Source organism: Vidua macroura, chromosome 17 (assembly GCF_024509145.1).
Source record: "Vidua macroura isolate BioBank_ID:100142 chromosome 17, ASM2450914v1, whole genome shotgun sequence".
Taxonomy (NCBI): domain Eukaryota; kingdom Metazoa; phylum Chordata; class Aves; order Passeriformes; family Viduidae; genus Vidua; species Vidua macroura.
In genome coordinates, this window is record NC_071587.1 from 12561846 (window position 1) to 12706024 (window position 144179).

Genomic DNA, 144179 nt, shown 5'->3' on the forward strand with positions numbered 1-144179 from the left:
TTTTGCCCTGTTTTGCCTTGTCCCCCCTGCTGCTGGCCAGGACAGCCACCAAACACCTTGGGTTTGGTTTGATGGATCTTTTTCCAGGCAGCTTTCTGCCTGCTGCTTTAGGGATCCAGGAGGCACTGGAACAGAAGAATCACCCAGATGTCCCACAGCCAAAGGTGTGTACAGCTCACAGCCACAGGAAGGTGTTAATGAAATGTCTGTGTAATAAAACTGTGGAGTCTGTGCACAAAAACACAAACTCCTATAATATGAAGTTCTCCCTAAGTGATCTCACGTGTTGTTTCCTAAGGGAGTTCAGTGCAGAATTTGGGCCTTAAAGAATTGAATAGAACAGATTTATATTATTCTCTAAAGAGAAAAGTCTTCTGGCAGAAACAGGAGTTTGGAGCTGTTGACTAAGGACTTTTCTACACTGGAAAGTGGACTGGAATTGCTATTGCAGGATCAGCTATTCTACAATGACTTATTTGACCCATGACTTTTCCAGACTAGAATATCCACACAGGGAGCTATTATGGAGAGTTTATTCAGAAATAACTATTTTGGTCACTTTTCCCACATAGAGAAATGCACAGTGTCCATGCATAGATGTAGTAAGCTTGGCTTATTTTTTACAGAAAAATGCTTTTTGTCTGATATATAACATATGGCAAAATGGGAAAGTAGAAAGGGAATTTTGAATAAGATCATGATGCAATTGATTAAGATCTTTTATTGAATTTACTAATATAAGATATACTATTATAATTTACTATGATTACTTACATACTAAGAACATCTCTACATCTGCAAGGTTATGTCCATTACAGGATGTTGCATCAGTTTAACTAAATCATTAAAAAAAAAAAACCATTTCTAATTAAGTCAGTGCAAATATATTAGCAAAATTACTTGCTGTAGTCTCTGCTGGATCTCACATCTCAATCATCAGCCTTGTGGTAACATCATACATGTTGTTAGAAGGAAATATACAACAGTTCTGTGTTTCTGCAAAATTCAGGCTTTTTTGGTGTTAGCATATTCTTTTTAATAAACAATAAATGAACAAGAAATAGCCATTTGCTGCCAGCAATACTTTGCGAGGTTGAGAATTCCTGTTTGTGCCTTAGGAACAGATGCATGACAAGTGGGTCTAGCACCTGTTAACAGAGTTCCTTTCTAAAAAGCTGATGTAGTGTTAATTTATTATTTCAACATTTTTCTGCATGTTCTCTACTCTGTAATGTTACAGGGTTCCTCATGCATTGTACTGGAATGCTTCCATGTTTGGATCCATTCATGAGGAGGTTTGAGTGCCAGGAATGCAAGTTTGGTACCCTAGCATGTCAAGAAGAAATAAAAAATATAGAAATTACACTGCTGAAGATACCATCAACCATCCATTAGTCCTAAGAAAAGAATATCTAAAGCTTTATTTATTGATTAAACTGAAGATTGTCTTTCAGCTCTTTAGTGAAGTTTGAGACTTCATCAGAAGGAAAATTAACATGCTCATCAACCGGTCCAGATTCTTAGGTGGTGTGGAGAGCTGGATGAGATCATATCCTCAGCAAAATTATGGAATGCTAGGAAGTAAATCAGGAGAGCCAATTCCTAACTCTCATTTTAACGATGGGTGCCTCATGTTAGTCATGAAAAGTAAGCAAATAATAGGTGTTGCTGAACAGCTGCTCTTACACTATATTGGCTCTTCCCTCTGAAAGATTCTAGCAGGAGAGAACCATTCCTTTAAGTTTTAAATACATTGATTTTCTACATATTTCAGCTGTTTTTTGATGGCCAATACATCAAAATAATCATTTTTGAAAGTATTTTTAAGAACAAGGGCATAGCCTTCAAATTCAGAGACTGGAGAAGGATGACTGACCAGGTTTTTGTAACACTCTCCTCCCATCTTTTCATTTCAATGGTGTCCAACAACACAGCACAAACCAAAGAGGTCACTGTGCTCCTATAAGGGGCATGTAGCCACTGATAATGTAGAATAATTTTTTTTTTAATTATGCAAACCCCAGTATTTATGGAGATTCAAACTGATTTCCAATCCTTGTGGAAAACTTCTCTTTTCATAACCTCTATAGTTAGTATCTGTTTTATTAGAAATGTTCCTGCAGAATATCCAGTCATTATCCTCATCCATGTTAATTTTCTGCTGTTATGCAGTAACAACAGTCTTGATTTTTTTTTTCTATGTTGCACATCATTCGGTTTTCTGCTTGAGAGCTAAACTGAAAGTGAACTTTTACTCTGAAATTATACACTTCAGTGTTTTATATGACACTTGTAATAAACATATTAAATTATATACTGTGATGTTAAAGCACTGTAATAAAAGTACGTGCTGCTGAGTGCTTGAGAAATTATGAAACAATTGTTTTCAAGTTTTCATAACTGTAAAATCCCCAAACGGACTTGATGTTTGAGAGACATTTCTGTGCAGCACAAATGCATAATTTTCAAAAGAAAAACCTGTAAGTTTTGCCAACTGACCTCCTAGGTAGAGCCTTGCCCATAAATGCAGCGCAGCAGATTGGTGCTAACGATATGTAAAGTTCATCTTTGTACTCCATTCATTCTCACTTCATTACTGGCAAGATTAGTAATAGCCAATTTGCATTGATTTATACCAGCTATTTACAGTCCCCAGGGCACAGAAGTTATTCATCCATGGAAAAACCTGTCATACTCTCCTTTTTTCTAGTCATGCCTCTATCTATGTGGTAATAGAGGGATGGAGTTTCCGCCTCTGGCGTGTCCTGCACAGAAGCCAGTGTCTCCAAAGCCAAGTACAACAGAAAAACATGGCTTTGCCAACAGCTGGGATGGTGACCTGAAGATTACAATGAGAAAAAGGCTGAAGTTCTCAAACCCTGTTTTACACTGATTTGGGCAGGCACGAGCAGCTCCCAGACACCTCTGTGTACCAATTTGGCAAGGAAAAAGGCAGTGATGGAACAGAGCAGGGACTTGGCAGTGAGGCTGGACAAACTCAGCTAGATGGGGCTGGTTATGCTGTGCCCAGTTTTGGCTCCCCCGGTCCTAGAGCAGTGTGGAGAATCGACAGGAGGTTCAGTGGAAGGTGCTGGGATGCTCTGGGTCAAGAGCACAGGGTCAAAATGGAGGCACTGAAGGTGCTGGGCTGGCTTGTCCTGGCAAAACAGAGGCCAGGGACTGGTCTCTGCCTGCACAGCAGTTACAGAGATGACAGCCCAGTTCAGGGTAGCTAGTGTCATAACACAGAACAAGGAGCAACGGCCATAAATCACAGCGTGGGAGGTTCAGTTGAAAATTAGGAAAAAATGTTACTCATTTTTCAGGCATTCTTTGAAAAGCAAAAACAAAACCCCTTCAAAAATTACAAAAACAACACCCAAGTGTGAGTACAGCTGAAATACCCAATAGAAAACAAAAAATTGCCATCCTCTGGTTTCTTATTGTTTCAGATATCTCCTACCTTAATACTGTAATTTAAACTTTAATTATGGTACAACACACATTTAATCTTACAGGCATGTTACATACATATATTACCTGGCTTTGTTTAAAATTTTTTGTATGCAATTAGTAGTTGACAGAAAGCCATTTTTTGCTGAGGAATTAATTCTTTTTCTATAAGCAAACCCCAATAGTGCTTAATTTGTAATGCAATATTGACTATCATCTCTGAATCAAAAATTAGTTCTTCACAATGAATCCATTCAATTGTTTGGGCACTATTACATCACTGTGTCCAATGGGATTAAAAAGAGAAGTTGAAAAAAATCTCAATTGAAAGGAAACTGCAAAACTCCATTGGCCCAAAAACTATGAGCATGCTAATTAACTAGAAGCAGTTACTTGAATAATCAAGACAGGTTTTTTCTTGTATTTATTACCTGCACTTTCAGGTATTTGTTACATCAGCTGTGATATTTATCTAAGCATTGGTTTACCACATGTGTGTGAGAGTAAAGGGGTTAATTTTGATCACTTAAACTACAGATATTCCATTTAAGGCACTTTGTGACACCAGCAAGTTTTCACCTTTCCCTCAGGATTTTAAATCCACTAGCACTTTTCAGATGGCTTATAGCAATTTTAGTGCTTCCCAAACACAGTTCCAACTATTCAGCTGTTCAGTACCCACAGAGAAAATTGGTTTCCTTTCCTTTGCAACTTTTCAGTTTCCACAGACCAGTGGTTAATATTTTCAATACAGACTCTCTATTCAAGAAACACAAATTATTTACAACATGGGTGACATAATTATCTCTACAGTGTTAAAACTCAATACGTGGATTTGCCTACAGGCAAACTAAGGCTTCCTCCACAGAAAATTTGTAATGGTAAAGACAGTATCTGGAGATATATAAATATAGGTTTATGCTTTATTACATTGATTAGTGTTTGAAACTTTTCTTTTTTTAAACCCATTCCTGAGAGTTTACCCCTGTTGTACTGAGTCCATCAGTTTGCATCTGATTTAACAATGTCTCTGTGCTTCAACATACTGCTGCAAGGACTCATGTCGCCACACATAAATCTTCTTGATGAGAGAAGCTTTTGTATGAACTTCTTAAAACAGTTGGCAACAAAATATAAGAAACATCTACCACACTTCACTGGATTGGATTAAGGGATGAAAAAGTAAGAGGAGAGCAAACACCACAACACTTTGTAGTCCTGTTTGACAACTAAGGGATAAATTGCATCCTGCCTTCTATTCTTAATAAAAAGCATAAGACCTATTATACTTGTTAATCCAAAGTCCACCTAAACTAATATTCTCCTTCTGACAGCAAGAAATACTGGACATCATGAGAAGAGTACAAAAACAGTGTTTAGTGATGCATTCCCAACATGTTTATTACTTAAAAAACTTCTGGAATAACTTCTGGTGGGACTTCGTATTCAAGGAATTCTGGTGATGTCTTTGTATTCATCAGGGTTTTTTTTTTTAATGGATTTCATGCACATTTTTAACATAACACATCCTGTGACAGGGAGTTCCACAGGTTAACTACTCATTCTCAAAGATGTGTGTTCTTGAATCTGCCATCTCCTAATTAGTTATGATGCTCCTTACTCATGATGTTGAACAAGACAGTGAGTAATCAGCCTTTTTCCACCTTTGCCATGCCACTAGGTTGAAGTTTTGGTGGATTTTTCCAGAATTTTAATGTATTTCCACTCTGCTTCCTCTGATTCCTATTGTCCTATGGACAATGGAAGGAAGAAAAGGAAAAAAAAAAAAAAAAAAAAGAAAAAAAAAAAGAAAAGAAAAGAGAGTAAAAATGGGGAAAAAAGACAGAACCACTTAGGAGCCTGAAGCAAGATGGAGGGAATGCAGTGCTCAGGATGTTTGCATCTCTGTCTGGGGCAGAGAGGCAGAGCAGGAAAATAGGCTGGGCCCAAACACAGAGGAAGGAGAGTGGAAATCCCCAAATGACAGGAACAGGTGACAACTTCAGGCAAAACCCTTTGTCTTACTTTGATGATAAAGATATTGAGAATCAGAAGGAATTTTGGCCATCAGAACTAGGCTGGAAGCTACATATTCTCTCTATTCCTTCCTTTCCTCTGTATTTGTCAGGGCTGCAATCAAATGAAAATAATCCAGTTTTAAATTCCTTAACATCTGGACATACACAGGCAGATTTTACCTCCTTTATATCCCTGCAGTCCCACTAATATTTCAGCCCATGAGAACCTGAGATCATAGTTTGGCTTCAAGGAAATTCAGTGCACTGAAAGCACACTAAGGAGATACACCATCCTCTCTCACCACTGGAGGGAACGTTTTTGCCCTTGACAAAGAACTTGGGTGTCATTAAGATAAAATAGATTATGGAGAATTTGATATAGGTGTAAATGCTTCCAGATATTTAATCAATGGGGAAGCAGTGGAACAGGTTTAGGCAGCCTACAGGTTGATGACCTGTTCTGATAAAACCTGGCTGGACTATTGAAGTCATTCAATATCCATCCCTGCTGCAGTTTCTCATGGCCAGCTACTTACAGGGAGCACAGATTCCTGACTTTATTGCCTTTTAACTTGCCACCCTCATACAGGTCATTGGAATAGGATATAAGAAAGTAATCTGAAAGCAACATTGAAGTTTTACCTATCCCAAAAAACCTCAACAATAAACAGTCCCTCAAAAAATGCTCCAAAAAAAAAAAAAAAAAAACCCCAAGAACATAACCAAACTATTATATATATATCCAGATTGGGATGGAGAGGAGGAAACTGTAGGAAATACTGGCTATGAGTCCTACCATATGCATAGACATGAAATCTTGGCTGCCCACTCTATGAGCTAAAAGGTTGGATAGTAACAGTGCTCTAGAAAAGATTGAACCCTGGGGCTTACTGTGAGGCAGTGATGGATTTAATGAGCTGGGTGTGACTAGAGGGAATGAAGGAGATTCTTCTCTGGACGTGCCTGCACTTGAAACCGTGTGGATTTTGTGCATCTGTGTTAAATGATTTGAAAAAACTATTGTGTGATCAATGGCACACACACACACCTCCTCACAACACTGCCCTGCATGCATGATATTCTTATTTCTGTCATTACAATTCCTCCTGCAATCACAACGGACTTTTTAGGAGCTTAGTTTAATTTCTCATCTCGTTTAAACTCCTTTAGTGTTTTGTGTTATTTACCACATGTTCAGATGTGAACCATTTCACCCCTCTCCTGTTACAAATAGAAAGAAACCTGGCAGATTAGCATGCAACTAGAAAAAAAAAATGCCCAGTGAAAAGGCTAACGCTATGGTTTTGCCTGTGAGCAGCAAGCTGCATTAAAAAGCACATTTCCATTTACGCAATAGAAGATTTTGTTAGTCAATAAATCCCTGCAATCTCAGAGGAAAGAATTAATCTTACATAATTGGAGTTTTGTTTCAGGAAATGAATTTATACTAAGAGATTCAATCTCTTAATTAAAAAGATTTAGTGTGTTTGTGTTCCACTTAGCAGTTTTATTTGTTCTTTAATTTGCAGGAGTCCATACTGGGAAATAATTGAATGAAAATGCCAGGAGGAATGGGATGTGCATACCAGGTTTGTGTGCTGACAAGAACCAGGATCTCTTGAGCTCTGCTACTTGTTTTGACTTTTAAAGACCTCCGAAAATCCCTGCACATGTCAGTTCTCTGTCTGTAAAATGAAATTCAGCAGTGGGTTATTTCACAAGGCTGCTGTTAGTGCTGGAATCCAAAGAAGGAGCAATTGGTAAATGCACTACTGGTATTACCAATGTAACAAAATCAAAGAGAGCAGGATAAGATTTCATGGATAGGAAACACTGCCTTAACAAGAGCCTTTTTCAAATGTCTTCCTCTCCTGACAAAAGATGAGGAAATTACTTGTAAATGCATTAAATTGCCTTATATGAGAGGAAAAAAACCAAGCTGCCAGGAGGAGAAAAGCACCATCGAGCGGTACTAGGTACAAAAATGTTTGTTTGTTAAGAGTGATCCTGTGCCGAGTTCGTGTCCCAGTGTGGGAATTTTGTTTGAAAAGAAACTGCTGGGATTGTTCTGCAAAGAGCATCCAAGCCTCCGGACACGCCTGTCCTTCCCAGGAACTCTGGCTGCTTGGCTCACTCTTTGTGGCTGGGAAGTCTGAAAAGAGTTCACACAGGAGCAACAGGATCAGAATTCCCTTCTCACCTTTTGTTGGAGAAAAAGAAAAGGGTCTGATCCAGTCCTCTAAAAACTGAACTGAACCACAAACAAAACCGTTACACTCAGAAAACCATTGCCTTCCTAACTACTGGAATAAAAATTGTCAAACTTGCTGTTTTCAACCAAATATAGCCAAATATCATTTAGACCTAATTAAAGATTACTCTGGAACTATCACTTGCTATGACTTAGGTAAGTATTCCATAGCTTCCATTGAAAACTGATGTAAGGAACCCTCACCCGTGGACACAGGCACATATTTCATCCAACCCACCAGTACCAGTTCCAGGTCATGCTGATGAATGCTTTTCACATAAACACACGTCTTATTTCAAATGTTAATGCTTTCTTAGTGCAAGGTGAAAGTCTCTCCAATGATAGAATCCCTTAAGAGTGTCAATTAAAGAGGACAATAATAATCCACTGGTGATTTATAGTGAGGTGGATTACTAGGGCATAGTGGTTGGTCTGATAGGCATTTATTGCCTACTTAACCATTTAAGTATAACAAAAAAAAAATCATTGTGGGACAAAAGGTGATGAATGTTTCTGTTAAAACAGTCCATTAAGATGATTCATTAACATTACAAAGAGGTCTGCAGCCTGTGTGCCACTTGGAGCCTTTAAAAGTCTGGGAAAGTGAGAGGCATTACCATAGGAAATGCTTTATGCTAAATGTGCGCCGATAGAATCTAAAGTCCACTTTCTGCCGATAACATCACTTTTTACATTTTGCACTACAAGGTTTGAGGATGCTTTGTACTTCTCAATTCCTCGAGAATGTATCTTCCTAACAGAGGAGAGGAGCAATAAAAGTCCCAATGCTCCGGCATACATTGGCGTCCCTCACACTTCCCTTTGAACTGATGGGCCTGGAATGCTGAATCGCTGGTTGCACCACTGCGGAATGACATGGGAGCCATGAGTTATAGTCACAACAGCTACAGCTTTATTAAATGCGCAGCAAATAAAGCTCCTATAATGATCTTTTCAGGTCAAATAACAGCAGATGCCTGCTGTGTAACAGCAAGGTGGTGTACCAGCCCTGACTGCTACAGGAATTGTAGAAGGGTTAAATCAGCGTGTAAATGTATCCAAAACAGCAAAATAAAGTCTTCAGTATTTTCCTAACAAATTATTCCCTGAAAGTAGAGCTAATGAAGCTTGGTTATTCATGGATTTATGTTGCAGCTCTCACATCTCCCTATTGGAATAACCCCAGGTGTCCTCCACCATATCCCACTCCAGTCCCTCCAGCCCCCTTCATCCCTCACCTCCCCCTTGCAAGAACATATGCAGGCTCCCTTATTCCCTGGGGAATACCGTAGCATGCCTTGGCATCTTCTCCCAGCCATTCCTTGACTTTTGTTTTTGATTTGGCAGCTGAACGAAGCAGTGTTTTCACCAAGGAATATCAGAGCAATGTGCAAATCAGTCGAGAGCCTTGCTGCTGTCAAACACAATGAACAATTGCTGAACTCTCCCTTCTCCCTCAGTGGGAGAATTCATAAGGATTCCTTCCTCTCCTTAGATGCTAATTCTTGCAAAACTGGTAAGGACGACTGGTGAGTGTCTCAAAATCATCTACATAACCTGTGACAAATGTGTCAGCATCTTGGAAAGTGGGTCAGACAAATAATTAGATTGTGTAAGTGATTTCCCTAGGGAACCAGACTAAGAGGTGTGATAGGATCTGCACTGACCAGAAGTCAGTAGAATCTTGTTTACACTGTGTGCAGCACTTGTCCAGACTACCTGCATGATCTCAAAAACAAGCTGGACCAGGTTCTAGGAGCACAACAAGACACTTGCATGAGATCTAATAAATTCTGCCTCTCAGTAGATAATTACCCTGGTTTATTTCTCAGTCAGCGAATTAGCACAGCTACACCAAATCCTGGGCTGGAGATGACTGAGATAGATTTGTTGTCCCCGCATGAATTTTCACTTTTAGATACTTCAGTTAAAAGTGAAACACTACAGATACTGAATCTGGACAAGGGAATGGAGCTGAGGGACACATGTGGCATCAAACACAGATCCCCCAAATATTGTTCAATATCTTCTAATTGCTTGGGGAGTTGGGCAAGTAACATTTAATGTCTGGTGCCAAATATATTTCCACTTAATTCTTCTAGGAAACAAGGCACTGACTGCATTAATGATCTGTGACCAGGTTTTATTATGAAGTGTCCTGCACTGCACCAACCTCACCTACAGAAATGGGATAACTGTTTCCAAGCAGGGCCATTAACCCAGGATCCAAAAACCAGTCTCAGACGTGGGAAACATCTTTCAGATGGGCTCTGCTGATTAATGAAGGGAGGGTGCTGAGGTGTGGAGCTGTGCCTGGTGAAACACGTGCTCCCCACCTCTGCAAATGCCTTTAGAGTCCCTTGGGACACTTGCAAGTCTCAGTTCTTAGTCAAGAATGCCCAAGGTTGCCCAGCGCTGGGGAAGAGCCTTTGTGGGAAGATCAGGCCTGGGTGTCAGACAGATGCAGGAAGGAAGGAATACAAACTAGTGGGAGGCTGGCAGGAGCACAGGCTGAACCAGAAAGAGAAGCTGAACGTGTGTGTCCAGTGGCTTGATGAGATTCAGAGTGGGAACAGGGATGAAAGGATTGGATTGAAAGATCCGTGTTTGCAAAGCAAAGGAGAAGGGCAGAAATTTCCACCTTGCAACTAATTTTCTGATTTTTTCCCCCCACATACTGAATTTAACCTAATTTCAGTAAGAGCTGAGACACAGTCACCAACATCTTCTTATATTTTGCTCTAGATATTTCTTACAATGCTTACACGAATTTACCCACTAGAGTTCATCACCCCAGACCACTCTTCACTTATGAGCTCTTCTTCAACCTATAAAAATACTGAAGGTAAGCTCCTCACATTTGTCAAACACAGAGAAAGATCTCACCTCAGAAAACCTGGTTGAGAATTTTTAGACAAAGTGCTTTTTTCTATCAGAAAATGCTAACTTGGAAAAAAAATGGTATTTTTTCTGATTTCCATGGAAATACCGTTAGGTAGGTTCAGATATTTCCATGAGAAAAATCTGTTCCGAATGAGAATGGAGTAAAAATGTGAGGGGTGATTTATAAGACTCCCAAAGCCAGAAGTATACCCAAATATATTCTAGCACCCTACCAAGCACAACAGAATAACTGTCTATTCTCCATGCAGCTACTTTATTTTATTTTAAAAAATAAATAAATAAAATTCCCCAGGCTGAAGAGAAACTGCCTGATGAAACAGCTGGTGACTAAGTCTCACCTACGAAGCACAGGACTCCAAGCAAGCTCTTTTTCAACCCACTACAGAGCCCAGATTTCAGTCTGACAAAAATAATGTTGAAAACATTATGTCAAATGTCTGCTCCAAATCCCATAAAGCACTCCTTGGACAGGGCCCAAGTAAATACCCTAGCCACTGGATGTTGGCTATTCTGGGATGTCTCATTCTTTCTATTCATGTTTTGTTTTTTAAATCATTCTGTGACAAATCTAAAACAAATGTCAAAACCATTAATTTTTTTATACACTAGATTTTTTTTCTGTTTCTGGTCAACTCTAATTCTCAGTGCACCACCCTTAACTCTTCAGTTCATTTCTTCTCTTCTAACTTGGTCCAGCTTGTTGGCCTTTAGAAGAGTGAGAGATACTTAGCTCTTGCATAGGGAAAATTAATTTGATTTGTGCATTCTGTATTGTCCAATATCACTGATTTTTAAAATTACTTCACAGGCCTTTGGGGCCCATAAGCTGCTTTTACAGGGATCCAAAAAGGTAAATAAGACACATTGCTTTGGCATGACATAAAGAATTGGCTGCCACCAAAGTCTGCAAATTAGAAAACATTAAAGATCACTGCTTTATACAAATATACCTGTGTCCTGCTGCTGTTAGTATAGGTTGAAAGCTCACAATAAGCTTTTATTTGCACTGGGATAAAAAAAACTATTAGCATTATTAAAAACTAAGTGAATCACAACATTTTTTGGAAGAGAGTAAGAAGAATACTTTGGCTCAGGAGATGTGTGTATAACCAGATCCATCACTTTCAAGAGAAAGCAATTTTACAACAGTCAAAGTTAATATAAAGTTCAAGTTTCCTCATGTACCCATATGAAAACTGGAGAAAATTATCATTTTGACACACTTGTTTTTCATGATAAAAAGTTATCACATCTCTAATACGATCCCTAAGCATAAGAGTGGCTAATCAAATGATAAATCAAATCTGCTTTACATGGCATTAAACAGTTAAAAATCCATTTAAATTTTTTTCTGATCAATTAATTCCCATAAACTTATTCAGCTAGATTAAAAAAATATGTTTTTTCTTTTGCCGATCCACTTCGACTTCTCTGAGGCAGCAAATTTTAGTCAGAAACAGTTAATATCTTGTTCTTAGAAATTGTCAGTAAAAACTGTCTTCAAATGTGTATTTTTGAGAAAAGATATGACAAAATGAACACTGTACTTTCATGCAATCACATTGCAATTACCATATTTAATCCTGAAAACTAGAGCTACACACACTATCATGCCTACACGCGTACAAACAAGAAAACTAAAATCAGATTCATGGAAACACGGCTGTGTGCTCATGGATCTCGGCCGTGCTGCTGTGAAAACAGCATTTTCACAAAAGGCAGGGTCAAGTCTCAGCTGCTCCTCCTCGGAACTGTCCTTTAACAGGAGCATTTTCTCTACCCCCAGCACAGTCAGGAGACAATGAGGCTCTGCAGTTTATGAGCTCCCTTGATGGCCAAAGTGCTCTTCCATACCTACCAAATATAGAAAACAGTAAATGCTCAGCTTTTTGTTCTGCCTCAAGGCTTAGAAACAACTTGCAAATCCTCTCAATTCGCTTTTCGCCCCCATTCCTTCCATTAGACTTGCTAACAGTATCTTTCACAAAGATTCTTTTGTTTCTACTGAAAATCCCTTAAAGATTTCTTTGACATTTCTCTTTCTCTCAGTATCCTGTCACAGGGCACTGGACCTTCATCCTGGGACTTACCCAAATCCTCCCTTTTTCCAGGACACACTGAAACCTTCCATCCCACACTTTACAAAGGAAGAGTGTAGGCACTACCCTTAACCAAAAAAACAAAACCTTAGAGCTATGAATTGCTGAACTCCTCCCAAAGATGGCAGAGTGCCCTCAGATCCTCATCACATTATGGAATTTTTAAGATGTTCTGAATATTCTTACTTTTCTCCACGATTTAGCCTTTACTCAGTATGTACTTCCTGTCTTAATGGATGTTCTTCTCCCTTCTCCTTCCTCAATCTCTCCCTGTTTCCAAACAAAGCAGTAGCCTATGCTTTAAGTTAGAAATACTCTTATTAAATCCGATATTAAAACACAAACCCCAAAGTCTTTCAAAAGAAACTGGCATTTCTACTTGCAAATGTAGCCAGTGTAAATTCCCAAACCGTCCAAATTAGGGACGTTTGCTGTCTGACTTGTCATCATTTCCCATTTACAGACAGTAAGATGCTCTGTAAACAGGTTTTTGTTGAAGTGGGAGGTCTCCTATGCTGTTCTCCTCATGTATTCAGGACATGGAAATAGGGACAGGAATAATCAGGAAGTGATTCAAAATCTCCATAGCCCTCATCTGTGTGAGGACACTGCCTGAGCTGCACGTATCCTGCAGTTACTCAGCTGGAAGAACAGGAGTTTGGTCCTGTGTGGTTTCAGTTTATCATCATAACTTCAATTTCTGTACACATTAAACTGAAACATTTCCCTTGCTTATGATAAACATGTTATTCACGAAGATGGTTTTTACCCCCAAAACAAACGTGAGGATCTTTCTGGACTGTAAAAACCTTAACTTCTCTGGACTTTACATTTTCATGAACTTAACAGACAGCAGCTTATCCCAAGGAAATAAGTTAAATTTTTGTATGGAACTCTAAATAGTCTATTTCATAACTCCTTGATTTAAATAAACAAAAAAACAAACATACAAACTGCTTCCTTCTGCTCCTTTCCCGACAATCCAAATATTTAGTACTCTTTATAGGATGCTAACTGTGGAAATCCATGCTTTTAAATTATGCTTTTTGGGTGCCTTGAACAACAAAAACAACAGATTCTCTCTTGCGGTCAGACCACCAGAGCGGAGTAAAGTGCAGTAACTCTGAGAGTTTCTGCCCCATGTTCTGCTCTGCTTGTCCTTTTGAAAGGGGGCTCAATGAAGAGCCTTGTTGAGACCTCCGCTGGTGCCACTGTTTATAGAGGGGGTCATTAGGAACAGTTTAGTCAGAACAAAAGGGGTTTTGTTTCTATTGTCCCGCTTGCAGTTTGACGATGTCTTAACTGAAAAATTATCTTAATAGTCTAACAGTATATATTCGCCTATGGGGCTCAGACAACTGCAGAAAGGGCTTTGGATGAATGCTGAAAAGATGCACTTGACAAAGCCAACTCAGTGCACGCTGAGCACCATTTAGGAAGCGCATTTGTTCTGACTGAAAACTTAGAAGTGCCAGTCTCGGAAAGATAAACTGCAGCACTGCGCTTCCAACTAAAGCACCCTCCACAAAAGGGGCAGCGGTGACACCGAGCGCTCCACAGCCAGCCACGGGGAGCCCCTGGGTGAGTGCAAACACGCACACCTCCATCTGCTCACACAGTGCTGCGCCAGCACACGCCAGCAGAGGAAACTGGCTCTTCAGATTATTTTAAAATCCTCCTGATTCGTGATTTTGTGCTGCTAAAGGTCTGGGTGATTGCTTCACGCAGCCACTTGTAATGTGGCAAACCTCCTGGAGCCTTCCCCCAGCCCTGCAGAACTGGGGCCAAGCCCTGCTACCCTGCTCTGCTTGGGAGGGGATTTTTGTGGCCAGGGCTTTGGAGAATCAAATGAATCTCCAGCCTCCATCTTCCTCCAGACTGGTTCAGAAACGCTGCTATAAATCACCACAGATATAAAGAAAGTTATTTTAGAGGCAGAACCAGAAAGAAAAAAATGCACATTGTGTCTCTGCAGCCCCATGCAGCTTGGAATTGGCAGCTCAAAACTTCCAATTGGAGTGGCTCTAATGTGTATTCAAAATAAACTGTGAAAATAATTGTTCCTATGGAAATGAAATATAAATAAAAGTAGGAGCTGAGACCATATAAGATAATGTTGGACCAAATTCTGTTTCCTGCTTATTGAAATGCACAAGATAAGCCTCAACAGGAGAGAAGCTGCGGGGTGCAGCTGTTGTATATAATCCTGCTTCCTACAGACCTGTAAAACCAGCAGTCTCCAAAGATCTCTCTGCTCCAGCAACACGAGTTTTATGATTCAGGGGCATGGTACATATGGTTTAGCATACACACCCCAATTTTCCATGCAACCTCCCCTGTTAGGATTACTAATACTTGTGGCATGAGTAGTTTGTACAGCAGCTGTGCAAGGGTTATGCAAGCATTTATGTACACATTGGAATAAAGGCACAAAATAATGGTTCTTTTGAGATATTACTCTGCACCTGCCTGGAGAGAGAAAGTAAAGACGTCCAAATTCATCCCATTGCATTCACAGGTCGGGATCAGTTATTTTGTTCCCTTTGAAAAAAATGGATTTGTTTTATATGCCTTTTGTCCAGTATAAAAAAATAGCAAACATCTCTGCCTTTAGTGAATGCAAACAGCAGAAAACTGAAAAAGACATAAATATATGTTAATAAGAAGAATCCTGAATGCCTGTAGGAGCAAAGATCACCATTTATTTAAGAAAATGTAACAGCTAAGCAGATTTTCAGAGGCACATTTCCAAGGTGCTGCAGCACAACTCAAATCCGCTCCCAACAGTGACGTCCGAGCTCGTGCCCAGCTTAGCTTTTCACAAATATGAGCCTGAGATCTCAGACGTTCAGATTACAATGTTACCAGCGAAGGAAATACCTGGGCTTGTGCCAAAAGCGTCAACCAAATCAAGTGTGCACACAATAATTTAATAGTACAAAATTAAATTCAGTTTTCTCCGAGCTGCTTTGGCAATATTGGAGTCTACATTAAACAATACTCCCAGCCTGTATCCATGCTGCAGAAATAGATTAGTTACATGAAGTTTAAAGAGATGATTGAAGTGCACTGGTGTATGTATGCATGCTCATACCAATATATAAACATATATAGAAAATATAGCACATGCCAATATTCAGATTGTATATAAATGTATAATAAATGTAAAAATGCAAAAGTTTCAGTAACATGAACTCATTTCTAATGTTCTCTGAAGTAAACAGCAATAAAAGGATCCCCGTGGCATTCCAGTTTTAGGAAGTGAAGGGCTGAACTGTGAAGGACTGAACTTTGTCCACCTTCACCAGCTGATGAACATTAAATTCAGTGCCATAGCCCCATTTCATAAATCCTAAAATTCTATTTTAGCTTTCACCGGCATCCTCAGAAGTAATAATGCCTTTTTCACACCCCAAAACACAGATTTCATTTCTGACTCTCCTATGATCAGTAGCATTGAGAATCAACACTTAATTTTTATAACGTGATCAGTATTTTCCAACAGAGCACAGCTCGACCCAAATCTGTTCAAATTCCTGGATTAGAGGTAATATAATGGCTTTATCCATAACGTGATTAACTTCATGTTGGTGAATATTTTCTCAGTAATAACGCTGGAGAGATTACTAGAAACTTTTGATAAGAATAATCAAAAACAGCGTAAAAAATATGTGAGCGAATTATCCATTCTTATACAAATTATAATGCTATTATTTTTGCTGTATTAATGTTTTTCATGCAAAGAGCATAGACAAACAGCTCAAAATTCCCCAAACACATGCTAAGTTTAGTGAGACTATTTGGAAGGAGAAAAAAGTTTGCTATAATTTAGGAGCTGCACTTTGTTCAAGACAAATGAGAGAAGATGCAAAACAGAATGGAAAAGAACCATGGTTAAAGTTAAAAAGAGGACATCAAAGTAGGAAGACAAGGAGCTTGAAGCTGAATCAGCAGAAAAGAGGACAAAATGCTTTGTGTCTAATTTTTGAGAAGTCACTAAATGAGTTTCTGAGCAGAACCCACACTTTTTGCTGCCCGTTTGGTAGAACTGAATGCAAATGGCCAAATTCTGCCCTTGGCATATGCCTCACATGGGTACATGAGAATGACAAATTCACCAAGAACAAACCTGTACATTTTTGTTCATGTTTTTAAATCAGCCCCTTTATTTATCTCCTAAATACACGCTTCCAAATATTCTGTCTTCCACCCAAACAGAAAAATTGTAGTAGTTGGTACTAAACTTGGGTAAGAGCGTGCACACAAAGCTCACAGAGATCAAAAAGTTACTCAGTTGGCAATGTGGCTTGTGCAGAACCCCAGAGACATTGGGAGTCTGTTTTTATAGAAAGTATCTGAAGCAGCAAGCGCCAACAAACAGGGATTACTTCATCACAAGCATTTAGCTTTCCTTCTCAAGAAGAGGAGGCTACACAAAAGAAGTAGAGAAGACTAAGAGGAAAAACTGGTTTCTTAATTGATCCAGGAAGGAGGAGGAAAAAGACAGTGACATGAAGGTGCCAATATTTCAGCAACCTGTGTGGAACTGATCCTACAGGAAGCAGGATAGGGTTTACACAGCAGGCAGGGAAGGAGGGAAGAGAAAGAAGTTGTCCATGAAAAAAGGTACAAACTGGATTGCCTTTCTGTTTGAAAGGTATTTGAAATTCAAGCTCAGATCTGAGGGCTGAACCACTGCAGTTTGAGCTGCATCATCCTTTATTGTATCCAGCAGAATAAATGCTGCCCTTTGTTGTGTCCCAAAGCAAGATGAAGGCAAGAGCTGAGGACTTCACATCAAAAAGTTATTCTTTAACAAACTCACTTTCTCATCCCATGCTGCTGGCATGGTTTTGTTACGCTCTTTCAAGTACCCCCATTGCCAATTATCATGCATTTATTAAAAAGTGTACGGTGCAGCAGGATCATAGAAAATACTGTATAAAAGAGAAAACTTTCCCAACTGCTCCTGTGAAAGCACAGGTTACAGTTGCAACATGGCCCCTCTTTTAAGAGTATATCCTGCATTAAATCAGAATATAGCTAAATGTGGCCTAACCCAGACCACTTGGACAAAACAAGAAGGAAATAGTTTCAAACATCACTTTTTCAAGAAATTTGTCAAATCCAGAGTTTCAAGGTTTAGTTTTTGTCCTCTGTTCTTTCTCCAGTGACACCTACAGAGCAGTTACCTAAGGTGTTAACGAGTGAGCAGAGAAACCTCCCACACTTTTCCTTTTCTTTCTCTCAGAACACAACATTGACCTGAAGTTTAGTCAGTTTTTAAATGGGAGCTACAAGCAATTCCGGTACAAGTAATTTAGGCAGCAGAGACACCTGCTCTCCAGCCCACTGTTCCATCCTTGCAGACTTTTTCATCTCATATCCATGCCAAAGGCAAGGCTCCTTGTCCTACTGCTGCTTGATGAAAGGCCAACACTCACAACTCTGGGAAAACAGTCTACAAGGAACAAAAAAAAAAGGAAGAGAAATCAAGTTGTCTGCAGCTGAAAGGGAGAGCAGAGAGATCCCAAATCATCTGACTGCCCTTCCTACGGCAGCCTGACCCAGACACCCTCTCCTTGCCCCCAGCTGTGCATTCCTGTGGCCTCCCTCGTTCCACCACAGCATGGAGTCAGTCAGAACAAGAAGCTGATCCAGCAGAAAATTATTTCAGCAAATACACAAATGGTTAATAACCAAAATATTTTAAAAACAGAATCAGCTTTCTGACCTGGGAGTAAGTGTTGGTACCGGCACTGCAGAGGGGTGGGGTTGCACAGTTGAAGGTCCAGGCTGGGGTGGGATGAGAAAACAAAGATCTTTCTCAGGGGGAGCCTGGCTTTAAATCAGCTTAAATTGATCTAGAAACCACACCCTCGGCAAGGAAGAAATTTAGGCAAATGTATGCGCGGTGAAGAGCAGGTTAGTGCTGCTCCTCAGGAAATACAAAAGATGCTGGAGAGTTTGATCTTAACTGGGCAGCCAAAAATCAACTGCTGGGTACTGGTGTTTGCATCAGTGGGAGCACTGGGAAGGCAGCTACAGGGGGGATTTTTGAGCAGCACCGGTGAGTGCAGGAAGTGCTTTCATGTTACCTAAGGTGGATGTAGCTCCACAACCTCTCTGCCCCCTTCATCCTCCCCAGACTTGAGCCATTCCTAAACACGTGTTAAGTCTGAGCTGAGGGTTTAATGCTGGTTCCACCACTATTTCAGTAGTGCCATGAGTAATTTCTATGTGATGCCTCAGTTTCCCTGTTATTAAGAGGTGCACATGCATGCCTACAATCACATTATATCATTCATCACAACTCCCATGCAGTTTTTTGACTGGCTACCTGCTGTTCACACCAAGATTTGAAACATAAAGAACAAAAAGAAGTGCTGAATATTAGTTTCCAAAAGAGTTGCGGGACCTGGTGCTGGATACTACCAGATGTTGCTTGTCTGAAAATATTAGATGAACAATCTATCAAAAAACACCCCCCAAAAACGCTGACCTGCTTTATCCTCCACCCCTTTTCTTCCTCCTTTGCCTGAGGAATTAATGTCAGCATAAACTTAATGTATATATGTATGATTTCTGAGGTTACCTCAGCCTCCATTCAGTGACCCAAATACACCATCCTGACTTCCCCTTCTTTCCAAGTAAGATTTGGGAAGAATTGGTTTACATTTGTCACCTGATATTATTATTATTATTATTATTATTATTATTATTAATTACTGTTGTAGCAGACATCTAGCTGGGCTAATAGGGACTGGGGTTCCATTACTGTAGATGTTGCACCCACTGAGTTTAAAAAGTCATTGCTTTAAGAAGCTGACAATCTGTTTCAAGGCAATATCCCAAAAATGGCATGTACTAGGAGCAGAAGGAGATGGGAATGCAAGGGTGCAGGGTAATGGCATAAACCACCCGTGTGCACGGGTTGATAGTTACATTTCAAGTAAATGTTCCTGGTTTTACCATTCTTAGAGAATATCTCCCCCTTCGGATTTCTAACGCTTCTCCATTAACTCTCCCCACTGCCAGCTGGAAAAAGTGACCCGGGGCTCCGTGCACAGAGACACACATACGTGTCTATGTAGGTGAATATATAATCATCACGTTTTAAATTATTTAATGGAGTTGGTTTTGTCACGGGCAGTCTCTTCTAATCTGAACTTCTTAAAAAAAAAAAAAGAGTAGGCAGGAAAAAGAAGTGTGTACTCGTGCTTGTGCAGACAGCCGATGTACTCGCATCTATAAAGTCTGTGGGAGTTTGGGCCCCTTCCTTATCCATAAACCGCCCTCTCTCCTGGGTTGTCTTCTCCTTAATGACGTTCACGGCAATTTAGGCGCTCGGGACCGGCTCAGCCTCTCGCCGAGCCCGCAGCCTCCACAAACATCCTGAAAAGCAACCTGAGCAGACGTCCCTCCTCGAGGCAGTTCCAGGGATTTTCTCTCCCAAGCGGTTTGGAGCGGGCGAGCGAGAGAGAGCGCTTGGGTTTTTGCTGCCTGCTCCTCCCACCAGAGACACCCTCCCGCCGCTCCCCGCCGAGCCGCGCCGCTCACACGGCTCCGCCGCGGCGTGCGGGACGCGGGCAGAGCGCTCCGCTCCCGCTGCCGCCGCCGCCGCCGCCGCCGCCGGGGGAAGCGCCTCGGGCCGCCGCCGCCGCCGCCGCCCCGTCCATGGGCCGGTGCCGCTGATCAGCCCCCGCTGCCGCCGCCGCCTCGGGCCATGAGCGGGCTGCGGCGCCTCCGCGGGGGCTGAGCGCGGGGCCGCCCGTCCGTCCGCGCCCCCCGCGCATGCCGGTGGCGGGGCGCGTCCCGCGGCGGGGCAGCCCCGCGCCCCCCGCGCCGCCCCGCAGCCGCCGCCGCCGCGCCGCGATGCCGGTGGCGGGGCGCGGGCAGCCCGCCTCCTGGTTGCTGGTGCTGGGCGCCGCCGCGCCCGCCCTCTGGCTGCGCTGCGTGCTCGCCGACTTCACGGTGGACAACGAGGTGCACTCCAGCTTCATCCACCGGCGGCTGCGCGGCCCCGAGCGCCGCGAGATGCAGCGGGAGATCCTCTCCATCCTCGGCCTGCCGCACCGCCCGCGGCCGCACCTCCACGGCAAGCACAACTCGGCCCCCATGTTCATGCTGGACCTTTACAATGCCATGTCCGTGGAGGAGGGGGCGGCGGGGGCCGCCGCCGAGGACGGCGAGGGCTTCTCCTACCCCTACAAGCCCATCTTCAGCACCCAGGGGCCGCCTCTGGCCAGCCTGCAGGACAGCAACTTCCTCACCGAGGCTGACATGGTCATGAGCTTCGTCAACTTGGGTGAGTGCCGGTCTCGGCGGGGCTGGGACCGGGGCAACCGGGCAGGGAACCGGACCAGGGGGAGGCTGGAGCGGGGACCTGGCCAGCGACGGGAGGACAGGGGCCGGCGGCGCAGGCGGCCCCGGCTGGGAGCTGTTTCCCAGCGGGTCAGGTGGGTGACAGCCCACCTGGGCAAGGAAGGGCAGGTAGCGGCCCTCGGCAGGGTGGCTGCTTTGCCAGGCGGTAATTGAGTGGCATCGACGGGGAGAGGGCTCTGACTTCCCCTCACAGCGTTTGGACAGCCACGAGCTCTCCCCACGCTCCACACACGCCGGCACACTGAGTGAGGTCTTTGTCGTCCGCTCCCTTTGATAGCTGCTGCACGTCAGAAATGGGATTTGCAGGTAGGAGTTGAACAGGACGATTAGCAGGTCTGCTCCACATCCCACACCGCCAAGGAAGACACGAAAGCCAGGCAGGAGCACGGCACGGGTCCCGCACGGCTCCCGGTGCCGGGCTGGTGCTCCTGCGGGATGCGGAGCCACCGGGGCTGCGGGGACGGATGGTTGGGACGGTTCCCTGCGGCATCCCAGCGCCGCGCTCCCTCGGCCGGAGGGGCTGAGCTGCTCGCACATGTTTTCCTAATGGCTTGGGAGGGATTCCACAGTAAATCCTTATTTACTCCTGCAGCTTTTCCTGTTGACCCCAGTTTATGCCGCTAACTCGCCTCTTTTCACAAGCACATGTGGATGGGTTTATGCAAACGATACGAGAGTTGGCACGCTTTGTATGCGCCTCACTAGGCCTCTAATTGGATGCCACGGCCCAATCTGATTTCTATTTGCTCGCTGCAGATTGCACACCCGTGTGGACTGACTTGGCCGGATTTGAGTAAAACATTGTCAGGGTGCGCATTCTATTTTAAATGTATAATTATAGACCTGGCTCGCTCTATCCGTTTTTAGACCTCATCATGTGCGGCTCTCCAACCACACACGTACAGACTGGGTGCCTGCAAGTTCAAGGCAGAACCTGAATTGTATTTCCAAAACAAGATCAGCTCAGACAGTCCCAAACAAAGGGAAACGCAAAGTGCAAGAGGAGCACACCTCTGGCACATAACCTGCCAGGAATTACAGACCCCCATCTCCAATAAACCCATTAACACCTTTATGGGTATCACTGTTCTGGACACTTCCACTGTCTGGAACTTCAGAGGCAGCAAAGATTAAATCACCACCTAAACCACCACCTCTCTAATCCCAGCACTTTAACTAACTTGAAAAGCTCAGCAGCTGTAAAGGCTCTGTGACACACGTTAATAATTATTAGACACGGTAGCCATCCCGGCACAATTCTTGCATGATAAGGAGCCACGGGACGCTGTGGGAGAGCTCTAGTTTGCATGAGCTGCGCCTCCTTATTAACTGCCATAAGCTTCACAGTGGGAAGCTCGGAATTACATCTGGCCCGGGGGCTGTGCTCTATGAGGGCTGGTGCTTTCCATTTGGAATTACAGTGTTTGTCTAGTCACTGCTAGATACTTAAGCCGATGAGCAATGATACATTTAAAATCAAATATTTGAGCAGTCAAAAGTACCAATAGCAGTCAAATATTTGACTTTAAAGATAAGGGTGACCTTGCTAACACTGTTCTCCGTGGTTCTTGGGTCCTACACCGAGTGCAAGGAGAGTCCTGAGTAGAAGACAAAAGATGTTCAAATAACAATAGCGAAATTCATTCTTTGCTTTCCATTTCAGTAGAGAGGAAAGAACCTTATGAAACATGTAAGTACATAATGGGAGGGAGTTTAGCTCTGCTCCTCAGGTGTAGTAATTTACTGAATCATCAGTGAAACTGCAGCGCTCCTGTCCCACACTGCCGATGCAAGGAAGAGTCTCCTTGTCAGTCCATGTAAGAGTTATAAGAAAGAATTCATATTTAGGCCACTGATGATTTTGAATACAAAGGAGTGGAATCGATCCATAAATGTGAAATAAAAGTTGCATTTTGGATACGTCTGTGTCTACGTGAGAACTTTGTATGCAGCAGGTTTTACCTGTATAAGCCATAATCTCTGGTAATCGACATCCTGATGCAGTTTGGTGACTGCTGTGGATATATTCATTCATTTCAACCCGCCAGGTTTTGTTGTCAGCTTAGAAATGCAGGAGTGTTCTTTGTGCAAAATCCTAAATGATTGTTTTATTTAATTGCTCTCAGTAGTAAGAGCACAAGCAAAGCCCAGTAGTTTTAAGGACAGGTGGAATTACGACCAGCAAGGCACATTTTGGAGGTTTATTTGTGCTGTTTTGTTCCCTTGTCAACAGTGCATGCCAGGACGAGTTTAAAAAGGACACAGATCTATAATAGCTTTCTTCATCGCTGTGCACACCTTTCATCCCATTATAGTCATTGCCCTTTCATCTTTATAGGACAAAGGCAGGCTTGTTTATGGAGGTTTTAATGAATTAGAGCAGCCACTCACTCCGTATATAATCGAACACACCACCTGCTTTGAGACATACAGTTTTCTATGACGTTCAGGGAAAATTAGAAGATCTATTGTAGAACTGAATTTTTTTGGAGACTTTCTACAATGATCCTTTTTAAAGCAGAGCTGAATTCCTAAATGCAGACTGTAGTAAACTGTGTCCTACTTTTGTAAGAGATACTCTGTGAGCATTGCATTTCACAGGTAGGCTTTTATTACTATACCAGAGCCATCACAATGAGGAAGTGTCACAGCATAATAAAGTTTCATTTTAGCATGGAGGAAGTAATAGCGAATAAAGAAATAATACTTTGAAATTTCAGTCAATATAAAACGGTAATTCCAGGCTTCTAAATGCTAATCTACAAAAGCACTTTTTTGGCCTTAAGTATATTTTTCATCCATCTAGTTGTATAACTTTAGAGGGAATAATATTTTTTAAAAAACTACATTGCAGGATTTACTGGGCTACACAGTAAAAACCCCAACAACAAACCCCACACACGTTGATTTCTATGGAGATACTGTGTATGTTTAGTCCAGAAAATTTATGCTGGGTATTGGTAGGGAGGAACCAGAATACAGGTGCTCCGTTTTAGGTAGCTTTGTACTAAGCAAAGTTTTACTTACTGTAAAATCCTGACAACTAATTAGATTTAGATTTATAACCAGTTAATTTATAGGCTACATTTTGCCTTAGCTTACACCTGTGCTAAGATGAATTGGGAATGGAGTTGTGTCAAGAATGAAGTTATTTGTAAATTAAAAGAGAATTTAGCCACAGTGGTCTGACTAAGTTAGCCAGTTAATTACTGGCTAATTTTGTAAAATTTATTGCTATAATTTTAGCATTTGGAATTTAATTTCAGATCCTATCCAATACAGTTTACAAACGGATCCCTTTTAGGAGCCGAAAAAATGCAAAGCATTTTCTGCACAAATTTAATTTCAAGTTTATAAACAGCAGCTAAGGAGTAAACATCCTCTAGATGACTTAGGCCTTCTAAAAATAATTGCGTTGTCCTTATGCTGGTAAACTTGCCTTGGTAAACAGACTTGCTTCGAATATTTTTAAAAGAGTCGGCACAAGTGATATGCAATTTGTTAATTTGTCTCGTGGTTGATTATAAAATGAACAACGTTGTTTAATCCTGGCAAAAAAAAGAAGGGGGGGGAATTAGTCATTCTTGGAAGGAGCACTTGAAAGTGGCTTTTGTTAATATAAATCAAGAAGCTGAAGAGCCCCCAAGTTTCCTTTTATTTCATACCATCTGGCTATCCTTTTTGTTGACAAGTGTTTGGCATAGAGAACCATCTCTTTGCCCTTTAATAACAGGCTTTAACACTGTAGGGTATTAGAAAAAGATTCTATAACAGTTAAAAAATTTCCTTCGGGGAATACTTTATAAAGTGAGCACGGGCTGCAGGCATTTGCAGCTGTAACCTGGCTTGTGTTAAAATTTGGAAGGGGCTGCCTTGCATTCCAGCTCACTACAGGCCTTCATTGGTGTACAGCCAAAGGTTAATATAGATGTCACACAGTTTTTCTTTGGAGAGCCTCAGATATAAGAGTACGCGTACAGCTGTGTTTTTAGTAACCCTTTCATAATCACTCCTTTTAAACCTCATTTTCCTGCTTGTATAAATCAAAGATTTTCAAGGATATTTGACCTGGATTTGAACTTATTTGATCTTCACATATTTCCCACTTGAAACAAAGCAGATTAAAAGTTAGCCCTGGATGCCTGGTCCCGATCACATGGTTTGTCCATACATTAGGCCAAGCCCTTGGCTTTTTTTTTTTTTCTTCCACCTAACGCTGTTAAAAGCTCTCAAGCCTGAACAGGTACATCCCATAATTGTTTTGGGCAGCATGGATATCTGCAGCCCTTGGTGGTGTAACACTGGCTAAGGCAGAAAGCTCGCAGCCAAGTAAAGGTATGAAGGACCATGCAGCAAGTGACCGGCAGGTTTTCTCTGAATGTGCAGACCCATCCCAGAGAGAATTTAATTAATTTTCTAATTTCCAGGTGTCAAACGGCAGAGCAGGACAGGAACTATTTACCTCTGCCATGTGGGTGTGCTGGGAGCAGAGAAAGGAGCAGCTAAGGGTTGATGTCCTCACGCAAGGAAGAAGGACCTGGAAATTGTCCCCATCCGCTGGCACACGGCGGATTTATCCCAGAGCAGGGTCTTTCCTCTGCTCCCACACAGGCTGTCCTGGGGGGGTGAATCCCCCTCTGTGAGCTGCAGTTTAGAAGCCAAAACACAACAGCTCTTAAAGGGCTTTGAAGGAGACAAGCCTTGATGGCCAGGTCTTGTGATGCCAGTAACAGGAGCTGGGCACCAGTGGAGCGTGCAGGACCTGCTCCCAGTGCTCCCAGTTGTGCCATGCCTGTGTCTCTGTGTGTGTGTGTGTGTGTGTGTGTGTCCCAGCACTCGCCCTGCAAAGGAGCTTTAATGGCCTCTGGACAGGCAGCACAAAACCAGGCACTGCATTCCCTGGAAATAAGCCTGAAACACATTTTCGGGTCGGCGGGGAGAGACGTGTGAGAGAAGGTTACACAAGTGGTTGGAAACATTAATTAAAAAAAAGATTATAACTATTAAAGCCCAGTCAGAGCCGTTGACAGGCTCCTTTTAAATAGGACACTGTGATGTTTTAGTTTAATACATTCTGGCAGTGTCACCGGGGTTAAGGCTAATACTGGGATGTGTGGATCCTGTCATGTTATTGTCAGGAGGAATGCAGGGATTAGGTTTGAGAGTGGCGGTGGGTGAGTGCTGCAGCTGTGTACACTTATTATAAAAGATTTAAGTCCCACTGGTAAAATCAATATATTAAATTGCAAGAGCCCCTGTTTTTAATTAGTTTAAATCAAATATACGGTTAGTGCCATTAGGGCTGCTATCCTTGAATCAAGTGAGGAAATGCTAATATTTATATGGAAACTGTTAATTCGTGGTTAAAATGATAACACATTTAGTTTTATGCCTCTAAATTGTCCTAACTGGATGAATACCAGTGAGAAGTTGCAATGATGGATGAAGTCATCTGAGCAAGAACACAAGTAAGCAAATTTTGATAGCATGCCAGATAAGGAGACTACCTGTTGATATACAGCATTAAGAGACCAGGATATTTTAAACCCTTTCCAATCCTCCTCTCTAGGGCCTACATCAAAGTACTTTTATGAATTAACTACATATATATCAAAAATACATACCATACTATATATAAATAAAATATGCTGTTTTATATATGTATATTTCTTCTCTAAATGGAAGAAACTTCTAAAGAAATGAGAGAGCTGTTTAAATTAGTTTCAGGATGAAGATTTTCCTTCACAACTGTTTGAAATAAACGAGACTACACACAAGGACTAATCACATGGATAAAGTTCTGCACATGCTTAAGTTTGGAAAAATGGACACCCAAGAGACAATTCTTGGCTGGGTCTTCATTGGTGTAAATTGTCAAATTTCTACTGAAGCTGGCCCTGTGGCCTCATTTATACAACTCTACGTCCAAAGTAATTCCCATAAACTCCCTCTTGATTTACACGAGCACCACTGAGAGCAGAATTGGGCCAAAGAAGTGCCCCTGTGTTGAAATAATGAGCATGCAGTAGTTTCTGCTAGAGCTTCACAGAGTTTTCTCTCCTAATCTTGAAATTGTTTCTGAGGGAAATTTCCTTTGCTGCGAACAATGAAAACATGAACCAGCTCCTATTAGTCACTGCTTATCATTATTAGCCCGATCCATGTTGTTGAACTACAGCTGAATTCCCATCCTTGCAACAAACAGAATTTAGCAAATAATGTTTGACAAAAATGTGAAACTGATATTTCTTAATACAAGACATATTTCATATGGAGAAACTTCAGTGCTGAAAGATTCCTGGTATCAAAATATCTGAATCATAGTACAAATAAACAGCGCCTTGTAAAGGCTGCAGGGCCAAATTCCGTGCTGGAGTAATTCACTGAAGTTAGTGGAATGGTGCCAGGAGATAAACTCCCATCTAGATTTTTTTGGTGTTGAAAATTTTGTCAGTAAAAATCTTTGCTACAAAAAAGGTTGCAGGTAGCAAAGACTGAGCTGATTTTAATTCAAAAAGGCGTTTTGGAAATCCTTGTTTCATTGATGAGGACCACAAAGGTTACTGAGCCTGCCCCCCCCCCCCCCCTTTTATTTGGGTGCATGTTCTATAATTCCATTTTTATACATAAATATACCTGATTTACAGCAGGTAACAGAGAAGCCATCATGGGTGTAATCCCCACCACACTGTGCCTTAGCCCTTCTTTTAAACATTTGTGCCATCTACCTCTCAGAGTCAGTGAAAATCCTCCAGTGATCCAGACTGAGTGGGTTGAATTAATGGCAACTTTGAGACTACAAGTTTTAGTGTAATTGCTTTATTGTTTTGGAACCAAGATGCTTACAATCCAGTTCCTGTGCAAACATGTTTAACGTGTGTTAATGTGTTTCAAAACCAGACCCTCTCCGCAAAATTCTGCTTTTCATTAATTGACATCAGTAGCATGGTACAGTATTTCAAAGCACTGGCCAAATATAAACTGTGTTTCTAATTTCCTTACTTTCCTGTGTTTGGAATGCCAATGTTAATTTGTTCCCATGGAAGAGTGAGAGCTGCCAGCCACAGTTTTATATAAATGGCTTTACAGTGCAGGGCTGCCAACATTAAATGATACTTAGGAATTTTCATGACATTTTGTATTTAATGCTGTGTGTGTGTGAGAGAGAGAGAAATTGAGGGAGATGTATGGCATGTTGGACAGCACAAGCTCTGATGATCAAGGCAAGTGTTTGCAGAAATTTATCCTTTGAGGAACTGTTACTTAATGTTTCCTCTTATTTAGGATTTTTTAATAATCTGTCAGATACTACACAGCATATTCCTTGTGCCCAGCAAAAAGCTGTTTTGCAGGGAACTCCATTGCTAACGATCCAAACAATTCCCCCCCACACCCCCCAATAATTTTAGTTATTTATTAATAGATGAGCAGATGGACTTTAGTTTATGTTGTTCCTCTGATCATTCTGAACTAGATTGTAAGAATGTGATATTACTCACCGTGAGAAAATGCAAAAGCAAAAAAAGCTGCCACTACTAAGGAACAGGGGAATTAACTGATTTTGGTTAAACTGCCAACAGGTAATTTTTCTTTAGAAGAATAGGAGCAGCTCGATAAAATCATTTGCCTTTCTTAAAGAAAATCAAGCATTATCATAACTTCTTTAGCGGTATGTCTGCCTTTGTACATAAACCAAATGTGAAGTTCTCTTTAAACAAAGTTTACTTTAAACTGATAACGGTAAAAACAAAGTCTGTTTATGTATTTCTCCTTTATTCCTGGAAGATATTCAAAATACAAGTTGTTCATGTTTCAGTAGATTCCCCTTAATGAGTGCTATGGTTTATCTCTGCATTTCCCCAGTTTATTGGAACAGGTGCAGTGTCTGCCATCTGTGCCAGCCCCGTGCTATACCAACAAACAAAGTGTTGTTTTGGTTCACTGGATTTAAAAGTCTCCGGAGAGTAAAGAAATGAAAGAGAAAGAATTTAGAAAGTGCCTAGTGAAGGAAAGGCACTTCAAGTAATGTGCTTTGTCACTCAAGTCTTCCCGTAAATTACCTTAAACTATTTCTAAACTGTTTGAAAAATATTATCCGTGGAGGATCAAGTTTCTGTTGCATCTCAGAGGTTCTTATTCTTTATCGTCTGTATTCTACCACAGTAGCTTCCAAGTTAGAGAATTAAATTTTACGGGAGTGAAAAGTCTTTTTTTCCTTCTCTTAAAGTGGAAGAACTGTGAATTTTCTTTTTTTTTTTTTTCTCCTCAGTGTTTCTGCTTCCACCTCATTTAAGAGATACTGCAAATAGCCATCCAAGTTTAAACAAGATTATGTTGTAATTAGACAGACAAACTCATAATTATTTAAGGGCTAAACCAACAACATCAACCCTTTCAGGTTCATTTTGACAGTGTTTATCCAGTGTATCTGGAAAGGCTTACAATTAAAGTGCCTGAAGGGTGGGGATGAGATTTTTCAGCATGCAGTCAGTGCTATCGGGTCCACCTGGCCTGGGAAACTATGCAGGCTTTGTAGTAGAGAAAATCCCTTAACTTAGATCTTCATGGCAAGCTCTTAAAAGCTACCTTCCTTAGAAAAAAACCCAAAAAAACAAGGAAAAGGAGGGGAGAGGGAAGGCAGCTTCCCCCTAAGCAATAATTAAAGCGAGCAGGAGCTCTCCCAGTGGTGGGGGAGCTGCAGATGAGCCGATAATCGCGCGGAGCATCACCCTGGAAGGTTCTCCCTGTTGCACACAAGTGCTTTTCAAATGAACACAGAGTTTCCTGAGGCTCTGCCGCAGCCTCCCCGCGCTGAGCGATGCTGGGCTGAGGCACAGCCCCACACAGCCCCACTGATGTCACCCCAGCCCCACTGATGTCACCCCAGCTCCTCACAGCCCCACTGATATCACCCCAGCCCCACTGATGTCACCCCAGCTCCTCACAGCCCCACTGATGTCACCCCAGCCCCACACAGCCCCACTGATGTGACCACAGCCCCACTGATGTCACCCCAGCCCCACTGATGTCACCCCAGCCCCACTGATGTCATCCCAGCTCCTCACAGCCCCACTGATGTCACCTCAGCCCCACTGATGTCACCACAGTCCCACTGATGTCACCCCAGCCCCACTGATGTCACCCCAGCCCCACACAGCCCCACTGATGTGACCACAGCCCCACTGATGTCACCCCAGCCCCACTGATGTGACCACAGCCCCACTGATGTCACCCCAGCTCCTCACAGCCCCACTGATATCACCACAGCCCCACTGATATCACCACAGCCCCACTGATGTCACCCCAGCCCCACACAGCCCCACTGATGCCACCTCATCCCCACACAGCCCCACTGATGTCACCCCAGCTCCTCACAGCCCCACTACTGTCACCCCAGCCCCACTGATGTCACCCCAACACCCTCAGCTGCAGCCACCCCAGCAGTGAAGTCAGCAGCCCTGACACCATGTGAGGAGCTGGCACGGTGTCCTGTGCCCAGCCTGGGGGCTGTAAATCAGCCTGAGCCTTGACTCTGGCCCTGGAGCCCCTGGCCCCTTGGCCACCGCCTTGCCTCGGCACTGGGGGGGCTCCCTCGGCTTTACCAATTGTTCTTCCCACAGCTCAGTGGCTGTAAAACTTGTAAAAAGAGACCAGAAGAGCTCTGGGAGAAGTACTGAAAAATGCTCATAAAATAATTCAGCACCAGTAGGTGGGAGTTTTAATTCTGATGGAGAGAAGAATTTCTTCCTGGGTGAGGACTGGGGATGGGGCTGGTTGTGTTTCCCTGTGTCAGTGCCTGGAACACCCATGGACTGTACTGAGTCCTTTGGCACCACAAGGGAAAGCAAATTCAGGTCTGTCATTTAAATGTAATATTAAAGATTACTGTAATTTAGAAATCCTGAATTCTGGTGCTTACATTGGAGTACTGCTCTTTTGTATCCGTATTTTAACAATTTTATTTCCATAAGACAATTATCTGTAATGCCATGAATGATAACCAGTCATCACTAAGAGGAATCCATTCCTAATTGTATTTGTTCTACCCACAAGCTGCTGTTCCCTTGGTTCACAAGGTTAAAACTTATTGCTTCTTCCATCACTAAAAATATTCTGAACAATTTAATCTTGCTACTTTTATTTGTTTATTACTCTGCAGTCATTATAAAAAAAGTCCCACAGGGCCTTTTTAGATGTTAATAAAGAGTACTGCACATCATTTTTCCTGAAGCTTGTGTGGCACTATAAACATGCTGGGTTTAAGTTCCCCTTTCTGACCATATCCTTAAAAAATCCAGCATTTGTTAAGAGAATGGAGGGGATTTTTTTCTTTTCTTTTTAACAAAAAGAAATAAAATGGGGGGGGGGGGGGGAAGAAGTAACTTTAGCCTCAATCTGCTAGCTACATAAAACAGTAAATGTTCAGTTGAGGCAGCAAAAAACCAGAGCTGCTAGAGACTGGTTGTTTCCTTTTGGAGGAAACAATAAATGTGCCCACTTGTATTTTAACAACATTACTACTGGGCCCCCTAATTACACAAATATACTCATAATAAACTGCAGGAGAGAACTGAAAAAGAATGATTCATCACAGATCTTTCTCCTCAACTCAAAAAGAAACTTTTGGGTAACCACTCTTAAATCTTGGCCCAAATCAGGAGATGAAGATATTTCAGCACTATGTGATGAATCATTTGTCTCCTGAGACAGGTGAAAAGGAGAAGCAAATCAGACACGTGGTGTAAAACTTCTCTCATTGGTGTGGACACAACTTTGACCTCTGAATGCAATAGTTCCTGCAATCCATGGCATGCACTGTAATCCAATTACAGAATATTAGAGTCCATATGCAGGGAAATTCCGCTGCATTAAAGCCTCACACAAGGAGTACAGAAACACACAAAAGAACCCAGAACGAGGCAGAAACACATTCAAGCAAGCCCCAAATATTTCTTCAGCAAACACTGTCATTTTGCTCATTAGTCCACAGCTGTAAGATGAGAGCTGCTTCACTGAAAACCCTGCAGAGCGGGGAGGTAAATCTAAGCCTGTATGTCTGATACATTGAGGGCTGGCAGCTGTAGCCCAACAAGTGAGCAGTGCCTGGCAGGCAGGACACCGAGCTGGAGGAGAGTGCTCTGTGCTCCTGCTCCTTCAGAGATGCTTTCACAAACCCCATGCACTCCTTTCTGTGCTACTTTTGCCAGCTGCACAGGACGTGAGCTGCGCTCCCTCCATTCATGCCAGACCCCTGCGAGGACACCAGGGTGTATTTCAACAGCTGATCTTTTACCCCAGAACTGCAATTGCAAAATTGTGTTTGAAGACACGCAAAAACCAAAACAAAACAGAAAATGCTGTTGTTAGGGGCTGACTCAGGAGGCCTGGATGGCCCAGCCCTAGCGAGAGGCTCAGCGTCAGGAATCCAGCAGGGCTGTGGTATGCAGGGCTAGGTGCTGCTGATGTCACTGATGGGCTTATCTTGTACCAAAAGAAAATTCCTCTTGTATAAAAGGGATCGTGGGTGGGAATTAAACTGCAAATAAATCTTTGCCTCACCCTCAGATGCCGTTATGCCTGGGGCATGGGCCACCAACGTTTAGAGTGTGAAGGGGACAGACACGTGCCCATGCTCTACACGTGAATATACCATGTTTATCTTCCTGAGGACATTCCTGAAATAACAGTTTAAACTTGCCATCGCTCTCTGCAAACAGGAGTATATGTGGATGTCAGCAACCCCCAGGTCTTATATTCGTAGCTCTCCAGGCTGTATAGGGTTAATAAAGAACAAACAGCCGCCTGCCTATTTCTCAATAAAATAAATGTGTTGCACAGCAAATGTTCCTAGAAAGCAAAAAGCTCCTATGCATAAGCTGAGTCCCATCACAGGCTAAAGGACAGTGAGAGGACGTGTGGTGCTGGCAGGGAGGGTCATTCCAGGCAGTGACCTCCTCTCCAGGTCCCCTGTCCCAAACCCAGTGCCCCACCTGAGCTCGCCTCTCTTGGCAGCACAGAGGAAACATGATGATCTCAAAGAAAAATGTGAACTAGGTCACGAAGTCACACTTGCATGAGGAAGGACACTCCACAGCGTCTTTGTAAGCAGTAACCAAAGTCTCTAATGGTTATTTTCCAAAAACATCCCTCCAAATACTTCATTTCTGTCTAATAATTATAAACCGTGTTAATACCACTGGACCTCCCATGTACAGAACACCTGAGAACGAGGCAATGGCTGTAACAGCCTGGGTGCAAGGAGAGCACAGCTCTGGCAGGGATTTCCCCTCTGGGGCAGCAGGATCTCTCCCCTCAATAGTTTGCTGTCCCCTAATCTCCCAGCTCCCCTGGCCCAGAGCTGCAGATGTTTGTCAGTGCACAGACAAGCTCGAAAGGCCCAGCTGGTCGTGGTCTTGGGGCACAGCTCAGTGTGTACATTCCAAGCTGAGACTTTGCTGATCACAATCAAAGGCTGAGATCCTTATCTGATGGCCTCGTGCCTGATATCTGCTGCTTATTTTGTAATATCCCACAAGCTGCTCTCTCAACAGCACCAGAATCTGGGATTTCAGCTGAGAAATCCAGCAAGTTGTATGGCTTCAAACCTGGGAAACTGGTTTTTAATTATTTTCCTTTTATCCCAGGAAACCACAAGAAAGGCTGGGTTCCCTGCAACTCCTGCCGTGCTCCTCCCAGGGAGCCGGTGCAGGTGTAGGCCCACACTCCTGCAGCATTTGGGGGGATGCTGAAATTGTTGTGGCAACACAATATTAAAGGAGGATTAATTAGATTTATGCTATTTATTTGGGCAGCTGTCCAGTAGATGAAAGGAAGTCTAATGCAAATGAAATGAATAAGCCTCAAGAGGCCAACGTCCAGGCACTTCTCCACTCGTGTCCCTCAGCACAGCTGGGGCAGAAACTGGCACATTCTTTTGGCAAAAATGAGGCATTTGAAGATTCCATCAGCTGAGCTTTCCCTTTCAAGTGTTGCCAGTAGATGCACAACATATACATGTGCTTTTAAAAGACTTTTATTTTGAACTCAAGATGTGAATCTATGGCATTAAGAAAAGCAGAACAATCCTTTATTTAGCTGCACCTGCACCTTAATGCCTAATGAGTTTAGTCTGATGGAATCCAGACCTCAGGAAGGATTATAAATTCTCATTTGATTTCATTTACTTCTAAAATACCTTAAACCAGCTGTACCGGTCCAGAATCCAGTCCTCCTTTCTGTATCAGTTTTCCAAGTGTTGAATCTTTTGCTGTCTTAAGAAATTTATGCTATATAATGATACTGCAATAGTAATAAAAAACAGAGAGCAGCTTGGAAAAAATCATGTAGTAGAAGATAATTAACATATAAGCATCTTAACTTAAAAGCATCACATTATGAGCACAATTTTCATAAAGTTCTTTTGGCCCTGGAGGGAAGATTTGGAACTCACTCTCCAGACACCAGAGCTACCTTTAGCCATTTCTGTCTGTTTTGTGTAAACACATCAGAGATGCTCAGGCAGTGACCTTCCCAAAATTACTGACTCAGGCTGTTTATTATGAATAATATCTAATTTATCAAATAAGACTTATTTACCCCAGTGTAGGTACTGGAATGCAAGGGAAATAAAATTGATCCTGTTACATCTCTGCATGATCAAATCATTGCATTGAAGAATTAGTATAACAAGATTTGATTTGAATTTGCATGCCCTCTGCACATGCCAGCTGCAGATTGAGGTGCCTGTGCTCCCAACAGGCTCCCATCTTCCTGCAAGTCCTTCCCTTGTGGGCTTTTTCCCCATTTTAGGCTTGCCTGTAGCAGTCTCTCACACTGCCTCTTATCTCCCCTGGCCGAATACACTTTATTTCTGACCAAATCTACTCAGCCACTTGTCTCTCCTTCCTTGGGCCTGGGGATGTTTCCATTTGCTCAGTGTGTACAAGCAGTCAGGGCAGGCTGCTGGTTTTTGCATCAGTGATATTTTGAGACCTGCTCAGTCTCAGAGCAGGTTGCAGGAAGTGCCTTGGGCCCCATTTGTCAAGTGTCTGGACTGGGGGATTATTTTTCTCAATAAACCTTATTGCCACTTAACTTTTCTCCCTCTTTGTGCTCTGCAACCTCTTCCCCCTTGAGACACCCATCACCCTCCTGCTTTCTCCTCCTCCCTTTTCTGTGCTGTGGCTGCCACCTCAGCCTGATCCTCATCACGATTCCTCCCCAGACTGCCGCTATCTCCGTGACCCTTGGATGCACTGGCAAAATGTGTGACTTGCAATTCACACCTAAGGCTGGCACAGCTTTCCTGGGAAGTTGGCCTGGCCAGATACAGCTCCCTGATTCCACAGCACCAGGGAAGCAGCCCTGCTGTGCCCTGAATTACAAAGTCAGTGAGCAGTGCGATGTAGCCATCATCTCTGCTCAAAGGGGGAAAAGAAAAATGTACTCCTGCATCTTCACACACCTCCCACCGCTGCACCCAGAGGGTTTGGGGGATGTGTTAGACAGCACATGCCTCTTGCGTTGTTATTCCACGTTCTGTGAACGTGAATAAGAAGAAACGTGAATAAGACAGAGAAAAGAAAGCAGGAGCAGTCATGAGCTTCTGCCTGTCCTTTTGCTCACTGTTCAGTTTGGCTGCAGGGACATTTCTAGGGCAGGGTGTGGAGCAGAGCTGAGGCTGCCTTGGGTGCTGTGCACTCACTTCAGCCTGCCCTGTGCACCCACAGTCACTGCAGGAGCTGTGGGAGCCCCTGGCTTGGAGCTGCTGTCCAGGTGCATCCCATTTTCAGGTACAGAGAGACACAACAGCCCTGCTCTGTCAGGGCTGAACACCAGCCTGGGTTAGCCCTGCTCCCAGTGCCAGCACGAGAGCTCAAGACATCTGTGATGGCCACAGCACGGAGGGGACGCTGGCCCAGCTGGAGGGACACAGGATTTATAGCATCACTGCAGTCCCCGGCTTGCCTCTCTGGAAAACAGCCACCCACAAGGTTTTGGGAATGGGAGAGCTGCTGGGGCGAATCCCCAGGTCAGCACTGTCCTGGGTTCCCCCTTTGCTGTAGAAGGAGGAAGAGAAACAGGATTTGAGAGCCTGGAGAAGGAGGCCCTGCAGGAGATTTCCTTATACTGGATTCCAGGAGGATGAAGGTAGAAATAGAGGGAGTCTGTCAAAAGGAACAACTTCATGAACTCCCATTTTTTTTCTTTTCCCTGTCACCCCTCCCTGAATTCTCCATTCCCTCACACCACTCAAATCCCACAGCAATCCTCAGTGCATTACAGCAGCTGCAGATGGATTGCAGCTCCATGTGCTGCTGTGTTTCACGTGACAGGGCTGTGAATAAGGTATTCTGTAGAAACACATCTCTTCCCTGCTTATTTAACTTTGCTTTCCCCAGATACACATGCAGACACAGCAAGCAGCACCAGGAGCCACACCACCACCGGTCTGTTTACTATTAGGAGAGTTTCGTGCTCGCAGAGCAGTCCCACGAGTAAATTTTTCACAATACCTTTCATCTCGTCTGGCTCTGCTTTCAGCAGAGAAACCACAGCCTAAGCGGGCACCCATCAGGGCACACTCGGGAAAGAAAATGGATTACCTGTGCATAACCTGCCCAGAAACTTCATGGATGTTCTTTAAAAAGAAATGGTTTTACCATCCAGCATTGCCTCAGAGCGTCTGCAGAGAAATCCCAGCAGGGAATGTCTCTGAATTCAGACGGCAGCACGCACGATTCTCTCTGTCCTTTCCTTCCTTCCTTCCAAGTGACTGTTTTCCCCTTTGCCATCTACCATACTTGGGAATTTTAACTTAAAGGACTCGTGGGTGACACATGGGGCGAGAGGATGTGGTGACTCACAGCATCCTCTGGTCCCCATGACACATTCCAAGGTGGCACGTGGCTCCTGGGGGAGCAGGTGGCTCCTGCACCGCGCTTCGAAGCCCTGCCTGACGTGGGTACAGCACTAACCCCAGCACTGGAAGAACACCAATTTAGGAACACCAGGAAGGGAGAAACACCAATTTCTGCCCTGAGCAGCCCTTGCTAGCTGAAGTTTGACTTAGTCAGGAAGAACTTGCTGCTGTTTGGGAGATAATTAAACCCATCTTCCCTCGCCCGGCTGTTTGCACACGCACAATGATACCATTGTTCAGAGTCATGCAACACATATGCTGACATTAAAGTGTTTAATCTTGTAGTACAGTATTCCATTATTTTTTGGACATCTGTACATGATAGAAAGGCTACGTATTAAGGGATTTGTTGACAAAGAAATGGCTAATGCTGATACATGTGTGGACTGAAAGGATCTTTCCAAGTTGTGTTCTGCAGTAGGGAGGCTGCTGCTTCCCAGGCCTGAAGCCTGGCACAGATGTGATACGCACTGTTGCTATTACCACTTTTCAATTTATAACAAGGAGTCAGTGTTCAGAAGAATTTTGGAAGCTCCCTGCTGGGTTTGTGGCTAGGTGGTCTTGCTGGCAATACCAGCTCCATGCTGAAAGCTGAAAAAATGAAGTGATGGCTAAAGGGAGAATATTAACTCCAGAGGGCTTTTTTTCCCCCTTTCGAAGCAAAAATGCTTACCCCAGATCACTTTGCAGAGGGAGCACTAAAGAATTTCCAACCTCTGGGTTTGGGGATAGGGATTTATGGAGCCTGGTTTTCATCTTCTTTGAAATTACTGCATTAATCCCGCTCTCCACCCATGGATGGGGCAGGACTTTGCCCTGGCACACACTGAATTTACCATGCAAGAAACAGTTTATCACCTTCTCCTCCCTCTGCCTGGCTGTAAAATGGGTCCCTGAGCAGGGAGCAGCTGGGTGCAGGTTCCCTTCTGCTGAGCTCTGCCTTGGCTCAGAGCAGCCCCTTCAGCAAAGGGCACATGGGGACAAGGCATCAGGCCAGGGCTGATGAGCCCAGAGCCCCCCAAATATCTGGGGCTGCTGAGCCTGTGGCTCAAGGATAGCTGTGTTTTTAGAAGTGGCAGGATGGCAGCAATCCCTGGTGATGGGATGCATTAATGAGTTATAGAAAGACCACAGGCTATTTTTCTAGTAAGCTCATGTCACAGATCAGAATCTGGTATTTGTTTTTCCTTAGGTTTCTCCAAAAACCTGCATTAGCTTCTAGATGATTTGGAGAACTGCAACTATTCCATGTAAAAAGCCCGCCAAATACTGTTTTTATCACTTAAAAAAAAAAAAATTAAAAATATATCTCATCACACACCCTAGGACATTTGCTCTACTCCATTTATAGAACTCCCAATTTATATTCTTCAACTATTTCTTCAATTATTTCTGTAACTGCTGCTTTAGCTGCCTAATGTCAGCATGTAAATCATGAAGCTGAGAGAATGAAACAGATGAAAACCAATCACAGAACTTTGCATTCCCAAATTCTTGCCATTATAAATTTCCTGCCACTGCCCCTGTAACTCTTGCTGTCAAGCACAATGAGGAGGGAAACATGTGCCTTCGCAGACTGTGGCCTGGCATGACATTATTGCAATAATCTTTATTATAGTCCCCCTTTTCCTCAGAAAAATATAAGGACTGACCTCGCATTTCTTGCTCAATCAGGCGTCCTGCTGAGCCCAGTAGGTTCTTTCAGCTGCAGAGACCACTGGATCCTTCCCCTAATTGGTTTCCTCCTCCTTGAACCTCAGCAACATAAGGAGAAAAGGCCTATATTTCATAAGTGCCATGGTTTTATCCACCAATTTAGAGACAAAGAAGTGCAATTTATAGAGGGAACATTTAATGCCTGCTAATTAGAGGCCCATCAAGAGGTCTCGAATTTGGCATCCCGAAAATTTACAGCTCAGTTTCACAACCACCACAAGCCCCGAGCCCAAGGGGTGGCCCTGGCCTCCCTCCCGCCGTGCTGGGAGGTCCCTGGTCCTCCTGCCACGCTGCTCTGGGGCACTGTGGGGAGCTGGGAGAGGACAGCATCCACCCAAAAGATCATCTGGGAAACTGGAAAAAATTTTTTCCAGTTGAATACACTTCCCAAGGGAGACAGGAGGGTGAGGCAGGAGACAGGAGTGGAGCTTCCCTTTGTGACACGGGCTGGAAGGGCTGGTGGGGCCCAGGTGGAGCTGTTTTCTGGGAATCTCCTGCTCTGCACTGAAATGATGCAACAGAGCTTCTGAAGCTTTGGAGGTGATGATGGAGGGAAGGAAAGGTAAATTTTCTTGCAAAATTCAGATAAGACTTTGCACTGCTGGGTGCAGGTGTGTCAGTCAGAGTTTAGTTCACTGAGGCTGAGATCCATCCACTGGATCTCAGACCAATCCAGGCAGCCCTCGGCCACCTCTGAGGAAACAGTGCCCATTTTCTGTAGCTCTGCAGCTGCTGGAGAGAAAGCAGAAAAACTTTCCTACCCTCTAAACTCACCACACAGGTAGACTCTGAAAACCTGTTAGGCCTTAATGCCAGATTGTGGCAGACTTTTTTTTGGCATCCGAATCTCTGAGGGGTTTCTCAGGCAACTGCTGATGGCTGAGAGGCTGAGGCAGGGGGGTGTTGTCTTTTGGAATCTATTTTCCTTTGACTTATCTTTCAGTCTCAGGAATTCAGGACCTTTTATCTATTTGAGATTAAAGTCCTTCACAAATCCCTTCTGGCCTTTTTCGGGAGTGAAGAAGTTACAGACACCCTACTGCACATTCCTTCTGGTGCCTTTTTCCATTGTAAATGAGAAACAAGTAGTTCTAATTGTTGTAAGCACTACAATAAATGAGACAACTGCTCTCAAAGTGCCCTATAAAAACAATTAACATATTATCAGGTGAAAGCGTTAACAAGAAAATTTAAGTTTTTACTTGTTTATATATTCAAAGTCTATTCTAAGTGCATCACCCAAACGTGCCAGGGAGGAAGAGGTGTGGAATTACCAAAGCTTTCCCAGTCTGGCAACCTGAGAACAGAGTCTATTCATCTGATGTTGAGTTTCTTTCTGAAAAGCAGTTTTTTGCATCTTCAGCAAACAAGAGAGTAAAAATGCCTAAGCAGGGAGGTTGGCCTCTCGTGAAATCCATTGAAATTAGTGAAAATATTTCTATTGACTTCCCTGGCATTTAGATAAGCTCTTTAATGCTTCAATAATAATTATTTTTAACACAGTCATTCTTGGAAAAAAATCTTGCTGTGATTCACTAGTCCTTTGCTCAGCACCTGGGGCTGGTGGCTGGCACGGTGCTGCTGTGCTGGGTCCCCGGGCTGAGCTGGGATTTGTGGGGAGAAATAAAAACACAGCAAGCTGTGCCTCACCACAGTCCTTGTGTCACGAGCCAGGCCTTGCCTACCAGCAATCCCTGACACAAGCCCAAAAGTCCAACCAGGGTTTGCAGAATTAGCTCAGGCTGGCTTTGCACTTGCCAGCAGAGATTTACAAAGGAGCTGCAAAGAGCTGGAGTTAGTTTGTTTCTAACCTCGACATACTTTGCTGTGAAAATGACCAAACGTGGGATCAGTTTAAGTTTCCAGCTTTATGCTGATGTGTCATTTGCTTTGGAAGTTTGGGCACCTGGGGTGTTAAATCAGGACCACAAGGTTTTCTGTCCAACATTATTTTTTTGGTGTTGGCTTTAACTGTATTGCTGCAAGTTCTAAATATCATCAGCCACACTGTTTCATCCCTGTCTGCTAATGTTTTTAAGTTCTGTATCTTCAGCACACGTCAGAACAAGCACCCAGTATTTGTTGATGTTTTATCTCCAGCTTTCCCATATTTTTGGATCTGATACCTGGCTGCTCCACACCTGAGCACACGTACCCGTCCTGTTTTCTTTTAACCATCCCTGTCAGTTGCACAACTGCGTCCTGCCCCCTCTTGCATCACCATCAGGCCACAACAGAGGCTTGGAGAGACAAAGGACTTCAGAGAGCTGGGAGCCCTCTCTGTGTTAGATAGGGCAGCACTCAGATCCTGCTCAGATAGGCAAGGCCAGACTTTCAAAGGTGCTGATCTGACTTGCATATTTGTGACAGGTGTGGCCAAGCTGCTGATAACCACCAGCCTGAGATATTCCTTGTTTTGGCTGCATCGCCTTAATTGTCCCCCCCACGATTTTTGGTGTCTTGCTTATTTTCTCATGCATCTGATGTCCTCCTCCACCCCACAGCTCTCAGCTCCCATTGTCTCCACCTTTCCCAAGGACTACGCCAGAGGGAGTGTCTGATGATCCTCACCCACCATAGCTCCAATTAACTGCCACACTCACCATGCCAAGGGTTATTTTACACCAGAAATTTTTGAGCCCTGTGTTAAATTCTTAGGCCTTCTTAGTTAGGCCAGATTAAGCCCAGTGTCAAATTAGGCCAAATCAAGTTAGAATTTGTCTGCAGTGGTTGTACCTCCAAAATGCAATACTGCTTCTAAGAACGAGGAGAGGCTCATGTTTACACAGGCATCACCTGCGAGTGACTTTGGATTGTTTTTTAAGGAGAGGAAATGCACTGTTTTCCCACAGTCAAGGCACACAGTCTGTTTCATAGCAGAATTATTTTTCAAGGGTGTTCTTCCTTTTCCTATTTTACAACCTTTGATTGCACATCCAGAGCTTTGGCTTCCTCTCCAAGCAGCTGCCTTGCCAAGGCATTTGAATTGTGAGCTGGAATTTCCAATGTTTGAAATTAGCATCTGGGCTAAAACCATTCACCAAAGCCTTTGGGTAGTAGATTTGTGAGAACTGTAAGCCCGGGACAAAAATGAGTTGAAGTTCTGTGGGCAGAAGGGCTATGAAGCATATCCAGCAAATATTCAAAATGCTTGATGTCTTTTAAGGGAGCATTTAACATTAATTTAACATTAATGGCTAACGAACAGCTGAGATTAAGTCCTTCAAGGATGGCCAAAGGTTCTTCTTACTGTCATTGTGTCAATAGGGATCATGGATTTTATAAATCTAATGGAGGAACTACAGTCACATCCAAAGAGCTGCAGCAATTCTCTTGACTGTTTCAGTGAACACTTAAAATACCACTATTCCCCCCTGCCTTTTTTTAAGCTCTCCCCCCTTCCAACTCCTCAGGTAATTAACTGGAAATGACCCAGTTGCAGCATTGTCAAAGGTCTAACACCCATCAAACCCAGGAAACTCAGGCTCCCTGAATGCTCCCCTGCTTACCCCGCGCTGTTGTGCTTAAGGTATTACAGGGGTCTACAAAAAGTGCTTGATCAGATATACTGTACCATATGTTCCCAAATACCAGCACACAGCAGCATGACTTAGGGATAGGATTTCAGCCTTCATAATGAAGAGTCTTGCTTTTATGAGCTCGAGTCAGACCCTTAACGTTATTTTAACATAGATTTTGGTGTTTAATTATGTAATAAGATTTACTGCAGTCATCTAACAGATGTTGATTCAGGGTCAGTGTTTCTCATAAATTAGTTCTGAAAGGATTTGTTACTTCTGGGTCAGCAGATAGGTCCAGAGTGCAAAGAAAAAGGGGAAAAACAATAAACACTGAGTTGAAGGGTTTCTTGGGATTCTTTCTTCAGTTACATATCCACATATTTTCATGATCTTAATGACTATAGCCACAGGAATGTTTGCTTTAACACTAAAGATGGCTCAGGCCAAAACCCTATATCCAAACATCTGCAAAGCATGGGAAAGTTCAAACTTTGGGGCTCTTTATTTTATGACCCTGGCTGTTAATTTTTCATACTAACACGACACATTTTTTCTAGGGCTCAGCAGTGGGAATTGCTGTGAACTTTAGCAGCACCCCAAAAAGTTTCATCTTCATGTGCTTGTTGTCAGACCTTGCGTATAAAGTGCAGCTAAAGGCCAGTGTTGGTTGATGTAGTTGTCACCACACACGTACTGAAAAACTGCACCCACCTTCCTCTGGAAATCCAGCCTTCCCATGTCTTTGGAAGCAAATCATATTTGTACATCCTACTGCTAACAGCTGCAACTAAACCCACACAGCATTATACTCATTCTTCTACATTTGTGGTTAAAGGAGTGATTCCATATTAAAGTATTTTTCATTCAATTTTAATTTAGTTGCAGATAAATGCCTTTAAATTTGAAATTATGCTCTTTATATCTTATTCTGTTAGGAGTACTTTGGAGGAAAGGGATTGAGGCTCATTTAATAGTGTTGCTAGCACGTCCAGGGCAGTTGTAGCCTGCCAAGTCTTTCACAAACACTGGTGAATATTCACAGTATTCCTCCACATTAGGGTATGAGACACTAAATGCTGCCCCTGAGATGTTTTAGTAGAGGTGCAACTGAGACTGCTCAACACATAAAACCATTTGCTAAACTTAATCACCTTTGTCCTGGAAAGTTTAGAGGTTTCATACCTAAAAAAAACTCCTCTAAGATGAATCCCAGCTATGAGTAAGAGCTCTGAAGCATTTCCCTGAGCAGCAATCACACAGTGGCAAACTGGACTCCTCACAGAAGGGATGTGAGAGAGGAGGAAGAGTCCATGGCCAACGGCTGAGCCTCGGCCAGCAAAGCAGTGCTGAACCTGCTCCATGCTTGGACACAGCCCTGCTCCCAGAGCCTCCCCACGCTCTGTCCCTGCCACCAGGACACCCTGGCCAGGGCTGATCTGTGTTTGTACCATGCAGAGCTGCAAATTTAAACAGCACTTTCCAGACATGGGCTTGAAACTCCTCTTTTTCAAGAGTAATTCCCTTTAAGTCAATGGATTTACACAATGGATTTGCTGCTGCCAGAAGAAAATCAAGCCTGTAGAAAGACACACATTCTTCGCCAAGGAAATCTCAGAGCTAACTACTTGAATTGTGCAGTCAAGCTGCAGAGAGGTCAAGTGGACAGACGACAGGACTGGGATGTATAGGAAGTCCCTGGTTCAAACCTCAGCTCTTAAAATGTCATGCGTTGTGACCTTGGGCGAGTCAGTTCATCCCCTTATACGTCCATTTCCCCCTTCTCCTTTGTCTGACTTGTCTGTTTAATTTGGAATTTGTTCCAAGAAGGGTGCCTAGGCTCACGTGTTGGGCTGGGGCACTGACACCTCTCCTCCCCCTTGCTGGAGGACTGGCTTGAAGTCTTTGTTTCCTCCCAGCACTGACCCCCTGCTTCCGTACCACAAGCAGGGTTACACGGGACCACCAGCTGCCCATCAGGGGACAGGCAGGCCTGTCACCCCGTGGGATAACACACATCCCAACGCCGGCCTGGGAGGATCTGGCACTTGTTATTTCACAGTCAGGGTTGGGAGGTGGAAGAAAGTCCTCACTTTGAACTTTGATCAGTTGCTTCACAGCCCTGATCACTAAAGATCTTTTAAAATGAAAGCTTTGACTCTACGGAGCGGAGCCATGAGCTTGTGATGAGTTCAGCTGGCACCAAATGTGGGTCACTGGCACGAAAAGCCTCAAGGGCTGGAATTTGTGTCTATAGTGTGCGGGTATGTGTGTGTGTGATTGTCAGGAGCAGAGCCAGGCCAAGAACCAGCACTCCTGAAAAGCCCCATCTGTTTGTCTCAGCTCCTTCCCACTGCAGCTCGGTCCTTATCGGTGGCAAATGTCCAGAGTCACTTGTCAAGCACAAAACTGCCAAAAATCATTAAAACACAATGGCCCCCTGTACCAGCCAACTGCAAAACTGTTCCAAAGGGAGCCTGATAAACACATATATGCCCATAATAGCCCAGAGAGAGGCAGGTATTTCCCCTGTGCTTTAGAGATCTGAGCAGCCCCTGAGATGCTGCGATCAGATATTCCCGCCCGTTTCTGTTGTGGCAACTCGCGAGCGTGTTTGATGGCGAGGGAAGGGGAACAAAGCAGGTGGCTAATGGGCTGTTTTCTGTTTCAGTGGAGCATGACAGAGAGTTTCACCATCAGCGCTGCCACTACCGAGAGTTCAGGTTTGATCTCTCCCGAATCCCGGAGGGGGAGGCGGTGACGGCGGCCGAGTTCAGGATTTACAAGGATTTCATCCGCGAGCGCTTCGACAATGAAACCTTCCAGATCAGCGTCTACCAGGTCCTGCAGGAGCACCCGGGAAGGTGAGGGACCCACAGGGAGACCCTGCTGAGAGCACAAGCACGGCTTGTTCCTGCAGGGAGGTACAGGCAGTGCTCCCAGAGGTGCCATCAGCAGCAGTGGCTGGGTCTGGCTGTGGGGCGTGCAGGGGATCCCGGCTGATGCTGCTGCAGCAGCTCCGGCGTGTTGTGATGTGGGCAGAGGCGCCCTGGGAGCCTCCCCGTGGCCCAGGGAGCATCCCCAGCACTCCTGCTCTGGCCTCTGGGAGCACTCAGTAGCCCGGCCATGTGCTAGTGCAGAAAAACTACCATAAGCCAGGAATATTTCAAGATTTCTGGAAGTCCTCCCCGCTTCCTCCTGCTTCTGGTGGATCCTGAGGTGGCAAACCCAAATGCTTCCTTTGGAATTGTAGCTTAATTACTAGCCCTTATTATCAAAGGCATTCGAGCTCCCTAATTAACAAAGACAGATGACACCATGCTTTTTATATTGACTGATTGTTTTGCATGTGCAAAACTACAAGATGAGCTATTAAATCTCTTCCAAGCAATTATTAATGTATGCCAAGCTCCCTGAAAAATCCTCCAGGGAACTTGAATAAGAACATATGTTCAATTTTCTCATCTGGTTTTAGTTCCAATTAATCAGCAATCCCAAACCACTTATCAAAGGTACTTAGTTTCATTTCCACATATTTCTTTCACATACAAATCCTACCAAAAGTGAGATTGCATTTATTTATGCGAAAAGTATTTACAATCACATTCTAGTCAGAAGTTATTCTTTAGGACTACTAAATATGGGCCAATAATACTACAGTCCTAATTTAGGTTTATGAAAAGAGAAACACTAGGGATTTAAAAAGTGGAAAGTCCAAAAGGGTAAGAAACAAAAGTATAATCAGGACTCTGGCTTTATAGTTTTATAAGAGCTAATAAAAATGCAGAAAAAAATGAAATATGTCAGGAAACCTTGTCAACTTTTTTTTTAATAGTGAGAATTTCTACCAGGTTTTCTGTATGGTAAAAATATTTAACCACTGGTGTGTTTTCTTCCACATCTGAAATTCTGATTTTATAGCTTAAAACTCATGGCTCTCCTGGCATTTCCAAGGATGCAATTATTTGCAATGTTTGGGGACTGTGCTAAAACTAATCTATTTTTATCAAACAGTGGAAATTCAAACTTTGAATTTTAACCAGGTCTTCCTTAAAGGAGAAGGCAACAAGCCAGAGCTGTGCACAGGACCCATCAGAATTCCTGCTTACCCTAAACATTTCAGTTTATTCCCTCTTAGGCCATTCCAGAGGCAGCAGCCTCCCTTTGCTCTATTTCTGGAGTGGGTTATTTAGGTGCAAGCCTGCAGGGATATCCTTCCAGTCTTGGGAAGAGCAGAAACTGTAGATGTGCTGGCAGAGGAGGAGGCACCAACCTGTGTGCCAGGGCACTGGGGAATTGCCAGGAGCCTGTTCTGGAGTAAATCAGATGCCAGGGAAGCTCCCCCTCAGGTCCTGGTGAGTGAGGTGCCTGCTAGGAGTCTTACTGACAGAGTCAGGATGAGATCTGATATCTTCATTTTACAGTGGTGCATCCAAAAGTTGGTTACAACTTTGTTTAGAGAGGATGGGAAGGTACTGCTGGGGATAGTTGTGTGTGGAGCAGCAGATGCTTCTGCAAACTGTCTCCTCCTCTAATTCCTATTCCTAAAGGAAAAAAAAAAAAAACGTATGTAAAGGGTGGGCATATACATCAACCACTGTCTGGAAGAGGTGAGGAATCTTGCTAATTATACAGATGTTCCAGCCACAAGATCAGATGCAATTTTACTGCATCATATTCACCACAGCAACACTATTTTTAATGAGTGTTCATGCATATTCCCCTTTTGCATACATTTTGGCACAGGCCATGGTGAGTTTTGAACAGTTTGTCCTGAAAAAAATATTCCTGTTGGTTTGGATTGACCAAAGGTAAAAATATTGTCACTAATTTTTGTAAACATATTTGCTCTTTTTCTGCTTTTTTCCACTGACATTTTCCACCCGGCTCTGTCACAGCCCAGTCATCCAAGTCAGTGTGTCATTGGGCAAGTGGAGAAAGAAAACAAACTCTCTCCAGTGTTGATCAAAAAACACCCATTCACTTTGATGCTTCCTTGGCTGTTTGTCTCATCCTGAGCCGCTGGAAAGTCAGCCCCATCTGACGTTGTTAGCAACAAGAGCAAAACAAAGCCAAACCCTCCCCCCAGCGCAGGCGGGGGAAACCTCTGCTGCCTTTGGGTTCCCTTCTCCCAGGGCTCTTCTGACACAGAAGCACTGCTGGAATTGCCTTTTGAGCCCTGAACCTGAGCTTCTCCAGGCTGGTGCTGCTCCTGTGCAGTGCCCGAGGCACAGCAGCTCCTGCCAGGCTCGCAAGGGCAGCTCAGCATCATCTCACACACAGCAGGGAGCAGGACAGCTCCCAGAGCCACACAACAGCACAGGGCGAGCTGGAAAGCTCAAGCTGGAGAGATTTTCCACTGTGAGATGTGCTGAAGGCAGGATTTGCAGTTAAACCACAGAAGAGCCTCCAGTTTGGAGGGTGTGATGGTGCCCTCAGCTCACATAAAGCAGAGGTATGAGCAGTTCAGCAGTTAATGACTTCACGAGTTCAGACAGGTTGGAGGTATCTAACCAGCAACATCTCTTGTGTGCACTTCATTGTCAGTGAAAAATACAGGCTTAGGTGTTTCCAGAGCAACAGCTGCACCCCCAACAGATTATTCCTGAAATCCTGCCCCTCAACAGCTCAAGTGTTTGCAGGGTAGAACCTCTTCCCCATCCACCTGCTCAACCTAACAATCCTGGCAGCAAAAATGAGGGCCCAGCCCTTCCTTTGCAGCAGATGAGATGCCACTTGACTTTGGACTGCCAGAAATTACATCTCTGTCAGACTGAAGATATTATTACAGGAGTTTGTAGGAAATCAGGCTAAATGATCAAATTTTCTTTCTCGCTTTTTCAAATCTTTTGTTGCAAGGCAAGCTCTTCAAACTGCCAACATCTCCTTGATAAAAAGGCGTGCACAGCATTCTTTAGGCACACAGCATCAGTTATTCACTTTAGGCAAACAAGTACATTCATGAACAAAAATGCCCCAAATATCACAAACACTGATGATGTTTTAACTGGTATAACATGTCTCAGAGCTTTCAAGTGCATAGCTCAAAGTCCAGTGACTCATGTCCAACTTCAGTTTGGACTTCGTGGCTCACTCACCCAAAAGCCTGGGAAGGTGTTTTACAAAGCCAGGGCCTGACTTGAGCAGGGTGAGAGCAGCAGGACATCCAGTCCACGTTTGTGGTGACAAACTCTCCTCAGTGGGAGCTGAAGGTGGCCACTGGGGAGCCAGAGGCTGCTCAAGTCTCCTCCTCTCTGGAAAAGGAGGGAGAGCAAAGCAGATCCCAGTGCTCAGTCAAGGGCATCCCCCTGAGTTTATTAACCTGAAAAAATGCAGACTGTAGAGCAGCCCTAAGGCTCAGAGCTCCATCCTGCTTTTCTGTCTGCACCTTTTGAAGCTGAAATACCTCATCCCAGAGTTACAGCTCCTATTTCGTTGGACCCAGCTCTTGCACTGCACAGTGAATCCCAACCCCTTTGAAGCTGAAGGGAGTTTTGTTACTGGAGAGAATAAAACCAGGTACTTGACCAGCCCTTGGTAATTGAAATGTAGTTGTTACATGTTCACTTTGTGGCCATTATGGATTTCACGGGCTTCAAAGGCAGTGATTTGAATGCTCATGTTACCAGCCCTACAGAAAAATCAGATCTTGCAGGATGCATTCCTGGGTTTGACTTGCAGCTGGAATGCTTTAGCTTGAGCTTCAAACTACACCACTGCTGCACCAGATCAAACCTGAGCCCCTCTCCAGACCCCTTTCTGCCATTTGTTGGGGTCTGGTTCCATGTTGTGGGTTTAAACATGTAATTCTAGTACCTAAGGAAGGCTTAGGCCCACGCAACCCATAAAGCAGATGTGCCTTCTTTTTGGGGCTTTTTTAAGTACCACTGTGATCGTTCTGAGGATGGTGCAGCACAGCACAGTTGGATTTAATGATGAGCCCCAGCACCATGACAGTATCTACAAATACTGACAATAACTTTGATTATAATTTTATCTGCAACTCAGTTGATAACTACATTTATCTCTCAGCAAGTAGCAAGGGAACTGCAGCTCTCCAAGAACAGAGCTGTATCTGGTTTGCTCCTTCAGACCATTCCTAAAAGCCACTGCAGCCTGCAAAACCTCTGACAAATCTTGAACTTAGCAAGGCACAACTCTTCACAGGCACTTGAAGAGCTGCAGGAGGCATTTTGCATACCCCAGTGGGTCCTTGCTGGGTAAGTGATGCACTAATGAACAGCCCTTCAATGCTGAGCAGAAACAGCTGTACAGAAAGTGTCAGAGATATGTCTATAATCTCATTTCTCCCAGCACTGTTTGTACAAGAGGCTTCATGTTTAGGAAACATGTTGCATCTCAGTAACAAGCTCCCATTGCCACTTTCAATCAGCCTTTGAGATCCAGATCTTACCCTTTTCCAACACTGTGTAAGAAAGGCAACACAACTGCTAGAAGCACACAAAGCAGAATTAAGAATCTGCTGCAATTTTAAAGTGAATTTAATTTTTCCCTAGATTCAGCACAATTTACACAGATCTGTTTCACTACCACTACAGCCAGTTTTCAGGCCAATCCTTGGAAAACACCTCTAGCAAAACTGAATTCCTGCTGTGGCCATCCCTTCACCTGGCAGAGCCACTGGGCTGTGTTTGGCTGGTGGCTCCTGCCTGGGAGCATGGGGAGAGCTTTTATCAGTGGGGAGAACTTTTATCAGTGGGGAGAGCTTTTATCAGTGGGGAGGGAGGGAAGGATAAGCAGGGGATCCCAGGCACAGGGAAGGGAAGGTGTGGGAGGAGGGCTGCATCAGGTCTGCGTACAGAGGGTGTTGCAAACGTGCCAGGGAGAGGCCCAGGGAGATCCTGGGGCCCTCTCAAAGTAGGAAAGTCTGAAAAATATTTTCCTAAGCTTGTCTTTGGACAGCTGCAGCTGACTTTAAGCAATGACACCAAGCAAACTGGAATCTGGATACGGCAGGTTTTTAATCCAAACAGATGTCTTCTAACCCCACATCTCCTCTCACCCTCCCGGGGTGCCCTTTTTGCCTTCTCCTCCCTCCACCTGCTGAAACCTGGACGTGAATAACCCCCTTCCCTCCATGCCAGCTCTGTCCTTGGGCTGCCTGTTGGAAAACTTGCACCATGCCTGTGACCCAAACAGCCCCTCTAGGGTTAGAATATGAGTGGAGAGGAGAGGATTGGGCTCCTGGCTTTGTGGTTTACATGCTGAATCAATAACAATTCAACATATCCATGCCTCAAGTGTTTCCTACTTTAAAACAGAAGCAGGAGGGTTAACCCACGTTTGTAAAGCCACCCAAAGGCTGTTGCAAGGAGCCTCTGTATGGTTACTGTTTAAAGCACTGATGGTTTGTGATTCCTGCAGGTAGAGGGAGGGATCAGGGCAGCCCAGCTGCCAGGTGTGCTCTTAGGGCTGAGGCATTCCCCTGGCCCTGATGCAGGCAGGACCTGCTACTGTCAGGACAGAGCCAGGTGAGCCTGGGGGCTGCTCCCAGCACAGAAATCACCTTGTCTTACAGTGTAATGGAAATTGCCAAGAGTCACCTTCACTGCTGCTGCCTGTTCTTTTTCCCATTTATTTTTATCCCTCTTGGAAGTGCTCCTCAGTGTTTACTACCACTTGTCAAGCAGCAGCTTGAAATAACAGGGCTGACGAGAAGGATGGGGACAGAGAGTGAAGAAAATAGACTTAAAAGCAGGGACTGTTTGGCAAGAGGACTGTTCTAAAATAGTGTAGACCTTACAGCATTATAGTCTATAAATGCAGAGTTTTATCTCCTGTTCTCTTGCTAATGCAGAATTTCTATCTGTCACGTTTTCATCCATGTTCTCCTCATGCCCCAGCTTACCAAGGCAGGTGATTGGGGCAGATGCAGCACTTCTCATTTTTGGATATATTTCTAGTGTTTATGGCTTCAAACCAAACTGTATCCCAGGGACTGAAAAGGTACCCCAGCAATAAGCAAAGAAGCCATACATACTATTTTCATAAAGCTTTGTTGTTGTTAATCCTTTCTCTTACTTTAGAATTGCCATGTTGCAACAATTCCCTTTATCCCACACCTTCCCTTCCCTGCCTTATTCTCTTATTTCTGTGCTCACCCCCCAAATCCTCACTTCTTCCAGTCCTTTTCTCTTTCACTAAATATTTGTGATCCCTTTCCTTACCACCATCAGCCCTTTGGCAGGTCAGCCCTTCCACCTCCTTAGCTCCAGCTGCTTCCCAGACACGACCTCACATGCATCCTGCCCAGCCACCCTCACGCTGCAGTGCTTGTTACTCACCCCTGAGCCCAGAAAACAAGTTCACTCAGGAAGTTTCACAGACCACACAGCACTTACATGACCTGCAGACAAATTTTTTGGGAGTGCTTTCGAACAGGAGGTGACTCTCCTGTCTGGCATCCAGTGTGAGACACTACCAAAGACATCAGCAGGCAAATGCCAACCTCCTGTCTTCATCTCAGGCTCCACTGAGAGCCTGATGCTTGAGACAACCGAGCAGAAAGCCCCAAATTTTATCATTGCTAAAAGCTCCGACACTCCCGCTGATGTCAGTTCTTTGAACGCCGAGCCATTTTGATGTGGTCTCAACAGAACATACTTGTGGTCTGGATCCAGACTTTGTAATTTATGTAACTCTAATCTAGACATTAACATTTCCATGTCCCAGCTTAATTTTTTTGTAAAAGGAGGATCATGTGCCTTTCCTATCTCTCACTCTGGAAAAAGGCATGGTACACTTTCTTGCATGCACTGAAATTCTAAAATGAAGGCACTGAATGCAGGGCCAAGGAACCAAAGGAGTTTTTTTTTGCCTCCTTGCTGCAGAGCCATCGTTCACATTGCTCCAGGGACATGCTCTGTGAGTACACAGCTGGAAAGTGAGGTACAGGAGTGAGATGTGCACTAGAAACCTTTTCTCTTTGGGCTCAGATCTTTATCTCACAGCTAAAACCCAAAGCAGACACATTAGTTAGACTTAACCAGCCCTACCTTCTGTGACAAGCCATTAGATGGGAGCCCTCAGAATAAATGCTGTTTAAGTCTTAGCAGAACAACATTTCTTTGCTGTGTTTACTGTGTCTTGTCCAACAAGGATATCTCGAGGGCTGGCTGCCTATTAGCTGGTGATTTAATGCTGTTTGCCTGACTTTGGAGAGCAGGACATTCCACTTAAAGGAGGTTTTCTTTTTGAAAAGGACGAGAGGTTTCTTTTAATCTGAACAGGAGCCACATCTCAGGAGCCTCTGCTTGCAACACCAGTGAGGTTCTGCATCCCACCCCTGGCCACTGCTGGTGAGCCAGGGCAGAAAGCACTAATCCAGGAGTGCTTGAACTCCTCCAAAGGGCATCTGACACGGGGCTTTTTTGGGGTCCAAATGTTCCAAGTGTGTGTGGGAAGGACATTTCCCTTCAGTGGGTCCCTTTGATCTCTCTCACTTCAGGCTTCCCCTCCAGGCCCATTGTTTGCACATTGCTGTAACTGCAGGAAAACAAATGCTTTATACAATTTCCCAGACTGACTCACCCTGGTACTTGATGCCTCCTCATGTAGTCTGCTTACCCCGATTGCATCATGTCAGCATGGAGTAATAATACTGCAGCTGAACAGTAGCTAAAAACAAAAAAAATTATCATGATCTCTACTATCATCGACCTGCAAACTACAAGGGGAGAAAACCAAGCAAGCCAAGTCCCTGTTAACTAAACCTTGTGTGAATCATGAGTTCCAGCCAGGGGCCATGCTTAAATAATGTACTGTGTGAATAAAAAACTCCTGGAAACTTGGCCTCAGCCACTGGAATGGGCCAATCCATGCAACTCCCTCGTCCCTGGCTCCTCTGGGATGTGTTTGGTTCAGTGTGCTGTAAACAGGGAAGGGTGGGAGGTGTCCTGCACTGTGGGAATGGGGCCACGGCTCCTGGGTGGGGATGAAACCCCAGGAGATTTGTCCCCTGCTTGGAGTTCAAGCATCTTGCATTGCTGTAACTAACGCGAGAGGGGTTACCCGTCCTGTTTAACTTCAGTTTTCTGGGAGCACTCAGCACAGCTGACCGAGCTCCCAACACCTGCCTGGAGCCTCTGCATTGCTGCACCACAGCCCTTCCTGAGCCACCCTCTTTGGCTCCCAAACATCCACTGGAACACTCCCACAGGATCCCCTCTGCCTTCGCAAGGAAGTGCTGCAGCAAGCCCAGCACTGATGCAGGGCTTCTTCCACAAAGCAGAGCTTTGCCTAAAGACTACACCCTTAACTGCACCCTCGGCTGCATGTTCAGCCATGGGGCACCCAAATTTCTCCTGCTTTAGGGAAAAAACACAGAATCCTCTTCCTGCACACCCTGTGTGCTCACAGGAACTCATTTCAGAAATTTAATTTCATGTAAGTCAGCACAGTCAGAGGTGGGTAGTGACACCCCTTAGCTCACATCATCATCTCTTACACACTCTGGTTGAAAGGAAAGATAAATAGTAAAAGCATTGCAAAACTCCCTCCGTTCCTGTTCTGTGTGGGACAAAAAGCTTCTGATTTCTTGGTATGTCAAAGGGGAAAGAATCGCTAAAAGCTGTGAGTCAAAAGCCCTTATGCCAACAGCTCTGCTCAGATTCATTTCTGATCACTTGGTGTTTCATGCCAACAAGAGGCACTGTGTAAACCAAGCTGAATATACATATTTGCACTGCCAAATCTATAGTGACCAAATTCATAAGGTCTTTTAAAGCTTTGAGGATGTGATTAAAGGGTTTTTCAAGGATAGTTCTTAATTCAAAAGGATATAATTACACTTGAACAAGTTGTCATGTTTGTTCACTGTAGGTACAAAAGCAGCTCTTACAGGACTTGTCTAGACACTTCCACCATGTGTCTTTGTTCTTCTTTTAAAGTAATTTTTTATGAAAGAACTGCAACAGCATCCATTTTTTAATCTGAGTTTTATCTCCTTCTTTTCTGATAAGAGAAGACTCCTTCCTTTACAGAACCTGTATTTTCTCAAATTTTAATTTTTCAGAAATTTGCCAGGAAACGTCTTGTAAATCTGAGATAATTTCAGTTTTTTCTAAAGAACAGAATCTCGCTATTTAGGATCTTTTTCATTTTCTGATATTGTTTCTCCAGCTAGAGTAACCCAGCACAGCTGACCTGTAAAAAAAAAACCCAAGCAATGAATTAAAAAAAGATTGTGACCCACAGTAGTGCAGACCTGTGACTGTGCAGAGGGTTACTGCCTCAATCTGTTATCTGTAACCTCAGAGGAGCAATTTAAAAAAAAAAAAACATTATTACATATGTTAATATATGCACATCAGTGTTCCAGCTGGCTTGCACCAACACTACAGTTATGCATAAAAGTCAGGAAATTATGTGTGGAAAGGCTAATGAGCAGCATTGTCTGCCCAATTACCGGATTTGCATATGCAAAGAGTAATTCTGCAGATCTGGGCCTGGCAAACCTTTTTTGAAGTTGCATCAGGAGCTCAAGGTTAACAGCAAAGTAACCCCAAAGCAGCTCAGCTCTGCTTCAACAGAGGAGAGGAGAGGAGAGGAGAGGAGAGGAGAGGAGAGGAGAGGAGAGGAGAGGAGAGGAGAGGAGAGGAGAGGAGAGGAGAGGAGAGGAGAGGAGAGGAGAGGAGAGGAGAGGAGAGGAGAGGAGAGGAGAGGAGAGGAGAGGAGAGGAGAGGAGAGGAGAGGAGAGGAGAGGAGAGGAGAGGAGAGGAGAGGAGAGGAGAGGAGAGGAGAGGAGAGGAGAGGAGAGGAGAGGAGAGGAGAGGAGAGGAGAGGAGAGGAGAGGAGAGGAGAGGAGAGGAGAGGAGGCTTCATCTGACAGTGCTTAGAGGGGAGCACAGAGCAGCCCAGCTCCAACTATTGCTGAAATCCCAACCCCATGTGCTGCCTAAAGGATGTTTGTGGAAGCTCCACTGGAAATCCTGGCTAACTGGGACTTCTGCTTTTTGTTTCAGGGATTCAGATTTGTTCCTGCTGGACTCCAGGACGATCTGGGCTGCAGAGGAAGGGTGGCTGGTGTTCGACATAACCGCGACCAGTAACCACTGGGTGGTGAATCCCCAGCACAACCTTGGCCTGCAGCTGTCTGTGGAAGGCATTGATGGTGAGTGTCACACACCAGCAGAAATCAGGGACTCTGTTTCATGATTCCCAGCCAAGGGAGGCACTAGATATCACATGCTCTAAGTACGGGAGGATTTTGGTGCAACACTTTATGCTTGGGCAATCCTCAAGGCTTTAAGTGAAGTCAAATACCAAAATTAATCAACTCCCAACCTTTCTTTGTATCTGCTGTTACATGATCTGTAATCATGAAGCAAAAACCGTCTATTTTAAAAAAAGCATACTAAATAAATGAGCTGAGAGCCCTTGTCCCAGGTAGCCTTGCAGGGCTTCTCCAGGAAAGTGTTAGCTGTCCTTTGGCATGTTGGATTTGTGGCTGACAAGGCCCAGCTCTGGCCTTAGCAAAAGGATCACAAAACCATTACCGTAACTTGGATTTAGCAGCAGCACTCAGTAGCTTGGGACAGAATAATAATCCTGGATATCATCTCTGCATTTCACAGCAGCACCCAGACATCCCTTGACTGCAACAAGGAGAAACATTAAATTTCCCACTGCCACCCCCTCCTTGCCTTTTTTTTGTAAATAATTGATTTAATTCTACAGAGAAACCTACTAATTGTTTTTTACCAAAAATCAAATTATTCTAGAGGCCAAGATGAAGGATGAAGATGATTATCATGGATGATAATCAAAGTTTTGTACAAAGTTATGGCGGTGGCAAGATGCAGCAATAAGCAAAATGTCTCTGAACATTTGTTTCTCTCAGCTGAGGTGTATCTGGAGCTCTGTCAGCATTTCATACAAGGCATTTTTATTTTAAGCTAATAACCTTCCAGTGGGAATTTAGTGTTCCTATGGGCTGAGTTTTATGGTTCCTTTTATAGGATCACTTCAAATTATACGTTGGTGAACTTGAAGAAACCCCTCTAAAGAATGCAGGAAAAGTTAATGCTGAGCGGATTTGGGGTAAAATAACCATACGTAGGACCAGTTAACGTAACTTTTACACACAGATATAACATGAAGTTAGCTGTGCTGAGCTGCTCTTGTCAGAAGCAGCTTTGCCCATTAAGCCCAGGTCTTTGGAGGGTGGGTGGCATTCCCAGGAGTGCCCCTGAGCAGGCAGCAGCTCTGCCCTGTGCTATGCTGGCTGCTGCAAGGCCCCCTCACCACTCTGTCGTGCTTGCAGGGCAAAGCATCAACCCCAAGCTGGCGGGGCTCATCGGGAGGCACGGCCCCCAGAACAAGCAGCCCTTCACCGTGGCCTTCTTCAAGGCCACCGAGGTGCACCTGCGCAGCATCCGCTCCACGGGGGGCAAGCAGAGGAGCCAGAACAGGTCCAAAACACCAAAGAACCAGGAGGCATTCCGGGTCTCCAACATTGCAGGTACAGCACAGCTGCCGGGGGCTGCGGTGGGAATGGTTTGTCCCACGTTATCTGTTTGTTGTCCCTTTGGTCCACCCCTGGTTTGAAACGGGGTGTGGGGTTAGGGTTGCTCCAGAAATGTCAGGGAAAAGGATGTTTGTTCGAAGAGATGTTAAATTGAGGGATTTCTTAACCCAAATTTTAAAAATACCCCAAGCACCTAACCAGAAAAACTCCTTTTCTCCCATATGAAATAAATTCTCATCTTGAAATCATTAAAGCGATCAGTGTATCTGAATCCAAATGCTGTTCATTTTCAGGGCTTGTGATTTTAAATTTAGCCCCTAAAAACCGTAGTAGTCCCAACATTTTTGCATAGAAGAGCAAAACCCATTCATTCTCAGGATAACCATGGCTGTTCTGGGGGGAGCTGTGCTTCCTAATTTGGAAGAAAACTCCATCAGGCATTTGAAATAGAAATGTGGTTTAATTATGTGATACCTCCGAGGAATGGGCCCTTGATGAGGATCCCAGCAGGAGCCACAGCTCAGGGCTGGCTCTGCTGAGGCAGCAGCAAATTCCAGCTGCTTCTGGGAGTGCCTCGCTGAGTGGAAGGAGAGGTTGTGAGGAACAGAAGGAAAAGGAAAACAGAGCTTCCAATCACATTTTTATAGAATCATTACGGTTGGAAAAGACCTCCAAGATCATCAAGTCCAGCCTTTGACCAACTCCCACCTTGTCAACCAGCTCAGAGCACTGAGTGCCACGTCCAGTCCCTTGAACACCTCCAGAGGTGGGGACTCCTCTGCATTCCTGGCAGCTCCTTCCAGTGCCTGACCACCCTTTCTGTGATGAAATTCTTCCTGAGACATTCTTTCTACTTGGGTCTTCAGCTCAGGCTGCATGTCCAGGATGGACAAAACTTTAAAACTGCACTGATTCTCCTCTTATGTATTGGCAATAATCAGAGTGATCTGTGTGATGCTATTAGGAGGTCAGAGGAAGTCCAGGGCAAAAAAAAAAAAAAAAAAAAAATTAAGATAATAAAACCTACTTTCTCAGGCCTTTTTTGGCTTTGCACAACAAAGCCAGAAGTGCATTTCATACAGGTTGAACCCAGCTATTATTATATGACTAAAACAGCTAAAAAAGAAGCTGTAAGTGCACCAGATGAGCAGCAATGCCTCACTCCCTGCTGAGGGAGCTGGGGCAGCCCAACCTCATGGCCACCATTGTCCCCTCACAGAGAACAGCAGCAGTGACCAGCGACAGGCCTGCAAGAAACACGAGCTCTACGTCAGCTTCAGGGACCTGGGGTGGCAGGTAAGGGCTGGGGGTGGCATTCCTGGGGCTGACCAGGCTGGGAGTGGGGTGCCTTGGCACATCATTTATCAACCGCAGCAGTGAGATCCAGCCACCAACTGGATTTTTTATTTTAAATCCTGAAGGGGAAAAATATTGTATACTGCCTCTAGCATGCTTAAGTGCTTCTGCTAAGTTGGGTATACAAATATTTAGTGTGAGGCTTGGCTGGAGGCTCAGCACGTTCAGGTCCTTTTGAGGGGCTGTGGCCCTGCAGGTCCTCTGGCAGTGCTGAAGGCACACACGGCTCTCCATTTTCATCTACCCGTTTTTCTAGACCTGGTTAAAGCTGTTTTCCTTTCTGAAAGCTTGTGTCTGCATTGTGTTGCTGGGTGAAGTGATCCTCGTGGACAGGCAGGACACTGCTGAATGGATAAACAACTGAACCCAGATGTTCAGCTGCTCTGTGGGCACATTTGCAATGTGGGGTGTGTCCCTCCAGAAAGAGCAGGCTCTTTAGAGGCCTCTAAGAGAGCTTTAGAAAGGCCAGGGGGCCAGATTTTTATTCTGCAGGCCATTGTAACTGTGTGTATGAATGTTTAGATTTACATGCTGGTTGGCTTTTTGTTTCACTGCATTTCTGTCCTTCTCCACTATCTAATGGCTTCAATTTAACCAAGGACTGGATCATCGCTCCGGAGGGCTACGCTGCCTATTACTGTGAAGGAGAATGTGCTTTCCCCCTGAATTCCTACATGAATGCTACCAATCATGCCATTGTACAGACACTGGTAGGTGCACCCCATCTCCTAGCACAGGCTTACATCTCACAGGTGCTACTCAGAAATCAATTTATTCACAACAGGGTCTCCGAGCTAAGAGGGGAAGGAGGATCTGCCTTTGCTCTCAAGGTGCCTGCAGCACCTGGCTCCAATTAGTACCTGGCCAGAAATGACCCTGTCTTTGCTGCAGGCATTGGCAGGCTCTCTCTGGTTTGAAAGTCTCTGTGATAGACACTAATGGGGTTTAGTCCCACTGCATGGGAAGGAAGGAGCAAGACACTGTCAGCACCTCTTGGGGGAACTCTGTAAGGATCCACTCCGTGCTGCCACCAAAAGTGGATTTGGGGTCAGACTGAGAATCAGTGAATCCCAAAGTTACACAGCTCAGCTCCTGTCTGAGTGAGGGTATGGGACAGGCAGAAGGTTGCCCAGGAAAGAAGAATATGGGGGGAGGAGAAGGGAGAAGTAAATCTTAACATTCCTCTATTTTCACTCCCCAGGTTCACTTTATAAACCCAGAGACTGTGCCGAAACCCTGCTGTGCTCCTACACAACTCAACGCCATCTCAGTGCTCTATTTTGATGACAGCTCCAATGTTATCTTAAAAAAATACAGGAACATGGTGGTACGAGCATGTGGCTGCCACTAGATTTGTAGGACAAAGAAAGAAGAAAGAAAAAGAAGTTATTTGCAAAGAGCGGGTTTGTGTGGCTGTGTGGGGTTGGGGGAAAGGTTGGTGCTCCAGCCATGGGTTTAAAAAAGTCCCAAACCATTTTAGGACCAGGCCTCTGAAAGTTCAGACAATGGAGCAGTTTCTGGATCTAAAGAGGCATTTGAACACATTTTGTTTTAGTTTATTACAGACAATGAGCTTGTAAACTGAAACAAGCCAGAGAAACCGTTTAAAACCAAATCTGCTTACAAAATTGGCTCCTACAGTACATACTTTTGCAAATGAGTCTTTCTGGAGATTGCAAACTCACCAGTGTTGATTGTGAGTAAAACAGTAATAATCTATCCAAGGTGAGACTGTGCTGTGACTAATAAGTGTGTGTAGTTCCTGTAACACGGTTTGCAATAAAATAAGTGAACAAAATATACCTGGAGTGAACAGGTATTTTGTTAGAGAATTATTGCTTCCATCCCTCTGCTTCAATTTCGTAAGCAAAACCAAGGATTAATGACATGCAACTTCCAGTTTGAAACTACAGTAGCAAAAGCTGGATGTGGATTGACACAAATTCAAAGGACAGATTAGGCTAAGAAAAAAAATCAATTGGCAAGCAAAAGAACTGAAGAAAAGTGCTTCAAAGAGTGAGAATGTTGGGGTGTACTTTTCTCTATCAACAAGGAAGGAGATTTCCTCTTGCAGCCAGAAAGTATTTCAGTTTGCTATGAACTTGAAACTGGACAGCAGCAAAATGCTGAGAGACAGGGATTAAGCCTGAGGTTTAGCTGGGGTGTCCTAAGCAGTTACTGTAAGAGCTGTAAAGATCCTGCTGCTGTGTGGAAAATGTCCACTGACTTCCCTGAGGGAGCAAGTTCCAGCCCTTTTCCAAGAACGTGGAGACTCAAGTGCAGAAGGTGCTGTGAGTTGGGATGTACGCCCAGCACCACACAGACTGGGAACAAGCCAGGAAACCTTCCTTCCCGGGGCCAGTGCTTCTGATAAACCCCCTGCTCTCTTGGCTTCACCTCAAAAAACCCCACAACAATCCCCTTCAAGGGCCACCAAGACGCTGGAACCAGAAGCAAGAAAATGTCCCCTCAAGGCTTTTCTCTTTCCTTCTTTTAAAGTCACAGGTTACACAAACATCACACTTAAGTAATTAAGGCTCAATTAAAGTTGTTGCAAAGAAGAATACAGAGTTGCAGTAACCAATCACAAACCAATTCCCCACTTTGGCACCCACCAAAGTAGGATTGGCATAAATTTAACCAGGGAGATAAAAAGAAAATAAAGCCCAATAAAACACTATGTCCAGCACACCCAGCCCTAAATCTCCAAACTTGAGAAAGCTAAACCTCCAACAGATGGGTCCAGGACACCATAAATCCCTGGAGATGGGTCTCTGCTCAGTGAGCAGATGGGGCCATGCAGCCACAGTAGGGACTTGGCTCCATGTCTTGCCTTAGAGGAGAGTTAGAGAAAGAAGATAAATGAAATTCTGGACTTCACTCACTGCTCTTCTCCCCTTAAGTCACAGATCAAATCCAGACCAGATGCCTCACTTTAAAAAGAAAAAGCAAAGGAAGAAAAAAACCCCTACTGTCTGTGAAATAAATCGGAAACTTGTTTCTGATGGCCTAATTCTCATCTCATTTCAGCCAATTGGTGTTTTCCCAGCAGCTTTCTCAGTAGCAGGATTAGGCTGATGGGAAAGGGGAAGCCCATCCACAACACTGGTAGGTTTTGGATGGGGGCCTTGGTGAGCAGCTGCCAGATGTGCCTGGTGTCCCCCCAGACCTCTCCAACATCTGCAGGAGCAGCCTGGCTGCAGCAGGCACACGCCTCAGGTAGGACTGCAGCAAACCTCCCCACGGGGAGACTTTGGGCAAGCACAGCCAGCCACACAGCAGGACAACAGCTGAAGCCAAAATCCCAGCCCTTGTGGAGCCTGCAGACAGCACCATAACCAGCCAAACCTGCCCTCAGAACATCCCTGGTTAGAGTGAGGAATTGAAATCACGCAGAGAGGAAGCATCATTTGACATTGCATAGACATACACACCAGTGCTTCTGTAAACCTCCTAAAGGAAGGGAAGGTGCTGCCTAGAAAGTTAAAATGCCTGAACTTCCACTATTTAGTAGTCAAGGATTAGTTTTCTCTTGCGGGTGTTTCAGTGTTGGTGGTCACTGCATTGGTGTATTGCGTTTTTAACTTGGACCACGGTGTCTTGCTGTATAGGACTCATATATTAAATATTATGTGGGGATTGTTTCTGTTTTGGTTTTTTGTTGTTGTTTTTAAGCATAATTACAGGATTTCTGTTGCTAGGCTCAACATCGGCTTCACTGTTTGTACATTTTTATGTAAATAGTTGTCACAAGCGGAAGAAGAATTATTTATTTCCATCTCTGAATTCCTTTTCAATCACATGCAGGAAAAATGATTCTGGGTTCCTAAACACATTTGTTTCCTTATTTAAGAAGATATTTATTAACAGTTGGCAAAAAATGCATACACATTTCTGGTTCTTTTCATAGAGCAGATGTCAGAAGCCTTTTTGTACAAACTAGTAAAATAAATCATTGCAACTTTACAAAAGATATCCCGACAACGTTGCGTATCTGTGTGGTTATTCTCCTTTTATTCAAAGAACCTTTCTGGCTGGACAATGTTTCATCATGAGCCTCTGTTTTCACGCAGCTCAGTCTCTATGTACAGGCAAAACTGTCACATGTCATTATTTGGGGCAGCTCCTTCGGTCCAAATACAACAGGGAGGGAAGAATAGCAAAAATATGGATGTGTTTTGCAGTCTGTGCTGCAAAGATCCATGATTGAATTATAGTGCAGCTGTCAGCAGCTGTTTCAAAGAAGCAGGGGGTAAATTACTTCTGTTTACTGCTAACATAGTTCAGAGATTTAGTCATCCCAATAAAATTATAGAGGCACAAGAAAGGAAGAAAGAAACTCCAAAGAAACATCAGCCAAGAAGCTGACATTTTCTAATTTAGATTGTTTTAGCATATTTGAGAGATGCTGCTGGCATGAGGTTTCCTACTGTGGATACCACACTGCTTTGCTATGGAGGCAGTGAAAAAAAAAATAATGGTCTAAATCCCTCTAACTGAGCATTATATCTTCGGGGCACAACAGCAATTTTGGGGTTCTTGTTTTCTTTGAACTGTGAGCAGAGCTGTGCCAGCTTACATAGATATATTTGCTGGGCCAAAGGATTAAATCGTCAGCATTTGGGAGTTAATCTGCCATCTTCCACGAGCAATTACAAATTCATAAGTAAATTTGCTTTGTGCACTCCTCTGAGAGTCCAGGAAAGAGGAGTGGAAGGACCTTTGTTGATGTAAAACGAGACCTACTCAGCTTCTGTAGGCCTTGCCTAAATTTAGAAGGAGGATCCTCTGGTATTTCTCATTATGGTCCCAGTTCTCTTCATTTAGGTGTAAGGGAGGGGTGGTCCCAGCAAAGAGAGAAAGAATAAAACAAATATTTTTACTTTGCAGGGCCAGTCCTGCAGCCAACAGCAGCTTCACCGCTGAGTTCAACGCGTCCAGCCTTGTATCATGAAATATCTGCTGGTTTCCAGCTCTGCCACAAATACACACAACTTGCTGGATGTGCTTTGGAGCAGCTTTCCCAGCCTAGGAGCCAAAACTCCATTCCCAAGCTGGTTGCAGCCTCCCCCTGGTCTGCAGCACTCCTGTGGCTTTGTCTCCTCATCTACTGTTCTGGAAGAGGAATTCTTGACATGAATACATACACTGCCATAAACTGGCAGGGCCATAAAACCCTGGTGAACGAGCTTCCAACCAGCTAGATTTATCTGAGTAATGACATTTTAAAGCACATTTAAAACATTTTATAGAACAGTTATTTTAGTTTCCTTTCAGGCCAAACTTTGAGGATGTTATGTTTGCTTAATTGAGCTGTTTAATTTTGTTCCAGTACTGACAAAAAGATCCTTTTGTCCCTATGCAGGAAAATGCCTCTGTTGCTGCCAGTGTTCATATAATAAAAAATAATGATTTAAATAAGCCTTAGTGCAATTGTAAGATTCCTGATTGTTATGGAAGCGTCAGCTGTAAAGCCTAAAACCAGAGAGGGACAGCAGAGCTTGCACAAGCACAGCTCAGGGCATGGCCAGGGGCTGCAGGATTCCCTCCCGCAGCTCTGCCTGCAATGGGAACAGATACTTCTGGATAAAAATCCCCAAAGACTCATCTTTTGAGTTCAGAGTTCACATCCTCTGTATGCTTCCATCCAAATACCCTGCTTGCTGACTTCCACTGCTGCCACAAACACATTATTCTCGCTATTCAACCTTCCTTTGGAGAGAAATTCTGCCCAATTAAGCTAAAAAGAACCAGTTTGAAGTTTTTATTTATCAGGTAATGATTGACAAGACCTCGAGGCAAAAACTAGGAGCACTTTATACTACAGTCACTCATTACCCAAGTACAAAAGCAACAGAAATGGGTCATTATGACCACTTTGAGTTACTCTGTTTTAAATAAAAATACATATTCCCTTTTTCTGCTTAATGCTGTGGAATTTGTATTCCTAAATCAGCAGCTGAGAAAGATTAGAAGTTTAGGGTAGCAGGTTTAACACACTGATTTGTTTCCTAGCTGGTTTTCCAAGGGTCCATTTACCAGGCAATGGGAACAGGCTTTTTAATTTTGGTATTTGGAAAGTTGTTTCTTGGTATTGTGAGGTTTACCACTTTGGGATAAATCTGCTGTTTTCTCCAACAGAATCCTTGTGTATGAATTAATTCCATAAATAAAGGCAGCACAATCTTAAAACAGTTTAAGTTTGGCTTTGCATTTAAAATGAAAACGGGAAGAGCCATAGACAGATTCATCAGATTCACACTTTTTTCCCCCAGTGAAAGGTACTGGGGAATGTTGTAGGGGAAAAAAGGGGGCTCAGCCTCAGCCCCACAAACCCTTAGAAAGACAACTTTGCACTTGACCAGCTTCTGCAGGCATGGTTAAGCATTTAACCATTTGCAGGCTGAAGCTCTACATGGGGCTGCTTGAATTAACCTCACCCTCAAAGAACTGGCTTGCTTGTCTGCAATAAAACCCAATCCCAGGCCAGTCAGCAGCAATTTGGGGAGTGGAGCAGTTGTGTCTGGGGTGAGTGGCTGTATCCACTGCAGCCTCCATGCCTGTAATTAAAGCCATGCTCAGAGCCTTTCCCAGGAGCTGAGGTGACTCCTGAGTGAGCAGCTCTGTGCTGCTGATAACTTGGGCCTAATGGGCTTATTTTAAGAAGCTCTTAAGAAGAAAGGAGGGGATGCCAGGAGCTCAGTGGCTCTGTTGTGCTTTAGTGTGTCAGCACCTGGGGCTCCAGCCCAGCATGTTGGGGTTGTGCTAAATTTCCAGAGCAGCGCTACAGGTTTGGGATGTCCCTGTGGTTGTGGAGTGCAAAAAGGGCCACAGAGGCTCTTCTGACCTGGCTCCCCACCTTCCCTTCCATTGCATGATCTCTCCACTAAGGTCCAGAGGACACAACAGCCCCAGCAGTGGCCAGACACTGATGGTGACACCAGCAAGGTGACCTTTGGCTTGGCTAATGAAGGAGAACTGTTGCAGGCTGCTGGATTTGTTCCCATGCTATTTGTTGCTGCTGTGTCAGGTGCTTCGTATAAAATATGTGGAAGCAGAGACATTGAGTGTCTGGATTCAGTTATGAGGGGTCAGAGCTCAAAGATATCATTTCTCAGGTCCCAACAATTTAAGTCATTTTGCTCAGTGCTTAAAACAAGCTGTAGACAAGAGCAGAGCAGTCAGTGGCTCTACATCTTCTGCCTCAGACTCTTAAAAAAGAGAGATTTGGGCAGCTGCTTAATGGGAACAAATTCCTCATTTTAGCTTCTATCTTAGGCTACGTACTAAGCACACAAGAAAGGAGAACAAACCAACATATCAGCTGATCCAAAACTGACATGCAAGGAGCTTTGCTTACGATTTGTTTATACATTTCTCACTGATCTGCTGCCACTGCTGACCTGTATTTGTCTCCTGAAGTGAGAAACCAGCTCTTAAATCCACTGAAATGAGTTGTTCTTCCTTAACAGGGAATGACCTGGCTGAACTGCAGTTTTAGGAGTTAATTACTCCAAGGTTAATTACTCCCAAGATGGATTTCATGACACCTCAGGGCTAAGTTTTAGAGGAGACAACAAGTAGAGGTAGCGCCAGGCCTTTGTGAGAAGAAAAAAATGCAGCTACTGCCTTTGCAATTGTACAACCAAGTTCTGAAATCCATCTTGCAGGGCTCCCCTGGAAACCCAGCCAGTGGTTCTGGGGAGAAGGAACACGACACTCACAGAGATTGGGCCACCATCAACTTGGAGCAACTTTAACCAGGAGATCCTTTTCCCTAACACCAAGGCAGATTTTTTTTATTCTAAATCAGAAAAATGCACAAGTGATTCCAAGCTCAGCCCATGAGTTGTTTTGGTTTCACATGACTACTGAGAAATCAACTGTAAAAGCTGGTGCAGTTACATACACACATACCATGCACAGAATGTGAACTGTAAATACTGGCAGGGAGTCTGGTATAAGAAGCTGCAGTTAATGTTGTGTCAGAACAGCCCTTGGAACCCCCATTTCCAGAGACTTACAGTGCAGGGGGTGGGGAGGGAATAAATCTGATTTTGCTGGAGCTTTGCCTACAACTTCTCAGCCATAAAGCCTTTATTTATGGCTGTTACACAGCATGAAGGATTCAATTTGCTCTTTGTTATGAATTTCAGTGGATCATGTAACTGTTTATTTCCAGATATTAAAAAAAAAAAAAAATTGGTATTTTTGGTTTGCAGGAAAAAACTAACCTCCTCATAGTCTACATTAGTGGGGATGTACTCAGACCACACTTGATGGAGACAGGGGGTCCCAAATTTCTTCCTTGGCCAGGAATGGCAGCAGTCCCATGTGAGAGCTGCTGGAGGCACTTCTTCATGGGAGTAGGTGGAAAAGCATAACCAATTCAAGGCACAGACTGGATCGGCTCTTCACAGCTTTGAGAGATTTCCTGCTTCTAGTAGCAGCTGAGAACAAGATGCTCAATAAAAAAAAAAAGTCACAGCCAAAAAGAGATGTGTGTCTCCAGTGACTCACTGCACTCTGCAATGGCAATGTGGAGTCACAGTGACAGTCCTGTTAATTAACACTTGCTAAGCATTCCCTCTTCAAAGAGTTTTTATTGATGTCAGTTAAAAAGGAAGACGCTTGCATTTTGCATTCAGTTATTTCATGTTTCTCATCTGGCTCAAGAACAAGCCTTGAGAAACCTGGCTTTTTGGGCAAGAGGTAACAGCCTCGAGTTAAAAGGAGATGGAGGCTGCTTCCTGGGAGATGTGGGAGATTGACAGCAAATTAAGCCCACGGGTCAAATATTATGTTCTCCAGATGGGAGAGACAGTCTTTGAGGAAGCAGATCTGGTTTTCTGCTGCAGCACCTCTCAGAAAATGAAAAGGAAAACATCTCTGCTGGCACTGCAGGATACTGGAGTGGCTTTTGTTTCATTTCCAGACCATGTGTCAGACATACCCTGGTGTCTCCTCAAGTGTCCTCCTTCCCTTTATCAACAGAGGTGGAAGACCAGGGATGCATCAAGTCTGTCCTTCACCTTCCTCCTCTTGAAATACTCTCAGCAAATAGAGAGGTGGGACAGATCACAAGGATTGTCACCATCTAGGTCAGACCCTGGCATACCAGAGACTGCATTAGCTGCTCCTACAGCTTAAAAAATAAATTTTTTGGGGTGATTTATTGCCAGTATGAGAACAGTGATCTCAGGATCTTGTTCTAGGCTCAGGATCCCCCAGTTTTGTCAGCCTCTGGTGGAAAATACACAGGTTAATTGGACAGAGGCATGGAAAACCCTCCCCAGCTCTATTCCCTGCCTCTGAAGGGAGTGTGAATGAACAACATGCCAGAGGTCACACACGCATTTGCAGAGAAGTTTACATTTAATCAACATCTGTCCCTCCCACCCGGCACATATGAGGATCTTCTGGGAAAAATAACAGCTAATCAATTCACAAGAATATTGAGCTACAGCTCTTCCCTCCTCAGTCAAATTAAAGACCTTTTCTGTGCAGCAACAGCTGATAAACACTGTGCCCTGTACTTTAGGTCCTCATTGCTGGTGTCTACCTTAATTGCTGCTTCCCATTTGCTTTGGCCCCTTCTCAAAGGAGGCAGCACATCTAATTGCACATGGAGGGAGATGTCTGCCTCTGATCTGTCTGAGCAATTTCTCCCTCAAGTAATTTAGAATTGCCTCTGTTACTCTAAACCAGTAAATGAGAGCAGCTTTGGGATTCAGCCATCTCCCCCAAACTAAAGGATTTTCCCTGTTCAGTAGGATGTTGTCACATTTGGCTGCCAAAACTGCTTATTGTGCTGTGAGTTGTCAGCCAAAATGAAGCTCCACTGCTGCCTGAAGTTGTTTTTGTTGAAGCCTCCTCATCTTTGAGAGGAAACTGCAATATTCCCCCACCCCACTCCATTTTCTTCTGCCGTGTACTCAGTTGCATTAACAGCAACATCAGAAGGTTTGTGGTGATGGGACCGGAATTCCTCAGTGGAGTTTGTCTTAACACATCCAGAATACCAGATATCTACTGAGCTATATATAGAAATAGGGCTACATCTCTGAAAAATTTAAAAAAAAAAAAAGGCCTATACTTCAGAAAGCCACAAGGCCACAAAGATAGATTATGTGAATTACTGTCATTACCAAAATTGCTGGTTAAAGAAGAACTTCCAAGCACCCTGCATTGCTCTAGAAGGTCGACTATAGGAACCACTGTAATTACAAAGTATTTTAAATCGTGCCAGTACAAACACGACCTGGAAATGGAAAATACCGTGCTAGTCATTGCATCTGGAAATTAATGGCTGGCATGGAAATGCATGGAACTGGTTACTCATGCTGAGCAGTGGGCACGGTGAAGTCATGTCCACCACCACTCCTGACTACCTTTGACTACAGGCAAAGGTTATTTCCAGACTCACCCACACTTCTGGCAGCCCCCAGATCCAAGGGCTGCTGTTCACAGAGAGCTGGCATCGCTGATAGGGACTGAGCTGTCAGCTCACAACATCCCCAAGTGTCAAGAAAGGTGTGATCACAAAGGCCAAAGGGCTACACAAGCCACATCACCCTCTCTCGCAAGATCAAATCAACATTTAAGTCAAAAAAGCATTCTAGTGAGTCTATTTGGAATAATAAATGTTAGGAACTTCTTACTAAAAAAACTGTGAGAAAGGAGCTTGTAACCAAGCAATTTCCATTAAAGAAGGGGAAAAACCAGCCAACCAAAAAAATCTTTAGAGCCACTTCCAGATTCAGCTCACATGTTTTACTGGCAAGAAGAGCTTTTCTCCCCAGCCTCTGCCCAGTGAGGGAATTGTGGGTGGACAGCAGAGGAGGACAAAGCAGAAGCTCATCCATTTACATCACCCCTGAGCCCTGGTACAGGAGACAGGTCCCTTCCCCACTCCTGTCCCAGCTGCAGGTGGGAGACCTTGCCTGTTGCACAACATCCTGGGACTAATCTCCAAACACCATCAGCCTGGAGAGTGCCTGTCCTTATCTGCTGCAGAGCAGCTGTTGTGGGCTTCTGTCTGCCAGATCAAAGGAGAGCTTATTCCAACAAGCCAGCCTTACTCAGGAAGCTGGGATCAGCCTGCTCTGGGATGGAGCTCAGAATCCCTCCAGCCAGAGCTGCAGGCTGAGCTCTGCTGTCCTGAGGACAAGAACAAACCAACTTTCGAAGGCAGAGCATCTCTTCATTTATTGTTTCTGAACCCCTGGTTCCAAGCAACGCTTTTGGTCCCCTACATGGATAGAGCAACATCCACTCTTCCCTACAGATCAAGCTACAGCAGCAAAATTCACAATTTCAAGATTATTTTGCCTGCAGAGTGTGAAGAAATTGCAGGAACCACCCCCAGCTCTGTGCTGTACTCACCCCTTTCAGTGAGTGGAGCAGAGTGGGGAGCAGCAGAGCAGGGCACAACACACAGAGCCAGCAGGCAAATTTTGTCAGCTACAAGTGAGGCCACTGCCCAAATTGCTTCTGTCACAACCAGCCCCAGTCCTGGTCAGGACCAAAAAGAAGGCAAAGCCAGAGCAAATAAATCATTGGAATAATAATCAAAACAACATTACTCTAAAAACACTACACAGAATCTCCTCTATCAGGATTCACACACTATTTCAAGCTGCAGCTTGTTCAGTGATCAGTCCAAGCACCTGTTTCTCAGACACTGCAAACTACTGCATCATTTTATTTAGGACTACAAAAGAGAAATCTTACCTCTCCAGTACCAGAGGTCACCTTTTTCATTTCCTCCACGTTCTCTTCTCAAGAGAAGTAGGCTGTGACATCAAGGTAGCACCAGCATTTCGTCCTTCCAGGGAAAAGAGAACTTGCACCTTTCTGAAGTCACCAAAATACCAGAGGCCACAAGACCCTTCCCCTCCTTAGAACAAACTCTGACCTCTCTAACCAAGCCCCAGAACCAAGCTCAGCTTCTCAGTGACTGGTTTAAAATCCTACAACTCAGTCCTTTCTGGGAACTTCTGCTTTTCACCTCATTTGGTGATAATTTAGCCATCAGTTTTTCAATTAGAAGGCAATGAGGTTGTCTCTCCCCCATATAATATGGTTTAAGGATGGAGAAGCCTCTCTCTGCCCCTCTCCCAGGCTCCATCCCCAAGGGCCTCACTAATTAGGCAATCACCCATGCTGGTGAGCACCTTCACCTCGGGGACTGTGATCTCACACAGCCTTTCAGAGTTCTCTGCTGGCCACGAGAAGCCACCCGCACCCCTGACCCCTCTGCAAGGGGACTTTCTACCCTACATCACCGTGGGGACCAGGCAGAACCTGCCTCTGTCTTGTCTCCCTCTCCTTGCCCAGGGAATCAGGATGTCCAAGCAGGTTTTGGGCTGTTCTACAAGTCCAGCTGGGCAGTGGGGAGGGAGTTCCTAGTGAAATCACTTGGAATCACAGGCTTCTCTGGAAAGCCTGTGTAACAAAGGTAGATTTTTCACATCTCATGGCTCATTTTAGCAAGGATTGCTCCCAAAACAGCCCTCTCCCAAGCTGCTCTAGAAGGCTGGGGGGCCCCACATCTGCAGAGGGGTTGGGAGCCCTGCCCACGCGTGTGGGTGTGCAGGCATGGTCTCAGATGCCCCAGGCTGCACACAAGGAGGTTTGGTGGAGGCACAGAAACCTTGTTCCCCTCACATGTGCCTTGCAAAAGCCATTGCTGGCTGCGCTGTCTGTCCCCAGCCCTGTGTCAGCCTCCCAAGCACTTCTGCATCTTCCTCAGAGCCACAGCTCGGGCGATCAGCACCACTTTAATGTGGTCTGTTCCCTCTGCATCTGGGTCCCACATTTAGGAATCCAGCGCTTTGCAGTGCAGCAGGGATTGAGTGACAGTGCCCCAGCCACTTAACTGGTTGTTTACCAGTGCCCCCTTCTCTGCAGAGAGATCTTCCTCCAGTTCAGATGGATGGAAGCACTTCCCACACCTGCACAGGGCTGTGTTTTGACAGGGGGGTTGTGAATCTAAGGATTGCAGCAAACCACACAATGTCCCAACACAGCCTTTACTATAAATTAAGTGATTGACACATCAGAGAATTTCAGAGCCTACTCTGGCAAAAGTTCCTCTATTGAATATTGATAATTTGCACTCCCATTTCTGTCCTTTAACAAGACATAACTCAGTATGACAGGGAAGGAGCTGGACCTGGAGTCTTGATCTGTGTTTCACATCATCCACTGCATGACTCCCTGCAGGAGGCCTCACCCACCAGTGCCACAGTTTCCCTGCCTGTAAAATTTTAATTTTCCAGAATTTTGGAAGAAACGGCTATGATGGGATGGGCTGTAAAGGACAGAAAGCAGTGCATGCAGGGGGCAGAGCTTGTGGTGAGGAGTCTGGAGTGACAAAAGTTGAGCAGACAGGAATGAGGGCAGCCAGATTGCCTGGAGTAGGTCACCCCCAATGCTGTAACTGGGAAATCACACAGCAAGTCAAAAAATCAGGGAGTGTTTGGCCCCCATCCACCTGTCCTCATGCAGGCAATGCAGGGGCCTCTCTGATACTTTGTTCAATGGAAAATTTATCCTCTCCAGATATTTGTGATGTGTCACATCTCTCAGCCTGTTGCACACACAGATCTGCCAGCTGAGGGTTTTATAGGCCCCGCAGGGAGAGGAGCAGAGTGAGCTGATCCCATCGCCATGGAGAAATAATTAAGAGGTTTTGTTGAGTAAGGCTTGGAAAACAAAAAGTGGAAATGACTAAGGGTCTTAATTGAAATGTATTTCAAATTTACAGTTTCATCAATAATTTCCTTTTTCTCCACTGAAAAACACCTCTGGAATAATAATTAAAAAACCTCTATGAAAAAAGGTGTTGTATAAATAATGTACAGATGTCAGACATGGGGAATAATTATTTTAGGTTTAAGCTTGCAGCACAATTTGAAGGAAGGCTGTGTGAAGAATTTTTAAAAATACATTCATTTTTATTAGAACTTTATGTTTGCCATTTTTCAGCCTGTTCCTCATAAAAAGAGCAAATTTGAGCTTCTCTGGAACTGTGGTTTCCATAAGCCAGGTTTAAGTGTAGGCATGAGACAATCCCTACAAGGGGAGGGAGCTGGATCTGGGAAAGGCTCACACAAGCACCTCCTGCAAACTAGGACCAGTTTAAAAACAAAATGTGTATTTGTCTGGCTGCAGGGATGGAAGAAGATTTTGGCTCACTCATGAGTTGTTTAAGGCATCCATTCATCCACAGAAAACAGTGGATCTGCGTGGCTCAGAACGTTGGGAATTGTGGGGATCCCTGCTGGCTGTGGGCACAGCTCTAAGGATGGAGCTGGAGTACCTGGAGTATCTGGCAGAATTAGGAGCAAGGATGGCTAAAGAGGTTGTGGGGTGCTGCTGGGGACATCTGGGGATCCATGGGACTTCTCTGTGCCTCCTTCCTGTGTTTGCACACCAGGCACTTGGCACAGACCCGACCCATCCGCGTGGATCCCGTGCGCTGCAGCTCGCGCTTCTCAAAGAAAGCCGAGGCTCCTTTGAAAGCTCATCTTGTTTTCTCTAATTCAATCCGGAAAAAGAGTCATATTAATACCAACAGATACTGCCCACACACAAATCAGAAAAATTAAAGGGCATTGCAAAAGTGCCTGTTTCCAGTGGTCAGATTAGCTGCAGACGGAAGCAATTGGAGCTGCATTAAAACTAACAGGCTGTAATTGTCCAGAGGCATTGTCTCACAGTGCAACACTTCTCTTTGGCTCTTCACAGAGATTTCTTGGAATTTTTTCAGTCGCTTTTCTGCTTGAAGTATATGCTGCATTTCAGATCTTTCCTTTCCGTGTCACAAGAGAATGAGCTAAAAGTTCATCAACAGCCTATGGCAAGATCTCTTTGGAGAAAGTTGAAGTCATTTCTTAATGCCATTTCTTATTAGCTATCATCATTGTGTAAATGCTGCAAGTACAAGAGCGCAGGAGGTCTGCTGTTAATCATTATGAACCTTGGTTTCTCCCTGCCTAGCAGTTAAACCTTCAGAATCATTTCATTTCTTTAAAATACACATAAAACTGGCTTCTCCCAGACCCTTGGGTGTTCTAGTGAATAATACCGTGGACTCAGTTCCCAACCAGCTTTCTGTAGTTAGTTAGTTAGATAGATCTTCTATTTAAAGATAAGTTCCATCCCACCCCTCTGCAATCTGGTTATGATTACTGGTTACTGCCACCCGCAGACTGATAAACTTATAACAGCTGCATTGCAGGAAATCACCTCCAATTCAACCCTGATGTTGTAGGGATGTCTTTAGTTAGCTTAAATAGCCTTTTAACATTCATTTTTTTGTGTGCAAAACACCTATCATTAATTTTGACTCGAGAGATCAAACAGTTAACAATGTGTTGATCCTAGCTTACTTTTAAGTGATGTATTGTATCATTTCTGAGAGTTATGAGGGGCTGATATTTTCTTTTACTAATGCATCAAAGTCGATAAGTGAGCGGGGCAAACCCGCGTCCTGGGAAAGGAAGCTATTAACAGCTCTGCTCGGAAGGTTCTGAGGGCCACATTGCGTCATAGCCCTCGAGTTTATTGAATGTTAACTCTTTTTTTTTTTTCCCCTAACCAAAGGAAATGAGTTTCTATAATCCTCTGCTTTGAGCTGCATCCTCAGTGGGGTAATGAAAAATGACCCACGCCATCCGATAGCGCACTACTTTGCACACAATAGATCTTCACAAGGGCAGGCACAATGCAGCTCCAGCTCCAGCTCTTTCTCCTTGTTGAAACGCACAATGAATTTATTTATTGCTGATCTAAAAGGCACTCGAACAGAACGGGCACAGCGGGGGAATCGCCCGAGTTTAACTTGGCATGGTAAGAAAGCAGCCCCAGAGAAAATGACCGGTGTGCAGGCCTGGGAGAGCAGAACATTTTTATAAGGAGGTTCTTGAAATGGTGGGTTCGTGCACACGCAGAGAGCAGGGCAAATTGGTTCCACGAACAAGGCATCTGCTTCCTTGAAAACTTTTTTTTTTTGGCAGAATTTGTATGCGAGTTGGGCATGTTGAGTGATTTATGGGGCCATTAAACATACACTAAATCAATCTCTATTAGGGGGGGAAAAAAAAAGCGCCATGTACTTAAAAAAGGCCCTGGAGCGAGATTGCTGAACCCAAGGTCTGATGTTGAGAGGCAGAATGGTCACTGGCAATTTGGAGATGTAACATGAACTCAGTCAGTCAATTCCGATATGATAGTTTTTAATGTTCCATGAATCCAGCAAAATGTGTATCCAATTAACTACTACTAAAGGACCTTATTTATAAAATAATACTTTTGTGGTCAGGTTGCACTTTTCCCACTCAGTTCTGCACAGAGTTCAGGTTGCACATTTTGTGTGTTTGATTAATACAGACAAACATCCGTTTTGGGCTGGCTGCTCCTGGCAGGGCTGGGCAGAGAAGAGGCTTTGTCCCCATTTTCACAGATTTAGGCTGGGAACAGAGGCAGGAGAAGGATTTTCTGCTGGAACTAAGCAGCAAGAATTAAAGCAAGAGGTTGTCCTTTGCTGAGGGATCTCTTCAACAGGAAGATCCAAGTGCTGGAAACACTGAGTTGCCAAAACCCTCAGCTATTTACTCAGTGCTGTTTTGAAGCTGAAGAAATTTGTAGGTGGTGGTACAAACATGGCCTTCAGTGCATAGGAAAAACATCCTCAGAAAACATATCCGAGTTATTTAAAGGATATGTGCAAAATGTATGCATCCCAAACCAGCTCCTTTTCCAATGTAATTTCATTTTAAGACTGTGCAGAGGGCAGACATTCACAAATTCAGGCAAAACAAGGTTTTATGGACTCCCCTCTGAATTGCCTATGCAAACAAGCATAACTTTCAAATGGAAACAGGCCAAAAGTGTTTTGTGAATAGAGCATTAAGATATTTTCTTCTTGACTTGGTAAGGGATGGAAAATCTGTAGCAAAGCCCTACAGCTTGTCAGAGAAAATTCTCCTGTGTGCGTGTGCACACACACACGTAAATGCAGGAGAGTGACATGTAAAGTTTCTGACATGCTACAAGATGGGATGGGGGAACTCAGGAATGCTCTGTGAATCCAAGAGCATTTCTCACCCAAGTTCAGCATTTTATAGCCAGCTTTTCTCCAGTATTGTTTCCAGTCAATTTTTTTTTCTGTTTTCAAAATGAAAATATTTTAAGTGTGAAATGTTTGCCTTTTGAAAGCGAATAAACAGCTCTGTTTAAAAATTAAAAAAAAAAAAAAAAAAGTGATCCAAAGTTCTCAGGAAAAACAGAATGAAAAGGCAAAGGACTGAGATTGTGACAGAAGCTGACTTGGATACAAGAGAGGACATGGAAGTGATGAGGCTTTGACTTGCACTAGAGCCCTGTTTCTCCACAAGGAGCTCTTGAGCTCCACCACAGCCCAGCACCTCCTGCAGCTTAGGGATCATCTGGGAGAGGTGTCTGGAACAGAGAATCAATTTTTTTGTGGAGAAGAGGCAATGGGATTTAAGTTTTGGATCCCACTCATGGCTCTAGGGTTCAAGGGCAGTGACAGCTGAAGACACAATTAATGTAACAAACCTAAACCAGGTAATTACTTTGGTGATACAGCCTAATTGCAAGGAAAACTGGATATCTCTGAGTACAGGGAGATCATATCCAGTGTTTTCTAGTATTTTGGCAATCAAGTGCACACTCATGAGACTCACATTTCCAGAAAATCCAGAAGTAGATCTTCTCTCTAAAGACCAGGAAAACTGCAGCACAGCAAGAAGATTTGATAAAAGACACACCAGAGACAGGTCAGTGGATTATAGGCATGTACAAGAGGGTTCTCCCCAAACTGCAGCTGACGAATTTTGCAGCAGCCCTTGCTCACAGCACACACTTGATGGGGACAAAAGCCCCGGGGTGTCCTTGGCTCGGGGACTCTGCCCTGCTTGGAGCCACCTCCTGCAGCTTCAGGGTCTCCTTGCACCCAAGCTTTGCTGCCACTACAGTTCAGCCTGTCCTGGGGCATTTCTCATCAAACCATACTTTTCCCCTCTCCTGCTTGCACAGCCAGTGAAATACCCAAACCTGCCTCGCACATTCTCCTTGGCTTTTCTCCTCTTTTTCATTTGCATTAAAAAGAAACAAAATAAAGCTTCTCCCCCCAACCCAAAACAAACCCCTTTTCTTCCTTTCTTTCGCGGCATAAGAAAAACCAAAATAAACAAAGAAACAACTGCCTTCCCTCCTCCCTCCTCAAACCCTCGGGGGCAGTGTGGAGGTAAAATACCCTTTCTAATTTCATTGACAGTGCTGTTGATATATAGGGTAATTTTATCTTAACAACCTGTAACAAAGGATAAGACAGTAGTCGTCTTGCATTCCAGACAGTAGGAGATGTTTACTCATTCTCCCAGCAGACTCTCTCATCATTCATCTAGACTTTATTGGGATGCCAGGAAATGGGAAACCTATAATTTGAGAAATGTATCACACAGAGAAACTTCTTCTGTTTGGTAAATAAAAGGTAGCTGAGGATCTGAGGTTAATCTGCTTTTTAAAAAACTGTTCTCACCAGTTTTCTCATTTCTTCCCAAAACTTTACTTTGAGTTAAACCTTTACAGAGTGTGGTATTGAGGAAAAACATCACTGGACACCTCAAGAAGGACTGGGATGTGTCCTAACCCCAGGGCTCTGCAATCCTATGCTGTTTTTTGAGGCCGTGCTGCCAGCAGTGGCTCAGAGCATGAAATGTGTCCGTGGCAGGGATGGTTTTGTCTTTGTCTTTGGAGGCATCACATTGTCCATGCTGGAAGCACTCTGAGCAATCTCCTTCTGTGGGGCCAAGAGGAGGGGAAGGGAGTGAGAAGAAAGCACATATTTTGCAGCAAACATTCTTACGGGTTTTTGCTCCTTAAGTGACTTTCACATGAGTGTTTATTCCTGTTTACATAGCTCAACATGAATGCCTGGCTTTGATTTCAGGACAAACTGCCCCATAAACTTATGAATGTTTGAATTTAACCTTCACCTTTCCCCCCTAACCTTCACTCGTGCTTTTCCCTTCATAATTGGTGACATTCTCACAGCCAAATTTAATAAAATACGTGTCACTGAGAGTGAACTAGACTGTGAGCACAGATGGAGGCGGGGAGGGATGGTCAGCGCAGGGGAGAAAACTCCTGCTAAAATCAAGTGCCAGGACAGAATTCCTGCAAAACCAAGATTCCCTGCGGCCAGAAAACCATTAGCAAATGAATAAGCCCAGTCCTCCTCTATGCATCAACAACAGCTTGGCTTCTCCCTTTGACAAGTCAAACAAACACCCAAATTCATCAATTCCACGTTCTCTAAGTGCCATTGCCTACGGATCAGGGCTCCTGCCATGCCACCCATCCATGCTGGCTGCAGGGCTGCTGTGGGAGCTGATCAGCATCTCCCAGGCACAGCAGGAAAGGAAGCATCACCCATCCTGGATGTCCATCAAAGAAACCTTTCTCCTTTAAGCTGTGCTCCAGCCTCTCTGCCCTGCAGTTGTCAGCCAGGAGCAGGGCTTGCTCTGGCATCCTCCTGACAGCTGCCACTGCAGCTGTGTGGGCTGCACAGGCTTCATCTCTGCTTAGGTTTGGGCCCTGTGGTTTTGAGGCTTCTCACCCCATGACAGATTCCCTAAGAGTGTGGTCGTTGTCATCTTCCAAGTAGCCATTAAAACCAGAGTTGAAGTCAAGGTTATGTTGTACCACAAACCTTTGAAGAGCTTCTTTGCGTGCTCTGCAAAGCAAACCCAGAAGGCCACTGATGTTCTTCCCTGGGTCCAATCCACTTCTGCTGTGAACTCCACCTAATCCTGGGGAGTGACTGCAGGGGTGAATGTGGTCAGCCCTGTGATCATTAAAGGCCTCTCACACTTGGACATATCTGATCATAGCTGTTCAACTGCACAGAAAAGAGATTTTTTTTTTCTCTCATTTTATACATGAAGTCCATTTGGAAATGGACCTCAGCAGCTGCAGCTTGCTGGAGGCAGTAATGGATGGAGGTAATTTATCCTGTGTATTTTTTTTCTCTGAAAGGAAATTTAGTTTTTAAATGTAGTCATTGTGGGGTAAGAAGAGAAGGAGGAGGGAACTGAGAGAGGATAAGAGGTGTGCCTTTAATGACAGGAAAAGAAAAATCTGTGAGCTCAAACTAATGCAGCTTCCAAATTCAAATAGATGTCACCATGGTGACAAAGCCTCAGACTTCATAAATTTTTTCCTCTTCCCGTTTGTGGTGAGCTCTGGTACCCTGTTAAATACATCCAAAGCCTTTTAAAGACTCATTGGAAGCATCTGATCCAGTAGAAGATTTCCTCATAATAACACTCATTAGGTATGGGGAGAAACCACATCTCAAGCTGCCTTCCTGTCTCTGAACACTAAAGACATGAACTTTGGAGTTAAAATTCATTGCCTGTAGGAGGCTCACTTGCATAAATATGATTTCCTGCACAAAGATTCCAGAGGGGAGGCCTGTGGTAGGATGATAATCCCAAAGATCCCCTTCACCTCAAGATCTGTTAATCAAAACCCAGGGACTTATACATGTGTCTGTAAATAGTATTTGATTTAATACCAATCCAGTGATGAACTGGAATTTGAATCAGGCTGGTTTGCACAGCCCCAGCCCATTTAGCCTTTCCAGACAGATTTAACTCATCACACACACGTCTTAACACCTCAGTCAAAGCACATCTGAGTACCAGAGCTATCACCAGCTCAGGACTGTTTGGAGACCAGTGTGAAACCTCCTGGCAATCACTGCAGAGAGCAGCAAATAAAACCAGCACTTCAGCATCTGACCTGAAAGATGTCTTTAAAAGCATCTGATGCCACCCAAACCTGAGAGTCACAGCAGGTTCCTCTATGAAATCCAGCCAGTTTTGGACCCCAGTGTTGACCAGATATGCCTCAGTCAGCATTTGCCATCTACAAAAATGTCATGGGCCTGAATATTTCAGGATTTACAGCTGCAGAAAACTCTCCAGTGTCACCTTTCTCCCCTTTTATGGCTCAGCCATAATCTTAAATTCAGCTGAATACAAAGAGCTGCCTGTAGACAACTAATCCTAAAGACAGAGCTTTGTGCGAAACTTGGAGGGGGAAAAAGAAAGAAAAGGAAAAAAATCCCTGAGAGGGATTGGCAGGAAAGACAAATATTTTTTTGGCTAATTTCTGCTAGTATTCTTCTACCCTGGTTTGGGGCTGAACTGAGAGGCTCCTCTTTTGCCCATTCTCACACCATGTGCTCACCAAAGCAGAAAATTCAGTGCACACTGCAAACACCAGTGGGGTGGGAGGGGATGCTGAGCTCGGGGAGGAGCAGCAGCCTCTGCTGTCACTCGGGTGAGGATTATCCTCGGGATCAGCAGTGAAATCCCGGGCTGATAATGCTGAGGTAATGCTGATAATTACACAGCAAAGCCAGCCTGTAACCCAAGTCCTAATTGCATTTAAAGAGCTCTTCTTGCCTGCAGGGAGGTGCTGGCTTTGGATATTCCTTGGGAAGCTGAGTGGTCCTGGCTGTCCCAGACCTCCCCAGGCACTGGGGACCTGCTCCTGTCTGGAGCAATATCTGCCCAAGCTGCTCAACTTTCTGCAGAATTTCCAGCTGTGCTGACCTTTATTTACACAGGCTGTGATCCAATTCTCTGTCAGAGTAGCCTGAGGTACATCAGGTCCTTCCACCTCTTGGCCCTGGTCTTCCCACCAGGGTCAGCAGAGTTGTTCCAAGTACCTTGAAAGTCACCTGACATTTTCCCTGCTGTGCCTTTCCTAAACACAGAAATGCTGCCCTCAGGCACCAATAGATTACCACAGGAACTGGGAGGAAGAGGAATAAATTTAATCTTAAAAACAATTCAATTTCACATGGTGACAAAACCCCTGCCCTCCCTAAATAGAGACCGTGCTGCACATGGGAAGTAGTGACCTCCACTCCAGTTTGGGAAATCACCAAACAAGGGGTATCTCCATAAAAGATACACTGCATATTCTTCCTGCCTGCATGGAATTGTCTCCAGACATTGCTGCTCATCTACATCAGGAATTAAAATGTGAAGGATCCTGAAAACAAGCTAAAACAGTTGAAAGCTAGATAAATACATAAACAATAAATAGCATTTTTCCTATTGTATTACTACAATGGGTGTACATAAACAAAAATGGGGTTTATAGGGTTTGTTTTTTTTTTTTTCACTTCATGTGTTAATCACTTAGCAATAGGCTTAATTTTTGGTATTATTTCAGGAATTAGCATTATTAGGGGAATTAAGAATGTCACCCATATTAAGGATGCTGAGAAGAAAGCAGAACTGCCCTGCTGCTGTCTGGCTTTACCTCACAGTGTGTGCATGAGCTGTGGATAGGGAGCCCAGAGAGGCTTGCCAGGAGAGCAGGAATCCCTCCCTGCCCAGCACGCAGCACTCTCAGCCTCCTGCATCCCAGGGACACCCACGGGTGAGCTTCAGGATGACTCCAGTCTCCTTTTGATGCTTACAACTCAATTTTGCAATCACTGCCCAGGGCAGCTTGTGAAACCAAAGAAGGATGATCCAGCTTTTACTGGGAGACTTTTTGCCCACTGCCAGCTGCAGGATGCTGTTTTACAGTCTGTGCCTCTTTGATATCTGACACAAGCTGCTGTGTGGCTGCTTACCTGCTGAAACTGTTTTGATTTGCCCTGGTTCTTTCTTGTCTGCGTATGGTTTGTGTCTGGGTATACTTTGTTAATCTCTCATGGCATTTTTTAAGTAGCCCAACTGTTTTTGCCTGTGCTATTTTTGGTATGCTGAGTCTAATTGCTGCCTTGCAATGAAAAGAATCTAAGTGAAAAATATATTCCCTACTTTAGTTGTGATCAACTCTTTAACACAGAATTTAAAATATTAACACACAACACAGAGCTCTCTACAGTCATTAAAAAGAGCTTCTGAGAGAGTAAATGAGTGTTTAGTTACAATATTTATCTAAATGTATCAAAGTAATACACAAATCTGAGATTAAAACCTTTAAGGCAGAATCTGCAAATTTTATAATATCATGTAATTGGATAATAGTAAATTAATAACAAAACCCAGCACATTTCAATATCCTTCCACAAAAAAGTAATTGTATCCCCATGCTAAATACAAGGACCTAAGACACAGCACCAGATTCCCAGGAAATAAATGCTTTACCCAGGAGGCAGCTGAGCTGTGCTCATTTATATCCCCTGAGAATGTGCATTGATTAAAACACTTGGTCAATGTTAGAGGACAGAGAGGAAACAGGAAAAGATGTTCAGTGCTGCTTTTGTGATTTATCCATCACACGAGGTTTCCTCACTTTGCGTGGAGATGGGCAATGCAGTACACTTGACCTCAGAAGAGAAAAATCATTAACTTTCAGGCGTGGCTTCAGTTTCTCTGAAGGGATCATTGCCTCCATACAGGTGCCAAAAGACAGCCTCACTCACCTCATCCACATCCCTGGGACCAGCTGGGATCTGGTGCAAAGCCCTGGCACTGCACATGAGGGAAGGACCCGTGGATGTTCATTCTGGCTGAGAACAGGCTGTGGAATGCCCTCGTGGCCCAGCACAGCCCTGTCCCCTGGCTGGGGACAGCTTACACCAGCGCCACTGCAAGAGCTCTGCTAAGCCCTGGCCTCAGGAAATCCTGATTTCCAGGAATAAAAGTCTCTTTCATCTTACGGGCCGGTCCTTCCCCATGGTTTAAACTGAGAGGACCACGTAATCCTGTTTTTCTGTGGGGATGTCTGTAACCCAGGGACAATGTGTAATCCTGCTGCAATCAGTCCAAAACTCTTGGAGGAGAATCAAGGGATGCTGTTATTTGTGATTCCCAAGAGAGCAGCTGGTGAGCAGTGTCCCAGAGAGCTGTGGGAGAAGCTCAATAGCTCCCACTCCTGTTCCTCCTTACATCACCTTTTATTTCAGAAATCAAGCAGGAATAAGTGTTCAGACCCCTTGCTGTTGTGATCTAAGTTCCCTATAGTACAAGTCTTCATCTCTGTTGAAATTTTCCAAACCAAAATTGCTTATTCTGATTGCCAGGGCTAGACCTAAATTAGAGACAGAGGAAATTTGGGGCATCAGAATTCCACTCTTCACTGACGAATCACTGTGGGTGAGAGGAGGAAGAAGCTGCCATTTCTGCCCCTCACATGGACCATCTCACTGGGTAATGCCAGAAGCTGCTCTGCTGAGGTAAAATCATCTCACCCATTAGGCTAAATATGTTTTTACTGATTGTCTTAACAAACTGCATTGAGCCCAACTGTTCTTACCTCCTGGAGATGTGACTGGAATGGAATAATTTCACACTGCTCACAGAGTGAGGCTGCAGGAGCTGGAGATCCATAATCTTAGTCAAATTTAAACAGCTTCTAAATTATATGTATTAATTAATAATTGAAGTCTTGGCCAGAAGGATTTGTCACCCATGGACAGGAGTAAAGTCTCCTGGAATGGGGGAGAATTTTATATTGGGTAAAAGCAAGAGGGAGAGGGCATTAGACGTGCTCTAGAAAGAACGGCACCGGAGGGCAGCACCGGGGATGTCCCAGAGGGGTTCCGACGGTATCAGGATGTCCTGGGATGTCCCGGGGGGATTCCGGGGGTTCCCGGCGCTATCGGAATGTTCTGGGATGTCCCGGGGGGTATCCCGGGGGTTCCCGGCGCTATAGGAATGCTCTGGGATGTCCCGGGGGGACTCCGGGGGTTCCCGGCGCTATAGGGATGTCCTGGGATGTCCCGGGAGGAATTCCGGGGGTTCCCGGCGCTATAGGGATGTTCTGGGATGTCCCGGGGGTATCCCGGGGGTTCCCGGCGCTATAGGGATGTCCTGGGATGTCCCGGGGGGACTCCGGGGGTTCCCGGCGCTATAGGAATGTTCTGGGATGTCCCGGGGAGGATCCCGAAGTTCCCGGCGCTATAGGAATGCTCTGGGATGTCCCGGGGGGATTCCGGGGGTTCCCGGCGCTATAGGGATGTCCTGGGATGTCCCGGGAGGAATTCCGGGGGTTCCCGGCGCTATAGGAATGTTCTGGGATGTCCCGGGGGGATCCCGAGGGTTCCCGGCGCTATAGGGATGTCCTGGGATGTCCCGGGGGGACTCCGGGGGTTCCCGGCGCTATAGGGATGTCCTGGGATGTCCCGGGAGGATTCCGGAGGTTCCCGGAGCTATAGGGATGTCCTGGGATGTCCCGGGGGGTATCCCGGGGGTTCCCGGCGCTATAGGGATGTCCTGGGATGTCCCGGGACGCCGGGCTGGTCCCGGCGGCGATGGAAATGCCCGTCCGCTCTCTGGCGGCGGAGCAGCGGAACGGCAGCACGGCAGCATCCCCGGCATGGAACATCCCGTCCGCAGAGCCGGAGACACGGACAGAGGGAAACGGCTCCGAAAGGGACCGGCACCGAGCTGGGGCTGCTCGGCTCCTTGCTCCGGCTCTGCGCGAGCAGCTGGAAAGCCAAGAGCTCCTGGGGAGACCCAGCAAGGTACGGGAATTGGTGTTAAGGGGAAGGGTGAGAAATGGAGAGTGCAGGGCGCAGAAACACCAAATCAAGCACCAAATCTCCTGTCCCTGCCACGCCGACCCTTCCTGCGGCACTGCCTGGCTCCGGACCCCTCCATCCCCTCCCTCACCCTGCACACGCTGCTCTCTGAAGAAACAAAGGTGTGCATTCCTCTAGCAGGTGCTCGCTGAGCTCTGCAGCGGCACCAGGCTGGGTCTGTTTGCACCAGCAGGTCTCTGTAAGTCACCCTACAATGTAAAGCCACCCCACAATGTAAAGCCACCCCAAAGCACGCTCTGTGTGGAGTGGGGCCACTGGAGGAGATGAGGGTTGGGGTACAGATCTCAGCGCTCTGAGTGTGGACCAGCTGTGCAGGCTCAGCCCTGCTCCTGGAGGGCAAATCCCAAAACCAAGCAGGTGCAGACACTGAGCAGGGCCTTTGCACACCCTCTGCACCGGGCCTGAGCGTGGGGTCGCTGCTTTCTGGTTTGAGGCACAAGGCAAAGCAGTACCCAGGCTGCCAGGGAGGGAACCTGCACCAGCACTGCCACCAAGTGTGTTTGTTACTTTCCTTAGAAGAACATTTTCCAACTACTCCACTTTGTCACCCCGAGCTAACTTCTGTGACATTTCTATACTGCACAAAAGATTGGAGTGGAAACTGTGACTGTGCTCCTGAACTGGACAGGAGCTGCACGTGCCAGTTGTATCCCATGGAAATGCTCCTGCATTGATGGAGGATAGCCAGAAACAACTACAGAACCAAAAACTTACCATAAATGGTCCTACTTTAACTTAAAAATACATATTTAATCACATTTTATGTGGGTGCTGTATTTCTTTTACCTTGCCATCCAATACAGTGTCTGACATCACTCAGGGCACCAGTCTGATCCATAAGTCCTCTCCTTTAGGCTGCTTGTCGTTCCAGGTACATTATATTTCCATTTACACATCTATCTGTCTGTCTGTCTATCTATCTATCTATCTATCTATCTATCTATCTATCTACAGATATATATATCCCAATATCTATATATGAGATTTTTCCTTGCTGTCAGCCCTCTTCCCTCCTCCCGGCAGCAGGACCCCCGAGCCACTCCTGAGCTGTGGCTTTGTCCTCACCCACCTTCCAGTGGGAGCCCACAAGCCTTTTCCTTCACTGAAATGCCATTCCCGGGTAAATGTTTTCCCATGTGTATCGCGCAGATGCTCCAGATGCCGATCTCTCTTTCTGATGGTGTCGTTGCTTCGGGAGGTGAGGGAGCGAGGGGCAGAAGTGGAGCAGCACTGCTGCGCTGTGGGAAAGGATTGTTCTCACCCGCCTGTCCCCTCCTCAGAGCGATCTGTGCTGCAGGATGTAAAAAAGTCCCAAACACCTGCGTTTTTCCCGAGGTTTGCCGTGAGCGGGCAGCGAGTGCCGCGGGATGCCGGGAGGCGGCGCTGGCGCCGCGCCGGGAGACGGGAATGGGCTGGGAACGGGGCTGGGAACGGGGCTGGAATGGGCAGGGAATGGGCTGGGAACGGGGCTGGAATGGGCAGGGAATGGGGCTGGGAATGGGGCTGGGAATGGGCTGGGAACGGGGCTGGAATGGGCAGGAATGGGCTGGGAACGAGGCTGGGAACGGGGCTGGAATGGGCTGGGAACGGGGCTGGAACGGGGCTGGGAACAGGGATGGAATGGGGCTGGAATGGGGCTGGGAATGGGGCTGGAACGTGGCTGGAATGGGGCTGGGAATGGGCTGGGGTTGGGGCTGGGAATGGGACTGGGAATGGGCTGAGAATGGGGCTGGGAATGGGGCTGGGAATGGGATGGAATGGAGCTGGGAATGGGGCTGGGAATAGGGCTGGAATGTTGCTGGAATGGTGCTGGAATGGGGCTGGGAATGGGGCTGGAATGGGGCTGGAATGGGGCTGGAATGTGGATCCTGGTCCCCGTGTGCCGCTGCACAGCGAACGGGACACGCAAACACCGACAGCCCAGCCCGGGTGCGAGGCAGGGCCCCTCAAGCCCTGTACAGTGAATTGTTGTTATTTTGGGAGGGCAGATGAGCTCCTGGAGCCGAGGTCACTCCGCCCTGTCGGGCAGTGCCCGGTGACATGGACCCTGTGTGCTGGCAGTGCCACCCGGGCTCTGAGCACTGCCAGCAGCTCACAGCCACCAGCAAGCGTTCCCTTCCAGTGAGAAGTCCCGTGGATGATCTGCTTTTACACTTTCCTCAAAGGTTTACGTGTCAGAATGAAATGAAAGTTTAGTTTCAAAGACAAGCATCGAAAACTTTTCTCAGAGCACGGAAGAGTATCCTCACAGTGACCTCTGAGCCACCTCAGCATCACTGTGGAAGGATTCTTTGCTGGGTTTTCTCTCTGAGGTTTTGAACAACTGGGTTAGCACCTTCTCTGGGAGGAAGACAGCCTTGCTCACACAGAAATCATTCCTTGGGGTTGGCAATTTTATCACATAAATACTTTAGAGGACACTTCAAGGTTCTTCAGAGTTAATAAAACAATAGCAACAAGGCTGGGTTATGTCTCCTGGTATCTTCCCAAACACATCTTTAGAAGAGTAATTGCTATGGTGCTGATTTAGCATTCCCAAATTATTAACATTTCTATTTTAGCATCACAGAAGCTTAAATGCTGAGCATGTATAAACAAGGAGTTCCAGTTACAAAATTCTCTCATGCTCACAGGATTCTTCATTTTTGAAGTTGTATTTTATTGCCTTCATTTTGCAAACGGCAAAAATACAATGGCTCCCATTATTATTAATGACTCCCATTGAAGTTATGCACTGGAGTTTTGCAATAGTCTTTGGATAGATCTCCTTGAGATCTAGCAGATCTCTGATCTACTGCATGACTTGCCCTCACCTGCACACCATCCTGGTCTCTCCATCCCTCACAAACACCTCCATCCCTGGCAAAACAGCACCACAAAGCTCTCAAATACGCTCAGTTTTCCCTCTAAATCTTGCAGCTATTTGGTGGAGTTTCCCTTCTCATTTCCAAAGCTCTGCATTACTTTGTGCCAGGCTTCCCCTCTCCCTCATGTCCTGGTCTTATCCCTGCCTGCTGCTGCTGCCTCTGCTGCCTGTGCTGCACTTCTCCCTGTTTTTACACTGTTCCAGTTGCCTGGAATAACCTTCTTATCAAAATGCAACAAGCTGTCTCCAGCTCCTTTACAGACCATATGAACATCCACCTGTTCCCCTGACAGTAACCATATGCCTCTGGATTTGTTCTGGAGCGTGGGAGGCTGCTTTGTGCAATTTGGGCAAGATCCAGCTCCCACTGAAATGAAGGAAAAAAATTCCTATTGATTCCATGGCACCAAAGCCTCAGATTGGAAATTTCATGGGATGCTTTCGTCGTGTTTTAATTACTGCAGCACACCGGGCACATTTGGGATTCTGAGTGCCAGCAATGATTATCACTAATTGTGGTGATATGACACCAGGCAAAGAGGTAAGGCTGGGCTTGCCACCTCAGAAGGGCAGCACAAAATCACTGTAAAGTGATTGGCATAAAACCCCTTCACACGGCAGAGTTTAAAACACAGCACACAAGGAGATAGAGGCACCTAAAGATCCAGACTCAGCTGGGGGCAAATCCTCCCAAGTGCAGCTCTCCTCGGTGATCTGAGCACACAAACTATCTCTGTATCAAAAGAATTCTGTCAACACTATTTGTGCAGAATCATAAACATAATAAATCCTGCCAACTCCTCTGTGAACTGGCTATTTATTGCACTCGTCTCCGAGGCTTTCTGATGCCGGAGCTGGAGGCTGCAAACATAAATACTGAAATGATGTGTTGCATATGCCGTGGCTTAATTTGCTGTGTTTGATTTGAGGCTTAGTTTTGGAAGCCCCTCAGTGTGTAGCCTGCAGTGCTCCCTGCTCAGGCTGAGAGAGAACAGAGATAACAGAGCCCAACAAACCCCATCAGCCTCCCTGACAGCCACAGGAGTCAAAGTGATGGCGTGAGTGGGGCAGCACAGCCAGACTGTGAACTTCCACAGCCACAAGTGGACCAGCATGAAGGGCAAAGACAGAAAATCCAACCCAGAACCACGTCCTGAGAGCAGAGGAGGTGGGCAAAACATGTCTCACCCTCACCATCTGCTACTGGTGGTGGTGGGACACCTCCAGTGTGGGAGTCTGTCTGCGTTGCAGGTGTGGTCAGGACTTTTCTTCAACCTCAGCACCAAACCTGGCAGCTGATTTGATGTGCTAAGAACTATATCCAGGCAACCCCCACTTTTTTCACTAAAAATGCCCTTTCTGCAATTTCAAAGAGCAGGAGTCTTGCCCAGATGGGTGTCCCCCACCCAGGGAGATGATTCCTGGAGGTCAGTGATTAGAGCAGGCACAAGGCAGGGGCAGATCCAGCCTCAGAGTGCTGGGGGGATGCTGAAATCCACCTTTTATCACCTCCCCCTAATTCAGTGACCATTTAAGGAAGTGATTTAGTGGAACAGTTCCAACAGGAGCTGTTGGGACTCCTGGAAAAGACAGAAATAACCCAATGACAAGGGTGGCTTCTGAGGTCCAGCATCTTGCTTGCTCATTCGTTTCCAAAAGAGAACAGCAGAGATGGAGCTGCATGCAGCTTTCCAGCATCTCTCTTACCCTGAATTTTGGAGCAGACAAGAAAACATTGGCACCTCCAGCTGTGGGTCAGCAATTCCTGATGCTGGGCTTACCTTTTGGCCATTTATTTTCTTACAGAAGATTCTGCATGAAAATTCTCATCTCAAAGAGCTAACAAATTTCAGCAAGAACAGAAATACCAAATTCCTGCTTCCTGTGAGAAAATAAATGCATTTACCCTGTTTATCTGAAAAGCCCTCCTTTTTCCTTCCTTTCCCCACACATTTCAATTTCTGCTTGTAACCTGAATAAAATACTATAAAACTGAAGCAATATTTCTTTATATATCTCATAATGCCCACAGGAATTCAAAGAAGGACTTTGTGTCCAGTCTCTTGCACAGTTTTGTGTCTACTTACATGATGCATCCAACTGGAAGTTGAATGCCAGCTAAGGAAATTGAGAAGGATGGTCCAAGCTGAACTTGTCCTTATAACCCTGGGATCCAGGAAGTGATGGTCTGTCTGATAAACCTGAAAGAAGAACAGATAAATTCATCCAGCATTCTGGGGGGATTGGTCTGCACACCTCTTGCAGTGGTGTTCTTTTCATGTGAAATTCTTCCCTGCTTTCTGCTGCTGCTGTCTGGCATCTCCTGTGCTTGAAGGATAGGGAGAGTTTTTAGGAAAGCAGAGGGAGGTTGCTTGAATGAGGCATAGGGTGTTCAGACTGCCCAATTTTAACAAAAGTCACTCATGATTTTGGATGCTGGATCTGACACATCCAAAAGAGGCTGCATGTGCAATAAGGTAAAGACAGGATGCACTCTTTTGGATAAGACAAGAAGTGACTTCAACTTTGATGGCAACTGAAATCAAACCTGACAGCACATTTAAACATTCTGTTAATTTAGAAGAGAAAAAAAGGCGAGATGAAAATCCACTTTAGTGATCTTTTCCCTGGGCACGAGGGAGAACCAAACCCTCCCACCGAAGCTGAAGCTGAGCTGTGTGATGGTTAAAGCTTCACCTCTAACAGTCAGGGGTCTGTGCACTCCTGGGCACAAGCAGTCAGGGCTCTGCCAGCTGCCTGGTGCAGGGGCACCACTGCCTTGTGCATCTGGGCTGAACAAATCATTATTGACCCGACTTCTGCAGCCCATCCAAGGGAAATTATTGACTGCACTAAAAACACCAGTGAGGCAGATTCATGTGCAGGGCTGGCTTTTCCTCTGGATCAGTCCTGCTCCCCATCCCATCAGCACATCAAAAATGGCCAAATTATTCACTTTATATATATATATTTATATATATGTATTAACATACATATAGGAACCTCCCCTCTAGCTGCAATAAAATGGTTAAACAGAATGTGAACTGTCATTAGCATACCATAAGATCCTCTATAAAAACCTGGAAAAGGGTGTATAATACCTCAAATTAATTTTTATCAGTTTTTTTTGAGTGAAATACTGCATCCCTGTTGTTTCCAAATCAGAACAAATTAAGAGATTTGTTTTACATAATTGGTGTAATTGGTAACTTAAAATACAGCCTAGTGCAGAATTATCTACTTTTTATCTCTGGCAATTTCCATATTACAAGAGCCCAGTCTGTATTTTACCTTCTCATAAAATTATTCATTACTTCCTGATCTACATTAGATCTTCTTAAATGTTCAAAATACTGGTTTTAAAATAATGAACCTTCCAAAGATTTTTTGTAATCAGTTCAATTCCACCTGTGGACACAGCAGAGGGCTGGGAGCTAATCTCCTTGCCACTGCTGCTTCCCTTTTTTGTTTTCTTTTTCCCTGCTTAAACTCCTGACAGCCAAAGGGCTGTTCCTGGGCTCAGACCACAGGAGGAAACATCAGCTCCAAGGAGGATTTTCAAAGAGAGGAATTGTCTTCCTGTGTCCAAAGTCAGATCTGTGAGGACACGTTCACAATCAGAAGAGGCACATCCTCCCTCTCTCGGCCCAGAGAACACACACAGCATCTAAATCTCCCACCCTGAACTCTGGCTTAGGATTCATTCAGTGCCTCCAAGTAAGATGTCAGTGTTATTTTATCAACAAACCTCAGCCAAAGGTCCCCTCCAGAGCTGTGTGTTACAGAGGGACGCTGGAGACAGATTTTACACGAACACACCGAAAACTCTGCAGCTTTGCCTCGTTCAGCTCTGCCTATTCCCAATGTCTGAGGATGGGGGGCAAAGGGAACACATTTAACAAGAAGAAGACGACATTAAACATCAAACATCCCTTTGCTTCTGACAATTAATTGAGAAGAAAACCTCATAATCAGTTGCAGACTCTCTCTGCGTCGTGAGCGTGACTCTGTTCAATTACCGCGCCCTGGTCCAGAGCGAGGGGTTGGTTCTCATCTTTGTGTTACGTGAGGATGGGGAGGCAGCAGACAGAGCTGAGAGGTTAAAGGTGGCAGGAGGAGGTCACCAAGGGTGTCACCGTCCCTGAGTTAGCCATAAATAATAGGAACCAGTGTGGTCTTTGGTTTATAGTCCAGCTTTAAAGCCTGGCTGTCAGGGAGGTGCTGGTCACACAGAGCTGCCCTGCACCAAGGCGGGGCTGCTGTCAGGAGCAGGACACATCCCAAGAAAGAGTTGCCCAGGGAAATTTGGCTGTCCCATCCATGGAAGTTTTCAAGGCCAGGCTGGACAGGTCTTTGAGCAACCCTACGAAGCTGTCCCTCAGTCTGTAGGTTATGTTTGCTTTCACCTGAAAGCAAAAAATCTTACAAGGGAGCACGCAATGCTCTAATCTCTTAGGACAGCACTTGCAAAAAAGCAAGTGTTTATATAAATGATGCCACTCACTTCAGGCTGATTTTAATCATCAAAGGAGAAAAAGCACATTTTGTTTGGTCTCTTACTAGTCAAAAATGGCTGGTATTTAATAAGCCCTGGAGCCAGATCTCAGTAGGACAGGCTTTTATGGGCCAGAGGCACCTACTATACTGTCCTTCGCACACACAGCCACTGACCTATGTCCAGCTGATTTGAATTTACTTCCTAAATCTGATGTTTCACCCAGTTAGATCAAAACAAAAAGAAAAAGAGAGAAACATGGCATTTCTAGACCACAGTTCTTGGTGTCACTACACATTACTGATAATTTAGGAATGCTACAGAACATCTCAAGTTAAAAGTACTTTCATGGTTCCAACGGAGAGCTAAAACAGATGGGGTTTCAGCATGACCTTTCAACCTACCAGACACTGTTGACCCAGATTATAGTTCAACAAAGCTGCTCCTGGATTCATGTTACATTTTGGGAGAAACACCAGGGTTACAGTGAGAATGGATATGCTGCCCAGAGGCAGCTCGGGTGGCAGCTCAGGTAGCCACGGGATGGGAATGGTGGCCAGTCCTACTCCCTGTGCAGATATCTTTATCTTTATATCTCTTTTGGAGACAGCCTCTGCTCTCTGCCACAAAATGCTGAGAAAATAATTCAGCAATGGGAGAACGAGCACTGAGAGTTTTCAGTGGGAAGTCAAAGAGAGGATAAAAAATGAGTAAAATGGGCAAAGCGCTGCCATTGAAAACACTCTTTTTCCAAGCTCAGGCTTCACACCAGAAAGCTGGAGCTGAAGATCTGCTGGTGGTCAAAGAGAGCAGGTTTTACCACAGAGGTGGCTGCATTCCAGAAGTGGGGAAGGATTGCTGGTCCTGCCCACCCAGGATCCCCTGGACTCATCTGTCTGAGCTCAGCCAGTTGGGAACTGGAGGGGGACCATAAACCACCAAGCACTGTGGCTTCCTTTTGCAACTGAGGGAGTTCCTGTCAATGTGCTATTATTTTAGACATTGCAGCACTAAAAATAGTGCCTGTAGTTTTTTTTTTAGCAAGCCTGTTGTTTTCAGGAGCTCTGAAAATATAAAGGGTTCCATAAGTGCTCAGAACAAGCTTGTGAAATAGCTGGAATACAAAACCACTTGAAAATGCTGTTTGTTACATTTCCCTATGAGCTCAACAATAAGATTCTGCTATGCAGACCATTTTGCTAAAACACTGGGCTCTTTACTTAAAATTTATTTTACTGTAAGAAAATCTGGGATATCTACCTAGTTTTCCTCTATTCCATATGGCAACAAAAAATCTGGATTCTCACAAAACCTTTCCAAAATGCTATCACCATGCCAAAAGCCTCTTCAATATCCTTGCCCCCATGACAAAATGTTGATGATCCAGGCCTTAATGATGTCTCCTTGTAACAACATCTGACAAACAAACCTTATGTCCTTCAAGTGGAGATCTGCTGCACGAGAAGGACCAGGCTGCCTTAATGCTCAAAAGACTGACATCTCTCCTAATTGTGAAATCTAAAGAGTGTTTTTAAAGCAGTTTTTGAAGGTGCTGCCCATGTGTGTTGGTGTTTGTTGGAGCTCTGCTGGAGCACCAGAGTGGGGGCAGTGCCCCATCCCTCCTGTCCAGCACAAAGCCCTTGGGATAAAACCTGAGGTAGCCACTGGGGAATTTCCTAATGCATCATCCCAGGAGAGCTGGATGCTGAACAAGTAGGAGCTTATCACCAGGTCACTGCTCTGTAACTGAAATGGGATGATGATGTGCTGGTAACTTGCCAGCATTTGGTGTTGCAACGTTTTTACAGATTATCCCCTGCGATAAAGCTGCTGCATTTAATGAGTTTTGCCAGCTCTGTTATGGTTTGCACATGGTGCAAAGTGAGTTTTGGGCTGGACTTAGCAGCCCCTGTCATCCAAAAATTTCAAAGTGGTTTGTCCATATTAGTCAGGTCTCAGAGCTGCCCTGTGAAATACCTGTTTAAGCTCCCTAAGAACAGCAGGAATGGGTGTAGGGATCCCAGCTGAAGGTCTGTGGAGCAGTCCCTGGCAGTGGGCACTGACGGCTGCCCTGCCTGGTGAGGAGCATGGGAATGCTGTTGGGTGATTTTAATTTGCTGAACTTTGAACCCAAGTTTCAGAGTGTCCCCTAGCAGGAGTCCTATAAATACAGAACATGTTAAGAAGGATCTCATTCTCCTTACTCTGAATCCGCCACCTGCTCACTTAATTTTGATGCCCTCGTGTTGCTTTCTTAGAAGAGACATTCAAGGACATAAAAAACTTTTTAGGACTGACTCAAAAGTGTCTGACACCCAATATTCACCCTGGATTTACCCAAGCTGTACCTTCTTGCATTGACCAACCCACACCTGCACAGAAATCAGATCTTATATGGCAAAGCAATAATCTACTCAGGTTGTGTGACATGAATTAATAAAACTGACACTAATTGCTAGATTTGTTGCTTCTCCAGGCCTGCACTGCCCTGTTGCCAGGGGATATGGAAGGATGGGGGGAGGCAGAGATCAACATCCAAAAATAGAAGAAGTTTGCATTTAGATGACGATGAATATACACAGGTACCCCCTGCTCATCTTCTTTCACTGCTTATTTTCTGGCTTCAATTACTTTAAAAACCCTCGTTTTAAAAGACCATTATTTTTTAATCAATTCTTTCTCGCATCCCCAGATGCAGGTTTAATGTTACAGCAACGGCTGCAAGTCCAAAAAGGAGACAGATTTTCTGTCCCCACCCATGAAGAGCAGTTGATTCACTCCAAGCCTTGCCAAGGCCATATGCAAATTGTGCTAATAGGAGCAGCTGCTGGCTGCACAGCCCAGGGGATAAACACAAGTTATGTTCATGCTGCTGCCCCAGCTCCCATCCCCAGGATCACGCGTGGCTGGATGGAAAGCGCCGTCCCTGTGAGCTCTCTGCAGCCCTGGCAGGTAACTGTAAGAGAGATGCTGTGCTGGGGATGCAGCTCAGGCAGCAGCAGGGAAGCCTGAGCAGGAAAATGTGTAGGAAAATGTGTCTGGGCTCTCCCACAGCAAACTGGCATTGTCCTCTCAGGTGGCAGCACATGAAGGTTTGGCCTGTGTTTTCTGTCCTTCCATCTGGATTTCATCCCCCTAAGCCCCATGAGTGTGTGTTATTTGTATATATTCTGGAACTGACAGGATGTTTTATAGAGTTTTAGGGTGAGCACAAGGATGATACCTGGTGAAACTGTTCTGTACTAAACACAAACAACAGACTTTTTGCTTTGCTCTATTAAAGCTCGTCTGGCACAAATATCTGGGTGAGGCCAAGGCAGGGAAAGACTGAGCCAAGGCTGGTGAAAAATTTGAGACCTGGATGAGCTGAAGGTCCACTCCCCATTTTTCCCCTTCCAAGAGCCCTCTGTCCCTGCTGCCCCACAGAACTCCAGGGCATGAGTCCAGCTTGTCACTTTTAAACAGTGATCTGTTTTTAAGAAATCCTCTTAAAATTCCTGTATTAGGAAATTGTCTTAGTGCTTCTGAGTTCCTTTGGTGGAAATCAAATGCCCCTGCTTTGTTAGCAGGGTCAGGATGTCAAGCAGCAAAAAATGATTCCATTTTGGAGTTTATAAAGTGCATTAATAAGTGTAATTAGATGGCATTTAGCATCCAAGGGACATCACTGCACTGCCTTCTGCTCCTCTCCTGTTCTCAGTCTTAAACGGGCTATCCATGCTCCTCATTACTTAAATAAGTCTGGATTTTTTGTAACACGTTTTGCTGTGGTCACTTTAGCCTTTGGCTTATTTCCTTGCTTGAATCAGAAAGCAGAGCCAGATCAGCCTCCTGTGCCCTCTAATCTCTTGTTTGCTCACAGCCCACGAAGCAAAGGCAGCCCAACAGAACAGGATTGAGAGCATCCCATGATGTACCTGTGCACATTCCCAGAGCTTCTCCTGGATCCACTCCTGGAGGAGACAGGAATGCCCATCACATCCTGTGGGCTGCAGCTTCCCAGCTCAGGTAGGAAATCCACCTTGTCCCAGCCCACGTGGATCCTGGTGGAGCTTTGGATCAGTCTTCCCCTGTAGTGGTTAAAAAAATTCAAATGAGAGAGAGAGAGAGATTTCCTGTGATTTTCAAGATTTCAGAGCTACCTCAAGGAACAGGACTCCAATGACTGTGTGACATACAGTTGGAGTAAGGGTGAGGTTGAATTTCTTGGAAAATAAATAAATTCTTTTTAGCTTTGGAGATAATAAAATAACAACAACAACAACAACAACAATAATAATAATAAAGAATCATGTCCTCTTACTTTTCCTTCCTCCCTGGATCACATAAATTTGGGGGAAGACTATTATCAGTGTGAGACACAGTGAGCAGTGAATGCACAAATGTTCAGAATGGACAATTTATTTGTGGATAATCTCTCCTGCTCAAACCCCATCTTTCTGGTGCCTGAGTAATGGTTTGCAACCATCTGTCCTATAGTCTCCACATTTGAGGCTGAATTTCACATTCCACTTTGGGTGCATTTTTTAATTCCCTCAAATGCTTGAGAAGAGAAAAAATATTCAACTTTTTTTATCCTCCTCAAAATTGCTGCCTTTGGCTTCTTTTAGGATTCCTCTGACCATCACTCTGGACTTCATCTGAGTCTCAGGGCTCCAGAGTTTTGCCCAATTTCAGGTTTTATAATAACAGTTTTGCCAGATTTACCTTCAACTTCAGAAGATGCAAACCATTTCTACTCCCAATTTAATGAACACCCACCAGCCAAAAAAACCCTCTTCCCACCTCGAGAAATTACATTGTTTAAATGGAAAAAACCCTGGTTTTAATTAATAATGGTGCATGAAACACATATAATTTACAGCAAGGGCCCTCGAGAAAAATTCTACTGCTGTCAAATTATTTCAGCAAGATGATCCATAAAATCAAAATTCCAGTCACAGCGACTTGAGCTGCTCTAGACTGTAATCAGGAAAAAAATGGCTCCACCTACTCACCAGTGAAAACAATACATCCCCTGAAAGAAATCCTCCAACTTTCAGTCCTTCTGGGTCTTGTGCAATATTTTGTGGCTTTTCCTAGCACTGTTTTTATGATGTTGACAATCAGATTTTCAAGTGACATCAATACTGGTGGGACAAAACCAGAAACAAAATGAACTGGTTAGAGCATAGATGTTCTGGAAAGTCAAAGCAAATAATAAATTTTAAAATGCACTTAAAAAGCCTCATCGTGGATCATAATGAAGAGCCTGCTTTCTTTATGGCAAAGACAAATTATCAACAGCTTGTGTTCAAACTTCCATCAGTATTTCCTTTCCAAACAGTCCAGGAGTGTAGGAAACAAAATAAAGTGTGGCCACACACAAGACAAATGCCATCTAAACTGGACCAAAGTGCCTGAATGTCTTCTAGCTCAATATCAGCTAGAAAAAAATAGCCAAAATAATAACCACATAATTCACCATCCAAACGTCAGCCCTTCCCTTAGCACGAATCAGAGACTCCTATAATTGCTCCCAAGTGGCAAAACCACAAGCATGGCAGTAAATGAACCGTGATAAGAGTCTCTCATATTAAAAGCATCACAAAAGCCCGAGCACAAAGCCTTAGCAAGAAATGCCCTTCTCCACACGGCCCAGCTCCACCCCCGGGCGCCGCCCGCGCTCTTGGGCGCGCTGGGATTCAGCCGCTCCGTGACAATATCCCAGACATGGCATTAACACTTCTGAAAGCTTTTAGGGATCAAAGGTTGCCCCCTTCGCAAGTTTTTTCATACCGAGGACATGATGAAGTAGTCTGGCTCGAGCTGGAGAAATAGTTCAGATGGCACCCGAGGGGCTGTGGTGAGGGGAGTTGGTGGAGAGCTGGGACCGAGGTTGGCATCAGCCTCCTCTGCCCTCCCAGCCATGCAGAGCATGCCTCTGCTTTCCAACCTCGGCCTCTGGCGCTAAAGCTGCTGCAGAGGGATTTTGTGGATGAAGCCCCAAGCACGGGGAAAACTCCTGTTTGCTCTGGAGTTAACTCGGACAGCAAAAACGTAACGAGGAGCTTGTTGAGGAGCGTGGAGCTGCGGCAGAAGAGGCAGCTCGGAGGCATCCAGCCTTGCCTGGGTGAGAGGAGGGCAGCATCCTCCCTGGGACTGACACAAAGTCAGCCTGGAAGCTGTGCAGACAGACAATGATGTTTTTATAGGTGACACATCCAGAGCTAATGCAGCTTCTCGGTCCCTGCGACAAAATGGGCTTGTCACCGCTCTGTCTGTGCCGGGATGGCGAGGAGAGCTGCGCTGCCGCTGGCTCCAGCTGCTGGGGGTGCTGCATTCCCAACCTCTTTGCGCTGGGAATTAGGTACTCAGCACAGCATTTGCAAGACCCCAAATGACTCAGCCATCAAAGCCGTGTTTGCAGTGATTTTTCAGGAGTTTCAAAGAGCCTTTTGACAACATGTGCCTAATTCCTTTAGGCGCTATCAAAAATGCTGCCTACCCTGGGGATGGCTGACTAAACAGAAGTCTGAGCATTCATGTCATAAATATCTCGAGACAAGCCTGTTGATTCAGTGAAATGTGTGGTTGGCTCCTATTGTAAGTGCATTCACAGAAAACCTCACAGTGTGCTGCCACTTGGGATTACTTGTGAGCAAAATAAATGACAAACATTTTGGGGGGTTTTTTAAATAACATTTTGATACATTACAAAGTGGCTTTTCTTTGAATTTTACACCACATCGTTTAAGATGACATGAAGCAACATAATTTGCTGAGACAAGATACATACAAATAAATAAATAAAAAGGGATTAAAAGGAAAGCCGATTCTGAAAGTCTGTGTGTTGGAAAAAGCTGTAATTCAAACCAGAAGGGTCTGGATTAGATTATCCTGACAAGCTAAAAGGAGGCAAAATTGTGCTGTGCATTTATGAAGCAGAAATGAAATGGAGGGGAAGCAATGGCTTCAAAGTGAAAGGGTAACTTACAAAACCCTTTAATTCCAGATCTGAACCCAGACCTGATAATGTTTGGTAGCTCCAGACTTCCAGAATTCAGAGTCAGTGATGGACCAGGCCATGGAGCAGCAGGACAACCATATCTCTCTGTGGCAGACTCAAACCATTATCCAGCAGATGACATTTGAGATGATCTTTCCCTGGAATATTATCTCGGACATTGGGAGGCAAACACAGCCACTGACCACCTTTAGGAAATTCAAAGATCTTCAAATTCTATGATTGTCTCCACCGTAACTGCAAAGCCACGGCACTGATGGGACAGATTTACTGCAGCAAAAATACAAACCAGCATCTCTGACACCAACTGCTCAGCCAGAAACCAAACCAACTCAGAGATCTGAGTTCTAGCAGAGAGCAAAGTCAAGCATTTCCAACCAGAGCAGGGCAGATCCAGCTGATCTGATAGCTCAAGAAACTCCTTACTTTACAGAGTGCCAAATTCCAGAGCCTCAGCTGAAGGCAGTGGGCAGAGGTTGAACCAGAGACCTTCACCCTCCCCTCAGCTGTACTGGCTGAGATCTGTATCCCAACATTTTTTTCCTGAAATTTTCCAAAATTTTACCATGACAAATAGAAGTGTCACTGGAACAAATATTTTACAAGGAAGATTGCACATTTCTCAGGGTCAGTATTTTCCACTGGAAACCTTTTTATTTAATAATAAAATTAATTATAATATGGATTTTATGGAGTAATTTGAAGAAAAAGAGCATTATTAAAACACCACTCATCTAATACAAATAATTACTATAATAAAACTTCAAGGAATAGATGATCATAGTTACATTATTCTGTACTTTATGTCTGAAGGTATCCTAAACAAATTTGCAAAAGAAAGTAATAGAGAAGTACAGCAACTTCTGGATCTTAGCAGCTCTGTTAACCTCTCTGGGCTAAGTGTCAAATTAAAAAGAAATCTTTAATGTCTCAGAGGCCTAAAATTGTAAAGACCCAGTTTTTCACAATGACACCCTCCTTATAACCCTGTATAATCTGGGTTTATGGAGAAATGGCAGCAGAATCTTGGCACTGGCACTTTAACCAGGAGAGCATAAATACAACCGTGCCAAAAGCCAGCCCTGTGCTGGGAACAGTCACAAATCCAACCTCTTGGGCAACACTTCAGCAAATTCAACCCCAACTCTCCTCCCAGTCAGGGGAGAGAGTCCCTGGCTGTCTAGTCTCAGGCAAATAGAAATGTAGCTCCTCCTTGCTGAGGTTTTCATGTCCTATTCTTGATAATCTCATACACTGAGCATGAGATTCAGCCTCCTGCCCCAAGCCCTTCAGCTCATGCAACACCTCTCTTTACAGCTTGCTTACAGATATATTTCAATTGGCAGTATTCGAAATTTCCAAATGGAAAATAGCTCCTGGTGTGTGAATATGGCCAAATCACAGGATAATTTTATTCCCACCGGTTGTTGCCACGCAGTATGAAATTACAGCTCGTATTACTCCATACCATGGCTTGCAGAAATTTGGACCAAAAACTTTAAAAATATTAATGTGTATGCAAATGGAGTCTTGCACATAAATCAAGCACACACACTTAATAATCTGGTGCCTTGGCTTTATGAAATGATAGATCAAAGCAGAACAAATGAGAAGATGGAACCCAAATTAACACATTAACTGAAACAGAGCCCTCTCAGATCCTGGAAACCACTCTCTGTCTGGGTGTCACATATCCAATTACATTCCTCGTAACTCAAATGACAGAACAGACTGAGAGAAGCGAGGATGCCTATTCCTACTCATCACCAGCTACTCATAGTAATTTTTTTCAGAGTACTAGTAATTATCCTTAAAGGAGAACAATTAAAATCCACTGTAATTTGAAGTCTGGTTATGATTACGGATGAGTCAAAGTGCTTTGGAAAACGAACACAGAACTGTTTGGAGCTCCATTGGTATTTTATTAATCATGTCATTAAAATGGATACATAAAGTGGGTGTAGCTATATGGTGGGCTTTTCAAAAGCTCTCAGCACTAGCCACACTCTGCTCCTAGTAAAGCTGGCAGGAATTTTATTCCTTGAGTGTGATGGGAGCAGAGTTACACCAGAACAGGGCATTTTTATAGCATCCAAACCTTATTGTTCACAAGCAGCCAATTCTCTCTGCATTTCTTTAATTCTTTCTGGTGATCCCATAATCCTGACATTATTTCCCTGTCCCAGTGGCAGCCCCAGGACTGGAGGTGCTGCAATACCTTGAGCCTGGGGAAATATGGGGCAGAAATCTGCCTTTCCTCTCCACAAGGATGAGAACTGGTAGGAGCTTTGAGGATGGAGGGATTTGGCCTGAGTTTGCTGCTGGGGGCAGAGTGCACACACTTGGCCTTGCAGATCTCAAGAGTAACACAGCAATTGGGAGCAGATGGTTGGCATCAGAGAGCAGCTTAAAGAGACAGCGCTGAGAGTGGAGAGCTGAACAATAACATAACAGGAGATTTATTTGTGGTCTCTGGTCCAGGACTGTCTAAGAAATATAAGCAGTGGTTGGTACTTTCTGCTCATCACAGCTAACGTGGGACCTTGAACCAAACAGATTTTGGCTTTCTGTTTTGCAAAACCAAAGCCTGATCTGGTAAGAATAAGTCTAAACAAAGCATGACCCCCCTCACACTGTTCCTCTGATGTGGCTCCTTCAAGCACCAAAACTCCAAAGCAAGTCCTTACGGAAGAGTGGGAACGCACCTCAAAAACACAAAGCTCCAGATTTGAACACTTTCCAGGATTTTGCTCCTGAATCTGTTTGCTGGCACTGGAAGCATGGACTGAACCTTGTTGGAAAGAAGGGCAATCATTTATGCAAATCAAAGGTCAAGGATAAGCAGTGGGAATGGGGGAGTAGCTGTCTGCTCTGCCCACTGCTTCAGCCAGCTCTGGAGAAATCCCTCTGCATCCGTGGACAGCCTGGAAAGACACCTAACAACACAGATAACTTGAAAGCTATGACTTTAAATTCTGACATTTGTTTTCTGCAACAAAATCTTCATTTTAGGAACCCACCTAGTGAGATATGATTTATACCAGTCGTACAAATGGTGTTTAAAAGGTATCAAACGCTCTCAGACAAAATCCAAAGAATCCACTGAAATGCTGTTCCAACAATGGAGAGGATTCCCTGCATAAGATGCTACGACCTAAATTTTCATTTTATAATTAAAAGGGAAAAAAAAAAAACAAACCTGCTTGTAATCCTCTTGAAAAGTGATCCCCTTGGAATGAATAGTCTTAATGCTTTACATCTGAAGGAAGCAAGGTAAGGCAGTACTACACTGCATTTTGTTCTATCGGAGGGAAGCTGGAAATAATCTGGAGAAAAGATTATTTCCAACTTTCCAGCTCTTTTTCTATAATTAACAGGATGTAAGACATAACAAACAGAGGCTGAAGAAAACCACAAACTCTCCATATGGGGTTCAGTTCCTGTTTACTAGTATCCTGTTTACAGCATAGTCTTTGATGGTCAGATAATCAGGCCTCTCATGTTCCCAGAATGACCACACTTATTCTGTACTTATTTAAGGCTGGGAAGACTTTTTAATAAAAAAATATGTTGAGGAAACAAAGCAGAGAGATTATAACAATATGCATCACTACGGAAATACCAGACTCATTGTTATAGAATACAAAATTACCAAATACCCTTTTGTGTGAAAATAGAAGGATGATGTGAGTTGCCAGTTCAAAGGGAGGCAAGGAACAAAGTCCTTTCCCTCTTGCTGCTGCCCTGGTCCACGTCTGGGTCATGTAACTCAGGTGGAGGAAGGAGAAATACCCATTTCCCAGGACAGTTCCATTGCTGGCCAAGGGCTCCCTTGGGCAGGAGGCAGGTGCTGCTTCCCCACCTGCCCTCCTCAGCTCCAGGCACAAGGGGGTTTGGCTGCAGCTTTGGCTGCTGCTTTGCTCCTCTTTAACACAGGGACCACTTCAGATCATGGCCCAGTCCAGCACAGGCTGGGGGTAAACCTGAATGGCACCAGAATCAACAAAACCAAACCATTCTTGTAGTGGGCAGGAGCAATTCCCACCTTGTTGTGCCCAACTCACTTTTGGCTGAAGAGTGAAGTGGTACAGAACCTGTCCCAAATAGCAAAAATTTTGCAATATCAGCTCCTCTTGTGATATTTCCTGTGCCCTTGGGCATGAAGCTTGGCTTTGGAGACAGTTCTTTTCCAGTTGTGACCTGAACTGGACCACAGCTGTATGGACAGTTCTGAACCTGGGAAAACCGCAGGAACCTGGGGTCACTATAACAGTTTTGGTACTTCTTGCTATGATGTCATTTTCCACTGCCTACTCCACAAAAGAATATACCCTTTTCTCTACACAGCTTCTTCCCCTTTCTTTGTCACGCACAACTTTTAGAACTTCATTCTACTTGGCACAGACCAAATTTTTGTCATGTTTCTGTCACAAATTCAACACCACCAATTTAATTGCAGACTTTTTTTTTTTTTGACACTGCTGGTTGTGTACACAGTGTACAGAATGTACAAAGATGGGAATTTGTATTTTTTTAGTTGAAAGGAGGGTTTAGGAGTAGAGAGGCCTGCTGTAGGAGAGCTTCCTATTTTCATTTCTTCTTTTGAACTTGTGTTATGAGAGCAATAATTTAGAGAAATTACACTTGGCAATCAAGGTGTTCTCATCACTTTGCATGTGCTAAGAAAAGTTGCAAGTGTTTAAGTAAATAAAATTAAGCATGATTACTAGATAGTCACTGAGAAAACATTGTTTGACAGCTTTTATCTCTAAGAGAACTAAGGTTTTGTTATAAATAAAACTGCTGAAATTATGCATTGAAAACAAATAAGGTTTTGCTTGTTTAGATTTTTCTTCTGATATTTTTTTCATAAATACCTTTTCATTTTGCTTTTAAATCTGTTCAGCCTTTAGAATGGTTTACATCCTAAGCCACGTTGCTATACCAGATTTACTGACGTCATCTATTTGCTTTTTACATTGAATGTGTAAAAGGAAAGCTCATCAGAAAGTCAGGGGAATTAATCTATTGAGATAATCTGAAAGTCTAACCCTTACAGGGTTCTGCCTGTATCAGCTAAAATCAGGTGAATTTATAGGCTATCATTCTTCGAGCCCATTAATAACACTTTTTGGATTCATTTATTTATTTATGCTGCCCAAAGATCATCACTCATATCTTATGAAAGAAGAGGAAAGTCCCCGTGACTCATAGAAACACCTCAATTAGTGAAGTTGGAAAGGAGTGCTGGTCAGGATACGCTTCCTCAGGGACATGGTCTCCTGGGAAAATGGCCAGTGTTTAAAAATTCCTTGGAAAAAGATGGAAAACAGATGGAAACTTTTTCAACACTACTGTTTTGGTATGTAAATTATTTCAGTGCTCCCGAAGAGGTAGAGATTAAAAACTTCAGAACATAGTTAATTAATGGTGATAATCTTAATATAGTTTGCACCATAAATATACCTGGCCTTTAACCCAAGAATAAAAGAGATGTTTGGAGGGGTATCATGGGTGTGGGAGATTTCAATCTTCTCTAGCCTGAGGTTTATCTCAAGAACTGTCTTGGGCCAAGATCTCCTTTCACAGTCTCCTGGTTCATACCACTATAAACGAGGAAGGAATCTGGCCCAAAAATTTTATCAGGTTTAATATCATCATAATTACAAACAGCCCATTACTCTCAGTAATTACACCACAGAGATGGAAGTTTAACTCCATCCTTACTCCAAGATGTTACACTTCTACTGATGCCTGTGGCACATCCATGTGTTCATCCATATATTCCACCCAATATTCCTTAGGACAAAGGTGACTTTAAGTCATGTTAAGGACATCCCTTTGGAGCAGAGCCCCTTCAGAGAAGGACTTGGAAAAGTAAATTTTCAGGAAGAATTAATAAAGCGGGTTTTGAGAGCTCTCCATACCTGAGAGCCAGGAAGCTCCATAATCAAGTAACATTCCCAAGGGCTTTTCAGCCCACGGGAAAATAATTTAATTTCACTCAATTGCTCCCTAACCATGAGAAAGTCTTAATGATGTGTTGGTCAAACGCTGTCACTGGTTCAGCACAAGGTTTGATAGGTCAAACACGGGCATCATTTCACAAAGCTGGCTCAGGGCTCCGTGAGCTCAGTGCCACGTTCATTACTCAGGGGCTGCTCACAGCACCTCAGTGCTGTTCATCAAGGTCAAATGAGTCACTTGGCACCTCTGCAAGACAGCAGGAGATGGAACAATAAAGGCCAGTCCCAACTCCCTCGATGCAACCAGATAAAGGTACTTTCTGCACCACAAACACACCACAGCTGAGAAACCTCTGACCAGGCACGAGGCAACCAAGGCTGTGAGTTGTTACAAAAATACAGTTCTTTTCGGGGTATTTTATTCTGGGGCACTGGAATACCAAAGAGCTCTCAGAATTTTGAAGGGACAAACAATTTGACTTTGCTGTTCTGAACTCTGTAGAATCCATCTTATGAGTTCAGCCATCTGCCTGCCACGGGCCATGAGCAGCTGCCTTTTAGCAGAAAGTGAGGATTGGTCATTGTTTTATTATTATTGAACACCCTTTATGTTGATAATAAATCACTTTAACAACCTTGTCACTGGAAGGCTCCGACAAACCCGCTGTTGCACAAGCCCACGTTCCACCCTCTCAATCCAAGAGTTTTGAGGACACCACTGCCCCAATTTCAGCTCACTGGGCTATCTACATCCTTTGACAACACAGTCCCCTGGCCAGGAGCTTCCAGGAAGTGCAAAAACCTCCTCAATGCTCATTTCCTGAGGTGCCAAAAGGCCAGGTCTTCAGCTGAGATATTCACCATGATTTTCTCAGTAAAACTGCACTCCAAGAAATCCTTCTCATGGTGCCTTGCTGAGAAGATTTTTCTATTCTCTTCGGTTATCAAAGAAGAATAAATATTAAGTAGAATTGGTCAATAGTTTTTAATGTGGTTTCTTTTTATTGCTGGAATATGCTGCTTTGCCCAAACAGATATAGTGGGGAGGGGTGGGGTGGCTTCAGTAGTTTTTTTTCATTTCAATTATTCTTCTAAAAACAATGGCTTTGAAATGGTCAAAGAAGCTTTCTTTGACATTTTCAGAACTGAATAAAATCTTCTTTATTTGAAGCAGCTTTTAATTTTCAAATATAAGTTGACTTATCACCAAAAAATCTAAAGACAGAGATGAGTGGTTTTCTGTTGTGGTATGGGAAAAACATCTGAAATCTTAAAAGGTCTCAAGGTACAATGAACCAATTTTTTGCTGAATTCTAAGACTAGAAATAAACTGTATATACTTCTGGATTAACTGACAGAACTATGTTTTCCAGAATATACCAATAAACCAAAATCTAATCTACTAACTATGAGACATATTGACAATAATTGCATTAAAGTGAAATTCCCTTGATTGAAATTAGTGCCAAAACATTCACTGAGCTGAAAAGACTGGTCTGGACATAGCACACCCAGCTTTTTCTCAGGAGCAGATCTTGCAGAAAGAGCCACTGGGTTGGATCTGATCTGAATTCTACTCTCACCATCATTTCTGGTTCCTCCACTCCAGCTGAGAAAACTTCACCTCTAAAAAGCGCAAAGAGAAAATCTTCAGCTGTGCTAAGATTATTTCAAGACATTGGAGTCAGAACTGGGAAATGGGCCCTTTTTGATTGAGAATGTGACCAAGAACAGAAATTAGGAGAAAGGAAAAAAAACCTCTCCAAAGTGAGTGGTGTTTAAATACCAACCATCAGCCTCTGCTTGTCAATGTTGTATCAATGGCTCACTGAAGTAGTGCAAATACATCTTTTAGTAAAGTATTAACCCTACTAGAAAGGGGTTTACAACAGAGAAGTGGTCAATCACACTCTCTGCTCAGACAACAGCTCTCCACCACACGCTCCCTTGGGAGAAGCCCTTAAACAGCACATCAGATCTCCTAGGTAACTGCAGCCCTAGATGAGGGCTGTTTTATTAGTTTCCTAATTAAATTTCACAAACTTCATAGCAGTGACAGACTCCTGGTTATCTCTGCTGCAGAAATTCAGATGGGATGCCAGAGGGAAAGGATGGGGCCGCTCCTCTTATTGCCTGCCAAGATTTTGTGCTACCGGTTACACTCGTCAATCTCTATCTGGAGCAGTTAAGAGCTATAAAGAATTCATTAAAAGGGCTGAGATTTATTAGAGGCTCCTCAAGCTCATTAAGGATGCTGATGAAATGTGAAGCTCTTGAATCCACACGCCATCTGAGAAGTGCTCAAGCAGAGCCTATCAGGTTTTGGCAGAGAGGGGGAACAATATTTTTTTTCAGAATTTTTCCCCCCAAAAGTAAAAACTAAGCCATAGCTCTAATTTTTGTTATAACTGCTAGAAATTATATTTTTCAGCTGCGTCTGCTTCCTCCCCCCTTCATGAATACAAAATGACAGCAAGATTTGGGTGTTGCACAGCCTGAAAGACGGGAGGGAGATAAGGAATACTTGGTATAAAATGTGGGAAAAGCAATAAAAAGGGGTAATTAGAGGACTCAAGTAGCAACTGCTGTGGAAAAACCAACTTCCCTCTCAAAATACCTCCAGTGAAATACTGGAATGACTAAAAATAGTGAAAACATGTTTGTTTTCCTCCATTATCTGCAGGAATTTCAACCATTTAAATATTTCAGTTACACTCAAAGCTCATAAGTTTTTGGACTGAACAATGTTTTTTATTTTCAACTAAACTTTTAATTTTCACTTTTTGCATGTGCAAAAAAATAAAAAACAAAAAAAAAGGCGGGTACTTTCTGCAGAATTACTTTGTTGCTGAAAAAATCCCCAAAAAACATTTACCTCTGAAAATGCCAGATAAAATGGATTGAAAGAAAGGAGAGGAAGAATCAGATGAAAGGAAATGTGGAAAATTTTGACCCCGTTTGAGCTGTAAAGAATGATGCAGGGGAGATGCCAGGTGCAGACTTGCCTTTAGTCCTTCTCCAAAGCTGAGCACACTCAGCTCGTCCCTCCTGCACATTACTCAGCTCAGTCAATAAAGGCAGATCAAGCCCCAGACAGGCTTCTGAAAGGAGAGGAAAAAACCCCAAGCTGCTCTCTTTTAAAGCAAGCATTGGCAGAGTTTAGCTCAGCAATGACCTCCAGTCCAGCTTGGTGTGAGATATTTTCCACAGGGTCAATAAAAATGCAGCAGCTCTGCCTCAGACAGCTTTTCCTCTGCGTATAAAGACTGAGATGCCAAAGGCACAGGGAGTTTCTGTGGCCAAATGAAATTAATTCTGTGCACCAGGCCTCCCCCCCAGGGAGGGATTATAGCCCAGGTAATAAGAGAAATTCTCTAACGAGTATGCATGTGAGAAAAAGCAGAGTCTGTGTGCAGGGTGTTGGATTTGGGAGTGCTGTCACCCCAAGCAGGGGCAGCCCAGCCCATGGTGGCACGTGCAGGGCTGGAGATGAGAATGCAAACAACAGAGACTTCCCTGAGTGCCAAACGTTTGTGTTTGCTGTATTTTGTATATCTCAGAATGCAAATACGGATGAGAAAACGATGCTTTGCATCTAGATGGAGATTGAAATCTGAGGTTCCCACAGATTTGTTCTCATTCAGGCCTTTCTAGAGACATATGGAAATACCCCATAAACTTCTGCTGTAACAGGAGAAATGTCCACAGAAACCTTACCAAACACATCAGGAGAACATGAGTCTACAATGCCTTCTTTTCTTAGTCCTTCCCCACTTTTATATTGAAATAAATGCCTATTCCTCTAGGTTTATGTAAATTCTGCTTCTTTTTTTTTTTTTTTTTTTTTTTTTTTAATCAGTGTCAGCAGAACAAATTACCTTCCTGACCAACACCTAACAGGTCAACACCTATTTCAGGAGGATTTCTTCTGACTACCAGCAACAACCACAGAGGAGTTCTTCGTGTGTTGAGAGAAGGAGCCTTGTCCATGTAACCAACAGAGCAAAGTCGGGGCTGACCCAAGCAGATCAGCACCCAAAAAAACCCAGAAAACTTTAGCAGAGAATCTTAAATTCCCAGGGTAGGCACTGTTCATGTGTGAGATCTCCCTTGGCAAGGCAAACACGCGTGCCTGCAATCCACACACAGGAACACGTGAAGAGACGCTGCCAAGCAAAACCATAACAAGTTCTTGCAATGCCAGTGACTAAGAGTTACCCGAGTTAGATAAGGCAGGGAAGCCTAATTTGAACTGAAAACCCACCTAAGGAAGGGATGGGTTTGTACTGTTTTGGCTGCTGTTTCCAGGTGCAGAGATGCCTGTCCTGTCCCTCTCCCTGCTTTCAGGAGAACTCGGGTGACTGAGTTTCCACAGAGACTCCTCGGTGCCCATCAGTGATGCTGTTCAAAGGGGACACTGAGCAGGAGCAATCAACACCTGGTAAAAGGTGGGGATCACTCCAGAGCTGGGACACACGTCCTGCTGTCCCTCCAGAAACAGCCCGTGGCCCTACAGACACACAACGCTCGGGTGCAGATGCAGGCACAAGCCACCTGAGGTGTGCTACTGCCCTGCTTTGGCCTGGCTCACAGAGCCCAGCAGGCTGTGAAGTGTAAATGCTGATAAATTCCTAAAATCAGACTGCTTCTTGGTATGTAACAAGTCATGGCAGAGATACAGCCCTTTCCAACCATCACACAGAAAGTCGGTGACAAAGTCAGCCCAAAGAGCTCTCATTTTCTAATTCTGTGCTTAAACTGCAGGAGAACCTTGAGTCCTCATGCTGCAGGGTGGGTGGCTCAGACTCACAGATATTTATGCATGCTTTTTTAAGTGTGAGTGCCTTTCTTGGAAAGAGCGTGATGGAAAAGCCACTGGTTCATCTCCCCACGTCTCACTGCTGAAGAAAAACAGTGGCAGTACATTAAAGACTCAGCTGAGATGCACTGGGGACCCAGAAACCCTTAAGCAATCAGGAAAACTGTTTGTGGTTTTGTGCCTTCAAGTAATACTAGCACCAAAACTTTTATGCACTTCTCTAAAAAGGACTGGAACTCCAAACCTCCGGGCTCATTTCTCTACAAGGCTCAAGACATTTATGCTCTAGAACCACCTGGAAAAAATTGCCTACAAGTTACAGCTGTGCTTTCCTCAGGAAAATTGCCACCAGCCTTTATCCTGCATTTCTCTTTAGCAATATCAGTGATCTAGGTGAAGACATTGTTATGCCAGCATGGATTAGTTACACAATCACTGCTTGTGGAGGGTGTGGGAAGCTCATGACATCCCTACAACAGAGAGCAAAAAGATAGAGAAGAGGTTTTTTTAATCCACAAGACTCCAAACAGTAATAAATACAGCCAGCTCTGGAGCCCACCAAGCAAGCAGGTGAAAATATATTAACACGAGCATTTACTGTAACAAGTCTCTTTTTCCCCCTCCAGACATTTCTGCTCATTCAAAATGTGCAGCGATAAATCAAATTAGATCAAATACAACTGTCTGAAAGGAAGCCACACAATAATCAGTTTTGAATTTTCCCACCCTTCTCCCATAAAAAGCCAGTGCAGGATTACAGAAAGTTAATATGTTCATCTTGCCCATTATATCTGGCTTGAAACTGTACAAAATGACATCTGATAGCAGCTTGTATGGACAAGCTCTTATTAAACGTAATTACTCCACAAGGTCTATCCTAAATCAGTTAATGATCGGCAACAGACAGAATTTTACTAGTATTCCCTGACTTTGCATATCATGGGAGTAGTTTTTAATGTTAAAAAGTTCATATGATTCCTACTACTCTTTGATTTACTACTGATGAAGTGAAAGTAAAATCTGATTACATTAATTGAGCGTGTTGTCAGATTGTCACTTTTCTCCTTTTTAATTGCCTCCCGTCTCCTTCATTAGCCCTGACAAGCCACATTTTCAGCCCAACATCCCACTTTGCATGCCTGGCTTTCCCATGTGCAGTGCTACAGAACTGGTTGCTCCCCGAGTCTCCCCAAGCTGCAGGACCTCGTTGGGGTAGCAGGGATGGCAGGTGGAGCCCCGCGCTCCCTGGGAACACCCAACAATGGTTTGTGCTTCCTGCTGCAGGGGCACAGAAATGCAAAAGGAGGAAATTGTTAGAAAACACGAAGGGCAGCATTTCTGAGGCTGTGTGTGATGGTTGTGCTGTCACAGGGGTTATAGATTCCTCCTGGATCCTAATGGGAGGAATTAATAATTCCTCATGTGTGTGTGTGTGTGTGCTTCAGCTGCTCTAATAAAAAACAGTATAAAAACTGTCTCAAAGCTCTGTGTGGCAATTCAAGGGGTGGTTTTACATTCTCAGGGGTTATTTAGAACTTCTCTTTCCAAGCTGCTGAGCAGCTTTTCCCTACTCTGAGGAACACTGTGTGTGCTTTACTGCGAGCTTGCTCCTGCAACGTGGGAATCTGTGCAGAGCTGAGCAGCAAAAGGCAGGAGCAGACCCAGTAAAACATTTCACCTCATGCTCTCCTCCTTTCCTCTTTGAATCCTCAAACCACACAGAAAGAATTCTCAGGGTAATTGAATTTTACTCTAAACTTACCCAACACAGTTTCAAGTTTCTTGAGACCTCCTTGATTTCCACAAAACGCTGCAATCTGCCTGGGAGTTAATCAAGGGGTTAATTAGTTAGGTAGTCCCCTTACACCCCCGCTCTATTCATTTGTTTTAGGTGAAGTTACACCTAGTTTTAAACTGCCACTGTAGGAGAGTCCCAACTTGTTTTGCTATCAGTTGGCTTTGATAATTTGCCAGGGAGTTAATCCTGCCTGACATGCAGCTCACAAGGTACAGCTCACCTGTGCTTTATCAAAGCAGTTCCCCTCTGCTTCAAGAGTGGGGAGTGCAACCCTGCCCAGGGTTGTTGCAGTCCTGGAAAACACACTTTGTAAATGATTCTGCATGTGCTTTTAAATGTTGGTTTGTTTTTTTTTTCCCCTTCAGGAGTTTTGTCTCTCACATTACAGCTCTGGCTGTGTTTATAGAGTCACCTTCTGTCCCAGAAATTTGCCATGTTGCGACGCAGGCTCCCGGCAGCTGTGGGACTTGGGAGGGTGACTTCACTGAGAACACAAACACATTTGCTGACAGTGTAATTACTCCCTTCCCCAGATTTTTTCCCTTGCTTTCTTAAATGCAGGACACCTACAGTCACAATAGCAATACATCACTTGCCTGTAGCACAGCTTTCTTTCCCCTGTAAAGTGTTAATGAAGTTCCTGTCCTTGTTTCTCAGTAATTGTAAAAGCATGTTGGCTAATATACTGGCTACACTTTATTAAAGCACTGGCCACACTTTATTAAACCCTAACAATCCCATCCCGCGCTCCCTGCTAAGGAGACCTAACTCCAGTTTCATTGGGAGTTCATTTCAGCCTGCTCAGATCACACACTTGGGTTTAATTCTTGCAGGGCCTGATCTGAAGACAACGTGCCCGGCTGCGGCGTTTTCAGCTGGCTCACATGTGGCTGTGGCTGTGGCTGCAAGGCTTTCTAATGCAAGGCCTGATCCTGGAAGGTGCAGAGGGCTCCTGCAGATGCCCAGGGGGACACTAAGACACTTGTGGGCCCCTCGGGATGGCTGGCTCCAGGCTGGGTCAGGGAGGTCCATGCAGGATGCTTTGGGGACAGCATGACCCAGCAAGGCAGTGATTTGGAGGGGACAATGGAGGGGATGGTGGCAGCTAATGACTTGACAGTTATTTCTGTTGAATAATTATTCCAAGAGGCAAGGAGGGGGATGAGTCTCAAGTGCCTGCCTTTTTTAAAAAAAAAAAAATTCTTTATCTTTTATTCTTTTCTCGTGACCCTAACATGTGAGTCTTGCACAGACAGAGGTGGGATGAGGTGCTGAAATCCAAGGGCCCATTTGGGTTGTTTTTCTCCCATTGGCACTGCCATGGTAGGAGAGTACACCAATATTAGGAGCAGATGTCCATAGCACTGGTCATCCAGAGGCCTTGGTTGAGGTCAGCTCAACCACCACCATTTTTTCTGCAGGGAAACTGAGGCATGTGATGTTGCAGACCTGGAGGTGGAATTTCCCTAATGAACTGTCCTTGAGGCTTTCAGAGTGCAAGTCTCTGCCCAGAATAACTGCAAATCTGGTGTTGCTGTTAGCCACATAATTTCATCTCTGTGAAGAGTATAATTTCTTCATTGTCTTTTGTGTCTTTCTACCTATAAAATCACCACAAACTCAGTGTGGAAGCACATGTCTGCCTGTGCACAGAGAATATCTTGTTATTTATGAGACACATGAGTGCATTGTTGCATTATTTATGAGGTAGAGGTAACCAAGCCATCCAACCCTTGGGTGTTACGGCACAAGAAAAGGAGCCTCTTGTTTGAAATCTCAGAAGAAAAGAGCATTAGTGCATGTTAGAGATGTAAAGTGCAGCCTGAAGTGGTGTGAACTTGGACAGGCCCATAGAGAGCACACGAGGCAGAACCCCTTGGCCTCTCATCTCGAGGCATCACCTCTGCAAATAATGCACAACATTATTTTATATCTTCCCTGATGACAAGGCTCTTTGATTTTCTGAAGGAAACATCATTGAAAAATGCGTGGTTCCTCCTGCGTGTGATTAAACCATTAAAAGGATGGCCACAGTGTACAGAGTCACTCAGAAATGTCATGGCAGACGAGTGCCCAAATACTTCTTTGGCAGAAAGTGATTAGCTCAGCTGGATTTCCTGGTTAAATACAAGGTTAGATAAATACTTGAATAAACTTCTTTCAGCACAGACAGGATTAAGGAGAATGTCTTATTCTTGTGCTGACAAAGTTTTAGGGCTTGCAGACTGATTATATCTTTAATTTAAGATCATTATTTTCCATTTTTGGTGATTCACAAGGGGAGAGATTCCCTCACTGTTTGTACTGCTCGAGTCATCAGGAAGAGCAATTCCAGCTGCCCCTGGAGCCCATGGGGGGGTGGTGGGTCAGGAGTGGAAGGGTTCAGGTGACCTCTGGTGCTGTTTTGGGGGGGTGCCCACCTGGACAGGTGCAAGGATTGCTGGCAGCTCTCGGACTGGGCAGCCCTGGGCCCTGCTAGACCTCTCCTGGCATTACACTGCCTCCTCCTTTTGCCCATCCCTGTTGTAGGGATGAGCTGCTGTGGAGCAGGGAGCCAAACCTCCCACCAGTGGTGCTCCAGATTGTCCAGGCCACGAGCAAACTCACTATTAAAGCAACTTTCTTATTTTAGCTTCTCCTGAGGTTGTGGTCCACAGGCAATGCAGCAGCTGACAGTGGACTGGAGTGTTAGTTACGAAATATTATTAGTATCTAATTTCAAATTAGGAGCCCTGCCATGGCAGAAAAAAAAAAAAAGGGAAAGATTTTAGTTCTCACTTAGTGGAATGAGAAAGATGCACGCAACATTTTTATTTTCCTGCACGCTCAGTGCAAATGCAAATGGAGGTATTTGTGTAAATATTTGTGCAGTGAGTGTGTGTGGTTAATGGGTGCTGGCAAATGAGCACCAGCACAAAAGAGTCACAGAAACACAGGATCACTGAGGTGGGAAAAGGCCTCCCAGACCATCGAGTCCAACCTGTGCCTGGTCCCCACCTTGTCACCAGCCCAGACCACTGAGTGCCACTTCCAGTTTTTCCCTGGACACTTCCAGGGCTGGGGACTCCATGACCTTCCCTGACAGCCCCTTGCAATGCCTGACCACCCTTTCAGTGAACAAATTCCTCCTGATGTCCAGCCTGAAGCCCCCAAGAGCTCAGTGCTATTTATTGCCTCTCTCTAATCCCAATGGTCCAACCCAGAGCAGCTGGCATGGACAGTCTGGGGTGTGAGACAGATCCCTGGTTCTATCCCTAATCTTTTAATTTAAAGGTCAGGAATCTACAGTCTGCCCATCAAATGAAAGGTGCCATGGAGGACAATGCTGGGAAGGCTGCAGGTCAGTTTAGATTTGCTCACAGGCAATCCTAGACTGGCATATTTCCCTGGTTTATAGGAGCTACAGTTAGAAAATGTTATGGCTTCAGCATGTAAGGAGATATTGAGCACCCAAAGATGAAGCCTAGGGTCTGAGTGAGAAACAAAGCAAAAATATTGCCATAAAAATAGAAGGTGCAGTAGTCTTCCACGTTGCATCTTTGGACAAGATTAATTGGGTTGGCTGCTGTTGTGAAAGCTCCGATACAGCACAAGGCTCCAGCCAACATCTGAACTCCACGGAGCCACAAAAGGGCTGGGTGCTGAAAATCTTTGAAGAGTGCAACATCAAACCAGCCTCAACTTGAATTTGAGAAACATCCCAAACCAAACCCAAACAATGCTGCTGAGTGAATGATTCAGGGCATTGGTACGACCCTCCACGTTTCGTGTGGAGCAGTGGGAAGGCTGATGATAAAGTGCAGTGGAATACCTCTTCCAAAGCCAGAGCAGAATCACAGAAAATAAACATGAAAAATGTATTTGTCCCTGGTTAGGCAGATTTAAAACCACCCTGTTTGAGGCAGATATGCTTTGCTGTCCCTGTTTCCTGAATGAAAATCCTTGCCAGGGTATTTAAGTTTCTGGCACACACAGATTCTGAATCACAGCCTGACACTGGGAGGGACCTCATGGAAGGCACAAAGCCTCTTCCTGATATGAAAAAATTCAGAGAGGCAAAGAACATGGCAGTTTGCTCCTTTGCTTCACCATCTCTCTAGTCTCCCAAAGGTTTTAATCCTTGGACAACCTTTCTTCCAACACAGAAAGCCTTTGCAACAACTGAAAATGCCTGCTGCATTCTGGGCCCGTGCAGCAGACAGCAGCTGCAGTTCCAAGGTAAAGGTAAATGTTTGGCTGGGAGAATATTTACTTAAAATTGGCACTACTGATACAGGACAATTTTTTCTCCAAGTGCCTTGGGATGTTTGATTAAATGAGAAGTGTTGCAACAAAGCAAACAGTGTTCATAAGAGTGCTAATAATAGCAGTACCTGGAGTCACTGCTCCCATAAATAGAGACCAGCAGGAGATAACTCCATGTATTTACATCAGATCACCAGAATGTATATTTGCCTTAAGCAAAAATGATATAATGAATATTTTATCATTATCAATGCTTGCAAGCATAGGCCATGTGCAAGGCCTTCAGGAAGATGTGTAGCTTTTGCAGCTGTCAGGAACAACAGAGTGGATTACTGTGTCATGTGGAGGAAGGCAGAGATAACACCCACCTCCTCCCTATTGTCTCAACTGGAAAAGATCAGATCCAGTCCTGTGATTATTATCGTATTGTGAAGCTACCAAGGATAATGAAACAGCTCACTCAGGAAGTAACATTGTACATTAATCTTTTCTTTCTATATTAATCCTACATCAAAGAGGAGTCTGCCCTGGCTAATTATGAGATTCAGTTCCAGAAGATCACTATTACACCCAGGCTATTCTGAATTTTCCCTCCAAGGCCTTTTCCTTCTCTCAACATCTCTGCTCTGTGAGCTCTTCACTGAAGGGAGGTGATGATGCTGGGCACCTTTTCTGCTGTCACTTGCCAGGATGTGGCATTTTAGTGTGGGAACACCGTGTATTTATTGTGCTCTGTGGCTCATTCAGCAACCAAAATTACAAGCTACTGAATGAGGATGGAAAAGCAAACAGGATTTGGTCTAAAGGATGGACCTGGAAAGAGTGAGAGGCAGGTGGGTTTGGATAGGTTTGGATACACCTTTGCATCCTAAGTTTTACTGACCATAGAGAAGAGAACAAAGAGATTGAACAGATAGAGTGAAAGACACTCAAATGCTGTTGGGTACTGAGAGACCAGTTTGTTCTCCCAGAGTCCCTAATTCCCAGGTAAACCATCCTGCCAGCACAGCACAGGGTTTCCTTGTGCCTACCAACAGGCCAGCTGAGGACACTTTCTCCTTATGGAAATTCTGTCTGATGCAGAGATGGTGCACTTGGCAGGCAAGTGATGGAAAGGGCTATTTTGGCCTTAAAACTTCCCTTAGTTCTGCACTCATTGACAGTATTGATATGACCAGGCCCTAAACTCTTCTTACTTTAAGAGTGACTGCTGTAATGCAGTGGAGGAAGAAAGAAATAAGATTTATTTGACCTGAGGCTCAAGCTCTCTTGTTTTAGCAAGTCTCAATCAATGTAAAATACAACGGGTTTTCTGATTTTTCCACTACTTTAACTTTCCTCCTCACATGCAGTTTTTTCTTTCCTCCCTCCTCTCCCAACCCTCTTGCCTCTTTTCTTCTTCATTTTCATATTTCTCTCCAGACTTTTCTTTCCACTGCCTATTTTTCCCCACTTCTGCCCTCCAACCTCACAACAACCCAAACTCTCAAAGAAGTCCCTAATCCTCTCCAAATCTGAGGCATACAATCATTAGCTGAAAATTAATATTTTTGCAGCTCTGTGCTGGCACAGTAACAGGGAAACCTCCATCTCTGCCCTGCTGGGGGAGCAGCCACTGCAGCACAGCCACTGTGGAGAAATGCCAGATTTATGGATTAGCTGCTGCAAAACACAGGGTGGATGAAAAGCTCTGCTGGGAAGTGGGGAAACAAGAAGTAATCTGCCTTCTCAGCTGGCTTCGAGGTTCCTCTCTGCTCTTTGAGATCTGCCACAACGTCAGGGCAGAAGGGTTCAATCTAATCCTTGGTCCAGCTGCTGCCTCCCTGCTCCAGGTAGATAAAAGTGGAGAGAGGCTGTTAATTCTCAGAGCGCAGCCAAAAGAGGTGGTTGTGCTTATTTTACAACCTTTATCACCTGGAAGTTGTGTGTGGTGGCACTGAGAGATGCCTCAAGGAGCCTCAGCTGACAGATGGGGTTTGTGGGGTGACCAGGGCTCCCAGCCAGGCACAGACACTGCAGAATTCCAATATTCCTGCAGGAAAGGCTTGAGAGGAAACCTCTCCAAGTGAAAGGCTCAGTGACCCACTGGGACTTTTGGCTAGGATTAAGGGGGAAGAGATCCATTCACTCAGTTCAAAGCCACTTTTTTCAGGAGGAGATGGGGAACTCCCACAGCAACCAAAGCATGGACTTAAACAGTGCATTCACTTAAAACCAAAAACGCAGTCTTCATGTTTGTGTTCCCTCATTAGAGCTTTTCCTCACTGCTGCATACTGACTCATTAACAAATTAACATGTTTTGATTCCACTGTGAAAGTCTTGAGATAATTGTTACAGCTATGGTCCTGGGGCTGAAGAACTGTGCTTCTAAAATGCTTTTACAGGCTACAAATTGGATGCTTTTCATACAGGTTATCTAATTTTAATTACAATTTCCCCTCTGGCAAGTCTTTCTTCGCTTTGAAGTTGCTCGAGTTTTGTCATCCTTGGGGAGTGAGCAGTTTCAGATTATCATCATGTCAGATTTTATGTCCATAGAAACACTTTTTCAACAGTTCTTTTACGTGAAGCAAGCTTTCATCTGTGGGAGTTTTATTGCTCTAAAAGGTATGACAAGCAACTTAAGTGTAAGTGATGTCCTACTTGTAATGTGAAAAAAAAATCACTCTAAGCATATACATCAGCCACTAAAGCAAACAGCAATTACTATCTCTACAGACACAGAGTGCAAAAATAAGACATTATTTTCAATTCACTATTTTTTTCTCAAGTAATAATTTGCCATTTTCAAGCAATATTTTGACTGCCTGAGTCATGAATGGCTGGGAAGAAGGGAAGGGGAAGCAAAGGAATACTGAAATGAGATAATCTCTCAGAAAATGACCCAGACAAGGTACAACATCTGTCCACCAAGCCCTGACAAGACACCCCTGAGCTCCAGCACGGGTTTTTGACCACCAGGCTGCTGCTGGGTGCATTTCACATGACTAATTGCATAACACTCAGCATTCTGCTTTCATCAGGAGCAGATATGGTCCCTCCCTCCCTCGGCTGCGTTAGAGGCCTGCCGCCCATATATAACATGTAATCTCTTGCTCTTTATTGCCAAGATGTTTATTGATGCTTGCCAAAGCCAAGGAAAAGAAGGATTTAGCACATAAGCATCTCCTTATGAAGGGTTGATTTGTTTGTGTTTGGAGCCTGGGGCACTATGTCCAAGGGACAAGATGTTGGATTCTGTGTATCAGCCACGTCTGTGCCAGTGATTTTTTTTTTTCTTTTTTTTTTCTTTTTTTTTTTTTTGATAGAATTTTCTTGATGAAGCTGTCTGGGTTTGCAGAGCCAATAGCAGTGCTGGCATTACAAGGTTCTGCATCCCCAGTTTGATGGGCTGCCAGCATGTTTGCTGCTGCAATGCTCTCACAGCTGCAGTAAAACAACCAGCAAATCAAGGATGCTTCATCTGACTATTCAGACCTTTAGCCTGCATAGTTTTAAGGCAGTAAGAGATACAAGAGCAAATAGTTAATAAAAATAAACAAGCAAACACAAAGCTTGAGGAGTTTGCTGGGGAACATGAAAACAAAGAGTATGGGGGAGTGGAAGATGAGTGAAGGTTCTTCTCTCATCTCTGACATTCCTGAGCTAACAAACAACAGCCAGCCCAAGCAGAATCCAAAAGTGACCAGGGGAAAAAGTTCTGTAAGATCATTGCTCCAATACAAAATTTCCATTGTCTTCATGGGTATTTCTAATGATGTAAGATCGTATGAAAATTTCAGGTTTAGCTTCCCTTTCTTTACCCCCAAGGATCCTTTCTTCATACAAGAGATCTTGGATCCTGTTCACTGGAATTAAGTCAGGCATTTTCAATAGAAGATCAGAGGAATTAGCCTGAGTTGATTGAAATCCCTCTTAAATTTATGTAGTCCTTTAAAATCACTTGAATTCAGGTTGCAGCTTCAGCCTAAATTTTTTGAGGTAGAAAAATTATGGGATTATATATAATCTATAATTATGGATTTATATAAATTATATAAGACCTTATATAAATCATATAAATCATACAAGACCTACTTTCCTGAAATGCTGGATATTAGTCAGAGGATTGCAAATTAGCAAGATCTCCTAGGAACAACAACAACAGCAACAAATGTTTAAATAAAATTAATAAATGGAGTTGGCATTTTCTGGTCTTTCTCATATGATACTATTTGAAGTAACTGCTGACACTAAAAGAACTATTCTAGATTTATTCCTGAAGCTCAATTTGCAATTGGTTTCTGATTTTTGATAGGTAAAGAAGTCATAAAGAAGACACAGTTCTTCATGAGCACCAATGATTCAAGGGATTCCCCAATTTTCAGGAAGGCAGATTGGAAGAATAGGTCTTGGAGCTGCAAGTGGAGTCACTAGAGAAACAGGTTCAGTTACTTTGGGCCAAGTCAGTGTAAAAAAGAGTGTCAGATCTGTGAGAGTGTGAGGTGGCCAAAGTGCCTCAGTTCTTCCAAATGAGTGCTCCTTGCCTTTCACCAGCTGGTTCAGGTGCCACAAGAGCAGGTTTCCCTCTCAGGAGAAGGTCTGGCAGAGCCTGGTGAGCGCTTCCAAAGGGAGATTAAGGCTTTCAAACATCAAGGTAGAGCTCACCTTAAACTAAGTGAGGATATCAGACTTCCCATGACGAGGATTTAAATGATACAGGTTCTTTGCAGGTTTGACCACAGTGCCCTCCTTTTAACCCGTCCCTCTGAGTGGGCTATTCCAGCCAAGGAAATACACCTGATTCTGAGCTGCAGGAAGCTCAAAACTCCAGTTATTTTCCTGTGCCTTTCCCAGGGCAGCCCTCTGGGGACACTGCTGGTCCTGTGGCCTCCAAAGGGAGCAATGTGACAGACCCTCTGTTCACAGCCTTCTGCAGCAAATCCCATCCTCCTGCTTCTCCCCAAAGTAGAGATATTATGGTTTTCCAGGGAATCTCAGCATCTGCTTCTTCACAGAGATCCCTGACAGATAGGCTGGTACTAAACACTCCTAATTATGAACCCAATTAACTGTGTCCATAGCATGAGCCACAGCTGTGCCAAAAAAGAACAGCAGCAAAAAGATCCTCTGGCCATCCTTCAGCACCTACACTGAGACCCGTGTCCTGTACTTCTGTCCCTCTGTCCCCTCCACTCACTGCCACTGAACTAAAGAGGACAAAAAAAAAAAAAAAAAAAGTCCTGTACAGTCAATCTTCCCTGCATTTGTTCATTAAAATATGGTCAGCCTCCATGAGAGTTTTATTTGGAACAAAAGGACTGTTAGAGAATTAGTCACAGCCTGGGAGGCAGGAGAGGGCATTGTTTTATGGAGACAAGAAAGGCTTTGGGAAGCAGATGATTCTAATTTACCTTCTTGACTTTATTCAGCCACTTTTAAATAGATTTCTCTTCATGTGGACTGCAGTGTTTATAGCTGCAGAGAGGAGGAAGGCTCACTTTTAACCCCTGCAAAAGAACAAGGCTAAGAAATAAATCCTGCTGAATTCTGCTTCTTGCTCGATTAGCAAAGGTTTCAGCTCAGGTGACCTTCTCCAGGGAACACCAACTAACATCAAGAATTCCCTGTGAAACCTAAGTGGGGTGTTCTTGCACTTAAAATAAAACCAAAAGATCTCTGTTTCAAAATTAACTTCTTCTAATTTAGGTATTTAATTAAACTATACTATTAAAATTACTCAATTTAAAACTTTCGTGTATGAAAATACTTTAATTTACTTCTATTTATAGGTTTATGTTCTGTTCTGAGATGCAAAATTTTGGGGGATAGAGTTTGAACTTTTCAGGCTATTTGGAGTGGGATTTTGCTTAACAGATCTCAGAAAGATTTCAGGGCAGGGAAATCAGTTTTTGACCAGTTTTAGCTAAAAAATACCTTTTGAGAAACCTTCTGGATTGAATTTATAGCTTAAAATTCAATTCTGAAAGGGGAAGTGGAAAAGAAAAAAATCACCTTTTATTCTTTCATTTATTAAAATTGTGATATAAAATCTTTCTGTATTTACATGTGTATATATTTATTTAATGTACATTTTCCTTAGCTTCTGTCTTAGTTTCCTTAGTTTCTTTTTGTTTCCTTAGATCCCAACTTGAAAGAAAATGGTAAAAGAGAAACTCACTGAACGGTGACCTCTCATAATCTCACTTTTTAAAAGAGGAAAGCTGAACAAGCAGAAGAAAATGTGTTTTACTCTGTTTTCAAAGCTTTGTTTTGGCAACCTCCTGTAAAACTCAGATGCCTGAAGAAATGTTTGAATAAGAGAGATCTTTGCTGAAACACAACAGTTACATTTAAGTTGTTCTTTGCCTACCAAAATATTTTATGCAGACGTGTAAGACATTCCCAGAGATAAATCCCACACCTTTCATTTTCATACATTTAAAAAAAAAATAAATTATTTAAGTAAATCTTCCTACTTTAAAAGTTCATAGAAGGATGAAAAGGAAAAAAAAAAAAAAAAAAAAAAAAAGGACTATTCTGCTTAGTGCACATGTAAATAGATTTCTCTCTCCCTCACAAAACACATCCCTCATGCAAACACATATTTGGATTGGCTTCATCCATTTCCAATCACAAAAGCCACCACTCCTCCCAATAGTCATCAAAGGCATGAGCACAGCAGCTCCAACAATTGCTGCCATGGAGAAACAATTCAATGAAAACATGTGAATATATTTTTAGAGCCTCATAATACAACTTCTCCACTGGAAATGAGGGGGGGGGAAGCATCTCATGACCATGGGATTGATCAAGCCCACCAGAAAATGCTCTGCAGAGCATAACTTGAGAACCATTGTATCACACTTGAATCCACCAGAAACCAGCTAACCAAATGTAACAAATTAAGGCAAGTCAATTTAGAAGGGCAAAAATATCACTCCTCGTTAGTGCAGGACTGATAGGCTCCTCAGTGATGAGCTAAACAAGCACATACACAATCACTTTCTTTTCCAGTAATGTCATTCAAATTAGATTGTTCAGGGGATGCTCCAAAGCAGTGCTTGTGCTGCTGCTTTGAAAGGACTGAAGGAACAGATAAATGTAGTTCACAATATTTTTTCTAAAGATTTAGGGGGAAGACTGGGCTGTCCCTGGTGGGTTTTTTTTTTTTTTTTGTCATTTGGAAATGAAGAGCAGTTATACATTTTGCTGAGTTTTTGCCATTTTACCTGTGACCCACCTCAGTTGTGTTTGAACCCTTCTTAACCAAATGTGACAGAAGGTCAGATAAATAGCAATTTAAATTCCTCCAGTTCTTGTGAAAACAGTTGAGTAGGTACAGGAGGAAGGCCCCTGCAAACACCCAAGCCCAGCAACAGGAAAAGCTTCATTTAGAGCTTCCCTTTTACAGATACAAAATTAAAGCAATCATGAAATATAAACCCAGAAAAGAAAATCTTTGTTAGTCCTGGTGCTTATGCAATATATTGTACTTCTCTTCCATTTTCTCCCAGTTCTCTGCCTTGGCTACAGTGATAATTCCCTGTCCCCAGTGTCTTCATTGGGTGTCTGGAAAACCAGAAGGGAGACCTGCCCTTCAGGCCTGGTTGTGATAAAGGGACTTGTGATAAGAGTCCTCAAAAATGTTCCTTAAAGTAGCCAAAAAGCAGGAACTTTAACACTGCAGTGTTGGCTCCGTCCGGTTTGCTCCTCCCTGAGCTACCACATCCCGTGGCTGTTCTCAGAATGAGCTCCCAGTTGTAAACTCAACACTTAGGTCTGCTCTGGGAATTAATGTAATTGCTGCTCCTGTGATCCTGAACCCCAACATTTCTCATGCACATTCTCCCCCAAAGGAAGCATTGCTGGGATTTTTACACGACATCACTTCAGCTGTTTAAAAATCACAAAACCCTTCATTTAAAATCTAAATTCGTTTAGATCCCTGCAGGCTGCTTTTTGACCAATATTTAACACCTAGTGGCTTGCCCTTTCCATGCTGTATGGACTTGGTGACCTCCGATCTGCACATGCCAAGGAAGGCCCTTCTGACATCAAAACATTACTCAAGAAAATTCCTTTCAACAGCAGGTACTTTACTGACCTAGATTAAGTTGCTCGAGACGTCAAAGCCCTGGGAAAAAAAAGAAGCTAAAATTGGCCTAAATGACTTCAGGCATAAAATCTGACCAAAGGAATTATGTCAGATGCTATAAACAGAGAGGAAAGCATGTAGGGAATATGAGGGATCAAAGGGAAAATCAAGTTAGTGTGATTTTTTGTTTTCTCCCAACTAAAAATGATGCTCCTACTTGTTCTGATGTGGAAGGAAGCAACGGCTGTTGGCTGCCACACAGCTGGCTACAGAATGCTTTTATGAATGTTTTAAGAAGGAAAACCAAAAATGTGTTGACTGGAACACTCCATGCAATTCTGGGCTTCATTTAAACTCCCGAGTCTCTCGGTAACAGGAATTACAAATTTACTCAGGCTCTGCAGGGCTTTCTTGGAAGCAAGGCTTTGCCCAGCAGAGTCTCTGTGGAAAAGCACGTCAGCAAATCCCAGTGAGGTGCAAGGCAAGGGACTGACCTGGCCCACACCCCAGCACATGTGCTGCCATGGGGGGCTCATTGCTATGCTTACAAAATTCCCTCTTGCCTTCATATCATAGGTGAGGAGGGCAGAGGGGTCTGGAAAGGGCAAATATCTGTCAAAAGAGAAACGGGTTTGCACTTTCAGTCTTGACATTAACTCATATCAATTAACTCATAATATACTCATATACCTTGCACTTTCACTCTTGAATTAACTCATGTGTTCACAGCCATACAGCTTTTAAGGAAAGCCTCCCTTACTGAAATCCACGCTGGTTTTTGACCTCAAAACCCTACATCTGTTCCAGCACCAAAAAGCAGTGGCCTGACTTTTACAGGCATTGAACAGCTGAAGCACATTATCCCCTTCAGAGCACCCTGGCCCTGCTCTCTCCCCAGCCTGGGCTTTGGCAGGCAGGTGTCGAATGCAATCCCTTCACTCAGACAGGGAGGGACTTTCCTGCCCTGCAGATTCACATCCAGGCACTTGAGAAAGGTCACATTTGCTCCATCCTGCTGTGGTCAGAGGCTGCAGCAGCACGGACGCAGCTGGGCCCCCAGTCCACACAGCTTCATTTGGAGACAGCCAGGACAAATGTGAAGCAGCATTTGCACTGGCACCTCTGCCAGGAACCCAGTCAAGTCAAACACTGGAACAGGTCCAGCTAATAAATGATAGAACTCTCAGAAAGTGTGAAAATACATGGCTCTCTGAAGAGTATTGTAAAGTTCATTTTCTGGGTGTATTTGGCCCAGCAGCGCCGGTGCCTGCAGTTTCCCCAAATGGGTGCTTTAACACAGCTTTGCAAAATAAGGTTTTTTAATTGGTTATTCATGATGAAAATGTTACAGTGAGCTCAGAGTGCCCCACAAGATGGATACTTAGAAACCCAGTTATTTTTGTAATGGACATAAATAATCCTCTCGACAGTAGCCTGGAAAACTCTCCCAGCTTGGTTTGCTGGCTCTCCAAGTCTTGCCACCAGAGGATAGAGAGACTGAAGAGGAAAACAATGAAACTGTGAATGTCCTAGAATAAAAGGAGCATCACCCTTTCTGAAATGCAAAACTTAAGAAACTGTAGAGAGGGAAGCAAAAAAATCGAATAGAATGTCAGCTAAAACATGAAACCAGGGCTCCATGATTAAACCTGGAGTACGGGAGCCCCCTGTGCCAGGGGAGACCCCCTTGTCAGGAGCTTTGTAAAGTTTCTAGGTGGAAATGAGCAGCGATTGGAGCTCTGGCTGGTACCAAGCCTGTACTCAGCCAGGAGAGGTGAGTGAGCCATGAACCAGCACAGGGCTGGATGGCTGCAGAGGAGCAGAAAGCAAAAATGTGACTCCTTCCGGCTGTCTTGGAAGTTTAGGAAGTTTACAAAGCACAGAGAATGGAAGCGCCTCTGCACTGAATTCTGACTAACAGTGTTTGTAGATCTTCATGTGCCCTAAACCCCCTCAAAAGTGAATGCAAGCAGCACCACACATTTCCTTAGGGATGAGCAGCCCATGGATGATGGATTTAAAGTGGTCTGCACAGGTACTGTGACACCAAGGCAGGGCTAATCAGAGCCGTGCCTTGGACCACTGAAACCACCATTACAACAGTGAGGCCCAAACCTCAGCCAGAGGAGCCAAAGGATTTTCTGCTTTTCAGTTTCCAGTTGCTGAGCTCATTCCTAACTCTTGCAGAGTCACAGCGCTGCTCCCATTAAAAAGAAAACAAATGGATTCACTTAAATTGAAATATAAAATCCTTCCCTCGACATTGTTGTTTGTGCTGCCCTCTTTGACTGAATAATTTCCCAGTCTCCTGACAGTCCTTAAGGAAGTGCTCAAAGCCTGAGTCTGTGTAACACCCACTGTGAGGAAGGGGTCACCCAAACTCCTATCTCCTACTGCTCAACTCAGTTAAGAACAAAAAGCCTGTGCTCGTATTCCAACACATGTTTCTGCTTTTAGATCTCTGGGAACTTTATGTCTTTTTTTTTTCATCTGTTCTCAGAGCAAATGTCAGTGCATTCAAAGTCCAGCGAGGTCCTCACGACCACAAAGAAAGGAACGCCAGGCCTGCCTGTGGGGACAGTGCTGGTGGCTGCGTGGGACTGCCCCAGAGCCACCACTCCTGCAGGGCCAGGGCTAACTCCAGGCTTGGCTTCACTGCTGGCTTAGCTGCCAGCTCTGCTAACACAGTGCCAGCTCTGGGCACAGGTAATAACTGCCCAGGCAGTGCCAGGCAGCTGGAGACCCCGAGGGGTGACCACAGGGTGACCACAAGGTGACCACAGCGGGACCACAGGGGGACCTGCAGCCTTGGCACGTGCCAGCAGAGCAGCAGGGAAATCTCCAGCCCAGCCTTCACTGCAGGCAGTTCCCTCCTGAGGCTGCTCCTCACACCTGCATTATCCACACCAGACGAGAACAGGTTTTCTCCTGCACAGTCTCAATTCTTAGATGTGTGTGAAATAGCAATTTATTTACTTCTACCTCTACAGAAATTGTGACAGAGGAGAAGAAATCGCTGCCTGCTGATGCTGCAGACCAATATGGTCTCATTTTTTCCTACCATTTTCTTTTATTCACCTGCTGCCTGGGTCCTGCCTCTGGGGTGAGAACAATCATTTTGTTCTATGTGTTGTCCAGCTCTCTCAAAGCAGAGTTTCTAAATGCTACAATGAGTAAATGATCCAGATTAATTAATTTGGAATCTAGATATTTTCATGAGCTGGAGCATCTCTGAGATGGGCTGATTTTTTTGCTGCTGCTGAGTGATAGAGATGGGCAAGTTGCTTCAGAAGCTGTTACACTCTGCTGGCACTGAAATCATATATAATTTAGGGCTGCCTAAAGCCTCTATATTCAGTTTCCATCTACTTCTGCCCCAAGCAGAACTTTTTAAAATGGACATGAAAACATCCACAGCTGCTTCATCTGAATCAACAGCCAGTGTTTTTTGTGTCACTGAAATGGCATAAACCCAATATAAACAGGAATAGAAAAATATTTTCGAGTGTTCTGCATTTTGCAGCTTCCATAAAAATTAATGAAAATGAGATCTAAGGGTTCCAGAAGCAAATCAGTACTGCAGTGCTTAGAAATGACACCTTAAAAAATTAAAATACTCAAAGCACATGAGAAAATAATTTTTTCAAAGGAGATTTAATGAATTCTGACAGTTATTTGTATAATGTTTGTTATGTGGCATCACTAAGATTTTTCTACTGGTGAAGGTTAGATGAAAGTGTTTTGACAGCTCTCACTAGAGGGATGATATTTAATATAGAGCAGTTTGCAAAACAGTATCAGGACCTGGGAATACCTTTTTGGTTAGTCATGGTCACCTCCAGCCCTGTGAAGAAAAAAAAAAAATCCTAAATTCTGTAATTTCTGGTTTTAGCAGCTCATCTCACAAAGGAAAAAAATGACCTGTGATTTTAAAAAATACCTCTTTCAGGCAAAATGGTGTGTCCAAACATTGATTTTCATGGCTTAAATGAACTGAGGTCTTGAAAATGAGAAAGCCCAGAATGGAATCTGAGTTTGGCTTTTCAGGGAAGACTAATTAGCAAAATGGAAGAATCTCTGAAATTTGGGAAGGCTCAAACCTGAAGTCTCACCCTCAGCCCTGCACAGTGAAAGAATGCAGAACATAACTGGTGTCACCAAACTCCAGAGACTGGGGCTCTGCAAGCTCATTTTCACCCCTCCTAAAGAGCTTCACCCCCAATTCCCAAATAAAAAACCCTAATGGCAACTGCATGGAAAGAAAGCAAAGTGAACATAAGGAAAAGATGTGGGAAAAGAGCACTGCTGGTCTCTGGTCAGAGACTCTTTCTGGGAAAGTTCTCCACGCACAAAGATGAATCCCACAACATTTATGCTGCTTTCTACCAAGCTTGGGATTTTTTCTGCACACTCAGGGTGGCTCCTGTGGGTTTCTCAGCAGCCTGAGTGTGATTTTCCTTCTAGGAATTCTGTCCCTATAGAGTAAAAAAAAAAAGGCTCAGCCACACAAAGGCTTTAACAAGTCCTGTTAATCCAAGTGGGAGCTGTTTGTCCACACTGGTGCCACAGGGAACACCAGGATCTGTTTGTGTGTTTTGAGGAATCCCACAGAATACAGTGGCAGTTTCAAAACCGTTCTCCTTTGGATTTTTCTTTTTTTTTTAAACCCCATCTATTTCAGAGAATTGCTTTATAACAAAGTCAACTTTTTTCCACCCATGTAGGCAGATAAAGGTCTAAAAGAATATTAGATCTCCCCATGGGGAAAAAAAAAAAATTGTATTTCCTGAAGAAAACTTGTGAAAGAAAATTCTTAGAAGAATTCATTGTTAGCTGAAAGTACAGATTTCAGCCAACAAGAAATTTCTGTGATAACCTGCATGTGCTAACTCCAGCCTTCAATGCATTTAATTTGTGGTGCTTCAAGCCTTGATGCATGGAAGGTTTTCACCTCAGCTTGTGCTGTCTGGGGACAGAGGGCAGGAGGGAGCTGAGTCCTCATCTGCTCCTGGTTGCTGGCACTCACTGCTGCTCAGCAGCCTCCATGGGCTCTCCCCAAATTTCATTTTTCACACCCTCCAACAGCATTTAAGATGACATGACATAAGAAAAACAGAGTGAGGATAACAACAGCAATCAAACTTGTGAAAAATCAGGAGGCGACAGTTTAAAAATTATTAATAACTGCAGGCTTGTTTTGCTGTATCTTACAGAATGTGGGAGAAGGGATTTGTTGGGAGAAGCAAAGGACTAACAACATTTAGAAAAAAAAAATATATTTGTCATTGGGAGCTACTCTTCAACTTCAAAGCACCTTTAGTCTCTTAAAAGGATTTACATTTGAGCTGAAGGGAATTTAGGTAATGGGCAGCTCTGAGAGACATCCCCTCTAGCAGAGTTTTCACATATCACACAGCAAAGGAAACAATTCCTATTGAGTTTCACGGGATGATTTATCATCCTCTCCAAGCCTCTCACTGGCTCTTTAACATTCACTACACACTTTGTGAAACTGTCTAGAAAATGATAGAACTGACAAATGTCCTCCTGTCCTGTCTGGAGCTCAAGCCATGCCCGCAGCCTCTTCCAAAACGAAACACAAACGAAGTAATTCCCAGCCCCTGAAGTTACATCAATGCTTTTGGTGCCATTTCCCAAGCACAGGAGCGCAGGCAGGGGGTTTGTAGGAACTGGAGGAAAAGATACTGGGATTTTAGGACACGGGGATGTTCCAAGGAAGGAAACAAACAATTGAAAATACCTTTTTAAAATAGAAATCCAGACTTATTCCTAAAAGAAATGTCTGAGTCAGAGGCTAGCCTTCTACCAGCTAAACTACATTTCAACAACAGCTGAATTACTCGACCTAGGGATATTAGAGGGGGTGTCAAAATAAAACATGGAGTCAAACATATCCACACATTGGAAAGGAAATCTGTGTGATGCAGCTCCCCAGCCTCACACCCACACTTCTCATCTTGGCCTGCACCACGTAAGTGTTCAACCAGAATGAAACTCCTCATGAGTACCACAAAACCAAGTGGCACCATGCAACAAACCCAAAAAGCTGCTTTTAGAAACACCACTGTGAGGATATTCTCTTTTTTTTTTTTTTTTTTTTTTTTTTTTTTTGAATGGAGAGTATTCATCCTTATAGGAAAGGAGGGCCCCAATTCCATTTTAGGCTGCTGGCCAGGTGCTGACCTGGTGTAAATTCAGGATGTCTTCCCTTCAAAGACCTTACTCTAGGTTACAATCCTGAATATAAAATGAGAATCAGTGTGATTTGCGGTTAATCATTTCACCTCTGAGTGCTTTTGTGGAACGATGTCCTTCTTCTGCCTCACAGGGTTTATGGATCAGATAAAAGGTGCTATAAAAATACATCTCAGAAGATTTACTGCGGTGATACACAACTTTCTGCCAACCATTTCTTCTCAGCTGACAGAACTTTCTCTACTATCTTAGCAGTCTTAAGACTGCTAAGAGAAGTCTCTTAAGTAGAAAATATTCACTTTTTTAGCTAAAACCCGAAGATATGTGTGTACTGATAGTTTTATCCCAATCTTGAAGCCATTTTACTGGTCATTGGGATTTTTTTGGCTGGAAAAGACAGGAAAAAAAATTCCATTAAGCACTTTTTGGCTGCTCTGCAGTGGTGTCTCAGTGCCTGCTCCTGCCCCATGCCAAAAACCTGGGCAATTTGGGGTGGTTTTTTTCTCCCACCCCTACTGCTGCCCACCTTTCTCGTGGGAGGATCATAACTCAGTTTGGGGTTCTTTAATATCTTGTGTGCCCAGACACAACGTTTTAAAACACTTTACAAGCTCAAATGAAGGCTCATTATGTAAAGTAAGGAGAGAGTCAATTAAAAGATAAATCCATATTTTTCCTACTTTTTTAGAACCAGCGATTCCCTGTCATCTGACTAACTTCAGGGGTTTCAGTGGTTCTGGGAAGGGTCAGAAACATACTTCCAGGAAACTTAAAATTCGGTGAATCCTTAACTGAACCAAAACGCAGCAGACACTTTCAGCCCCCGATTTCTTCCGAAGGAATACCAAAAGGCAGCTTTTTCCCAGCTACTGTTTCCACCGGCACCCACAATTATTTGTGTGGAGCGCTCCGAAAAAACAGCGAGCTTTAATGTGACTTAAACGCTTAAGTGTTTAAATATCGCGGATTAATTCTTGCGGCTTAATACCAGATTAAAAATAAACGTGCTCTTTGTGGTGCTCCTTGTGTGCGACAAAGACTGGTTTGAGTCTTTCTCGGCTCCTTTGTTTCTCCTTGCTTGTAGATAGCACTTAGAAAAACACATCCCCAGTGGCCCCATAGACTTAAATATCCTTTTGAAACGGAGGATTCCCTCCTCCTTTTTAGCCTGGGGCAAATCTAAATGATAATGTGAAATACCTGCACAGAAACTGGCATCTTTGCTCTCCCTAAACTGCGTGTTGCACCTGAGGGCAAAACAGAGGTGTGTGCGCAATGCGGAGCTTTGGCACGATTTGAGGTTTCAGCCCCATCATGTGATGAGAGCTATTGATTCACCAGGGCAAATTAACTCTCTCCGCTCCAGAATGACATGCTGAGCACCGGCACGCTAATTCTGGGGAATTAGGACCGGGGATGGGCGGAGGGATGGACAGGGAAGCTCCTGAGCTTGCCCCCAGGGTCTGGGAAGTGGGAAAGGGGCTCTTCTGCACATCCTTGGGGATTGTGCTGAACTCCCGTGTGGGACAGAGCGGGAAAACACGGTTTAATTGGAATTTGCATCCAGACCTTGTCCATACAACATCAAACAACTCGCTATAATGACGCCAAATATTAAAAATATCAATACCAAAATATTAATACCAAAACCACCTATAATATATTGTAATTTAAAAAATAATTCTAATAACATAAATGATAACGTCTATATTATCTCATCCTTCACATTGAACGAAAAATAAAATAAAACTTTTTAAAACACCTCTCCATTACCTCATATTTAAATTAAAAAAAAAAAAAAAAAAAAAAAAAAAAAAAAAAAAAAAAAAAAGACCAGGGTGTCATGCTCGGGGTTAGGGACAGAGGAACGCACGGCCCGAGGGAGGTGGTGGCACAACTGATGCTGCGAAATGGACATTTAGAAGAAAAAAGCGCCTTGGGCAGGTCCTTCCCAGGTCCATGCCCTTCTCCCCACGGCTGCAGAGGTTTCTGGCAGGGATTTGGCTTAGCTCAGGGGAAAAACCCAACAAAATAACAGCACGGATTGAAATTTGAGAAATAACGAAATGTGCTCAGTTCCCTCACTGCAGCTCTGGAAGCACCTGATGGAGGCAATCTTTGTAAGACTCCTGCAAGGCAAAAGAGATTTTCTGCTGGCTTTTAGCCTCCTTTAGGCGTCCCTGCCCATGGCAGGGCATTGAAACTAGAGGATCTTTAAGGTCCTTTCCAACGCAAGGCATTCTATGATTCCATGACTGGCCGCGATGGTAATGGAACGAGCAGGGGATTCAGCTTGTGTTCCAGGGCATCCTTTTGCAAAGAAATCTCTCCCCCTTTTTTTAGGGCCACTGATGTGTTTGGATTTCTGAGATCTTCCCGGAACCAGCTGAACGCGATCTGAATGAGAAAGGCTATTTGAAGTAAGAATTCAGTGTCTGTGAAAGATAAGATCTCAGTGGGGCTCAGTGAAGGCAGTTAAGGTCTGTTAACTCCAATGGCCTTGGGAAGGAGCTCCGCAGCCAGGGACCCCACGAAAATGCCAAATCCAGCGGGAGGAGAAGGAGGATTTCAGAGCAGTTGGCTTCCTTGAGGCATTTCTTCATCCTCCCCAGTGGCCTGATTCGCGGGGACATTAAGAACAGCGCAGTGTCGTGGCAAGTGGAAGAGAGGATTAATCTCACACAGTGAAGGGACCGAGAGCCACAGGAGAGAAAAGCTGGCCGGAGTGCAAAGCCCATCCAGGCTGACCTGGCAGAAAAGCAGACCTTGAATCCAGATTCAGTTCTAATTCTCTCTCCTGCCTTGCTTTCACGCCCTTTTTCCCTGCTTAGCCCTGACTACAGAGAGCAATTTGGAGCAGAGTTCCTCTTTGCTTTGATTTTACCCAGAGCACCCAAAGGTAGATGCCAGCCCTGGATGTCTGAGCTCAGACCAGGGGGGTGTTGTGTTTTCTGTGAACAAAACTAAGACACGTTTCCTTTTCTTTTGCAACATAAGATGGCTTCAAATGCTGCTTAGATCCCAGGCCTCATAACCCAAGTCAACTGGTCTTTTCTTTCTTTTCTTTACGAAGTGATAATTATGACAATATGCAGCATTGTGTCTCTGTGACTTTCATATCCAACTTCAGTGTTTCTAATGTTGCTTCAGATTAATTCTTTCTCCCATCCACCCAAGAAGCAAAGGCAAAGATAATTTAGAAATCTTTAGGGTTGTTTACATTTGGAATGTTCATGGGAAAACGGCTTTGAAATGAAAATACATTTTAACAAGAATGTCATTGTTTAGTTCTGTTCTGCTAAACACGACTTAAATACACTCAGAGTTTGTGTCTTTATTTATGGATTTGATTGGCAATTTAGGAAACCACCATTGGTTATTTGAAGAGGGTGTTTATTTAGTGTTACAGTTTTGGGTCAGTTCCACTCAAAGGAAACTTCAAGCATATAGAATGGCAAACTTGACAAATCATGTCAACACTTGGAATTGGACACTGCTTTCCATTAACTCTTGGGTAAACTAAATATATCTGCCAGGGACATTTTTTGTTAAGTGGTTATCAACATTGTGCTCTACTGAGGAATCTTGACTGTGGCATTTTCAGCTTTAAAAAGCCCACAAAGTTAAGGTAGAATAGAGATAGAAGAAATGCACTAATTTGCAGAAGAAGCAAGGCTGGGTTTGAAAAGGTGTTTGCACATGTAAATCCAATGCAGTGAGAGTGGGGAGGATAAGTCTGTCCTGGATTTGAGTTCAGAGGGATTAAAGGACAGTTTCACCTGGATTGTTGTAATCAGCCAGAATCTGGCATGCACAGCACTTACATACTTCTGCAAAATCTGCTGTCTGACTCGATTCAGTTTTCAAAACCTGTCCTTAGCCCATGTGCCTGGCCTCACCCTGCCATTGCACCACCTCTGACTCCTCCGTGGGTGCTGCGATGGAAAGGGAGGGCTGAGTTTTGTAGTTTGAGCGTGTCCTGCTCTGAGAATGCTCCTGAATGCCTCTCTGGGAACAGAGGGAAGAAAACACTTAATTTCTGACCCCTGGATGTGGGTTTCACACCTGTGGTGCAGAAAAGATGCTGAACCCTGCAAGAGACATTCTGCACCCATTGTGGTGGGACACTCAAGACACCTGGACAACCCAGAGGGCAGCAAGACCCCCGAGGACCCCAGGAGCTTTCAGGGCTAAGCAGTAGCTGAGATTGAAATGTAATTTTGGTTCACTGCTCATGTTTGTCCTGGACAAGCTGAATAGTCCCCAGCACTGCAGTGGGAACATCTCTGGCCAACGCAGCAGGGCTGAAAGCCCTGCTGCAGGTACCAGCAGCAAATGCATTTTCTAGGTTTGGTTGTCATTACATCAGCAGGAAAAGGCTGGCAAGGCTCTCAAAACTGAGAGGAAGTGTCTGAGTTTACTGAGTCAAGGGAGTCACTCCTGAATACAAGTGAGCTCTGAACCCAGCCCCAAGTGATCTGACAGAGCACCACTGATCTCCAGAATGAACCTGCTTTGTTGAACTCAGAAGCTACAAAGCACTGTATGATACAATTTGTTTGACAATCACAGCTCCTCTCCCCGCACACTTAACCTTAGGAAAACTTCTGAGAGCTTTAGACATTTTGCTGGAGAAGTTACTAGCCCAATTGTTGGATTCCTGGGTCACCCCATCTCCAAGTCAGTCCCAGTTTATCTGGGAATCTCAGCTGGAGGTTTCCCAAGAGTCTGAGATCTCTGTGGTTTCCAGTTCCATCAGACTCAGATAATCTTTCAAACTGTTTTTTACAGCATTTAGGTACTTTCCACATCTGGCCCTGAAGCTGGAAGTGTGTGAGGCTCAGCTCCAGTAAAACATAAACTGAACTTTATGAACCTCATAAACAAAGAATAAAATAACACATAAAGTCTCTGTTAGTTTGCAGATTGGCCTGGTGCTTTTATTTATTTATTCATTACCCTCCCATTAAAACAACAAAAATTATTTTAAGTTCAGTAACTTCCTGAGAAATGTGGAAAACCAAATCACTGGTTTGGTTTCAATGCAGCCACTTATTTTGTAACATCCAGCACACACCACTGCAGACATTTTCCATATTGCTTAGTTAAAGCATATTCCTGCACTTAAAAACAACCAACCAACCAACCAACCAAACAAAAACAAACCCTGTGAACACTGTCCATAAAGTTTTAAAGGTGTAAATATTTTAAACATTTCTACAACAGTCTCTGCAATTCAGCAAATCCTGTACTTTTTCCTCCTAAAATCCCTTCCTGCCAGCACAACTGTTGTTTCCAGGTGCTGAGGTTGCCTACAGCTCTGCCAATATCCATTGTTTCTGGAAGCCCTGAAGGTCTCAGCAAACCAAGACATGGAGCCAAAGCTCATGAATTTTTAAATGTACAGTTTTGCTATTGATCACTCAATGGGTTTTGGAGCCCCAAAAGTTTTGTCATTTTTGCCTAAACTCTCTGTCCTCTTATAACTCACCCTTCAAAGTCTGCCCCTTCCACAGGCAGCTCCTTCTGGTATAAAGTTTTTACTAATTCATGTTTGTTTCTGCACAGAAATCCACTCTACCTCTCTACAAATAATTCAAATATACAAATAATTCATTTTTCCTTCTCTGTCACACAAAGGAGATCATAAACCTGCAAGGCAACACCTCGGCACTTCCCAAATTTTCTTCTCACAGACAGGCCCAGGAGGGATCTCAACCAGCAGCAGTTTGTCTCCTCTCTCAGCACAAGGACACATTCACAAGGGATTTGCAGGAATCTGGGAGCTCCGTGCCCTGGTGAACATCCCCAGCTGCCTCTTGGAGTTCAGCTGGAAGCCCCAGCACTTTCTAAGGATGAAATGCAATTTAAAATATCTAGTGCTTTTCACAGGGATGTAAAGATACCTATCATGCAAATTTTAAAAAGTCCCAAAAGGAAATTGCCTGAAGTAGTTAGAGAAGCTGATGAAGTGTAATAACTGTGGAGATTTTTCCTTGCTCCCCAGTGGTTGCCTGAGCTCCTGACGGTGCCAGGGGTTTCAGCAAGGACAGGACTGCACTGGAAATCACCTGCTCTGCTGCTGGGAACAGAGACCTGGTGTGCCCAAAAGAAGAAGGCAGTCCCAAGAGTGCCACAGCATGCCTGTGCCCGGGGAGCTGGGTATTGCTCAGTTTCATAGCCAAGGCCTTAGGGATCCATCTGAAAATCTTCCTTGATATTTAAAGCAGCAGCAAATTAGCCCAGAAATGTTGGTACAACGAGCTCTAATACAGCAGAATGTTTCTCACAGACAGGTTATAAAGAGCAGGAACATTTTGCAAACAGACTAATCTTAGCTCATGCAAGGCTAATTTCAGTATTAAAACTGGGGGGCACCAAACCCTGTCACCACTAAATTCCATTTTGATTCAAGATGACATCTCCTAAAGAAAGATCACAACTGACCATAACAAACACAAGACAGTAAAATAAATAATGCTATTTCTAGGAAGGAATTTATAGTCCTGGAGTCACTTAAGAACAGAAGGAAGGTCAGGAAGAAGGATCACATTATAAACCGAAAGCTATTCTGATCTAATGAATGGCAAGGAGACATTTTGGCCACCTCCTAGGGAGCACTGATTATGGCTACTCAGCAACCTCTCTAGGTGGTGGTTAAAACATCTTGTTTCTATTCATTAGTTCAGCAGTGTATTCATTCCACAACGGAGTTTAGGAATCCCTCCCTCCTCCCCTGCAGCACCCCTGGTTTGCAAATATGTCATCCACAAGCAAAGAGAAAAAAAAAAAAAATATACAGAAGTGTACTTCAACAAACCAAAATCTTCATGTTTGTGCTTTCCTCCCCCCCACCAATTCCTCCACTCTTCAAAAATTGCAGTGAACCCTCTGTGTCTGAGAGGAGAGAGGTGATGCTGAAAAAGGTGCCTTAGCCCCCAAGTGCAGGAGCAGGGCAGGAATGTGAGCAAGGAGTGGAGGCACTGCTGCTTCTTCCCCCCGCTCTAACACTGCTCAGGGCCTGGGCACCAGAGGGGACAAAGCTGCCTGGGTTGCTGCAGGGTCAGGGGGTGTCTCAGGGGGCTCTGCAGCTCTGGGTGTGTCAGAGTCTGTGCAAGTGCAGAATGTGTGACACACGTCCCTGCCAACACCATCCTGTGGTACAAAACCCATCCTGACCCTCTGCTCTGCCCCTTCCTGTCTCCATCTCCTAGCACATCTCACAGATTCATCCAGGGCATCCTAACAGTACCCTGGGGAAGGTGCTGCTCCTGTTCCCGTTCCTTTTCTTGGAAGAAAACCTCCCTGCCTTCATGTCTATAAATCTTTTCACTTCCAGCCCCAAGGTGTCCTGGCTAGTCCCTGCTCAGTAGCTCTTGCACTAACATTTGTCATTTAGCTTAAAAACACTCCCTCCCCTTTTATCTTCCTCAGTCGAGCCCAGAGAGAACAAACCCACCTCCCTTTCACATTCATATTGCCAAAACAAACACACCAAGCTCGCTCCTGCAAATAGAGCTTTTTGCATCCTATGAGTAGCTCTGATGCAGTTTGGATTAATCTTCCCAAAATCCGGGCCGTCAGAAAGGTGCACAGCATCCACAGCTGACACCAATAGGTGACAACCTCCACCTCTCCATCAGGAATACCCCAGGAGCCAGGGCTCAGCCTCTGCTGCTCCACTCCCAGCAGCGGCTCCAGGATTTCCCCGGGAAGAATGCAGACAGGCGCCAGGCAGCAGGGCACTGCCGAAAAATCCCCCAGCCCCTCAGCTGAGCCTTTAGAGATGTTAAACAAGGCCTTTGAAAATCGGCCCTGCATGGAATTATCTCCAATTTCACAGAGATTTGGGGGGCAGTATTGTTACCTTGTTCCAGTCAAGCTGGCGTGTGCTGGCCGCTCTAGTGGCTGCTGGTGTAGATTTAGTGCAAACAGGCAGATGCTGCTTTTCTAATAAAAACTATGTTTTAAACAGCATGTATAACACCTTAACTGGTTACAAACAGCAAGCAAGTTATAAAATCCACATGCCTGAGACATATCACCATTTAAAATATATTTTTCCATGCCTGAAACCAGAATATTTCTCTTAAACCAGCAGGAAGAAAAGAAATCAGCCTCTGTAAAACCATCACAACCACATTTCCACAAGGTCAAGAGACAGACCACCTGCCTGTCATGATAAATAATTTTTGTTCTGATTTGTGAAGTTTGCTGCCGTGGGAATGAGCCCATTTGCTCCCTAATGTATGTAAGATGTGCAGCATGACACAGAATTGGCAACACAGCCACGGCCCAAGAGCTTCTACATCTGTCCTCAATATTTCACTCCTTGGAGATGTCAGCTTTCCAAGTGCAAGGTTAGCAACAGGACTGATCCTTGACCAAGGTGTTACCTTAAGGTTCAGGCACTACAGAAACATTAGCACTCACACCAAGGATTTCTCTCCAGCAGAGGCCACGTCTGTCACTGAGAAAAATGCAATTGGTGCTCTTGCTTTTTAAAACAGATATCCCAAACCCATGGAATATTGTAAAATCTTGGTATCTCACACATCTGTGTAGTCATGCAGAACCCTCATATCAATACTGCTGGACTTAATGAGTAATATGGGCCAGAGCACTTCTGTAAAGAAAATATTTCTGTGGCCATGGAGTTGTGTGTGAGTGAGGCTGCACAGCTCTGCATTTGGGGGTGTGCACCCCTGAGGGAGCCCTGAGGAAGATGCATCAGGCTGAGATTTTGGTGAGTCCATAGTGCCAGCTCAAACAGCTTCTGTTACTCAGTGCTAAATTTTCCCATTGAGACGCTGCTAGCCCAGTGTGAAAACGCCAAAAGGAATGTGCAAAATCATTCTGTGTAAAACCATTATAAACTCCACAAAAAAAGTGATTGCTAGGATTTTATAACCATTAAATATATGTGAGCAACATTAAAAGATTGCATAGTTTCTCTCATGGCCATACAGGTGTTTGTGGTACGTTTTCAGATATATTACCATTATTTAATGTTTTTTTTTTTTTTTTCTCTATATTACAGCTATAGAGAAGAAATAAGAAATGCCTCAGCTGCTCTTACATCATCCCTCCTGCACGAGGAGACCTGGCTGGTGTCTCATTGGTGTGTCACAGTGCCCAGCAAGACCCCAGCCTCAGAAATCACTGAGACTCACCCAGGGTTATGTACAAAGGTCCGTCTGTTCCCATCTTAAGCAATGTTACCTCGGGGATGTTGGAAAAAAAGGTTTGGAAAACCTAAGCAGAAATATTCCAAGTATTGCATCTGCTTGTGTAACCTGGCAAAATTTTCCAAATGCAAATCCTCTTAACAAGGATCTCAAACCTTTTCTGAGGTTTGGGAACTGTCTGTTTTCCCACTGTTCCCTGAAGATCAGGAACATATTCATATGAGTGAAGCAATCCTAGATGTCCTCAACCGCTCAAAATACAGGGCTCAGTGTGTTGTTTTTTGGACTGTGGCTTTCCCTCAAGTGGGTTTGTACAGAGAGGTGCAGCAGTGTCAGACTCATCCCCTCGGAGTTACCTCTCCTGCCCTCATGTCCAGCACTGGGGTCTTCTAGGGCTGACACATTTGGGGTTGGGTGAGAACGCAGGAGATGCTGGATAAACCTTGCTGAGCCCTCCCACTCACTGATATCCTGATTGTTGCCATCCCGAAGCCTTTCCTTGTCTTCTTCCCAAAAACTGAATCCTGAGAGTGGGATTTTCACTGCGGCAGCATGCTGGAGGTTGTGCATTAATAGGATTTGCGTGATTTTATCAAACCAATAATATTTTTGACACACGTACACTGATTTTCTGTTTGTGCCAGCCTTTGTGCCAGCCTGATCCCACAGTGCCCATTCCTCCCTGCAGACAGCACGAGCCATCCCATCTGAACTCACCACCACTCGCTCACGTTGTCTTCCTCTCCCTCCCCCAGACATTCTTTGACATGATTAGTGGCTAAATCAGATTCTTTAATTGAAAGAAATATAACTGAACTTTCCTCTGTTGGGAATGTGCCAGAGGCCACATCATAAGCAATGTCAAAGAATATTGGAAATGATCTAGACCTCTGACATTTGTGTTTAGCGATTCAGCATGCCCCAGGTGGTTTGTTTGGGATCGGAATTTGTCACTGCTCCGAGGAGATACTCTTTGGTGGTTGGGGCTTAAGGATTGCTGCAAAGAGATATAAGAAGATATGTTTAAACAAGTCACTGGAATGCTTTGCTTTAATCTCCTACAACGTTTTGCACAGCCATGTCCAGGAGGATTTCTCTGCGAGAGACGTCCAGCATTGTCTTATTCTCTCTGAGATGGCAGCAATTTTTAAAATACCCATTTTTTAGAGCACCTTGCAGCTCAGGTAGGAAATACTGAAATTCAATCATCTCATTTAGTCTTCATTGCTTTATTTTTCAATCTCATCTTCCAAATACCAGAACAACTGGCAGTTATTCATTGAACCTTCTTCCACAACTGTGCAAAACCTAAATCATATATGGGATCCCACAAGTGGGCCTCATGTTACACTTTTCATGTAAGATTTGCATCTTCCAGTGTATTTGTCTTCTCAAAGAATCACTGGGCTGGAATGAGTCTCCAGAGGTCACCTAATCCGTGCCCATGCCCTGAGGATCCCCGTGTACGGTACAGCCTTCTGGAACCTTCTGAACTCTGAAATGTTTGGAGTGTAGGCCAGCCTTGTTACATTTTCACTTCATTTCTAATGTTTTCAAATTTCTCAGAAACATCCAGTTCACACTCCTCAGAGCTGGGAAATGGCTCAGCCCTGACTCTCTTATGTATATCCCCCACCTGGAGACCCTGCATGGACAGAACCAGCACTTGAGGATTTATAGGTCTCTGGAGATTTAAACCACGGTGTTTGTTACACTGAGGACTACTGTAGATCCAAGCACCTAAATTACAAAAATATTAAATTCTTCCCATGTTCCATGAAACTCACTTCCCAAATCCAAGCACGCTTTGGACACAAAATGCGTTTCCCGAGAGCCAAAATCTTTGAGAGCAACAGTTCGCTCTTGTGCTTGTGCTCCCGTCTTTTGGGGCCTCCACTGTCAGCTTCAAAGGAATCGTTGTTAATTGTTCAAATTGATTCCCGGCTATGTTTGATTTATTGCTGGATGATTTATGGAGCTGCTGCTCTCCCTGTGCCTCTCAGGTGCTGGCTGACAGGCAGGGAGCTGCCCCGCGCTTGCACTCGCCACTCCCTCGCAGAAAGGGAGATGCTCTGTGGATACAAAGAGGCTTTTTCTGCACAGCAGCTGGAGACCACCGACTGCCTGGTATTGCAAACCCTCTGACACCTCCTTGTTCCCTCCAACAGCTCAAAAGAGGGATCTTCCCCAAATAAATCTTTGAAATGGAAATGTGAACACGTACAGTGGAAGACGCACAGCTGCTCGCCCTCACCCTGTGCACGCAAGCTCAAAAAACTAAAAAAAAAAAAAAAAAAAAAAGAGGATGAAATATGTTTAAAGTTTTGCTCAAGTATTTGCAGTGTTAACTTTTGTAGCTGCATATTCTTTTGTAAAACGAGGCAACAGGTGAAAGCATGTCTCAGGCAGGAGGTTCACGGCTCCTCTCACACCAGGCAGCTCTCAGTGCAGTGGTTGCAACATCCCTGAGTTTGTCACCTCTGTGCAAATCCCGGCTGGACTGAGCACTGCCTGCTTGGAGCTTTGTCACCTTCCACAAGTACCCCCTGTTTTGTAAATCCTTAGGAATGTCACTGGATAAATGTTTTGCATTCGAATCATGTGGGGTTGTAGCTTGTTTTACAGCTGGGATTGTTCTGCCTTGTGAATGCACTCTGCTCTGATCTGGCAGCAGCTGCTTAAACTGCCCTAAAATCATGATAGGAATAATTGGAAATACATATTTTGAGGAGTCTTTTATGACCACTTTAATTACTTTGCATTTACATTATCTGCTCTTGTATAAATTTAGGTTTTTCTCTCTTTTTCTCCACACAGTCAAACCACTTGTGACTGAAGTACAAAACAGAGCTATGACAATTTTTCTTGCAGGCAACATCCCATAAAGTTTTAAAGACAGATTTAAAGTTGCAGATTTAAATGCTGCAGATTACTCATGTAGTTGACACCCTTCACTTTCTACCAAACAAGTCTTTACTGAAGTACAAACAGGGGCAAACAAGAACACATTTTTTCTGTCCTAATCAGATGGAGAGAGGATGGAGTAGAAATGAGCTCCTCTAGGAAAACATGTGCAGTGAGGAATTTCTTGCACAAGAACAAAGAGAAATTGTGGGGAGAGGGTAGGAAACCACGTTGCAAAGTCAATGCAAGACAGACAGCAGACCCTAGAAAAGAGGGCTACCCCTCTTTACATCCACTGCACTAGAGGAATGGTGCACATCTGGTGTGGGGAGCCACAGCAAATCCAGCTGGGAACCATTCTTATCGGGATCCTGGACTAACTGGGGAATACATGATAATGGATAAGCCCACACTGGAAATTAGGCATGAGGATTGAAGAACCTGCCTGGGTAAGCTTAGAACCAGCCCTTGGCAGGGGCAAGCTGTGAATGCCCAAGTCTGGAGCAGTGGCATTTGGGGGCTCCAGAGTGGGAAGATGTGGTAGTCAGGAACAGGGCCCTGGAAATATTTCAGTCTTGCAGTGCCACACAGTACCCCAGCCTCCCTCAGCTAGCTTTAGACTCCTTGGTTGTCTTGTCTCATTACCCCTTAATTCTGGAAATACCCGAAGATGAACGCCTGCGATCGCAAACAATAAATGCAAATAAAAGCACGGAGCTCCCTGAGCCCTGGCTGCTCCTGGCTGCGGTCCTGCCCTTCCCAAGGATGACTCCACATGCCGAGATGCCAGCCCCTTAAAACCACAATGTCCCCAGGACCCCAGACCTCGATCTCTGCCCTTGTCCACTGCTATTCTCCTCACGCAGCAGACGCGGCCGTATGGTGTGAGCCTCGCAGCGCCGAGCGCGGAGGACGGCCGGGTGACAAGGATAGCTGTGGACAGGGGCACTGGCTGTGCCCAAGGGACCTCTCCACTTAAAAGATAAAAATGTACAGCTTATGCTTGAGATCACCACAGTGGCATCTGGTAACAGGCAGAGCAGTGTTGCTGTTTGTGGGTTTGGGGTTGGGGTTTTTTTATTGCCCTCGTTCCTTGTTTTGGTGATTAAAAAATATGGGCTGGGCACAAACACATCCAGGTGGGGATGGCAGCACGGGCCAGTTCACAAAATAACAGCTGGGCTGGAGCTCCTGCCAAAATTCAGATTATTTTTGAGAAAATAAAAGCATTTTACAGTTCTCCCTCAGCTCAGATTGAAATACCTCTGACAACCTATAAATCCATTGGAATTCTTGCCCAAGTTTAAAAGGAAAATTAATTGTGGACTTGGAAGCAGGAGTGACAGTGTGGCAGTGAAAGCTGTCCCAGGGCAGGCCAAGGCTGACCACGATGAGAGAGGGGAAATGCCCCACAGCACAGCCCCAACAACCCCCAGCTCATTCTGCAGTCCCAGCAAGGAGCTGGACTCCTCCAGGCACTCAGGCCATGTTTTTTTCCTACCCATAAAAGGAGCCTTGGCCTGTGCTTGGTCACCTTGAGAGAAAAATTTACAGGGGGTGCTCAGTTATTCTCCTCTGTTTCATGCAAAATGTTGGCTCTGTCATGGATACAGAATCTTCACAGAAGCAGCAAGTGGATTAGTTCATCCCTTAACATGATCACAAGGCTGGAATTAGACTTGGAACAAGCTCGTGAGAAACAAACTCCACTGTGTTTATCCGGCATCCCTGTCAGGCAGCATCTGATGAGGAACCCCTCAAAAAGGTGTCAGATCCCTGTCATGTTCCAGCCTCAGGTGATGTTTAGGGAAGAAGCAGTCTGGACATCCTGTTTGTGCCCCTCCAGCCTGGTTTTCCTTTCTTTGGCTTTTTTGTAACCAGAATAGGATGGGTTGGGAGCATGTCCATTTTGCTCGTGTCCACACAAAACACACAGATCAGTAACAGATTTGGGAGCAATATAAAGCTGGCCAAAGTAAAGAAACTCCTGTGCTATCACTCATGATGATTCTTCTGTAGTTACTTATCAAATTATTTAGGAATAAATGCTTCTGCAGACACCTATAAAATACAGGATGCAGAAGAACCCTGCTGGACCAAATCATGTCTCTTGAAGTGTGAAATGCTCTGCTGTGAGGAGGAAGAATCAGACCTGGCCTTGTCATAAGTAAATATGTGAAAGACACCAGTAATGCAGCTTTAATTGTGTGCTGCCTCAGCAGCAGAGGAAATGCAGCCTGTAAAATAACTAGATAAAAGTCAAGCCTCAGCTTTTCTCACAGGCACCACATCTGCAAGTTCTGAGCCTTGGAAATACTGGAAATCTGTCTCTGCAGCTCTAAGCAGACAGCAGGGAAGCACCTAGCATTTGTCTTCACTTCTGCCTTGGGAACAGGAGATTTTGTTTGCCACAAGTCTGCATTTTGTTTCAAAATCACCTGACAAACAGGATTGTTGCTGCATGCTATCACAATGGGATGCAAAAGCAAGATCTTCAAAGCACAGCTTAAATAAGTTTAATCTTAAAAGAGGAGTGGAGGGAAGCGACTATGAGAATTTTGCTATGCATGAAGTGTTTCTGAAAGACAGTGCTCACCATTAATATGGTCTATCAGAGGCCACAGCTCTTGGCTTTCCACACTTCCAGGAAGGCCACAAGGCCTCACTCTTCTCAGATTGCTGGTACACACTTTTTGGAAAATGGCATTTGTTGCTTTGAATGCTTTGTGAAGCTATTGCAGCTGGAGGGGCAAGAGGAATGTTTCCCTTTGTTTGCAGTGCTTCCACAATCATAAATAAGCATTGTCTATAGCACTGCCTGTATTGCCACGTCTTGTTCCCACCCACTTCCATGGCAGAAGATCATTGGGCTC

At 44.3% G+C, this 144179-nt stretch overlaps 1 protein-coding gene across 1 annotated transcript; it reads left to right on the forward strand.

Annotated features, from left to right (window-relative positions):
• The first annotated feature begins 20519 nt into the window (after positions 1–20519).
• BMP7 (bone morphogenetic protein 7) lies at positions 20520–62094 on the forward strand. Its single transcript, XM_053993222.1, has 7 exons — positions 20520–21033; positions 44938–45130; positions 55250–55398; positions 56551–56748; positions 57974–58050; positions 58710–58820; positions 59312–62094. The coding sequence occupies exons 1-7, from the start codon at positions 20520–20522 to the stop codon at positions 59459–59461; spliced, it is 1392 nt and encodes a 463-aa protein (XP_053849197.1). The 3' UTR covers positions 59462–62094.
• Positions 62095–144179: the final 82085 nt, after the last annotated feature.

Coding starts and splice junctions, on each gene's coding strand:
- BMP7 (XM_053993222.1), top strand. CDS start 20,520: ATGCCGGTGGCGGGGCGCGTCCCGCGGCGGGGCAGCCCCGCGCCCCCC. Junction 55,399..56,550: donor GTCTGTGGAAGGCATTGATG/GTGAGTGTCACA, acceptor TCGTGCTTGCAG/GGCAAAGCATCAACCCCAAG. Junction 58,821..59,311: donor ATGCCATTGTACAGACACTG/GTAGGTGCACCC, acceptor TTCACTCCCCAG/GTTCACTTTATAAACCCAGA.